General features: G+C 41.5%; 3 protein-coding genes and 1 long non-coding RNA gene across 14 annotated transcripts; 3 read left to right on the plus strand and 1 right to left on the minus strand.

Moving 5' to 3' along the window:
* The first annotated feature begins 10,265 nt into the window (after positions 1-10,265).
* Positions 10,266-32,931, plus strand: KCTD7 (potassium channel tetramerization domain containing 7). Of its 7 annotated transcripts, none has more exons than XM_081132295.1 (6): positions 10,288-10,638; positions 13,033-13,202; positions 13,364-13,405; positions 17,070-17,248; positions 17,930-18,302; positions 27,697-32,931. In XM_081132295.1, the coding sequence occupies exons 1-6, from the start codon at positions 10,495-10,497 to the stop codon at positions 27,746-27,748; spliced, it is 960 nt and encodes a 319-aa protein (XP_080988421.1). In that variant the 5' UTR covers positions 10,288-10,494; the 3' UTR covers positions 27,749-32,931. The 7 variants fall into 7 exon arrangements, with proteins under 7 accessions (XP_080988427.1, XP_080988421.1, XP_080988422.1 ...); XM_081132296.1 differs by having other exon boundaries at positions 28,194-32,931; XM_081132298.1 differs by lacking the exon at positions 27,697-32,931 and adding an exon at positions 20,398-22,206.
* Positions 32,932-33,016: 85 nt separating this feature from the next.
* On the plus strand, positions 33,017-84,970 carry RABGEF1 (RAB guanine nucleotide exchange factor 1). 3 transcript variants are annotated; one of them, XM_081131787.1, is made up of 9 exons: positions 33,017-33,162; positions 51,640-51,828; positions 55,111-55,277; positions 62,561-62,727; positions 71,424-71,505; positions 72,599-72,731; positions 74,621-74,712; positions 78,598-78,854; positions 82,412-84,970. In XM_081131787.1, the coding sequence occupies exons 2-9, from the start codon at positions 51,650-51,652 to the stop codon at positions 82,808-82,810; spliced, it is 1,476 nt and encodes a 491-aa protein (XP_080987913.1). In that variant the 5' UTR covers positions 33,017-33,162; positions 51,640-51,649; the 3' UTR covers positions 82,811-84,970. The 3 variants fall into 3 exon arrangements, with proteins under 3 accessions (XP_080987913.1, XP_080987912.1, XP_080987911.1); XM_081131786.1 differs by having other exon boundaries at positions 33,031-33,162; positions 62,558-62,727; XM_081131785.1 differs by having other exon boundaries at positions 33,046-33,162; positions 51,643-51,828; positions 62,558-62,727.
* A 16,139-nt stretch (positions 84,971-101,109) lies between these two features.
* LOC308554561 lies at positions 101,110-105,310 on the minus strand. Its single transcript, XR_013998420.1, has 3 exons — positions 105,044-105,310; positions 103,454-103,594; positions 101,110-103,276 (listed from the first exon to the last, which is right to left on the minus strand). It is a non-coding gene; the product is annotated as an uncharacterized lncRNA (long non-coding RNA).
* A 234-nt stretch (positions 105,311-105,544) lies between these two features.
* On the plus strand, positions 105,545-125,391 carry TMEM248 (transmembrane protein 248). 3 transcript variants are annotated; one of them, XM_081131790.1, is made up of 8 exons: positions 105,545-105,789; positions 115,414-115,590; positions 117,277-117,562; positions 119,081-119,231; positions 120,265-120,448; positions 121,873-122,016; positions 122,746-122,806; positions 125,239-125,391. In XM_081131790.1, the coding sequence occupies exons 2-7, from the start codon at positions 115,432-115,434 to the stop codon at positions 122,764-122,766; spliced, it is 945 nt and encodes a 314-aa protein (XP_080987916.1). In that variant the 5' UTR covers positions 105,545-105,789; positions 115,414-115,431; the 3' UTR covers positions 122,767-122,806; positions 125,239-125,391. The 3 variants fall into 3 exon arrangements, with proteins under 3 accessions (XP_080987916.1, XP_080987914.1, XP_080987915.1); XM_081131788.1 differs by having other exon boundaries at positions 122,746-125,391; XM_081131789.1 differs by lacking the exon at positions 105,545-105,789 and adding an exon at positions 105,820-106,121 and having other exon boundaries at positions 122,746-125,391.
* The last annotated feature ends 9,670 nt before the right edge of the window (positions 125,392-135,061 follow it).

The raw sequence follows: 135,061 nt of genomic DNA on the forward strand, positions 1-135,061 counted from the left end.
GCCTGGGGTGGGGCGGGGCTTGGGTGGAGGGGGGCAAAAAGGAGGGAAATGGGGGACATCTGTAATACTGCCAACAATAAAAAATTATAATTTTTTAAAAGGAACTAACCCAGCCTGACTCCAATACTTGCCCCTAAGGAACATATATTTTTTATTCCCCACAGCGGTCCACTTTGCGTGGGTGGGAGTATATTGGAGTAGGCAGGGGACAGAAACTCTGCACAGAATGGCTGACCCAGGAAAGAGGAAACCACTGCACAACTAGGGTGGGGGGGAGGGAGAGGTTACATGCATATATGCATGACCCACGGACACAGCAGTGTGGTGAAGGCCTGGGGGCGGGGAGTGGGGGCAGGGGGAAAAGGGGACACCTGTAATATTTTCAACAATAAAGATAAATTTTTTTTAAAAAGCACACGCTATGGAATCTCCATCCTTACTGACATTCCCTCTCTCAAGAAGCTTTATTTCTTTTGAGGCCTGTGAAGAAAAGCATTTCTGCTCCACATGGTATCTTAGCTCCCCTCTATGAAAATGACCGTATTTGTGAAATGTGATTTGATGGAATCAAATGGAACTCCCGTCGAGCAAATGAAAGATGGCTGGGGTAAAATTTAAAAAGGTAACCTGGGTGAGGGACCAGGGTGGACGTGTGGCCTGTGACTATCGGAGAGCTTCCTGGAAGCAGCATAGCCCTGGCCACAGCCAGCAGGTAACCTGAGGAGCCCGGGAGAAGTCAGGGTCTTCAGTGGCTATGGGAGGAGCTTGGAGAAAGGAGGAATCACAGAATTTTAAAATGAGGGGGAAAAATCTTAGTAACCACTTAAGTAATCATCCTGACAACATTTATCAAGAGCTGCTCGTGGTCCAGGCCCTGTGTTAACTTCTTTCCATGTGTAAACTCACTTAATTCTCATAATTACCACCTGAGGTAGATTCTTTTACTAGCTACGTTTTACAAACATTGGCTCAGGGAGGTAAAGCACCTGGTACAGCTAGTAAGTGGCCGAGTGAGAGTACAAATGCAGCGGTGCCTCGGGTTTCCAATGCGCTCCGCTCTGGGGGACCATTCAAGCTCTGAAATGTTGGAAAACCGAGGGATCCACAGCCCACAGCTGGGCCTCAGGATCTTGCCCTCAGTGGAAGCCGCGTGGCAGGTTCCACTTCCGAGGTGGGTTCGAAAACCGAAGCATTTACTTGCGGGTTTACAGGGCTCGTAAACTGAAATGGTCGTTAACCGAAACCGAGGCACCACTGTACAAGCAACCTGGTTCCAGAGCCTTCACTTATAATCACCACCTCCCAACAATCATGTATTTTACACTAGAATAGAAAACTGTTGCCCGGCCGGGGGTGGCTCAGCGGTTGAGCGTAGACCTAGGATCCAGGCAATCGGGGTTCGGTCCCCGGTCAGGGCACATGCCCGGGCTGTGAGCTCGATTCCCAGTCGGGAGTATGCAGAAGGCGGCTGATCGATGACTCTCTCATCACTGATGTTTCTCTCTCTCTCTTCCCTCTCCTTTCCTCTCTCTGAAATCAATAAATATATATTTTAAAAAAAGAAAGAAAACTGTCATGAGTATCAAGTGACAGCTATTTAAGCACCTCCCTTGTACTTAGCAATCTGCTAGGTGTAATTAAAAGTGGGGATGCCAAGAAGCCTAGGAAGATCACGGCCCTTGGGAATTTGTGGTCTTGGTGAAAATCAAGAAAAATGCACAGACAGCTATTATTTCAAGTGCTAACAAAACCTATAAAACCTGGCTGGAAGGTGACAGACATGTAATGGTCTAGGCAAGACTTCATTCAATGTTGCCCCAAATCTACATTTCCAGGGAGCTATGGATTCTGGGCTTTGCTCTAGCAAGGTCGGTGTTTTTGCATTGAGTTCCCTTTCCTGCTTGTTCGTCACTGTTCAACACAGTCCTCTGCAGGGACTTTAGGGCTTTGCATAAGGCATACACTCCCTTAGCTATTCTGAATTGTGCAAAAGAGATCATTTTTATTCTTTTGGGGTTTAAGTCCTAACAAAGCAGTTCATTGGGTATTGAGTGTGTGTGTGTGGTCTTGTTAGACATACAAATAAATGACTTTGAGTCTCCCTCTGGGGTTTATTGATTATTACTGAGGATCTCAAATTGAATCATTTTCACGATAAAACCACTATTTTCGTTGCTATATACTGAGAAATGGCTTTATGGCCTTGCCCTGAGAAGAAAAGCCTAAAATGCCCTCTACTGGCCTTACATGGAATGACTGTTGACCGCATGAAAAAGTTTAATGTTGAAAGCAGTAAGGAAATATATTACAAACATGTGCAAAGCTTTCTCTGCGAAGCTGTCTGTTGCAATGTAGTTTATAGAAACAAAAGATTAGAAACAATCTAAGAAAAGGAGGCATTGGTTAAATGAATTATGGTTCATTCCCATAGTACAATACTATGCAGCTAAAAAATGAAATTGAAAAAGTATTTAACACCAAAAATATTTGTTATAGTAAATAAAAATCTGAGCTCACAAAGGTGTTTTTATGATTCCATTTTATGATTTAAAGGATATATAGAAAAGTAAATAGAATATCTAAATTGATAGACAAAAGAAAGGACATGCCACAATGTTAACAGTGTTATTTCTTCATGGTGGAGTTGTGGGGATTCTTGTTTTCTTCTTTCTGCTTATTTTCTAGATGTGCTACAATCAACATGAATTACTTCTGTAAAAAAAAGGTAGAAAACAATGAGGGTTTTTGTTTACGAAAGAAATCAAGAGATCGAATCCCCTAATCTTACAGATTTAAAAAACACAAACAAACTGGGGGCCAGAGCAGTGCTGTGACTTCCCCATGGCTACACATCTAGTTAAATTTAACACTAACTTTCAGTTCATTTATTGTCTAATAAATCTCATTATTTTAACCAATTATTTGGATGAAAAATTAGTAATGTTAATAACCCAGAGACTTGGCTATTAATTGTTCTTTACAAATGAATCAGTGGGACTTGAATCGGAAATGAAGCAGGGTACCAGTTATGAGGTCATTTAGTGGAGCACATCTGAAAAGATCACAGTGGTAGGACTGGTTTATTTCTTATACAGGTGTTGGCAAACTGCAACCAGTGAACTAAATCTGGCCACACCTATCACTTATGTCTTTCTGCACTGCTTTCCCTCAACAGCAGCAAAACTGAGTAGAGACAAACATGGCCCACTAAGCTGAAAATACCACCCGGCCCCTTGCGGAAAAGTTGGCTCTTGAGGATTATTTTAATCTCCTATTGCCTCAGTATGCTTAATGTTTCAGTACAACGAAACGTTCCTAGCCAACCAACAGGGCTCTCAACTGGCATTTCTCAATGTCAGAACAAATGTCAGAGTTGGGAAGCCCCCAAAAGGCAAGTTGCTTTTCCCTAATACCCCTTTACTGCCTCAGAGAAGAAGGCCCCTCCCAGCCTCAAATCCAAGGCAGTTTCTAAGCAGTGGGGGTGCCTGTGGGGAGAAAGGCTGTGGAATGGTGAAGGGGGCCCCAGAGAAAAGGACCATTAGGAGACAGTGTGCAAGGACTTATATTTTCAGCTCATTTCTTTTCCACTTGTTGGAATCACATTGAGCTAATAGATATTTCAGTTGTGAAGTGCCTAAACCTGAGCCGATAGATTCGTGGAAATGCCACACAAACTGTGCATGAAGTGGGAGGGAGAATTGGGGATGTGGCTCCACGATACTCACCCCCGCGCCAGTGGGATTTGACTACAATGCTTCCCGAGGTGACTGGGAGAAGAGCTCATTTGGAGACACAGGGGTGAGAAAGTAATAGGCGATAGTAGATGAGACAACTATAGGTCTCCAAACCAGATTCATAAGACACTATTTTCATGGAATTCTAGGTGTGTTATTTTTGCACCTATACTTCATGTTACTTTTATTATAATTAAATAATAAATGAAAATATAAAACAGCATCCATCAGCCCGGCCAGCATGGCTAAGCAGTTGAGAACCAACCTATGATCCAGGAGATTGAGGTTTGATTCCCAGTCAGGGCTAGACCCCCAGCAGGGGGTGTGCAGGAGGCAGCCGATCAATGACTCTCTCCCATTGATGTTTCTCTCTCTCTCTCTCCCTCTCCCCTCCTCTCTCTGAAATCAGTAAAGACATATTTGAAAAAACAAAAGAGTATCCATCAAAAACCTACATGTAAAGAACTTGGGATGAGGGCACTTCAGGGCCCATGTCTTCTTGCACAGTAAAGATTCCCATGGTTCCCAGTGTGCACCCCAACCAAAGAGCCCTCCCTTAACGCTCTGCTCTGAATAAGACCCCTCGGACCTCTTACAACTTGAGGGAAGCCAGTTCCCACAGCCCAAGCATGCTTCCTGAAATTCCCCCCCTTTTTGATATTAGTAACAGAGAGAAAAACATTTATGGAGAGAGGTCCTTATTTGAACGCGATCATAGTATACAGTTTTCTTTCATGTATTCATTTATTTGAGTTCCTATCATGTGTTAGGCATTTTACTGGACCTTGGAGATGTTACAGAGATTAATAAACAGCAAAATGGATGCCCCCACCCTGCTTTTTTGACATCCAGGAAAGTAGAAAATCAACACTGGGACCTCTGCTATAGTCATAGCAAGGGGAAAAGTTTTAACACTTCTACGCCCAAGCTTGCCAGCTGAAAGAGAAGCATGGCCTCCAAGTCAATGTCCACTTTCCCCCTTCAACTCCAAGTGCATTGATCCGCTTGGTGGAAGTTGGGTCACCTGTGGAACCCAGGATACGAAGCACTCTGGGAAAAGTAGCTCTAGATTACAAGCTTCTAGCACTCAGCGAGGCACACTTAAAGGGGGTGGGAAGTAGGCGAGAGAGCCAGCCTGGACATCAGCCACATTCACCAAGCAAACAGGCTAAAGAATAGCAGTGATTAAAGAGTGGGGGGCCTCTGAGTCTGGGCAGGGAGAGCCCATCTGCTCTAACTCCGGGGGAGTGTCACCACTGTAAGAAATGATACCCCTATAAATGCATGATTAACTCACAGTGCCACTGGGGCATCCGTCCATGTGGGGGTTTTTAGTCAGTTCTCTTTACTTTTAAAAAATTGAGATGTAATTGACATATATCAGTTTCAGGTGTACAACGTAATGATTTGATACACGTCTGTATTCCAAAAGGATTACCACAGTAAGTCTAGTCAACCCCCACGTCAGCTCTTTTCCATTTCCAGTGTTACCATTCTTTTCAAGACCCCTCCTCACTGCAGGAAATCCCCCCTCCTTCTGGCAAACGGCAATTTGGCTTTTCTATTGCACAGAGAAATGGAGGCTATCAGGCAAGGAGAGCTTGATGTGGTTCCAGAGGCCCCTTGAACTATCCTCATTTTTTAAAATTCTTTTTTCTTTTTGCTGTTCAATTGGGTGTTTCCACCACCTTGTCTTCCAAATTGCTGATTGAGCCCTGGCCGGGTAGCTCAGTTGTTTAGAGCGCTGTCCTGATATGCCAAGGTTGTGGGTTTGATCCCCAGTCAGGGCACAGACCAGAACTGACCCATAAATGCATAAATGATTAAAACAACAAATTGATGTTTCTCTCTCTCCACTCCTTTCTCTCCTTAAAAAATCAATTAAAAAATAAAAATATATATAACAAATTGCAGATTCAATCTTCTGCTTCACGTAACCTACTGTTGATTCCCTCTAATGTATTCTCATTTTAGATATTGTATCCTTCATTTCTGACTGGTTCTATTTTATGTTTTCTATCTCCATCTTTATGTTTCCTCTCTCTTTCTTAACATTCTCACTGACTTCATTTACTCTTCCCCTAAATTCATTGAGCATCCTTATAACCAGTGTTTTGAACTCTGCGTCTAGTAGATTGCTTGTCTCCATTTTGTTTGGTTTTTCTGGAGTTTTGTTCTGTTTTTTCATTTGGGGCAGGTGTTTTTGTCTTCTCATTTTGGCTTATTCCCTGTGTTTGTTTCTGTGTGTTAGGTATACCTGCTACGTCTCCCAGTCTTGATAGGATGGCCTTATATAGTAGGTGTCCTGTGGGGCCCAGTGGCACATATCCCTGGTCACCTGAGCCAGATGTTCCAGCTGTGTCCCTTGTGTGTGCCTCCTTGTTTTAGATGAGCTTCAGTTGCCGGTGGAATGTCATTGGGAGGGAATGACCGTCAGGCTGACTGGACATGACTACAGTGGAGGAGCGGTTGTGCAGGGGCTGACCGCATGAAGGATTCCATTTAGTGGGCTCTGGTGCCTGTCAAGTCCATCCTTTGGGTATGTTGTTTGTGGAGGTGTTTGGGTGGTGCTCTGGTGTGATGTGAAGCTGGCCACCAGGTGTGTTGGTTCTGGGGCCTCTTGAAATGGGCTCTGGTATAAGCCAAGGTCAGCTGCTCCCTGTGTCTGGCCTGGGGCCACCTGGTATGAGCTACAAAGTTATCTGCAGATTGTTTCCTCCTGTGCTGGGCTTGGAGGCACCTGAGAAAGTAAGTAAGATCCAAACTGAGGCTGGCTGCCACTAGTGCCAGGCTTGGGGCTGCTTAGCAAGAGATACAGGGCATGCTGAGGCCAGACACTGCCTGTTTGTGAACCTTTGAGAGATGTTTAGGAAAGGCTACAACGTGAGCCGAGACTGGCCATTGCATGGAATAGCTGCTAGAAGTAGCTTGGGTCAGCCCACAAGTTAGGTGGAGAAGGGTCTCAGGGAATCACCAGGGTGAGGCAAACAGTGTTAGCCAGGTTGGTGGAGACTCAGACTTTGCACCTGCCTGAGCCTGCAGGCTGGCTGAGGGGAAGGCTCAACAGAGGACTAATGTCAGTTGCCAGCACTTCTATCTAGGAGAATGCTGCCCCTCCAATCCTTGTCCCAAAGCCAGACAATTTAGTTCCTTCCAATATGTTTCTGGAGCTTTTCAAGGAGCTGCCCCAGTGCTGGAGCTCAGATCAAGTGAGTCCATCAGTGAGTAAGTCTGTGCTTGGGTCCTTTAAGAGGAAGGCCTGGGACTCTAGCAGCTCTGTCTCACTCAACCATAATCCCTGCTGGGTCTCACAGCCAGAAGTTATGGAGACTTCTATTCCCAGCACTGGAACCTTAGACTGAGGAGCCCAGTGTGGGGCCAGGACTTCTCGCTTCTCAGGGGGATCCTCCAAGACTGAGATATCCCTCCTGAACTTTAATCACCACACGTGGGTATGGGACCAGCTCCTTCAGCATCTCCACCCCTCCTACCAGTATCCACGCAGCTTCTTGTGTATATCCTTAGTTACAGGATTTCTGATCAGCTAGTATTCAGGTGGTTCTTAAAGATGGTTGTTCTGTAGTTTAATTGTAATTTGATGTGGTTGTGGCAGGAGGCGAACACAGTATTTACCTACTTGGCCATCTTGACTGGAAGTCTACCCAGTTTCTGAGTACATGGGTTTTAATTTATTATACCTATAATTGTTTATGTCTAAAATACTTAAATAAAATTAAAACTAAAAGAAGGTAATGTGGAAAAGAAGATGCATGCTTTTGTTCCTGCTTTCATTTCCTTTATTGTTGCTAAATTATTTATTCAATATATTAGAATCAGGAGAGAAAATTTAGTAGCTGAATCAGTACTTTGGAGATCTCTCAGCATTCAAAAGTTCTTTTCTTTGAGAGGGCATTGAAAATAGAATCCAGTTTATGAATCTCAGGGCTTGATGCCTGTAGAACTATTTGCTCAGTTGACTCTTGGAAAACTAATCCTGGGGCTATAACTAACTGCCTGTGTTCTGAGAGTGTCCCCCACCTCCGCGTGGGCATCCCTCCCTCAGAGGCTCACTGACTGTACCCTGCAGGCCTCATGTGAACTGGCCCGAAAGTCATTCCACTGGGAGGTGGCGATAGCAGCTGCCAGCAAACTGCCCTGCTTTCCCAGGAAGCCTGCTCCAGCCCCTTCCTACTCACTCAGCAAGTCCTCATTCCAGGCTGCTGACCTTGGATTTCTCCCCACCGTGTAAACACAACCAAATGGGAAACTACATTCCTGAAGGGAATTCTCAGCAGAAATGGAAAATGAAAACTCAATCACATTCAGCAGCTTAAAACTAACTGCACGCGGACTTTCCTATCTCCTGAGCCTCTGGACTCCCTTCTCATTTTCTGTGTACAGCCCTGCTTTAAGGCATTGGAATAAATGTCTCCCTGATGGCCCTTAGTTCTGTGGTTTTCTCACAAGGATTCCTAGGGAAGGAGAGGCCATTGGGCAGAGTGGCTAAATGGAAGGAAGCTGGTCCAGGTAACTCCTTGTTAAATTACTTAATGAACCAGCCCAAGATCTACTCAAACTTTTTGTTCTGTAAGATAATACAATTCTGTTATTATTATTTAAGCCACTTTTGGTTGAGGTTTAGGATATAGCTGAAACATCCTAATTCTCATAGGATGGAAAGGAATTTTTGTCATAGATTTTTGTTGTTGTTAGAGATATTTTTGAGGAAGGCTGGAGCAGGTAGTGATAGATAGAAGGCCTCTGGGGGCCAGGGTAGTGCTACTCAAAGTGTGGTTCAAGGACCTGCAGCGTCAGAGTTACCTAGGAGTTTGTTAGGAATGCACTTTCAAGGGCTACCTCCTAGACCTACCCAATCAGATCCTCTGGAAGTGGAGCTGGGAATCTATATTTTAATAAGGTCCTCTCCAGTGATTTTGATGCAACTAAAGTTGGAGGAAACAGTAACCTAGGAGACACCTACAGCTGGAGTGTGGTTGGTCCAACAGAGGAAGTGCTGTGCCTCTAGCTCATTACTAACCTCCTAGATGCTGATCTAATCCTTTAGGCTTCATTTTCCTTTTCTGTCACAACAATGTGAGAATCAGATGAGGAACTGGGTGTAAAAATGGTTTGAGAGAGTTAAAGCCTCAGTCCCTAGGAGAGTCCCTGAGCTGACCCAGCTGTACCAGTTTGCATCCAAGGCTGCAAACAGATGGGTGGGATCAGGCTTTGCTCCGCCTTGTCAGCCTGAGCTTCTTTGTGCAGGACCCGTCTCCACCTGTGTGTCCAGGTGCCCAGTGATGGAACTGGCAGGGAGAAGATGGATATTCACGGTCACTCTTAATTGAACTCAATTGCCTCTATTTTGCGTTTTCTTTTTTGGATTCCTGCAATCGGGAAGAACAGGGAACACTTGTGGCTTAAAGAGGGGCAGCTCATGTCTAGGACTGCCCCCTCCTCTCTTACAACCTCAGTGACCTCAGCCGTCCTCCCCATCTCCCACCTCTATTGGAGTGACCCACCCACCCCTACCCTGGGTTTCCCTGGCCTTCCACACCTGAGGAGGCACAGGACCTGCTGCTCTGGAGACAGACTGCTACGCTATGAGTCCTTCTGCCTCTCAAATTACTAGATGTTGCCCCCCCATTGACCTCACCAGACTGAAGGCATCCGGTCCGTGTGCCTGAGCACATCAAAGCCCAATAAAACACAAACAGGAGTTTGCAGCCAAGAACGTAAAGATTTATTAAGGAAATGGCACCATGCCCGGAGTCACAGGTAGCTAATGCTTAAAAACCCGGTTCCCCTTTGGCTTCTAGGGGATGGGTTACATAGGGGGAAACCATTAATCAATGATTAAGGGCGTTCAGTTAGGGTCATGCTCAGGGTCATGCTCAGGGTCATGCCCAGGGTCATGCCCAGGGTCCTGGTTTCTACTGACTGGTCAGCGCTGAGGCAGGGGACAGTCCACATTGCACCTGGTCTCGGTGTCAGCCACGGCCTTGCTGCCTCTGGTTTTGCAAGGACTCTGTTGGTGGGGTGATCAGGATAAGAAACACAGCTGAGGCCTAGATGTTATCTCTGGTGCGACCACAACTCTCACTGTGGCCAACAGGCCCCAGGCCTCTTTGCTAAGACGATTCCATGTGGCCAGGACCTCACCGCCCTAAGCCTAAGGGCTTCAGGACCAAGCAAGGGAGAGGGAGGTGGGCGAGCCGGGGCACAGTGAGGCCAATTTGAGTCAAAGGAAAAAAATCAAAATGAAAGGACAGATGAAAGAAAATAAGGTTCCCACACCGTTAACTAAGGGAGCCACCCCCTGAACCAGCCTTAAGGCCCCAATCAGAGGGGGTGCCCCGGCTGCTTGGGATGAGAAGGCGTGTCCGCTGGTCAGAGGGCCAATCAGAGCAGGACAGGCAAGCCGGCCGGCCCCAGTGGCCACTCAGGAGCAGGCCGACCACTCTGCCTGCCCTAGGACTGGGCGAGCTTCCTGCCAATCAGGGGCGGGGCAAGCGGGGCTTGGCCAGTAGCGGGAGGCGGCAGCGTCAGGCGCCCGGCCGGTGGTCCCCGCGGTGGCCCGCTCGCCCGCTCGAGGCTGAGGGAGCGGCGGCCCGCAGGCCCCCCGCGCGCCGCGCTCTCCGCGCCCCCCCCGGACCCCGCCCGCGGGCGGCCGCGTCATGCCAGGCGCTGCTCCACGCTAGTGCCGCGGGGTCCGTTGCCCGCCTGCCCGAAGCCGCGCCCACTGCCCAGAGCCAGAGGGATGGTGGTAGTCACGGGGCGGGAGCCAGACAGCCGTCGCCCGGACGGTGCCATGTCCAGCTCCGACGCCGAAGACGACTTTCTGGAGCCGGCCACCCCGACGGCCACGCAGGCGGGGCACGCGCTGCCCCTGCTGCCCCAAGAGGTACCACGCGGGGGGGGGGCGTGGGGAGGGGCGCCCGGGGAGAAGCGGGTGCCGGGCAGGACTGACCTTGCGACGCGAGCCGCAGGGTCTGGAGACCGGGGGTCGCGCTGACGGCGGCGCCGGGAGCTGGGCGCCCCGGCCCCCTGCCCCCTCCCGCCCGAGGCGTGCACCAGGTGTGTCTTCCCTGCACCAGAGGTCGCCTGGCCCGGAACGCCCTCCTCCCAGCGCTCACGGGCAGGCAGGGGACCTCGGAGCCCCAGGAGATGATAGCGCCTCCTAGAGAATCCAAGAGGCCGTGGGGGTTACCCAGACCCGGTGTCCGGGTGCCCTGAGAGTGGGGTAAGGGACTGGGTGCAGGTAAAAAGCAGGCCAGTTGGTGGATGTGCCCACCCTCACCCGACAGCTCCCTGGCTTTCCCTCATTGGCTGCTGTGCCCGGTGCACAGTGGCTTCCGCTGGTCTTAGTGTGTGTGACGGTGTCATACTAACACCTTAAGAGAAGGGAAAAGTGGGGGGGGACGGGGGACACTGTAGGGCACTGAAGACCGAGACCAGGAAGGAGGAGGGAAGGGAGGGTCAGATAAGGGGCAATGTGATGCATGGAGACCCAGGCGAATGGACCGAGCCCCAGAGGGGCTGGGCAGGGCTGGGTGAGGCTTTTGAGAAGCGGATAGTGTTATTTGGGGGTTAGAAGTCCCTATCTTTAAGGTCATGGGACACTTGTGAAAATGAGCAAAACTCTCAAATTATTCTTTGCAGTTGGGGAAAAAAGAGCCTTTAGAGACACAGCGGTACTGTTTTCGTGTGCGCTGTCATTGGGGAACATGGTGCGGCTGGAAGGACGGAGTGCAGGACCCAGGCACTGTAGGTCAGGACTCCGGTGCCAGCTCCCTCCACAGATTACATTGCTCCATGTGAGATCTAGAACTGTTTTTGATTGCTATTTCTTCTATGCCTCAGTCTTTTCATCTCTAATATGGAGCAAGCACTTGGATTGGTATGGGTATGAGATATCCTTGGTATGCACATAGAATAGTTTTAGAGGTGCTATAGAATAAGCACAAGGCATATCCTGTCCTTCGGGTGCAGAAAAGTAACGGTACATATATACATGGAACTGTAAATACCTATTTCATTCATTCATTCATTCATTCAATGCATATTTGGGTGTTTACTGTGAGTCAGGCACAGCACAAGGCCCTGGGTAACTTTTACTTGATGTATATTTACCCTACTTTATTCACAAAGAATTTGAAAGTTCAGAAAAAGGAGTTACTACATAAATATACATAGGCTTTCACTGGAGCCTGAGAGATGTCGTAATATTGAAAAGTATGCACTGGGACAAAATTTTAGTTAATCTGGAGGAGGAGAGTTGGAAAATTAGAGAGAACTGGCCTTGTTTCTTTCAACGTCACAAGGAGTGAAAGACATCAAAAAACAAAAAGAACAGAAAAGGTCCCGAGCATTTTAGGGCAAACCTCGAGCTTCTCAGGGCAAATCTATTCCACCATTCCCTGTTCTTCACCCTGCCCTAGCCTCCAGAACCTTAGCTAGACTGGGAACTCATCTCACTCTACAGATTAAGAAGGAATTATTCAACAAACATCCACGAGTCCTGCTGTGTGCAGCCTCATGATTGGTGAACAAGCTGTTGTCCCTGCCTCCAGAAGCTTGGGGTCTAGAAGGGTGGGCTGACAGAAGAAAATAATTCCCAATGTATCGTGTTACTGTATGGCACTATAATAGAGGAAAACTTGGCATACAGGGAAGGCACAATGGAAGGAGTGTTTAGTTAACTCTGTCTTGGGAGCTGGCAAGAGACAGTAGAGCAGAAATGCTCACGGAGTAGGGGAACTTGACTGGAAGCCCTTAGAATGAGTGGCTCCTGCTAATCTACGTGGCTCCTTGGTGTGAATTAGGAGAAGGGCACACACACATCTGGGCAGCAGGCCACTCTCATCCAGGCGCCCTTGTGCAGTGAACAGTGTACACCACCATAGGGGGCTCTTGCGATCACTGGATGGACAAAGCGAGAGTGGTAAGAGCGTTTTGGACAGAGAAGACAGCATGAGCAAGGGCACGAAAAGGGTCAGCTCAGCGGGTGAAAGGAGGACAGTGAAGGCTTTGAACTCTAGAGCAGAAATAGTAGGATTGGGGTGGCGAGACCTGATTTAGGAGCTGTCAGGGGAGGATGGGTAGGACTTGGCAACCAGTGAGTGTGTGGAAAGGGAGGAGAGGGAAGAGTGTTGAGGAAGACTCCTGGGTTTTGGTTTTGGGTGACTGAGCAAATGGCGAGGCTTTAATCAGACCCAAGAAGACTGCAGACGGAGCAGCTGGCTCTCATTTTTGTTGCCTGGCTGAATGTGCAGCTTTTCTTTTTTTTCTCTCCCAGTTTCCTGAAGTTGTTCCCCTTAACATTGGAGGGGCTCACTTCACCACACGCCTGTCCACCCTGCGGCGCTACGAAGACACCATGCTGGCGGCCATGTTCAGCGGGCGTCATTTCATCCCCACCGACGCTGAGGGCAGGTACTTCATTGACCGGGACGGCGCACACTTTGGGTATGTTGCTCCCTCTATGATCATCTTTGTAGTCCTAGCAAGTGACTTGCTAGGCATGGCTTGGGCATGGGGCTTCAGTATCTTCCATAGTACCTAGAAGAGGAGATAACATCTGACAGGATTTAATAAATGTGCCTATTAAATGGTATCAAATTTTTTAGTTTCTTTTCCAGAGGAGACAAGGACAGCTGGAGAAATCCCAGGTAACAGACACTGGCTGGATGGGATGAAACCGCTTCTATCCTACGTAACTTAAGACTGTGGAGTCATCATCTGTGTGGAAAGGAATAGGTGGGATCCCGCCTAGAGGTGGGGGAGTTCCAAAACAACTTCTCGGAGAACACCCTCTGATCAGATCCCGGGGCTCAGCATTGCCTTTAGGGAGGAAGCATGGTGTGTGGCAGTGGTTCCCAGACTTCTTTCAATAGTTTAAAACAAACAAACAAACAAACAGAAAAGGGAAGAGCCCTGGCCGGTGTTGCCCGGTGGTTAGAGCATCACCCCTCCAACTGAAGGGTCGCAGGTTCAATTCCTGGCCAAGGGCACATACCTCAGTTGCAGGTTCGATCCCCAGCCCCTGTCAGGGCGCATGCAGGAGGCAACCAATGTCTTTCTCACATCGATGTTTCTCTCTTTCTCCCTCTTTCTTCCCCCTCTCTCTCTCCCTTCTACTCTCTAAAATAAAAAAAATTAAAAAGTGAGGAAAGGGCCAGCATAGGGTTGCCATCCTTTAATGTTGCCCAAAAAAGGCTCAAAAAAACACGCACCTTCAATTATTACTGTTATTTTAACACTAAAACATGGAAACACAGAATCTCAAAAAATAGCCTTTCCCAGGAAAGACTTCTGACAACCTTACACATAAACCATTTAAAGACTTTTTATTTCAGTTTCCTTGTTTGTGAAATGAGAAATAATTATAGATACCTTGCAGGCCTGTCACGTGGATTAAATAAAAAGTGTTGGTGTGACCCCTGGCCAGGTCCTTTCAGAGTATATGGCTGAAGCTCTCTTCCCCTTCAGTCTAACTTTGGAGATGACTAAACAATGAACATGGTCCTTGACCTTGAACAGAATGACCAGGGAGGCAGAAACTCTCCAATCACTACATCTCTCTGATGGCCTCAAGTAGCATTTCCCACATTGGGAGAAGGGTCATTTTTATCCTCAGAAAGGAGACTCTGGTCAAATAATTTGCTTTGAAGCATCTGGGTTTCTCCATTGGGTTGTCAGCTGCCTCCAGTGCTGAGAAAACAAAGTGTCACATCGCTCTGCAGAGCTATAAAAAGGTTTTTGTTTGCAGGCTGTTTGGGGGAGGAAAGTGCTGGCCCCAGCTGGCAGCTCCCACAACACTGGTGGCTGGGCCTTGCCCTGGGGATATGTTTTTCAGAGCTTACCAAGGTTTGCTTAAGATCCTGGAGGACCAGTTTTGGAAGGGGTTGTGGGGAAGGGGAATAGGATTTGGCTTTAGCTGGAGAGTGACAGAACCAGGCAAGGGTGTTGGGCAGAAAGCAGGATATTGTGGCATTTATCCTCAGACTGCTGGGCTCCAGTGGCCTATGATTCATCATCAGCAGATGAAGTTGTTGAAAGACTCAGATAAATTACTCTGGCTGGGTAGCTCAGTTGGTTAGAGCGTGGTCCCACTGCACCAAGGTTGCAGGTTCAATCTCTGGTCAGGGCACATACGAGAAGAAACCAACGAATGCATAAATAAGTGGAACAACAAATCTCTCTCTGTGTGTCTCTCCCCTCTCTCTCTGTAAAATCAATTTTTTTAAAAAGACTCAGATGAAGTAAAGTAGGAATTTAGGGCATTTGGTGGGGTAAATTTATCTGTTGATGTAGCTCATGTACTTCCATGTGGGGCTGTTTCCCATTGTGATCCTGAAGAGTGCTTTGGATTACAATCTGGACCACTGAGGGTGTGGACTTGCAGTCAACCGTGTCTGCATCTGAGCCTCTAACTGTGGCTTCTTGAGCAAGGATGTTTCTTAACCTCTTTGAGCCCCACTTTTTCTTCATTTATAAAATGGACATAAGATGGCACTTATCCCATAATATTAATGAAAAGATTCAGTGGGATAACATATATATGGTAGCTGACACAGATTAATACTTAGTGAGTGTTAACTGAAGTTGCATTACAGTCATAGACTGATTATAGAGGTAACAGCTTAATCTTGGAGTTTACTCTTATATCCTTACAGAAAAGCCCTTCCCACACCCATTGATGGATCTGATTACTCTTAGTACTAAAAAGAACCTTAAAAGAGAATGAAAAGAACTGAATTTTTATTTTAAGAAAATGGAGTATATTATTTTATTCACTCCTGGAACCAGTTTGTTCAGATGTTAGGTTTAGGCATTTGCTCTTCTCCATGCAGCTACAGAATAATACTAATGGTGATATGGAACTCTTCTACATTGCTAGTGGGAATGTAAAATGCTACAACCACTTTATTAAACATGCACTATGACTGAACAATTCTACTTCTAATATTTACCCAAGAGAAATTGGTGCAGGTGTTCACAGCAAGTCTTATACAGGAATATTCATCACAGCTTTACTTCTAAGAGCCCCGATTGGAAACTACTCAAATGTCCATCAACAGGAGAATGGGTAAATAAATTATAGTACGTGTATCCATACAGTGGTGTGCTACTTAAAGCAACAAACTACTGTTGCACATAACAGAAATCTCAAAAATACTAGGTCAAGGGAAAGAAGCCAGGCACAAAAGAGAACAGACCGTATGATTCTACTTATATGAATTTCAACAAGTGGCAACGCGAATCTTTGTTGACAGAAGTGGAAGTAGGGTGGTTGCTGCCTCTATAGGAATGACTGGGAAGAGGCACAGGGAAACTTTAATGAGATGGAAATGTTCTATATCTTGAGCTAGGTGGCAGTTGTATGGGTATATTCATACTTGAAAATTAATTGAATGGCTGCCCAGCCAGCATGGTTCAGCGATTGAGCATTGACCTATGATCCAAGAGATTGAGGTTCACTTTTTGGTCAGGGCACATGCCCGAGTTGCAGGCTCGATCCCTAGTCGGTGGCATGCAGGAGGCAGCCGATCAATGGCTCTCTCATCATTGATGTTTCTCTCTCTCCCTCTCCCCCCTCCTCTCTCTGAAGTCAATAAAGATATATATATATTTTAAAATTAATTGACACGGACAGTGGTGGGGAGAGGGACTGGGGAGGGGGAAGGGATGGGGTGGAATGGGCCATTGGGGAGAAAAAGGCACATCTGTAATATTTTAAACAAAAATAAAATTTAAAAAATAAGTAAAAATTAATTGAATGGTATAATTAAGATTTGTACATTTATTGAACATTAATTTACCTCAATTAAAATATATACAGGGTGAGGCAAAAGTAGGTTTATAGTTCATATGAAAAATAATAATAAATAATACAAGAGTAAACTGTGTTTTGTGTTCTCACAACTATAAACCTACTTTTGACCAACCCTGTATATTAAGAGACTAGTAATATTTTTCATTATTCCTATATGTACCTAATAATAATACCTAATATACCTAATAGTAATTGTAATTATAATAATGATACTGCTGATAAGAATTCTTAACACTTATTGAGAACTTACTCTGTGCCAGGTACTTTATAGACACTTTTTATATACTAACTCATTTAATCCTCATAACATTTTGGAGTAGTTTTCTTATTTTCCCCCATTTTACAGATGAGAAAAATCAAGGCACAGAAAGGTTAAGTTCACTTACCCAAGGTTACACAGCTCGTGGTCCTGTTCCAGATTCTGTGCTCTAACTACTATGTAGCACTGCCCAGTTCCATTGGCTCCTTCTCACCAACCCTGTTTCCTTTTTGCTCAGAGATGTGCTGAATTTCCTGCGCTCTGGGGACCTGCCACCCCGGGAACGTGTGCGGGCTGTGTACAAAGAGGCCCAGTACTATGCCATCGGGCCCCTCCTGGAGCAGCTAGAGAACATGCAGCCCCTGAAGGGGGAGAAAGTACGCCAGGCATTTCTGGGACTCATGCCCTATTACAAAGGTGAGGGGTCAGCTGCCCAGGCTGGGGGATGGGGAATGAGGGTTGCAAGGCATCTGTCAGTGCCTAGCTCTCCCCCAGAACAAGTGGATCCAAGGTTCATGTGTATTACTTTAGAGGGGAGAGAATCCCACTCCCTTTCTGCCCTTCCCTCTTTGTCACACTGAGAAGATACAGGTTAAGGGGGGCCCACCTTGCCTGTGATAGTCATCAAATCACATTTCAAAAGGACAGTCCTCCCCAGGCCAGCGTGGCTCAGCGGTTGAGCATTGACCTAGGATCCAGGAGATCATGGCTCGATACCCAGTCAGGGCACATGCTCAGGTTTCGGGCTGGATCCCCAGTAGGGGGCATGCAGGAGGCAGCCAATCAATGACTCTCTCATCACTGGTGTTTCTCTCTCTCCCTCTCCCTTCCTCTCTCTGACATCAATAATATATTTTTAAAAAATAAAAAAGGACAGTCCTCATCCCATCTACTTGGTTTCCTTTTGCAGTGGAGAATAATGATCCCTCTTTAAGTTTGTATCCTGCAGAGGCCCAAAGCATCCCTTCCCCCAGGAATCTGTCTCTGCCCTCTTGGATCCTGCCGTCACTGGGGCTCCCTGTGCCCTCTCACTGCCTTGTGCCACAACCCACCTGCCCATCCCCATCCCAGTGATGGCTGCTGTATTCATCTCCATAGACCATTTGGAGCGGATTGTGGAGATTGCCCGGCTGCGTGCAGTCCAGCGGAAGGCCCGCTTTGCCAAGCTCAAGGTCTGTGTCTTCAAGGAGGAGATGCCCATCACCCCCTACGAGTGTCCACTTCTCAACTCTCTGCGCTTTGAACGGAGCGAGAGTGATGGGCAGCTGTTTGAACACCACTGTGAAGTGGATGTATCTTTTGGGCCCTGGGAGGCTGTGGCTGATGTTTATGACCTGCTGCACTGCCTGGTCACAGACCTCTCAGCCCAGGGCCTCGTCGTGGACCACCAGTGCATTGGGGTGTGTGACAAACACCTCATCAACCACTACTACTGCAAGCGCCCCATCTATGAGTTCAAGATCACATGGTGGTGAGTAGTCCAGGCAGGGAATAGAGCCCCTTCAGGGAGGGCGCCCATTCCCCTTAGTGGCTCTGGGAGTCAGATCCCTGGAAGGGCTGCTGACCGCTCCAGAACCTGCTGAGGTGAGGACCGAGTCCAGAGGCACAGCTCCGAGTGGACGGAGGTGCAGCTCTAGTATCCCCTGTTGCTCCTTGGGGTCAGACTCAGGGCTTGTGGCCCACGGGGACCTGCACTCACCTGGTCTTTCCTCCAGGCACGGCAGTCTTTACCTGACGCCAGTGGGGTCTGGCTAGCGAGGGCTTGGCCAGCAAGTCCAGAGAGGTTTTGGCACTTTCTTGACCTTGCAAGAGAGTTTCTGCCCTATTTAGAGCCACGTTACCAAAATAATATAGGCATAATCACCTCCTCGACCCTGTTCAGGTATTCCTTCCTTGTGCTCAGTGTATAGGTATGAACAGAGAACATGATGGGGATTTATCCAAGTAGCTACTCCACAGTCCCTGGCTAAAGAAGGGGCATCTTCTCTCCCTCTTCCCCCAAGAACCGTCCCCTGCTTTGTTTTAGGATGTGAAAAGGCTCTTTTCCTCCCAAAACATATTCTTCACCACTTTTTGGATATGTAACCATAGTTACCAAAACCATACACCAGGCTGGCCTTAGAAAAGCACAATGTTTACAGCCCTGCTCTGGGCCTTGGCTTCTCCTATCTTCTACCCACCTTCCTTGCTTGAAGGGTTATCCTCTCACAGGGCTGGATTGCACATTTCAGAGGCTCCTTTTGAAGATCCTCTAAGTCAAGCAGGCAATATGTTTACATCTGTTATCTTCAAGATGTAACATCCTTTCTGGAGGCTCAGAACACCTCCTTGGCTGCCATTTCATGTGTCAGGATCCAGTTTGTGGTGAACCCCCTTGCTGGGAACCCCCCGCTTTTAAAAAAAATCTTTTTATTTTTCAATTACAGTTGACATATTAATTTCAGATGTACAGCATACAGTAGTTAGACATTTACCTTACAAAGTACCCATCTGACACTGTACAGTTATTAAAATATTATTGACTATATACCTATGCTGTACTTTACATTTCCATGACTGGTTTTCTTTTTTCAATTACAGTTTACATTTAATATTCTTTTGTATTAGTTTCAGGTGGATCCCTCTCTTTTTAAAACCTTGCTTTATCCCACTAACATTCTCCTCCTAGGAGAGTGTTTTGGAGAAGTAATGAAAGGGCTAGGTGAGAGGCCCAGCTGTCCCAGCTGGGGGAAGACAGCAGCAAACCCATTGTATTTTACTCCCCACACTTGAGAGAGAGAGAAAGATACACAAGGTTCTGCTCCCACTGGGTTTCCTTCTCACTGTCTGCAGCCTGGGGCAGCTAGTCAGGGTATGGACATGCATCTCCTGAAGGAAGGCTGTGCAGCACCAGTAATTGGAATGTAACATTTCTTTGCTGCAGTAAGGGCTTCTCCCAGGACTCGTGATTGTACTTGACTATTTCCGGGTGTTCTTGTAGGGAGGTTTTCTTTATATGTGAACAGCTGCTGAGGACAGCCTCACTGGACTCAGTCTTACAAGACTAGATTGGTGAGGTAGGGCAAGAGGGAGCTGAAAATGCCTGCATCCTTCTGAGGAAGAGAAGGCCAAGCCCTGGACCCTTGCTGAATTCCTTCATGGGGCAGTGACCGCCTGGCCCTTGCATGGGAACAGAGATTCCAGAGCATGGTTTTGCACTCCTACATTGTATTCTTATGTGAGTGGAGCAGAGCAGAGATACGGGCGGAGGTCTAAGAGGACAGTACAGTCAGTGCTGGTTCTGAGATATGTGTTCTCTCTCTTCTCATCCACAATGGAGTGTCACGTTTTTGGAGCTGATATCCCTGCCTGGAGCTTAGCCCAACAACATGGCTCTTGCCTTGTTCTAACAGTAAAGTCTTTCGTTTAAGTTGCTCTGATTGGTGTTACTAATAAGAGTTCAGTTTTTGACAAACACTGAGGGAAGCTATTCAGGAGGAAGTCAGTGTGAGTAGAGAGCAGATAATTAAGCCCATCGCTTTCAGTTATCTGTCCTTGACCCCTTCTCTTTCCTTCCCCCTGCGCAGCATTCACAGTGCGTGGTGATTTAGTCTGTACATGTAAGACCGGGAGCGGCTCGTATGTTCAAATGCAGGTTTGCTCAAAAACAGGCCCTGGAAGACTTGCTTGGGACACCCTGTTTCACTAAAGACACCCCTGTTTCTCTGTCCCTCTGTGATGTCCTCAAGGTGGTGTGCTCTGTGCCATTGTGGGGGTACAAGGTTCTAAGGCCAGTAGACCAGAAAGAGCAGGGACAGTGGTATCCAGCTTAGAGCTCTTTCTAAATAGAGTAAAAGAATTCAACGATGCAGTTTGGTCATTCTCTGATAAGAAGCCAAGGCCAGTCTGAAAAGTGCTTTTGGATGTGGTGGTTTGTGGTGATGGCCTCCAAATAAAGGTTGTCTCTGAGGAAGTGACTTCTCCCAGTTGGATCCCTTTTTAACTCTAAATGACCAGGCCCAGAGCGTAAGAATGGTTGGGTCTGGAAGGAAGATTCCAAGGATGAATGCTTCTCCCTGATTGAAAGGAAGTATATTTTTATAGAATTTTTGTGCATAATGTCAATAAATGCCTCTCATTCTGACAGGGACTAGATTCCTCCTGCCATGAGACAGGCCAGTGGTTATTGATGGGTCAAAGTGCCTGCCTTTGGAGCTTCCCTTTTGACTTTGGGCACCTTTTCTCCCAGGTGCCGTGCTCACTGGTTGGGAAGGTGGGATCTTTAGGAGATAGGACTGTATGCTACCTTTCGATGCAAGCCATAACAAAATTCAATAGAAATGAAAAACTTAATGGCAACAAAAAAGACAAACAAAACCACAGTGAAACACATTACATCATCCCAGTGGAGGAATTCTTTGGGCAATGCTCTAAATAGAAGAAATAGAGGAATTGTCACCATCCTTATTCTACCTCTGGTGAGTTCACCAGGCTGTCCCCTGCTTATCGTCTGGAAAGCAGTCAGTCCTGCTCTGAAAGCTTCTATTCTTTCTTCCCGGAGCTTAGGATATTCTGGGAACTGTCTGAGCCCCAGGCTAATCAGGTGTTATAATCTTCCTGTTCTGGTTGCTTATTGGAGGACTATGAAATTGATATTTGCAAGCCACAAAGAGGGGTGAGCCTCAGTGTGATCTGGTCTAAGCTGGATCCCAAAGAGGTTCAGATGCACAACAACAGAACAAAAACTACCCACACTGAGCATTTTGATCCCAGTTAGAATTTCAAACATCATCCCCATCTATATTTGATTCTCATGTAAGTGATTCCACTTTCTTGGGTAACATTTTGCTGGGGCTCTTTCATGAAGGTGGTTCCTGCTTTGTGATTCTTAAAAGAGGGGGGTTTTATTCATCAGAAGATGCAGTATTGGGAACTGGGGTGGGAGAAGCACTTTTTGGAATTCTGAAGAAACATGTATGTATAATATGTTAATTGGGGGTAGGGTGGGTTGGCAGGGGGCTGGAGGAGGTAAGAACAAAGACTAGGTACAATAACAGGCAGTTGCCTCTGGAGTGTGGGAGGTCACCTGGGTCCATTGCCTTCCTTCTGTATGGTGTTGGGTTTGTGTACACAGCAAAACATTCCTGTGTTCTTTCATTGTCTGTGAGCGCTTTGGTGCATGGAGCCTCAGTACCCTCACATTGGCATTAAAGTCAACAATTAGAACGTGGGTGCTGTGCCTTTCTTTTTTAGAGACTTACTCTCATCCCTCCTCGGGCCCTGACTTTGCCAGCAAATATGTCTTGATTTCTCCTTAAAATGTGGTATGTTTACGGATACCACACTTAATAAAACAGGCTCTTTCCTGAGGTTAGCAGATGAACTTCTGCCCTGACTTGAAGTTAAAGAGGGACAGGCCCATGAAGGTCCTTCTGTAGTCAGTCTAGCACTGTCTCTGTCCCAGGTAGGTATACCTAGGCAAACAGCTTTGCGTCTTCTGTTGAGAGGTCTCCAGAGGAGGAAGATCGCACAAATGCACGGCCACTTGTATGGCTCATAACTGTGTCTGTAGTTATGACTGAAATCCCTCCTGTCAGATCACCACTTTTTTCCAAGGGGGAGATAAGTGGCTCTAAGCATATGTGAACCTCAGTGATTAATACCGTTCCTTGAGGAAAATGGGTATAAGTTCCCCTTCCTCTAAAAGCAGAGTTTTGACATCTTCCTGGCTAATGAGTGTCCTCACAAGGTGTCCCTTGACGTTACTTCATGGATTAACCCAGAAAGGTGAGTTCTGAGGTATTGGGTAGCTGTGCCACCCTCCAACTGATTCCCTTAAAAATGGTGACGGGATTAAGCAAAAAAACCCACCCCACAACCCCTCACTGACACAGACAATAGTATGGTGATTACCAAAGGGAAAAGGGGGCTGTACAGGGGAGAGATAGAAGAGGGCATGGGGGGATAAATGGTGATGGAAGGAGATTTGACTTGCAGTGGTGAACACACAATACAATATACCGATGATGTATTATAGAATTGGACGCTTAAATCTTTATTAAATAAAAAAAATCTCTGATTATTCTAACTTTTAAAAACACTATCATCTGTGCCAAATGAATTCCTGACCTAATTACTGTGCAGCACTCACACAGTAATAATACACTAATAATATCTTACAAATTGGAAACCGAAGCTCGTAGAGGTATAATTTCCCCAAGGGCACATAACTAGTAAGTGGCAGAGCCAGAATGCAAACCCAGAGCCCTTTTCTGAAATCCTCATGGGTATCCAACAGCAGAGTTTCCCTTCCACTTGACAGCTCAGTGTCCCACCTCTGAGGCTCAGGACTTCACCCTGCCTAACCTATAAAGATCTGAAAAGCAAATACTTTAGAAGGAATATTAGAAGAACTTCCTTATGTGGGTCTTAAGTAGCCCTGAGCATTAAGGAGATAATGGGATCCCCAATGTCTACTAGGTGGTGAAGGGCCCTACTCATGGGACAGCGAGTGGAGGATGACTTGGCAGATGAGTAATGACCCCCTGGCTGGACACAGTGTAGTGGGAAAGTCCTGGACAGTCTGAGTTATTAATCAGACTCGTGCAGTCTACACGTCTCACCACACAGATGTGCTATGCAGCTTGACCATTTGGGGAGGTACACCCAGGGGCATGGCCCTCCTTCAGGGACCCCTGGTGTCAAGAAAATAGTTGAATCAGAGACTCTAGTTTAGCTCAGGGGACATCGTGTGCTGGCTTGGGGTTCATGGCCCATGGACTCCAGGTCTCTACTCTGCCTGTGTGCCCTTTGTCATCATTTTGAAGATGATGACCTTTTAGCTGGCTTTACGTACTTTTTGTTTTGACTTGTTTAATTTATAGCCTGTTCCTTTAGCTTCCTTTAGCTTTTAAAGTCGGAGCTTCTGCTTCTGCTTTATTATTTTTACTTTTTCAGTTACAGTTGCCATTCAATATATTAGTTTCAGCTATACAACAGTGATTATTTATATAACTTATGAAGTGATCCCCATCCCATGTAAGTCTTGCACCCCCCTTGCACCATATATAGTTATTATATTGACCGCATTCCCTGAGCTGTACTTTACATCCCGTGACTAGTAACTGCCAATTTGTACTCCTCCATCCTTTCCACTTTCTCACCCATCCTCCAACCCCCTCCCATCTGGCTGCCATCACATTGTTCTCTGTATGAGTTTGTTTCTGTTTTGTTTGTGCATTTATTTTATTTTTTAGATTCCACATAAGTGAAATCATATGGTATTTGGCTTTCTCTGATTTATTTCACTAAACTTTTATTTCTATCATAACTTTTAAGTACATGCTGAATAGGATGCCAGTGAAGGTAGATCTTGTTCTGAGCAGGAGTAATTATGTGCTCTTTTCCTTCTCTAGTCATTTCTACAGTGATCTTATTAGCCGTGAGCATTAGGTACTTCATTTTTCCCGTTAAAGGAGTATCTCCTAACATCTAAATACAGTGGTACCTCGATTTTCAAGCATCTCTGATGAGGAATATTTCAGTTTATGAACGCCCTAAACCCAGAAGGAAATGCTTCGGTTTCCAGCGCGCCTCGGAAGTCCAACCTGCCACGCAGCTTCCGCTGAGGGCAAGATCCTGAGGCCCAGCTGTTGGTTGTGGATCCCTCGGTTTTCCAACGTTTCAGAACTCGAATGGCCTTCTGGAACAGAGTACATTTGAAAACCAAGGTACCACTGTACAAGGAAAAACTGATAGTGTTGTTTTCAAAGTTATAGATCCAGTAGATGTATAACTACATCTGATAATCCAAGTAACCAAACTGTTACCTCTCTCTCCAAAATGTCCCCCTCCCCCAAAAATATCAGTAAATACAGCCTTAGGAACAGGGCCGTTCCATTTTTGGACTGCTAAGGACTTCTTCCCTCACACACTGCACACGATCAGAGATCCTGGGATTTCACTTCCAAGTGGAAAGAGGACTGTTGTGTACCTGGAAAAAACCCAACACAACTATGAGGAAGACTGAATGGAACCATCTTGAACCATTCAGAAGCACTTCATAAAAAGGGCCCATATTTAGATTATGATGCATATTTTCCAGCCTTCTGTGATCTCAGTAGCAACCTGGTGACTTTTAGAGGATGCTCCTAATTTATTGCAGACCCTGATGTTTTCCTACATCATGGGATCTCGGCAGATGGCCTGGCTCCAGTAGATCTTTGAAACAGACCTACCCATACTTCTCTCAGTTATTACTAAAAATCAAGAAATAGAACTTTAACGTACCACAAAACCTGGAGCTTGACCTCTATTAGAAGAAATTTACAAGTTGGGTCAAATCTTATACCTTTGTTATTTTTGTAGAGGGAGTGGGAGAGTGTGATGAGTAGGCTAAAGTGTGTGCCAACCTCTATAAATGCCTTTATTAGTGTGTGTCTCAACATTACATCCTGATCACCAGTTGTACTTTAGCTTATTCTGTCTGCGCAGGGGACCATCTGTGTGTACATGTTGTGGGTGCTTGCTTTCCCTCCTCTCACCAGGTCAGTTCCACCTCCTCTTGCTCATGACTGTCTTGTCTTAGGCATTTTATAGCTGGTTGGCCACTTCTGGCCATGCCTCATTGGCATCTGGTAGCTAGCTGTGGCAGTGACACTGTGCCCCAGGCTGCCCTCATCTTATTCTCAGGCAGATAAGTGCTTTTTTGCACTGAGGTCCCTAGCTTTCCATTTCAGCTTTCTCATCTGGCCTGCTGGGATTTGGAGAGCATTTGAGCCCCCTCTCTGAGCTCTGTACCCACCTCCACAGCAGCAGCAGAGGCTCCCACTGAGCAGACAGCTTCACCCTCCTTTACCCCAGGAAGGGGGAATCAAAATACTTACCTAAAAACTGAGTTCACCAAGAGTTCCCTAACAAAAATATGAACTTCCCCGGTGAGCTGACCACATCACCATTAGCTGAAATAACAGTAGCATTATTCACTTGGCCCTCCCATAAACCAGGGCAGTGTATCTGCCTCCAGGCATATTCAGGGAATGTTCCACCATATTGCTTAATATTATTTTTCAAAGTGCAGTTCTATTTAGAAACTTCCATTGGTCCAGAGAGCCAGAACAGTGAGGAATCCCCTCTGTAGTCACCTGCAGGAATATTCCACTACTTCCATTAGCTGGGCCTTTAGCCCAGAAGATTCCACTGGGGTGAAATTTACTACCTGATTTTAAACCCTTGTTGTGATCCTTTTATGGCAGCAGCACCTGAGGGGTAACTTGAATTTGTGGATTAAGATCAGAGGTAGAATTCCCAGATAAGTCCAACCAAAGTATCTGCATGATACAGGAATGTTAGGTGGAAGGTTTTCCAGATACTCAACTGCCCCAGGCTTTCTGGGGCTTATCAGCAGTACTGGTCATTGGTTCATGACCTTCAGCTTCCTCACTTGACCATTTTAGGAGGTGAGCTCCCCAATCCCTCTCTAAAAACCCATCATTCAAATAGTTGAAAACCCTGTACATCTTTTCTCCTATCCTGGTCTTACACCACCAAAGCATCCTTCAGCGCCTTGGTAGAGATCACAAGGAGGCACAAGGATAGGTAGCATCTGTCCCTTGTTTCTACATCTCCATGATGCTGACATTGGCCAAGGCCAACAACCCTTGAGGGTATAAGAGTTTCAATGTCAACAGATTCAAGGTCTAGAGGCACCATTTGAAGGAAACCCCTTCAGAGATAGCTGTTCACAACAGCCTGGAGCAGTCAAACTGAAACTGGGAGCTTGGTCCACACAGTGAGGGCTGGCAAAGTTTTTCAAACATTTTGGCTTCAGAAGATGCACCATTACATATGCAAAACCCCGAGAAGCCAGCAAATGAATTCCAGCTCTGGTTGTAGTTGACTGAGAAAATCCACTGCGAACCACAGGTAGGTACCCATGTGCAACAGAGGCCAGCCAAAACCCAGAGCTTCCCAAAGTGAATACGAAAAGGAGTTGTATACCCTAACAATGGCTGATAGGTGTGCCAGGAGAGGAAACTGTACTCACATGCTCCTGATCCATCCCATGTGCCTTTACTTTTCACCCATTCAAAATGGGAAGTAACATATAGAGACTTCTTGAGACTTTACATCTGACATCAATCTATACGTCTCCTTGGGTGATCTTGTCTGAATTGCATTTAGAGTCCAGGAGGGAAAAACAACACGCTAATTTGAACAACATATCTTTAATATAAATAACAATTACAGTAGTATTAGATTAATGAGGAATTGGCTAATAAAGAGTAGTGATAACTATAAAGAATATAGGAATAGCATATATAAGAAGCTGACACTACCCTTAGGGCTAAGATAGAGGAACCAAGAAAACACCCCAGAGCTGATATTCATACCTTTTTGGAGAGGGCATTCCACTATAAGACCACCCAAGGGGAGTGCTGGGAAAGCTGCTGGCCTCTGTGCTGCTGACTAGCATGCACTGCAGGAGCTGGGTGCTAGAGAAGCTGTATGTGCCATGAGCAAGCAAACCAGAACCGAAAAGGAAATACCTTCCCTCTTGCAATGTTTTGCCAATGTCCTCTACTAGCAAAGCTTAATGTTGTGTTAATTGGCAAAGGAAAATTTTCAAAGGTCCCAATTCCATTTTTGCAGAGACAATGAAGGGTGAATATGGAGCCAAGAGGCAGTAACTGGCTCATCATCTATATACTGGCGACTGCCCAGTTATACTACCCAGGCTTCTTTCCTCAAGTTACACGTCCAATAACCTGGTCAGTACTGCTACTTAAATATCTATTAGCCACCTCAAACTTAATACGCCCAAATGGAATTCCTTATTTCCACTCCCCACTCCAAATATCTTCCTCATTTCATCTTCTCTGTTTCAGGAAATGGCACCACCATTCACCCAGTCAACGAAAAGCTGAGCGTCATCTTTGACTCCCCTCCTGACCTCACCTTTTGCTTGCAATCCATCACCAAATACTTGAATCCATCTTCAAGATGTATCTTGAAAACATTCTCAAATTTACTTATCTGGATCACCATCATCTCTCACCCTGCATTATACAAAGTCCTCTCGGCTTGATTTGTTCCCTGGTTAACCCCTCTAGCCTAGTCTCCGGAATAGTCTTCTGAAATGGTGATTGGTCCTGCAACTTGCCTACTTAGACCCCTTTGCTTTTAGAATGAAATTGAAAAGACTGACCATGTCTGATCTGGTTGCTACCTACCTCTTCACATCACCACCCCACCCCACTCCTCATCCTCCACTCCGGCCTCTCTGTTCCTGCCTCAGGTTTTGGTGATTGGCATTCCCTCTGCCTGGAATGACTCCTCCAGCCCTACTCTATGACTAACTTATTTTCATATTTTTTTGTTCCAGCTCAATGTCATATACGCAGCCCTGGACAGTGTGTCTCAGTGGTTGAGCGTTGACCCAGGAACCAAGAGGTCACCAGTTTGATTCCCGATCAGGGTACATGCCTGGGTTGAGGGCTCTATCCCTGGGAGGGGGCGTGGAGGTGGCATCCTCTACGAGTTTTATAAAACTGTATGCTCTTTCTCTGTTCTCATAGGGACCTCTGTTCACTGGCAAACAGTCATAGCCACATTATATGAGTTTAGCACAGACCCCTAGCTGTGGATGGTTTCTTAAAGTCTTGTATAATGCACACACACACACACAAAATTCCTTTGTGGGGTAAAGGGGAAAAGGGAGAGGATCAGTTTTAACTGCTTTTTTTTCTTTCTTTTTTTAAATATATCTTTATTGATTTCACAGAGGAAAGGAGAGGGGGAGAGAGAGAGAAACATCAATGATGAATCATTGATAGAGCCTGTAACCCGGGCATGTGCCCTGACGGGGAATTGAACCCTGATCGCCTGGATCCTAGGTCGATGCTTAACCACTGAGCCACACCCGGCTGGGCTTAACTGCTTTTCTTTTAAAAATATATATTAAATGATTTGGTGTAGTTTTTGATAAACTAAAATGTGCCCTATTATATAGCAAGCAGAAAAAGTAATTATCCTTTATAATAATGATGTGATTTTACTATTACGAACCAGCTAAGTCTCGTTGAGAAAGATTTGTTTCTTTTATATAATTGTTGCTAGAAATAATGGCTCAGTATTACATAGTTAAAATTCCTGTGTTAATCACACATTATTATAATTTGAAACTATAGTAATGGGTATAGCCCACTGAATAAAAGAAGAATCCATGAATTCATTTTAACACAAATAATTACATAAAAGAGGTAGAAGAGAAAGTTCTTAATTACAGTAAAATGTCAGCTAATAAATATAGAAAGAATGATGAGGTTAGAAAATATCATTGTCCAGCAACCCTTAGAACTGATTTAGGTAAGAATCACCAATGGATTCTAAAACTAATAGATGAAATTTTGAAGAAAAACAGGGTATTTCCATAGTCTCAAAGTATTCCCATACAAATTATTAATTACAAAGGTGAAACTAGTAACTTTACAGTGGAGACACCTGACTCAAACTTAATCATGTAACCAAAGTCAACATTAGCCAAAATGAGACAAACCAACATCATGTGCACCACTTATCTTGCCCTGAGAAGGACACATTATTTATGTGATTTTTTGGGGGTCAAAGTTAATAACCTGAATCTAATCATGAAAAAAATCAGACAATTCCAAATTAAAGAACATTTTTTTAGAATGACTGTCATACTTTTCAAAAATGTCAAGATCAAGGACGACAAATTAAAGTGGAAGAACTACTGTATTCCAGATGAAAGAAGACTGAAGAGACATGACAGTTAAGTAATATTGTGTCAGATTTGGGGTCAGGAAAAATAAGAGCTATAAAGGACATTCTTGGGACAATTGATGAAAATTGAAAAAGGGCTGTAAATTAAATAATAGGATTTTATCAATGTTAATATTCCTAATTTTTATCATTTTGCTTTGGTTTTCTAAGAGAATATCTTTATTTTTAGAAAATACACATTAAAAAATACACACTAAATATGTACGCATCCAGAGTATAATGTCTGCAACAGTCTCAGTTTTTTCGGGAAAAGTGTGTGAGAGAGAGAGAGGCATCAACTTGTTCCACTTACTTATGCATTCATTGGTGGTTTCTTTTATGTGCCCTGACCAGAGATCAAAGCCGAAACCTTAGCATATTGGGATGACACTCTAACCAACTGAGCTACCTGGCCAGGGTTACTTCTATTTTTTTTCAACTTCAACAAAATTTATTGGTTTTCTTTGATTGCCTCTGGCCAGGCTTTGGACGGACTCTCTGCATTCATCTGGCCTTATTTCTAGGCTGTTGTGGCTTTTAAGTCCCTTTTGTGCTGCTTCAGCTTTTGAGCCTCCTGAAAAACCTGAATGCACAGAGCCTTCTTGTTTACCCAGAAGCAGTGGCTTTTTGGTAGTACAGCTGGGGGAAAGTGCACTCCATTCCCAGCTCCTTTCATGTCTTCTCGAAGACTGTACAGTTGTTCTTATGGAGGGGTTTGATCACCTTTTTCCTCTGGTCAATGTTCATCACCAGATTGTGCTTATGAAGAACATATGCAGAAACATCAAAAGGACAAAGCCCACAGATGCTATCTTTTATTGGCACTTTGATAAGAATCTCTTGTGATTTAAAGCCATCCTTCTCTTCCAGGTACAGAGAGGGAGATATCTTTACAAATGGAGATTTTGTTTATAAATATTTCCCTTATAAAAGCATAGCTTCTAGTTTGTTTTCAGAGCATCTCTTGTGTCTTAAAATAATCCTCATGCCAAAGAGGCATATTTTGGGGTGGAATATTCTGCTGCCCTTCAGTGTTTAGGAAGAATTTGAGGAATTGGTCAATCTACATTTTGCAAATAATGAACAAAGACTGAGAAATTAGACTACCTGCCCAAGATCACAGAGGCAGCATTTAGCAAGGCTGGGATTCGAGGACTATCTCCCAGACACAGTCCTTCCTTCCTTTCCTTCTTTCTTTCCTTCCCTCCTTCCTTTTTCTTTGTTTGTTTCTTCTTTCTTTCTCCTGTTGTGACTGCACTTTATGTCACACATGGCATCCAAGTGAGAAATAGAGTAAAGAAATAAAATGGAATTTTTACCAGAAAGGGGACCTGGCCCTTGGGTCTGCCTAGGGCCGGGTCGGTAGTGTGTGGGTTCTTGACTTTGTACAGGAAAGATTTCACAAAACTAGTCCAGGTGAATTTTAGAGGATGTTTATTAAAGCTGGGGACAATGAAAACAAGAAAGGGCTGGGGAAATGAGCCTAGACTGGTCTGCTTTGGCTCACTAAGAGAAAAAAAGGAGGGCCTTGGGGGCAGGTTCAGGGTGTTTGCCCAGGATGAACTGCCGCTGCCCATTGCTGCTCCTATGGCCAGTTTCCTCGTGGTGTCCCTTACAGTTTTGGAGACGCACGCCTCTGGGGAAAACAAGGGAAGCAGGCAAGGCGAGGGTGTGTTCCTGGAGGGAAAGCTCCTGCTAGACCTTGGTTTTGAGCGGTTTTCCAGGCTGGGCGTTTAGAGGAGGATCTTAATAGAATATTCATCAGCTTTAGGCTGATGTGCCAAAATGAGATTTATTCCCGTAACTACATCTGTCCTTGGGTGTGGTTGGCAAATGGCCTTAATTTCTGTTATCTGTCTTCCAGACTAGGGTGATTTACGCTATTTATCTTCTAGGGAGGAGAAGTGAAAACCATTTTCCTCTTATGTGTCCTTGGTTTAGGGAAGGTAGAATTTACTGGATGGCTGCAAACTGCTGTTTATCTGTTTCTCTATTCTGCTGGTCTTGCCTTCCTGGCCTGTCTTACTATGGCTTTAATAGGTTTACTGTGCTTTGCTAAATCTTTCTTGCTCTTGAATTCCTTGTTCTCTGACAAGGACCTGGATTAGTTGAGGCCTCCCTTGGCCTTCCCCAGTGCCCCCCAGCATCATAACTAGCCTGGGAACTTAAAGTTTTGAGTTTTCCAATCAATGCCTGGATATAGATCAAACCTTTAGCTAACCCTCTGGACTAAAGAAATAATATTCAGGTATCCAAACTCCTGACGTCCACGATCCAGACCACCATCATCTAGAGGATTACCATCTCTGACCAAACCAGAGGCTAACGATGCAGGACTGATTCTTCTCAAGAACTTTTTGCTTGTCTTTCTTCTGCAAAATGCTCTGGGGATTGCCTAATTGTGTTTTCCATTTGCAAACTCTAAGACCCTTGAATAAATCTTTATTTCTAGCCAAAGCCTCCAGACTTTTTGAGTTCCTTTGACACAGGATACAGAGGCAGCTGCTGTTTCCAACTGCTAAAGAGAAAACCACAAGCCCAATATAACGTCACTTGTGCTGAAAGCCCATGATACTGAACCTAGATTTAATGCCTGACATAAATGCAGTTTCAACCTCTCCCAGAAACATAATCAACCCGTCTGGAACTTTCCGGTCAAGCACCTGTAAGGTCACCTGTCCCATGGGCCTTCTCTATCCCTCATAGAAGAGGTAATCTTAATGATTAAAAAAAAAAAATCTTCCCATTCTCTTCCCCCAAAGAAAAGATGTCCAGGCCCCAAAAGAATCCTTTTCCCCCTCTTTTGTTAACAGGTCCCTTGCTCCACCCTTCCCATAAGATCCTTCCATCTTGGTAGAGCCCCTCAGAGCACCCTTCGAGTTGCTAGATGGGATGCTGCCCTGTTTATCAATCACTTAACACATACCTCATGTTCAGGTATGAAAACACGACTTTTGGATCAATCAATCTCTTTAAGGTCCTTTCATTTGAACACTTTGAAAATCCTAAGATCCGTGAAGGGATGGGATTCACTGTTTTTCAGGCGGCCTCACACTCAGGGGTTGGCCACAGTCTTCTGGCCCAATGGCTCCTCTCCCGCCTCCTAGTCCACGTAACCACCACGGCCCAGGACCGGCAGCACCGCGAGGCGGGGGATCCCAGAGGCAGGGACGGAGGGAAAGGGAGAGAAACGCCGGCTTCCCCGCCGGCTGCCGAACGCTCCAGCTCAGTGCTCTAGGGCGAGCCTCCCGGCCGCCGCCTCCCGGTTGCCCTCCGGCACCGCCGGCGGTTTCAGCCGTCGGCCCGTCGGTCACGCCCCGCCTGGGCCTGGCTCCACCCGGCGCAGATTTCAGGGGAACTAACCGACCGCAAAGTGTCCCGGGCCCCGGAAGTGACGTCTGTGCGTGCGTGAGGCGCACTCGCGGCGCCGGGGGCGTGGCGTGAGAGAGGGTGGGCCGCTGAGAGAGGGTGGGCCGGTGTGAGGGCGGGCTGTGGACGCGCGTAGCCCGGACCCACTCGAGAGACGCGGGGAGAGCGGCGATCTCGACGCCGGTGGATCCGCAGACGAGGTACGGAACTGACGGGCGGGGGGCCGAGGACAGCGCTGCTCTCGGCTCCGGGCGGGGGTTGCTGGGTCATCCGTCCGTTTGGTCCACCGGCCGGGGCCGTTTCGCTTCGGAGCCTCCTGTCGTCCTCCGTCCGAACTTGGGCCGGGCCGCGCGGCCCTGGCCGGCCGCCTCAGTCCTCTGGGTGCTCAGCCTGCCCGTGTCAGGCTCTGGGCGCTAAGTTCTCCACGGCCCAGCCCAACTCCGACGGGCAGACGCGTATTTCCTGGCCGCCTGCTGCCACCGGTCATCCCCTGGCGGGATGGCTTCCCTCTGGCCAGCTCCCTCCTCACTGTCCAGTCCGCGGAGTCCGACGGGGCACCTGTAGTGGCGGCCGGTCGGGTCGTGCCCCGGCGCCCTCGGGCATTCGTCTGGATTGAAAGCTCGGACCCACATCGCCATCTGGCCTTGGCAGGGAGCCGGGACTTCACGAACCCGCCTCGTTTTGGGGGAGGGATGTGTCCCGGAGCTGGGAGGGTGCTGACTTTCGCGATGCGGCGACTTGAGGGCTGATCCTAACTAACTTTGCCCCGCGGTCGAGGACCTGGGGTTCGGAGCAAAAGTCCCTGCTTCCAAGCCGCCTGGGAGGAGAGCAGAGGTGATGCCCATTACGGAAGTTTAGTGGAGAGGGAGGGAGGGACTCAGCCGCTTTAGAGTGTAGGTCATAGACAGCTGGTGGTGTCTCAGCGCTGGTGACCCAGCCCGGCGGTTGGGAAATGTGTCAATGGGCTGTGGTAGGCTCTTGTTGCCTTTGAGATTGGATGTGCATCACTTGGGAAGTACTTGTCTTCCTTCCTTCCTTGCTTCCTTCCTCTTTCCTTCGGAGATGAAGAGTTGTTGTTGTTGTTTTGAGAATAAAAAAATAGTTGTACTTGTTTTTCCGTGAACCTAAAACGGCTTGGTCTATTAATTAAAATAGTTCCATCAAGGAAGCTCGCAGAGGTGCAAGAAGATTTGATTGTATTGGTAGTCCCCTTAATAAATAACGTTTGCATAAGTTACTGGTTCTTAGGCGGAATATTAAGAACTGTTCAGGATTTGAATTTTTACTGCCCTTGGAAGCAATCTTGTTTCTTCTCTCTAGAAGTTTGCCAGTTTAGGAGGGAGGGAGGGGGGGAGGGAGAGGACGAGAGGGCGGGAGCGTGAGAGCAAGAGCAAAGTAACTTTAAATACAAGGTGGTAGGTAGTGTGAGCTAAGACAGCACCCTGAGTGGCCCCTCTCACCCGAGTGACCGCAGGGTGTGGAGGGTGGAGGAAGGAGTCAGGGAATACCTTTCTGGAAGTATGGTGAAGAAATGAGTAACATTGAGACTAACAAAGTGGGGTGGGAATTTTAGCGGTAAGTGGGATGTGGGGGTGGGGCAGCTAATAGAGAAGAGGCAAATAACTATTTGGAGGTGGTTTTTGAAAAGTGAAAAAGTGCAGGGCAGAGGGCGGGGACAGATAGGGACGGAAGAGCTGGAGCTTGGTCTTTTATCTGTGTATGACTGAACCAGGGGAGGGTTATTGTGAGGTTAAAAAGGAGTTTTATGCAGGTCTTAACACAGGCTATGTGGCTGATGAGGATTGTGCCCAATAGTGTTTATGTGCTCTTTTCTGCTTATTAAATGTTTGAATTGTATATTCATTTACTAATTGTTTCTTTGTGTATGAGTGACTGACCCTGCTAATTTCTTAACTTGTGTAAACAGGAATTCTGCTTTTACCTCTTTGCATTCTAATCCAAGTTGGGCATTCACAAATGTTACATAGACTACCTGTTAACTTGAGAATTCATTGATTTCGGTTGTTATTTTTCAGTGAAAAAAATTAATCAGTACTTAATTTAATATCTACAGACAGAAAAACTAAGATCCTATTTGATTTACTGTGTTAGTCTTTGGCTAGAGACATAGAATTTCAGTTTTGACAGTGAGTTTAATTTTTGGCACATGTGTTTTTATTGGTTGCAAAGTAAACACCTCCAGCAGAGATGACCCATTCCTAAAATGTAGGCAATACCTGTGTAATAATATCTGTCTGTTCTGTGACTCAGAATAGGAATGCTATTAAGTGGCTTCTTAAACCATAAATAAAGTTATCACACTAAAAACAAGTTTCACAGTAGAGGCCAAACATTTTGAAAGTCTTATTAAATGCTCACTTCTTTCATAAAGCATTGTAGAAACATTATGTTGTTTCATATGACTGAAATACCTTGATATAAGTTAGGCTATTGTTGAATAAACACTTAGGAGAAACAACAATTGACTTATTTTTATCTTACTTAATATTATGTAACTCATACTTTATCTGTTGGATATTTGGGTAAGGCTAAAATGCTTTCAGAAAAGGCAGATGGTGCTGCTTTCAAATTATCCAGTGAGATTCCTGTTTTTGGTGAAGTTGCTGTTGGGCTAGAAAGTGTAATTTTTATTGTATAGTAGAACATTTTTTCATGTTTCTGGTAGCTGAAGAACTGTAATTATAATCAATTAATTAAATACATATGTAAGTCAGAAGTTATCAGAATGACAAGTATGAGTTCATAAATGGGTAAATTTTACACACTAAGAGAGTGCTAAGCTTTTTATTTTCCTTAAATGACAGCAAGGAGATCACGGACATCTCTGAAGCAGGCATGTTGCAGGAGCCTTTAGAGCTCTAAATTTTGTGCTGTCCACATTAAGGAATGGTTGGCAGCATCCTCTGTGCTACACAGGGCAACTCAGAAGGAGTTGTACAAAAATCTTATGAATCATTTTTGAAGCAAGTCTAGTCAGTTCCCATTCAGAATAAATACTCAATTGTAATTCGTTTATGGTGATTTGTTCTGTATTTTTTTTAAAAACGACTTTGGGGGATTTTTACACAGGGATATATTTATAATTTTCTGTGTGCCCTAGAGTTAAAAATACATAATGAAAGTGCTTTATTTTTATATTTCCTCTGTTGTTAGAATTTCCTAATTTTAGATATAATATTTGCTAAAACATTTTCTTTTTTTTTTTTTAGCACAAAAAAGATAATGCCTTTAGAAATTGAACTTATAAAATGTTTATTAATGGAGGAAAATATTTTATTGTGCTATAATTTTTTTAAGGTTATTTATTTATTTATTTATTTTTGTTAATCCTCACCCAAGGATATTTTTTCCCATTGATTTTTTTTTAAAGAAGTATTATTATTTTTAAAATATATCTTTATTCATTTCAGAGAGAGGGAGAGAAACATTAATGATGAGAGAGCCATAGATCCACTGCCTCCTGCATGCCCCCTGCTGGGGACCGAGCCTGTAACCCGGGCATGTGCCCTGACTGGGAATCCAACCTCGATCTCCTGGATCCTAGGTTGATGCTCAACCCTTGAGCCACACCAGCCGTGCTCCATTGATTTTTAGAGAGAATGGAAGGGAGGGAGAGACAGAGACAGAGACGGACATCGATGTGAGAGAGACATATCGATTGATTGCCTCCAGCATGCGCTGCAGACCCAGACAGGGGACTGAACCTGCAACCCTTTGGTTCGAAGGCCAGTGCTCTAACCACTGAACCATGCTGGCCAGGGCTATGCTATAATGTTTTTTAAGTACAGCATATCATTATATCACATCTTGTTCCAGAATGGGTTCATAATGACTTACAAAGATATATACAACATATTGTTGGTAACATGCAGAAATAAGGGGTGATGAATTCAGAACTGAGGAGAAAAAGATGGAAACAGGAGTAAGATCCGAACACAAAGTACATGGACTGAGTCATAAGTATTTGTTGGAGGATCACAAATTTGACTCTGCTTTTTAGTAGCCAGTTCACAGGGAAATACAGGGTGGGGCAAAAGTAGGTTTACAGTTGCTCGTATGGAAAATAATAATAAATAATAACAAGAATAAAGTCTGTTTCTCCTCACAATTGTAAACCTACTTTTTCCCCACCCTGTATAATCAGTTATGGTTTAGTGACTATAAGAGAAAAAAACCCAGTTTCTTCCTTAGGATTCCCAAAGACTCCTTGTAGTGAGAATCTCAGCTACATCCTTAAGTAAATACAGCATTCATTTCAAAGGGCTGTGTTGTGTTTTACTTTGTTTTTTAGTAAAATTCCTCATGTCTCCTTCTGTAGGTTGATGACATGATATCAAAACATAATTCAGTAAAAGCAGTTTCAGTGCTGGCAAAATAATGTGACCTACGTACTTGAGACCTCTAGACTGATTTAATTTAAGGACCTTTTTTAGATTATCTAATCTAGGTAAGTAGATGGGGATTGAACATTCTTCAGGTTACTTTCCATAAATATCTTGTTTCTCAGTGGAGCTTTTGTTAAGAATTTATTAGCAGTGGAGTTTGAGTTTGTGTTTACTGACAGGTTTTTTGAGTACATCTACTTTTTATGTTGTATGTTAATCACAGAGCCATATTTTTAGGCATGCTTTATCATGGGGGGCGGGGAGTATGAAGATAGAAGAGTCTAACAAAGACATATATTTAAATGAAAATCACTTAACATTCACACAGAGATGGGCTGAGGGGAATACCAGACAGCAGAACTGAGATTCATTTCTAGAAGTATGTTTGGGGTGTTAGCTGTGGCACAGACAGCATTGACTTGAAAAGTCCAGGCATATAATTTATTTTTTAAGAGGAGAACAGATCCATTCATCTTAGATGGAGTGTCCCGTAAATTAAATTAGTATATCTGTATTTTGCATAGGCTAAAAAGTTGCCTTTTCAGTAATAATAGTTCGTATTTATCAAGTGTTAGTGTGGGCCAGGCACTGTGCTAATAATAAACTTTTCACATGCATTATCTTACTGTCCTCTCCCTTCCTCCCTTCTTAAAAGAAAAACAGAAACAAATGTGGTTCATAGCAGTAAATTTTTCGAGATCATACGAGCCATGATAGAGATTTGAACTCAGGTAGTCTGACTGACTTTGTAGTCTGCACCTAACTATGACTTTATGCTACCTAAGGTGGACTAGACTGGGCCTACAAGAAAGGGCTGGACCCATTCTGGAAAAAGAGTTAATAGAAGTAAACACATTGGAAGTATCAGAACCCACCATTACAAAAGGGCCTTGGATGGTTCTGGATCTTCCCATCCAGAAAATGGGCTGGGAGCTACAAGTTCAGGGCACTGGGCCATGGTTTGTAAAGACGGAGGGAAAAAAATGCATCTTCTAGGCATCCATCAGGACTGGAGAAGTGGGAATATTATTTTAAGTATTTGCTTGCACCTAAAATGCATATATTTTTTCTTTCATTTGTTATTAATTTGTCTCATGAGCTGAGGAAGCCGTAATGATATTTATAAAGATAGTGTGCCATTCTGGAAAAAAAGGTTTGTGTTTATATATTAGAGTAAAATGTTAGCTGGTGAGCTCACCATTATGATACGAGATGAATTTTGGTTATACTTTTGTAGTCGCATTGCTAGATGTATGTTTTCTTAAATCTCATTCTGTGTTTTATTAGGAATTCTATTGCATTAGAGTTGTACAGATAAGTAAACCATTATTTATTGTGAGTTTTTGTATGAGACTATTCCAGGTAATCCAGATCATTTTATTTTGAAGTATTGTAGTTCCTACAGAAAGTAGAGAACACCCTTATTCATCCTTAACCAGTAAACAATGGGTGGAACAGTCCTTGCCTAAATATAGTTAGGTAGCATAGTGATTCCTTAATTGCTTTTCCATAGAGCTTTTGACATTGTTTTGTTTTGTTTTAATTTATTTTTATTGTTGAGGGTTTGACATTGTTTTTTAAATGTATCCTGAAAAAAGAGTTGGGCTAGTGACCAAAGATTTGAATAGGATATTATAAGAAGATGCAAATTAAAAAATCTGAAAACAAAATCAAAACTATTGGCTGATGAAATAGAATGGCTCAAGTCCATTGTAATTAGCATCCCAGGAAGTAAGGTGCTTGGTTTCTATTTAGCAGATTGGGTTATATTTTTATTTGTATAAATTTATTAGCCATTGCAATTGGGGTTGTGTGATAAGTGTATAGATTTTATTTGTGTAGGGTTTCAAATGTTATATAGTCATGAATGGATACACCTTAAATACCACTTTTGAGAAATAATCAGATGGCAGTGTTTTCATACCTATATGCTAACTGCTGATACTTATACAAAACATCAGTATGATATGTTACCTGTCTCAGAAAATAGAATGTCTGATGACAGAGACAGTATTGAAATTCAGTATTTAAGTCCTTTGCATATCAGCTGTATTGAGTAGACAATACTTTCTCCCAAGGGCCTGCTTTTGTTCTTGGACATATTTGAAAACAAATTGCAGATAGATTTTTGCTGTTGTTACCCATAAGAAGTTGTAGGCTATTTCCTTAAAGAAGAATTTTTGCCTTTTTAGTACTTTGGTTTATTAACTGAATATAAATGAATTATATATACATATGTAAAGAATCTCAACTTTATTTATATGCAATAAAATAGTGCTTGAGAAATAAGTTGATTCTTTTGAAGTTTAAAGTTCTTAGATTCTGACAGAAAAACTGATCAGGAGGCTGAATTTTCTACTGCTACCCTCATTGAGCCCAGAAGAGTGTATAGTGACAAAAATGAAAGAAACCTGTCTATGCAGGTACTTTTCCAGTCTTCTGAATAAATCATTTAATAAATTTAGAAAACATCTATTGCAGGGGTAGGGAACCTTTTTTCTGCCAAGGGCCATTTGGATATTTATAACATCATTCACAGGCCATACAAAATTATCAACTTAAAAATTAGTTATGAAAAAAGCTCCTAGATTTATTGAATTTTGAGTCCTGCCTGTGGTTGCCTTGGCAGGGCCAAACCAAATGATTTAGTGGGCCGTAAGAAGCCTGTGGACTGGACATTCCCCACCCGATCTGTTGAGTACTCATGGACATGTAAGCAAGTATTTGACAAATAATCAGATGGCAGTGTTTTCATATATGTATGCTAGTTGCTGTAAGTAGTATGTAAGTGTTATAATAACTGTATTTATAAAATGCTATGGGAACCAAAGAGAGAATTACTATTCCTTTTGTGGGAAAGGGGGAATTAGGTGTTATCTGAACAAGGTGGGACTTGAACGTGGACAAACAGAGGGGTATTCTAGACTTGTTCATAAATTAGACAACCATGTAATTTATTATTCAAAGCAGATTGCTTTTGAGGATGAAAGGGGTTCCAGGACAGTGGGCTTATGCCAGGACTGTTCTAACTGGGATATATGCTTACCCTATTTGTAAAGAGCAGGCGATGCTGTGAACCTACATCACCTTGACAGTTCTTTGTCAACTTGTGGAAAACTCATTTATTTTAATTATTTATAGAGTTTACAGCAATTCTTATTGGATGGTTTATTAGTTTCCCAGGGATGCTGTAACAAATTACCACAAACTGGGTAGCTTAAAAAAACAGAAATTTATTCTTTCATAGTTCTGGAGATTAGAACTCTGAAATCAAGGTATCAGCAGAGCCATGCCCTCTGAAGGCTCTAGGGAAGATGATTGCTGGCAGTCCTTGGAGTTCCTTGGCTTACAGTTGCATCACGTGGCCTATGTGTGTATCTCTCTCAGAGCCTTGTCCCAGTTAATCTCAGTCATTGGATTTAGAGCCCATCCTAATCCAGTTTGACCTCATTTTAACTAATTACGTCTGCAAAGATCCTATCCAAATCAGGTTACATTCACAGTATTGGGGATCAATCTATTTTTGGTGGGAACACAAGTCAACCTACAACAGATGTGATGGTTTTAGCAGCTTTTGAAAGTTTCTGCAGTTTAGTTGGATTAAAATTTTTACGCACAAGGCGCTTCTCAAAAGCCTAAAACATAATACAAATATTTATTTGAGCTTTCTAATAAATATGAATAAATATGTTTTCAATCCAGGCTATTCCTTTTTGTCTTTCCTGTCTCAGAGCTATGTGAGTCACTTTGCCCAGCCACAGCAATTGGCTAAGGGGGAAATGGCTGCAGCATAGGTAAAACTAAGATATAACTTAAAAAAAAATCTTTAATTGTTAAAACCACTTTATATATTACAGTTTGTTGTTACTTTAAAGTAGAGTTAAGAAATAATTTTTGGTTGGTTACTTATTAAGTAAATTGCCCAGTTGGGGGATTAGCAATGCTTCTGTGGAAGAAGGGTAGACATGGTTGAAGTAGACTAATGCAGCAGGTTATTTTGCATGTAATTTTGAGTTATTAGCCTGGAATATGGCATGCTCAGATTGGAGTTTATAGTTTCACTTAACTTGAAGACAAGGGTGTGATTTAGTACAATAGAAAATTGTTGTCTAGAACTCATTCCTTAAGAATGCTGCTCTGCTGGCTCAGCTCATTCCAGCAGCATAAACTCTGCATTCTGTTCCAGGGTTTATTATTTGGAATTATTTGGGCAGGCTAGTGTTTGGATACTTTGTTTTGTTATATTTAACATTGGAACTTTGCCACTGATTTTCTCTGTGACGTTCACCTTCATTTTGGGAGCAATGTATTAAAGTTGGTGAAACTTGGGTACAGATTTGAAACACTATATCTTTTTTGTTTTGTTTTAAATCTTCACCCCAGGATATGTTTATTGACTTTAGGGGGGAGAAACATAGATATGAGAGAGAGACATCAATTGGTTGCCTTGCATACACACCCAGACTGAGGATCAAACCCACAACCTAGGTATGTGCCCTGACCAGGAATTGAACCCGCGACCTTTCAGTGTATAGGAAGACGCTCCAACCAACTAGCTACCCTAGCCAGGGTTGAAACAAACACTAAGTCTTTGATCCAGACTATAGTGTCTTCATAACATAAAGTCAAAGACTAAGAGATAATATAAATAAAAAGAGCATCTGTAAAAAGAAAAAAGAATGACATGGAAAAATGAGCAAAGAACATGAACAGTTAAATTCCTCAAGGAAGCCGGGCCGGCATGGCTCCTGTTTTTTCCTAACTGAAAAGGATAATGCTGCCTATAGCTCAGATGCCTGATCTGGGTGCACTGACTGTACCTCCTTTGCCCCACTGAAACATCTGTCATCACCAACTACATAACCTTTCAAATCATGACATGCACTTTTGGTGGTTCACTTTTTTGTTTTCCATACTTAGAAACAGAAATGATCTGAGTGGTATGTTTAACTGTCTGATACACATTGGTTCAATCATAGGTGTTTTTATTTTAAATTTTTTATTGGAATTAAAAAAACCTTTAATTTGAAATTACAGATTAACAGGAAGTTGCAAAGATAATACAGAGAGGTACTATGTACTCTTCATCCACTTTTCCCCAGTGGTTACATCTTACATAACTATTGTACAATACCAAAACAAAGAAATTGATATCTATACAGTGTGTGTGTGTAGTTCTGTGTCATTTTATCATGTGTAGATTCCTGTAACCACCACCATAGTCAAGATCCAGACCATTCTATTACCAGTAAGACCTCCCTCAAGCCACCCCTTTATAATCACACTCTGTGTCAATAGTCCCCCAAACTGTCCCAGTTTGTTTTATTACAGTGCAATGATACAAAGCAGGATCAATACAGGAAAATGGTGCAATTAGCAAAGTTTGGAGGATACCAGGTTTGAACTTCCGAGTCTTTTCCCAGTGGAGTTGCTCAGGGTGCATTTAACCTCTAGTAACAAACTGTAGCAACATATATGATGTGTTTTCTGTTAGGGAAACTGGCTTAAACCTAGGGTTCCAGGATTTTTATTGGGGGCTGGTCACATAGGTACAAGTGTCTTCATGATTGATTACAGTTCTATAACTTCAGTCCTGAGAAGGAACTCCATACAGTTTGCACAGACTGGACAAGCTGGTATAGTGTGGTTCAAGGCTCCAAGCATACAAAACATCCTTATCAGTTAGTACATAAGGACACCCCAAGACCTTCGTGCCCAGGAGCCAGCCAAGAGCCATTCACACAAGCATGCCCTTCTAAGAATATACATGATTTGAGCAACTCAGGCCTGCTTAGCTAACTCTTTCCTGCACACCTTTCCTTACCCTCCCTTGTTGGAAACAGATTGGATATGGAGAAACAATGCTGAGCCCAGGGTGAAGGTAAGGGTTGGGTAGGTTGGGGTAGGTACTACTTTAGAGAGAGTGGCCAGGGAAGCCCTTTCTGAAAGTGCAACATGAAAGCTGAGACCTAAATGATGAAAGAGAAATCACCATATGAACAGCTAATAGTACAGCATTCTAGGCATTAAAACACCTATATAAAGGAGGCCTATAACAGTTTTCTGTTGTTGCTATAACAAATTACCACAAACCTAGCAGCTTAAAACACCACCCATTTATTATCTCAAAGTTCTGTAAGTTGAGAGCTCCTGGCCCAGCTCAGCTGGGTGCTCTGTTAAGGACCTCAAGAGGTCAAAAATTTTTTTTATTTTTTTAAAAAATATATCTTTATTGATTTCAGAGAGGAAAGGAGAGGGAGAGAGAGAGAGAGAAACATCAATGATGAGAGAGTCATTGATCAGCTGCCTCTTGCACGCCCCCGGCTGGGGATCGAGCCCGCAATCCGGGCATGTGCCCTGACCGGGAACCCAGCCCCGATCGCCTGGATCCTAGGTCGACGCTCAACCGCTGAGCCACGCCCGGCTGGGCAAGAGGTCAAAATTAAGGTGTCAGCCAGCCTGGGCTCTTATCTGGAAGCTGTGGGGAGAACCTGCTTCCAGGCATACTCATGTTGGCAGAATTGAGTTCCAAGTGATTATAGGACTGAATTCTTCATTTCTTTGCTGGCTGTCAACCAGGGGTCATTCTCAGCTTCTAGAAACCACCCACATTCCTTGGCTTATAGTCTCTCCACTTTCAAAGCCAACAGTAGTGCTCTCACATTCCATTATACCCTCCTCCTCTGATTTTTATTTTAAAAACTTTATTGGGGTATAATTCACTCATTTAAAGGGCACAATTCAGTAGCAATCATCACCATAACCAACCTCAGAACATTTTCATCACCTCAATAAGAAACCCCATACCCTTTAGCTATCTCTTTTACTCCCATCCTCTCCCCTTCAGTCCTAAGCAACCCCTATCTACTTTCTGTCTTTGTCGATTTCCCTGTTCTGGGTGTTCACATGAATGGGGTCATATGATATGTGGTCTTTTTTGACGGGTTTCTTTCACTTAGTATCATGTTTTCAAGGTTAATTGTGACGTATCAGTACTTAATTCCTCTTTATGACTGAGTAATAACTACATTGTGTGATATACTACATTTTGTTTATCCATTCATCAGTTGATGGACATTTGGGTTGTTTCCACCTTTTGGCTATTATGGATAATGCTGCTATAAATATTCATGTACAAGTTTCTGTGTAGACAAAAGTTTTCATTTCTCTTAGGTAAATATCTTGGAGTAGACTTGCCGGGTCATATGGTAACTGTTCATTTGTTTGAGGAACTGTCAGATGGTTTCCAAAAGTAGCTGCACCATTTTACATTCCCACCAGCAGTGTATGAGGCTCCTCATCCTTGTTAACACTTGTTACTATCTGACTTTTTATCCTACTGGATGTGAAGTAGTATCTTGTGGCTTTGATTTACGTTTCCCTGATGATCGATGAATTCAAACATATATGCATGTGCACTTACTGATCATTTGTATAACTTCCTTGGGGAAATATCTATTCAGATCTTTTACCCATTAAAAAATTAGGTTATTTATTTTTAAAAATTGAGTTACAACAGTTCTTTATATTATATTCTGAATAGAAGTTCTTTATCAGATACATGATTTGCAAATATTTTCTTCCATTTTGTTTGTTATCTTTTCACTTTTTAAAAACTTTTAAAATTGAGTTTATTGGGGTGACATTGATTAATAAAATGATACAGGTTTCAGGTGTACAATTCTATAATATATCATCTGTATATAGTGTTGTGTGTTCACCACCCCATGCCAAGTCTCCTTCCATCACCCTTTATTGCCCCACACCCTCTTCTACCTCCCCCCAGCCCCTTTCGCTCTGGTAATCACCATACTGTTGTCTGTCTTTTCACTTTCTTGATGAGGTCCTTGGAAGCACAGAATTTCTAATTCTGATGAAATACAATTTATTTGTCTTTTCTTTTGTTGCTCTTGTTTTTGGTGTCATATCTAAGAATCCTTTTCTAAGAGTTTTATAGTTTTAGCTTTTGCGTTCAGGTCTTTGATCCATTTTGAATTAATTTTTGTGTATGGTGTGAGGTTAAGGTGTGACTTCATTCTTTTGCATGTGGCTATTCAATTGTCCCAGTACCATTGGTTGAAAAGATTCTTCTTTTTTCATTGGGTAGTCTTGGTATCCTTGTGGTGAGCATAAATATGTGGGCTTATTTCTGATCTCATAATTCTATACCACTGATGCATGTCTATCCTTGTACCACACTGCTTTGATTATCATGGCTTTTTGGTAAGTTTTGAAATTGGGACGTGTAAGGCCTCCTACATTCTTTTTCAAGACTGTTTTGCTTATTCTGGGTTCCTGTCCTCTTTTGCATTTAGGGCTCATGTGCTTATATTGTGCCTACCTGGATAATCCAGGATAATCTCCCTATTTTAAGGCCAGCTGATTAGTAACCATAATTATCTGCAAAGTCTTGTTTTTTTTTTAACCGTGTAAGGTAACATAATCACAGATGTAATATCAGAGAGCAAAGGTCATGGGGCTCAAGGCATGTGGGACTTAGATTTGAGAAATGGTTGAGAATGGTAGGAGCAGAAGTTAACAGAGAGATATGAATGGAAGTTTTAGAAATATTAATTTGTCTGAAGTCACATTTCTAATAAGTGGTAGAGCTGGGATTTGAATGCAGATTTGACTGATCATTATGGTCTTATGTCCACACCAAATTGTTGTTTCTAGTCTCATAGCTACTGTTATTGTTTTTATTTTAATACCTCTTGAGCTCTTAGTCTATGCTAAGTAGTCTTCACAGTAATCCTGTTATCTTTTTCTAGCTCTAGAATAGTACCTGGACATGTCTTTGGGTGCAGATAAATAGGCTCTATTGGAACAAATATAAGAAAATAAGAAAAGAACAGTGGGGGAATCAAGGATTGTATCTCAGAATCTGAGGGTAGGCAGGCAACTGAACTTTAGGAATGGACTGAAACTGAGAAATGGAAACCTCTCAGGACCTAGAGAGTATTTTTCTTCTGCCATTTTTCTCTGCTTCTTGGTGTGTATCTATTTTACTCTGCAGACTGGTTATCCGGTTACTCAGGTCACTTGATGGAAGATGGTCATGCCACACTAACTCCATCATTCAAGAGCGTCCATCATGCAAGAGAACAGCCCAGATTAGTCTCATTTCTAAAACTTCTGTTTGGGTCACATTCCATCTCGGGTTCAATCAGCTATGGCCCTGAAGTGGCAGGTATACAAAAATGGCTGCTGGTGCCTATCTTTGTGGGTTGGGGTAACAGTTCCCCAAGAAAAGGGAGGTCACTGAGGTCACTGGCACATGTGCTAGACAGACTCTCTAAAATGTGTTCATTTTAGTAACAGAACTGTGCTATAGTTTTTGTAGTATAAAAATTTTAAAACTTATTGGATTGATAATAAGGAAAAATGGGTATTTCTTTTTGCCCATTCCTCTTGGAATTGAAGAAAGGAGGGACCCCAGGATGGTAATGGTGAAAGATTAGCTCAGACTCTCAAAATAGTTTGATGGAACTCAGGACTTAGTATAACTACAGGCTCTAGTGATGTTCCTGACTTACTGCCTTTTTGATTGAACAAATCATAACTTCGCAGCCTCAGTGTCTTCATCTTTATTGTAAAAGGAGAAAGTAGATGGTCTTTAAAGTTTCTTCAATTTAATACTCTAGACTCTGGCTAGATTTAGTTACTCTTCCTTTCTACCCCAACCTCGTCTACTAAATAAGTATGTTAAATCTAAATACTGTCCTTGGAGGACTTTAATCTTGGAGAGGCAGTAAAGAGTATTTGTAAACTTGCAAGTCTCCCTGCCATGTCTCATTAGTTAATTGTTATAGATCCCACCTGCAAAGTGTGTTGCCACCACTCCCCGTTCCATTCCTACCTGTATTACCTCTTTTGTTTTAACTTCTTATTGTAGTTGTCTCTTGATTACTGTCCCTGTCTCTTGTTCTGCACTTTCCCCCCAATCCAACCTAGAAATTGCCTCTCAGGTTTTTATTTTTAATCATACAGTAAAATTGAATGTTGGGGGAATGTATTGTTCTATGAATTTTAAAACATGTATAGATTTAAGTAAACACCTCCATAACCAGAATACAGAATAGTTCCATCACCTCCAAAAAACTTTTTTACTATTTTTTTATAGACATCCTCTCCCCAATCCTAGTTCCTAATAAACACTGATCATACGATGTGTAAACTTTTAAAACTGGCTTCATTCACTTAGCATAAAGCCTTTGGGATTCACCCAAGTTTTGACTATGTCGATACTGCCCCCCCTTTTTCCCCCCTAGAAACATCTATTGTACTAGAAGTAAACAGACTTGCCCTTTGTCCTTTTTGTTTTTAAAGTGTTTATTTGTAGATTAAACAGTACGTTAGACATGTACTGTATATAAGAAAGGTTAAAGAGAATCATTTGGGGGTCTCAGACAGGTTAATTCAATTTACATTATTTCTAATGGGAAAAAATGATTTGGTTTCAGACAGCCTTCCAGAACGAAATATGTTTGAGAACTGAGGTTCCACCGTGCTTTTTTTGTTCCCTAGGTTCTCGTCTTTCCTCTGACCAGAAAATGGTGAAGTTAGTTACCCTACTCTGTCATGTATTCTCTACTTCCATGACTGTCTGCACATTTGGGGCCAAGAAATGAGAGGATAGAGTAGTGGGGAAAATTGATAGTTCCCCTTGCTCAGAGTTTGGTTTCTGCAGTCTGTCTTTTCAGCCATTGCTGTTGCATGTGGTTGCTTGGCTGCTGTGCCTCAAGAGAAGGTAGAAAAACAATAAAATTGAGGGATTTTCATATTTTCTCTGAGTGTTAGGAGCTCCTTTTCTCCTTCCTTGAGCCCTAACTAGAGGCGCTGTCTCTGTGCCTTGGTGTGCGCTTCTGGCTGGCTCAGTGATACTGGTGGGGAAAATGATAAATTCATTGAGGTTTTGGTGATATATTGAATTCTGGTCATCTTCCCCAATTCTCTTCCCTTTTTGCCTTTGAGAATTCCCAAAAATAGTGCTCAGTGCATACCATGCAAGTTTTACAGCTGAACTAAATCTCCAGAGACTTCATGTGGCCCTGATGTCTGTGTTCAGTTTTTTTTTCTTGTTTTTTTAATGCTTGACTTCCTTCCAGGGGTCACCCCTGTGCTTGCATACCTTACCGCTTGGCCCACAAAGAATTTATGCGCAAACGCTGCTAGCCAGTAAGGCTTCCTTCCACTCTGGCGACTGGAGCCTCTGCATACACAGAGGAGACATGAGAGACGCTAGCAGAAGGAGCTGGTGGCTTGAAGTTTAAATGCATTCCTTGGCTAACACGTTGGTTCAGCAGCAGACAGAAAGTTTTGTCCATTTTTATAGTTGATTTTGGCGGGGGGGGAGGATTTATTGTCCACTTTATCAGGATATAAGACGGAATTTCATCTCTCAAGTTTTTTTAAAAAAATGTTTTCATTTTTTTTGTGTGTGTTTTTTTTTGAGAGAAAGAGAGAGGAAGGGAGAGAGGGAGAAACATCGATTGCTGCCTCCTGCACGGCCCCCCACTGGGGATTAGGCCTGCAACCTGGGCATGTGCCCTGACCAGGTATTGAATCAGCAACCTCTCAGTGCAAGGGACAGTGCTCTGCCAACTGAGCCACACCGACCCAGGCCATCTCTCAAGTTGTAATGTCTTAAAATAGAGATCTTATCATGATGTCCCCTTTTCAGGAGCTTTCAGTGATGCTTCAATCCAGGCTTTATGGCCTGGAGTTTTTAAAAGCCATCATATTTGACTTCACACCTAACATCTTCACTTAACCTCCTGTATATACCACATCATTCATGCTCTACATTTGCTTTCCAGTTTCTCAGTTTTTTGTAAAAGATGTTTTTCCTGTGTAGAATGTCCTTCCATTTTTGTATCATTTCTCCAAGACCCTCTAAGTTTCAACTCCAAGCTCTTCAAGGTCTACATCTCCACTCCCTGGCCCAAGTGGTCTCTTCATATTCCCCGAGTCTTTTTCCTGCCCCACAGTTTTATAGCATTATCTTTCTGCATTGAACAGTACGCCTGTTTTTTCGGTTATGAACTTCCTGAGGGGAAGGACATGTTCTATCAGTTGTATTAACAATTCTCTCTAGTTCAGTTCTGTGCACACAGTTGGCACTTAGTGAGTGTTTGCATTAAATTATGGTAGGATCTGCAAGATACTGGACTTAATTTTGTCCAGACATGTGAGTTTCTTGAATACATGCTGTGGAGTGCCACTTTTTTCTGTGCTTGTTTGGCAGTTTGTTTATGGGAAGAAGAATGAGGACCATTTAATTCTCTGAATTTAAATGGAAATTGTTGGGTAGCAATTTATAATAGAATCCTGGTGCTATGATCAAATAAGATAGTATGGTAGAAAAGAAAACAGACTTAGGAACTTGCTTTAAGGTATTTCAAATTTTAACTCTAACATGTGTTACCTTAGACAGGTACCTGATCTCTTCAAGCTTTGCTTATTCATCTTTGAAATGGGGATACTAATTCCTTGGCTTTGATGAATAAATGATTTTATATTTTATAAGTACTCAGCACAAGTAGGTTTTCTACAACTGTTTATCCCACTCTGTCTAAACCAGTATTACCTATTCCTGTATACTAGCAGAGTGAGAGCCCCTCTTGCCCCCCCCACCTTTTCAGAGTTCTTTAGGTGGTTCTTCCTTACTCTCTCAACAACTGTAACATGGTAGCAGCAAGAATAAAATAGAGATTAGTAAAATGAGTCAAGCTAACAGGATTGGTAAGATCCTGTCAATTGCCAGAGATGAAGACTACCTACCTTACCACATTCAACTTGCCAAGTAAGGAATCTTGCTAGAGGATAGCTTTGCAGAAAATTCAAATTATTTTGCCGATAGTCTAAAAAGGAAAGTCATAGCTAAAAATTTCTCTGGTTTCATAATCAACTTACGACACATTTTTAAATTGGTTTCTCCTTCTGACTTTATATCTTACATAAGTCCTCAAACTTGTATCAAATATTAAAGGAAAGCTTATTCACTATTTAAGTGAAGGCTGAGTAGAAAACAGCCCTTTCTCCATATGCAAGTTAAAACTACATATTGAGTACCTTACCACCATACTGTGTTGTGTCGGGACTATAAAGCAGCTCCTCAGGATGCTTCTAGTCCAGATGGGAGGAAGTCAAACATAGAAATGATTCTTTCTAATGAAGTAGAATGGATATAACTGGTTCCTAAATAAGCAGTGTTATGAGAATGGAGACTCAGTGTTAATTTTGGGTGGAAGGAAGCTCACGGGAAGCTTCACTGAAGAGATGGCTCTTAAAATGAGCTTTCAATAGTGAGTCATCTTTGAAAAAGCAGAAGAAAAGTGTAGGAAATAATTCTAGGCTAAGGCAAAAACATGTATGGTTTGTTTAGGAGATGGTCATATGATTGAGTATTACTGTGCTCAGGGATGTGAGTTGAGTTTGGACAAGTAGATTGGCGACAATGTGGTACAAGAATTTTGGAAGCTCACCTGGTTTTGAATCCCTTCTCATTTGCTTGTTTTTAGAAAATTTACTTACTTTTGAAAACCTCTCTGAATCTCAGGTTTCACATCTAATAAAATGGAGATAATGTTTACTTTGATTGTTTGTTTGTTTGCCACAAATAATTATATTAAGCACAATATTGTGTATGTAGTGAGTGATGGCAAATAGGCTCATGTTAATTTGTCTGAGATTGCTGAGGGCCCTGAATGCCTTCTCAAAGAGTTTAGATTGTTCTGATGCTTTAATTATATTTGTTTTCTTGGTAAATGTTGAATTATTTCATTTGAGACAAAGTATTCACTTTTATATCACTCTATTGATTGTTTTCTGTGCAGTTTTTAAGTTTGCTATAGCCCCATTTATCTATTTTTACTTTTGTTACTTGTGCTTTTGGTGTAATATCCAAGAAACCGTTGCCAAATCCATTGCCATGAAGTTTTCCCCCTATGTCTTCTTCTAGGAATTTTATAGTTTTATGTTTTATGGTTAGATCTTTAATACAATATTACTCCTTTCTTAAAATGTCCGTCATATCATTGGGCAGTGAATAAGAAGTCTTTTTCTTTAATATGACTGTGTCAGGAATTTGCTGTATTTAAACTGTATTTACCCTTCCTCTTTTTTCCCCTCCTCCTTCTCTCCCTTTTTTTCCTTCTCTTCTTCCCTTCCCAATAGCTTGAGGATATGGACTTATTTTGGGGGGTCTTAATTGCTATGCTGATAGAATAATTCATTTTCAACAAACTTTCTCGTTTGTTACTTGATTAGCAGGAAGAAGATGAGCCTTAAATCTGAACGCCGAGGAATTCATGTGGATCAATCAGAGCTCCTCTGCAAGAAAGGATGTGGTTACTATGGCAACCCTGCTTGGCAGGGCTTCTGTTCCAAGTGCTGGAGGGAGGAGTACCACAAAGCCAGGCAGAAGCAGATTCAGGAGGATTGGGAACTGGCAGAGCGGTAAAAAGTCTTAACTAGGGGTGGTTTTACAGTGATATAACTGGATACATAGTACTGTCATTGTGTGAATACATTTTTTTTCTCCTCTGATTTGAGCTATCAGCAAGTCAGCCTAATATTGAGAGAAATAGATTTTTCCCCTCTTCTCAGTCAACATTTAATGAATAGCTTTCAGTGACTTCATTTTCTTTTGTCTTACCATTTAAGTATTTTGTGTTTGAAGTGTGTGAGTTCAATATAGACAATAAGCTTTTTGGAGTAGGAAAATGGAGATGAACGTACTTCATGGTAGAGGCTAACTGAGGTAATATCTATGATGCACTTAGCACAGGGCTTGGCACATGGCTTTTTTTCAAGCATTGTTTTCCCCATTTTTTGATATATCCAGCATGGCATCTGGCACAGTCATAAACATGCAGTAGTAGAAATTGGTTGATTTGTGGGTGCAGGGGTGATTCAACCTGTGTGCTAGGAAGGACATGAAAATTTAACGTTTCCAAAATGGGGTTTGTAGTTCAGAAGTATTATTTGAGATATTTGTATTATCCAGAGATATGATTATAATAAAAATTAAAAGATGGCATAGCTGGTGAGCATAGGAACTAATAAAATGCTACAAATAATGTTAATCCTTTGCCAGAGCATCCTAGAAACTATAGCTTCTCAAGAAAAGAAAGTCAAACTGAACTCTTACAGCTTTGGCTAGTTTTATATCTAATCAGTCACATTTGTTGCGTGACTGATTTGCTAGCATCTGTGGTGAACTCACAGAATTATAAAGTACATTCAATGCTTTCAGTGACTTCATGGTCAATCAGAGAGAAAATACATACATAGAACATTAACTATTTCCTCAGGTTTCTCACTGCACTCCTGATATTCTCAGTAGCTGATCTATTTCATGAAGAAAGTAGAGGCTACTAAGCATGAATTCTCTTAGCTTTCTCCTCTCTTCACATCAAAATGTACTAATATTGCCCTGACCGATGTGGCTCAGTTGGGCGTCGTCCCAGGTACCAAAAGGTTGCTGGTTTGATTCCCAGTCAGGGCACATGCCTGGGTTGCCAGTTAGATCCCCGCTAGGGGGTATGCAGGAGGCAGCCAATCCATGTTTTGCTATCACGCTGATCTCTTTCTCTCTCCCCCTCCCTTCCTCTCCTCTTAAAAGTCAATTTTAAAAAACGTACTAATATCTATATTACCTTCTATTTTGTCTCAGAGAAAGATGTATCCCTATTCCATCCTCAACCTCTCCCTGTGATTTTGTTGCTGTTTCTTAATCCTTTCAATTGTAATCTCACTTGAGGTTTCCTATAGCACAATTTCTCAAATTTGAACAGGCATGAGAATCATCTGGAAATCTTGTAACAATAATGATTGCTTGCCTGGTCGGTGTAACTCAGTGGTTGAGCGTCAACCCAGGGAACAAGAGGTCATGGTTTGATTCCCGGTCAGGGCACATGCCCGGGTTGCAGGCTCAATCCCCAGTAGGGGGCATGCAGGAGGCAGCTGATCGATGATTCTCTCTCATCGTTGATGTTTCTATCTCTCTCCCTTTCTCTCTAAAAATCAATAAAAACATATTTTTAAAAAAAAATAATGATTGCTGGACCTCACCCCCAGAGTCCTTAACTTTATTAGGTTTGGAGTGTGGCTCGAAAATGTACATTTCTAATAAATTCCTTGGTGATGCTGATGCTACTGTTTGGGGAATCACACTTTGAGTACCATTGTTCTATAGATAGCCTTTGAGATTTATTTATTATAAATATCTCAAACTCAGCAGGTCCACGGCCAGAGTTACTATTTTTATTTAATCCCCACTTTCAACATTTTCTCCTGATCCACTTTCTGTATCAGTTAATGATAATTTATTCAATTATCTAAAAAAACATCAGAGTCATTTTTTTTTAATCCTCACCTGAGGATATTTTTTTCCATTGATTTCCAGAGAGAGTAGAAGGAGGAGGGGGATAGAGAGAAACATCAATGTGAGAGAGACATGCCCCCGCAGGGGACTGAACCTGCAACCCAGGTACATGCCCTTGACCTGGAATCGAACCCAAGACCCTGTGGTGTGCAAGCTGATGCTCTAACCAGTTAGCAACACTGGCCAGGGCTAAAGTCATTCTTAATTTCTCCTTTACCTCCCATACTATCTACAACTAATTATGCAAGTTCTCCCTTTATATTTTATTTTTAAATATGTTTTTATTGATTTCAGAGAGAGGAAGGGAGAGGCAGAGAGAGAGAGAGAGAGAAATATCAATGATGAGCGAGAGTCATTGATGGGCTCCCTCCTGCATGCCCCATACTGGGGATCGAGCTGGCAACCTAGGCATGTGCCCCGACCGGGAATTGAACCGTGACCTCCTAGTTCATAGGTCAATGCTTAGCCACTGAGCCATGCCAGCAGGGCAAGTTCTACATTTTTGAGCTTAGAGAAGTCTTTTGAATTTCACCGTCTCCTGTTTTCCAGGTCCTTTTTTTCTCTCACTTAAATATTTGTAATACAGTCTTAATTATTGTGTCTGTCTCTAGTCTTTCTGCCCCTCAATTTGTCATACAGCTACCGTATTATCTTTCTAAAGTATAGATCTGATCATGGTAACTTACTATATTTACAGTCTTTTTTGGTGTCCTACCACATGATGAAATCCAGGATGACAGTGGGTTGGCATCCAAAGTTTCTTACCACCTGGTGCCTACCTGTATACTCTTCTAGCATGACAGTCCATCACACTGCAGTTCAGTGTAGTGCTCTGACTACACTGAACTAGGTTTGTAACAAGAACCACATGCCTTCACATTTGTAGGTCCTTCTTCTGGAATGTCCTCTGACTTGGTGGAATCTTACTGATCCTTTAAGACAGACCTAAATGTTACCATTGTGAAACCTTCTTGGACTCCTCCAGCAGACTTAGTGGTTGCCTCCTGTGTTCCTGTAGCACTTGTGTTTTACTCTTTACAATAGGAACTGTCATTATATTGTAATCGTTTACTTATCTTTTTCTCCCTTCTGACCTTGAGCTTATTAAGGAAAAGGACTGGACTTTATTTCTTTCACGTAACCCTAGTACAGTTGCTGAATGAGCATGATCTGTGGAGAAAGTCTGTAGTAGCATATAGGATAGTTTCATGTCAGAGACCTCAGACCTATTTGGTGTATTTAGCCTCTAGTTCTAATAATTTTAGATCCTCCTCAATTAGTTGAGTAATAACCTTTAGATACAAGGAAAACTTGGAGAATATCTGGGTCATTAATCCTCTCTTGAATTACAGACTACAGAGGGAGGAGGAAGAGGCCTTTGCCAGCAGTCAGAACAGCCAAGGGGCTCAGTCCCTCACATTTTCCAAGTTTGAAGAAAAGAAAACCAATGAGAAGACCCGCAAGGTTACCACAGTGAAGAAGTTCTTCAGTGCTTCATCCAGGGTTGGATCAAAGAAGGGTAATTTTCTGATTCTCTTTTTTTCTTCTGTGCCCAAATGAAGTACATAGTAGATCCACAATGCACGTGGGTTCAGCCTTTTAATTTCTGTAAAAGCGTTTATAGACTATGAACTCCGATTTGAGACTGAAATTGGGTTTGAGGGTCAGGCGATATATGAAACCAAAATTCTCTTTGGTCAGAGGACATTGTTTTTTAGAGAAGCTTGTTTACTGAGAAATGAAGAGAATTGAAATGTATAGTTTTCTTTATAAAGTTAATTCCCATCTAACTAGCATCTTTTTGGATGTTTTATTTTTTTGTGCCTTTCATTTTTGGATCCTAGTTTATTCCCCTTTGCATATTTTCCTCACCATTCATGCCTTATCAGAAATGGCTATTTCTAGGCTTAAAGTCATCTAAAAAGTCAGTTTTCTGAGAGACAGTATTTGGGGAAATATATGGAGATCATATACAAAAAAGCTCACTTTGGGCTTTTAGAGTGGTGAATGTAGCCCATAGTATGCATTTTCTAGTGCATGGATTTATGTGTACTTGACCTTACTCATCCTACTTCTTAAAATGCCATGTAATGAGCAAAGGATTATCACTAATGTCACACTTGTTCTACTAGTGGGCAGTCAGGCTAGTTCAAATGGCCTAGCAGGATGCAAGAAAGAATGTATGTTGTTAGGACTCAGCCTCTGAACCATTATGTTGGTAATTCATTGTGCAGTAAATTTGGAATGGTGAGGGAGACTGGGAACCAACACTCGTGCTATCAGAAGAGCTTTCTTGGAGCCCTGTCTCATTCCCAACCCCTCAACCTGGGGTAGTTGTGATGAGGTTATTTTTGACTTGCCAAAAGGCAGGGGAATGAATGATATCACCCCTTAGGTTCTTTGCTGGTCTTTCAGATTCAATGACTATTGTTTTGTTTTATTAAAGGGAAAAGTTGCTTATAACCAAAAACACAGCATTTCTCTTATAAATATAAACCTTTAAGTATATCTTTTAGTTCACATCATTAATTTGGAGAATAATCAGTACCCGCTAGAGATTAAATTAAGAGTGTATTTGGATCGTGATTTCTTTATTAGGAGGTAGTGTAGTAGGGTGGTTAAGAACAGAAGCTTTAGAGTCACCCTGGTTTGAGTCTCAGCTTTGCAGTTTACTGGCTATGTGACTCAGAGCAAGCTAATCTCTTTAAGCCTTGTCGTTCTGAAGGACAATAATACTCAACCATAGGCACGTCTTGAAGATTAAATGAGTTGATGTGTTTAAAGAGTTTAGCACAGTATGTGACACACATTGTAAGTCACCAGTAAGTATTAATTATTTAAAAAGATGTTGTGTTTATTTTTGAGAGAATAGTCTCTGCTGGTAAGGAGCTCAGGGTATTGATCAAAGCCATTCATTCCTATTTAGCTTAAATTCTGTTTCCTGCTTTGGGAAAGTCTCACTAATCTTATGAATTTATGATGTATGATGAAATGGTATATGACAGTAGATGAAAAGTAAACAAATTATAAAACCATCAGCTCTGACTGCCTCATTTTACAGATGACATGAAAGCCCATAAAGGTTAACTAATTTACTCAAGGTTATATGAGTTGATGTATTAGAACTCAGGTCTCTCTCCTAACTCCTGCTTTAGTGTTTTCCCTTGAACTCAAGAGAATGTATGTGTGTGTCTGTATCTCTATAGATATATGATGAGGTTTCTGTTACTGAAGTGCATAAGTCATGTACATTCATTGACCATTCTTGACAGTTTTAGAAAAATGTCCTGAGAGCTTCTGACAATGTGCATCATATTTTAGAAGATTTGTACTTTAAAAGAAACAATTCCAAGTTATTTTTATTTAAAAAGCCTTTATATGGAATACTTCTTACCATTTTTTCTTTTCTTTTAGAATGATAGGTTTTTCCTTTGATTTTTTTATCTTTAGTTTTTGTTTGTTTGTTGGTTTATAGAAAGCATATGGGGATAAAGACCTCAAAGTATTAAAAAAATTAATGTGTGTGTATTAGTACAGAGGATGCTGTCGGATTTTTCTTTCACAAGCTTATGTAGCTTTGCCAGATGAACTTCGCATTTTAGACTGATTGTTTGGCCTTTGCGTGCGGGTAAGGTTAGCCTATTCTAAAGGTAGTTTTAATTTATTGGGTCTAGACTAAAATAGACCTTTTGTGTTCTGTGTTCTGTATTTTACTTCATTCATACATGACGCCCTTGCTTTTGATATTTTACTTCTTTGGTAGCACAAAAGAAAACTCTTAAGCCAGGGCAGCTTGGTCATAAACAGAACACAAATAACCTTCTAAGACATTTGAAGACTATTTAACAAGAGTGGGATGCCCCTTCAGAGAAGGTAAATAGAACAGCTTGACTGTAAAAACTCAGAAAGTTTAGTTACAGTTTTCTAATCTCCAAAGTAAGGTTGAGTGAGCTACATCTTACAGAGTAAATTATAGTGGATTAGCCAAGTGGAAATACTTGCTCATACATTTAAAAATGCCCCCTTTTAAAGAGCTCAAATAGATGTTGTCACTCTGAGTAGAAACCTGTGTACATCTTTTACAAATTGATCTAAAGGCTATGCTCCTGGAATTAAGATACTGGTCTTCCACCCAGTTACTAGATTCTAATATTGTGCTTCACTAAAGTGAACTAAGGTTCTGTGGAGGAATGACTGATTCCAGGGCTGGAACAGGGAAAAGCGCCCCCCAAAATGTTGGGATCATGTCAAAGACCCAGAAGCCAGCTTGAACGGGTTTCCACTGGCCAAATTGGAGTATCAAAATAAATAAGGATAATAAACGGAGTATAACTGATTGAATAAAATAATAATCCATTAATCCAGCTAACTAATAAAATAATTAGATAAAGGAGAAGAGAAAACTCTTCTTTACCAAAGAATGTTGTCTAATCAAAGGGTGATGGAGATAGAAAATCATTGTTTTGCAGTTGTCATAGTGAGGCTTGATTCAGGCAAGTTTCATCAGTGGGTGCTAAATCTGGGGTGAGGGGAGGGAGTTTCCTGAGGAACAAGTTATGAACATGGTCTAAAATGAACTCCCATAAATTATTAATTAAAAATAGAAAAATGGTAACTGTATAACTATGCGGGGAAAGTGGACATTACGTGCCTCTAGATATAATACTTTGAAAAGAGCACAAGAAGTATGTAATATTTAAGCTGAAAATTTATAACCTGAATATAGTCATGAAGAAAGAGCATAGAAACCCAAACTGAGAGGCATTCAATAAAGTCACTGGCCTGTATGCTCCAAAATTGTGAATGTTTTGAAAAAAAAAGGAAGGCTGGGGGACATTTCCAGATTAAAGAAGACTAAGTATACATGACCACTAAATGAATGTGTGACCCTCAGTTGATACTATGCAAGAAAAACAACAACACATACACATTTTAAAAATACCTATACTCAGTGGTTAGAGTGTTGGCCCACACACCCAAGAGTCATGGGTTTGATTCCCGGCCAAGGGCACATACCTGAGTTGCAGGTTTGATCCGCAGCCCCAGCTGGAGCACATGTAGGAGGAAACCAATCAATGTGTCTCTTTCACATCGATGTTTCTCCCTTCCTTCCTTCCTCCCTCCCTCTTTTTTTCTCCCTCTCCCTTCCACTAAAAATCAGTGGAAAAAATATCCTTGGGTGAAGATTAACAAAAAAGAGCATGAGATATACAATCTACTCTGAAAAAAATAATACAGATATATAGCAAATAAATAAACCGGGTACAATTTAACTTAAAACAATAACTGGCAGTATCTTTTCTGAAACATTTTTATCAGTATGGAAAACGAAAAATGTATTTGGTATTCTGTGTGAGTAAAAAAAGTTCTTTAATATGTGGAATTTAATCCTTCACTCCCAGTCATGATGAAATAACAGGGGTTGGGTTTACCCTACTCCCTTAACAACTAGAAAAATCAGATAAAATAGAAGAAATAATGGTTTTCAGGCACTGGACAACAGGCAGATGGGAGAGTAACCCCTGAGAGAGGAGACAAACATGGTAAGTCCTACAAGTGCCCCAGGTCACTGCAGGGAGAGTTTGTAGACTGTGGCACAGAGGGAGACAACTCAAATGTGCTGAACTGGGGAAATGAGTTTAGAGCACAGTGAAGCCATGGCAAAATACAGAGGATGGGCTGCACTGAAAAAACTACAGATGATTGCAAAGTGTTTCCCTTGAGTCTTTGAGTACTGCACATGCATGTGAGAAAACTACCCAAGACTGGGTAAAAGAGTAGGCAAAGCAGTCTTGAGCACACATGGCTGGGAAAGATTTATTTTCCCAACAGCCAGGAGCAGAGCATCAGCAATGGCAAATAGGCAGTACTTCCCAATGGCTCAGAAATAAAAGGTGCATAGTACCTCACTCATCTAGTTTACAGGGACTACTACATTCAGACAACCTTTATTATTAGTTTCTTGTATATCCTTCTGTGCTTTTGTTTTAATTTATAAATAACATATCCTTATCCCAGTTCCACTATTTTACATAAAAGAGCACACTACACACACCCTGCTTTTTTAACTTAGCTATACGTTTAAGAACTCTTTTCTTATCACTACATAAAAGCATACTTTTTTTGTTTTAAAATTATACAATATTCCACAAAGAAGCATGAAACAGACTGACGAATCTCAGAGGGAAGGAGGAGGTGGGTGGGTGGGAAGAGATTAACCAAAGAATTTATATGCATAACCCATGGACATAGACAATAGTGTGGTGAAGTCCTGGGGTGGGGAAGGGTAGGGATAGAAGGGGTCAAGGGGGTAAAAAGGGGGACATCTATAATACTTTCAACAATAAAGATAAATTTTAAAAATTATGCAATATTCAATTTTGTGGATTAAACCATAATTTATGTAGTCCCTTAGTCACCATTTTGTGCAGTTGCAGTATTGTGCTAACATGAGTAGCCTTGTTCATATTTTATTTTGTACATGTGCACTTATATCAGTAGAAAATTTCTGAGAAATGGTATTGTTTGATCATAGGATAAGTGTATTTTTAATTTGGATGATTATTGTCAAATTGCACTTCATTGCAGTTATATCTTTTTACATTTCCACCTCCACAGTGTGAGTGCCTTCCTCCCATATCCTTTTCAACATCAAACTTCAGATTTTTGTCTGTTTATTACTTTTTTTTTTTTTAAATCCTCACCCAAGAGGTGAGCATATTTTTTCCATTGATTTTCAGAGAGAGTGGAGGGGGCGGGGAAATATCGATCTGAAGGAGACACATTAATTGGCTGCTTCCCACACATGCCCTTGACCGGGAACCAAACCCTCCGGTGCGCAGGCCAATGCTCTAACCACTGACCAACCCTGGCCAGGGCTATTTATTACTTTTTAAAATGGCATCTCATAGTAGTATTTCATATTTGTTAACATGAGTGAGATTGACCATATTTCCTGTTTAAGATCCATTTATGTTTCCTTTCTGAATTGTTAGTATTCTTTACGTGTTTACATATTGAACTGTTAGATTTCTTCTTCTCTATTTATAGGAGTCCTTTTATATTAGGGAGAGTAGCCCTTTGTGATGTAATACACAAATATTTTTTTCCAGTTTGCTGTCCAACTTTTGACTGATATGTTTTTTGACCATATATCCAGTGTATTTTTGTGTGCTTTTTTCCTTTTTTTTTTTTTTTTTTTTTTAATGTGGTTGAATTTGAAGGGCTTCTACATTATGAATCATAGTTAGAAAGCACCTGGTCATTTAAAAGATAGGCAAAGCTGACCAGAGCAGCTCAGTTGGTTGAGCTCATCCTGTGCACTGAAAGGTTGCTAGTTCAATTCCCATTCAGGGCACATATGGAAGGCAACTGATCAATGTTTCTCCCTCTCATCAATGTTTCCCTCCCTCCCTCCCTCTTTCTCTCTCTCTCTCCCCCCCTCCCCACCCCCACCCCTCTCTAAGCATGTCCTTGGGTGAGGATGGGACATCTGTAATACTTTCAGTGATAAAGATAAATTTAAAAACAAAACAAAAAAAGAGGCAAATACTTGATTTGGAAAGATAACTATGAAGAACAATTTTCTCCTAACTACTTTATAGTAGAGTTTAGGGGGCAAGGGTGTGTTTTTGCTTTAATTTGAGTATAAGTCAAGTAATTAAGTAACACATTAGTTTAATAACCAGTTGTGTAATAAGTGAGATGTGGAATCTTTAGTTTGTTATAGTTAATAGTATATTCTTTTAGGCAATCTACATGTGTTTGTCTCACTTGAATAAGTCAGGCATTCTAATAGGAATAATGCCTTTATTGTATTAAAACTTTATTTTAACTTCATCATTAAAATGTGTATCAGGCACTGAAGTTCAAAAAATAAAGATAATAAGAAATTACTCTGAGATAACATGTAATAGGTTGATTTTAATACCTTCAAAAGATACTTTTTCTTCTTAGTTATCTTTCTTTTTGGGTTAAAAGGGAATCATGGGTATGAGGTACCTAATTCCTTATAGGTATTGAATTAGAGAGCACAGTTCAAAAGTAGGAGGCTTAGAATGTGATAAGAGACCAAGTGATAGTCATGCTTTTTGAGAGTGCTTACCCTTACATCTCCTTACCTCTGTTCTGTGAAGGTCCCATTTTCCTTTTAGTGTATTTATTGAAGAGGGAAAGAGTTGTGTGGCCAACTGATTAGACAGTGTTTTACTTCCCTTGCCTCTTTACTATATGCTCTGTCATGATCTAACATTATGCTACTTTGAATGCATTCCTTCACTTCGAGCAATCTGACTTGAAAACTGAATGGTGGATAAATAATTGTTAATATCCACATAAACAAATTAGCCTTTGCCTTTTCGTCAAGTAAAATGGATTTGGAAGAATTGTCTAATATTTTATGTCACCTAACATTTTTGTACTTCTGATTATTTCACTTGATTTGTTTTATAAACTCATACAAACCTTTGAGAAAGTTGTTCAAGATAGTGGTGCCATTTTAGTATTAATGATTAAATATGTAGGTCAAAGCATGATATATTTCAGCTAAGAAAATACAAGTAGAGCAACTTTTATTTGAATAGGGTTATCTTTTAGATCATGAAGTCTTTTCTATTTGTATTCCTTCTCATAAAGTAGATTTAACTTACTTTAAGAAAAGTCCAAATATTTAAACATAAAATAATTTAAATTCAAGTTTAACTTTGATTAAGCATCATTTAAGTAATCTTAAATTAGATACTTAAAGTAATTCCATGCATGGCTCTTCTATGTAATGAAACTTATTTTTAATTTTCCCAGCAGAAATTCAGGAAGCAAAAGCTCCCAGTCCTTCCATAAACCGGCAAACCAGCATTGAAACGGATAGAGTGTCTAAAGAGTTCATAGAATTTCTCAAGACCTTCCACAAGACAGGCCAAGAAATCTATAAGCAGACCAAGCTGTTTTTGGAAGCAATGCATTACAAAAGGGTAGGTTGAGAATAACCACTTAGAAACAGAGCTTTGGTTTTAGGGAGGGTCTTAGAGATAATCTGGTGCAACTTTGTCATTTTACACCTGAGAAAATCAAGACCCACAGATACTAAATTACCTAAGAAATGCCACTAAACGAAGTTAAAACCTGACTCCCAGGCTAGTACTTTTCCACTGCAGCTCAGTGGTGTTTGGATCATCTTTGCATGGAAAGTGTGACATCCAAGCCACTATTATGGCACACTTTAGTACTAAGCCTTCCTAACTTGTACCTAGTAAACAGTATACACTGCCATAGTTAGTAGACCTTGAACTCTTAAGTAACAACAATTGTTAGAACAGTAGCAATCATTTTAGGGTATTTTTGGGTTTTTTATTTTAATTTTAAATTTTCTCTCCTTGCTAAGGTAGAGAAGGGAAAGCTAGAATTTAGATGTTGAACAGCACCTTAGCGATGATCTGGTTTTAGTTCTTTTATTTTATAGATGGGGAAGTTGAGAGCCAGAGAGGATAAGTGTCTTGTCCAAGGTTACACATCTAAATCCTGCCAATGTCAGAACTAGAACTTGTGTCTTCTACCTGTGTTTAACCTGTAATTTCTAATCGATAATCTTAGTTACAATAATTCGTAAGACTACCTGTAAAGGGACTCATTTTGTAAATAGTGATTAATTTGTTTGTAACATACCTCACCCATTCAACTTAGAATTTAAGTATTGAATTCATTTTGTAAAGGACAAAATAAGCTTGCTTTCTTGTTTTTTGGTGTACAATTACACTGAGAATAAATGAGCAGGCCTCTTTCCCCCCCTGAAAGTGTTTGTAAGCAAATAGAGGCAGAGTTAAATAGAGCAAGCAAGATACCACTGACGTTTTGAGTTAGAAGCAGTGATATACTTCTTTAATATGAAAAAATTTAGATTTTATGTGATATACAACTTTCATTTTTTATCAGAAGTAAAAACGAAAGTTTTGTAGTTATATATTCTTCAGCCCATATGAAATGTCTACAGGATATCTATACTATATTGGCATGTATACTGTATAGTACACATAGCATGTACAGTGTATAATACTATATTTTAAAAGATGGCTCAGCTCAGATGTGTTTGTTTTGCTCAGATGTGTAACGTGCTCTCATTCTGTAATAATTTAGTTGACTTTTGAATCGATATACTAAAGTAAAGAGGTGATTAACAGGTATAGATATTGCCATACTTAATTGTTTTCAAGTCATCACTAATTGATATCAGAGACCTGGATATGGCCTCAGAGTCCTCCTTGTTTAAGAACCACTGTGCAACCTATTTTTCATTTCTACACTAAGTGATTTATGGTTAAGTGGCCAAGTCCTATGCATGTATGCTCAGCATCTAGCACGATACCTGGTACATACCTGATACTGATCAGATATTTGTTGAACTGAATGTCCCTGGAGAACCTTTCTTTGTCTTTAGCTGTGAGTTAATGGTGTTTCAAATAAATAAAATAATTTTTACATCTGAATGAAGCAACCTTACCTAACTAGCTTCAAATCATTTAATTATATAAATTTCTTGAAATAATTTGGTCAGGTACAACTTGGGATAGTTCCTGTGAGGTAATGAAATATATCACAGTGCAAAGTGCCTTCTGTACTCAATTTATCAAAACTGCTTAAAAAAATCTGAGGTTATGTTACTCTCACCAATTAAACTTTCTAGGCATCTTATTCTTATGATTTAGTCAATATGAAAATACATTCTTATCTGTTTTGAAACTGCCTTGATGACATTGCCATTAACTGATAATTCGTCCCACTGTCCCCCACAATTTAATTCTGCCCCAAATTTGTGAGTTTCAGAACACTGAACCATTCTTGCATACATCATTTTTTTTTATTACTTTTTTAAACTTTATTCCTGCTTTCTCCAATCCTAGTGTATGCCAGTAGTGAGCAACCTTTTCTGCATACAGGTCAAATCTAGAAAATGAAATACATATTTTCAGAATCATGTTAAAAATTTTTCAGCCATTTTATCTTGATCAATAAGGAAGCACTTTATCTGCACTTAGACTTTTAAAAAATGTTTTCTCATCCCAAAGGGAAATTTGGCTAAAATTTTATTCACACAACACTGCATTATTGAAATTTAATGCTTTACTGTTCAATAGACATTATTGTTTGTTAATGCCCTTCTGAAGCTGGTTTATTTTTTCCTTTTTTTCTTTTTGCTTACTCCTATTAGATACTTAACATTAAGATATGTATTGTCTTACAGTCCTTTTTCATATTCTTTTTTGTTTTATGTCATTTCCTTTGTATTTTTATCTTTTTAAAATAAGATATATTTCTGTTGCAAATGAGACAGGCAGCTACATCATTAATGCAAAATCAATTCATGTTGAACATACAGTTGTTATCACCTATTTTTCTCTTAGAAGTCACCTTAGCAAGAATTTAAATTTCATTGTACAAATGGCCAGAGGGTTGGAGGCAGGGTGTATGAAGAAGAAGCTAAGAAGAATTTACAAGGTTTAGTTTTTTAAACTTCTTATCATTACAAAATAACTATAAGACTCCTGCTGTAAGAACAGTGGCCAAACACACAATTGCACAGTCGCATTAATGAACTCTAACTGGGGAGCCTGCTCATTGATATGTAGGACTACAGGTTTAATAGCTTCACATCTTTACCAAAAAGTCCAGTGGGACGCTACTTAACCTGTGGAGTGTCACGAATGACACTGTATCTGCTCAAACTCTGGTGACATTAAGTATTTTAAATGAATGCAGTGTCATCGGGACACTGTACTCTGATCTTTGGCTATCTGGCTGTGCCTGACTGTAGCTTGTGAGTTACTGGAATACCTAGCCCACAACACATTTCATTCAATGAAGGAAAAATAAGAAGTTACACTTTTTTTTTTTTGGCTAAAAAAAACTTATGATGACCTTTGTGAAGAACATATGTGAATTCACTTGTAATTAGAAACTATCTAGCTGCTAAAAATGATCAACTATTGGCTTTTCCATAGAGATATAAATGAACTTATGTACTGTAATTGTTCTTACCACCTTTATTTTGCCAGTAATTGAATTTGACAAAATTCAATTACTTTTGCCCTGTTATGCTTGTCTAAATGTAAAAATGTTTAAATCTATATTCAATTAGCTACTAATGACCCCAAGGTATATTCCCTAGTAAGATAGACTAACTCTAAATATGAGGACTGCATACTTGATATACTTTAAATGTTCATGTTTGATTTTAAAACTATTTAAGAGGATTAAACCCTAATATGTTTATTTTCCTTAAAAATTATTGAAGGCAAAAGAAACCAGCAATACAGAAAATATGGGCATCAAAGCTAAAATCTAAATTTATTAAAAGAGTTAATAGTAGTACAGCAGACACTTAATGAATTCAGAAAATGATCATGGAGATCCAGTTTCTGTAGATGGGAATTCCAGATGAAATACTCAGAAAACATAATATTTACAGAACAGTCAAAGATTTTCAGAACTGGAGGTGAAAAAAAAACGACTTCAGCCAGACAATTAAGAAAGTATACAGAGAACTTCTCAGTATTAGTATTCAAAGGAATATATCTACTTGTCAAGCTTTTTAAACTACAAAGAAAAAAATTTTTTAGGATAAAAAGTAAAGTGACTTTATATAGACTATAGAAGATGTGATCCCAGGCAATGGTTAGAGAATACTTAAGGGTTGCTTTATACTGTTAGATTGTGTTTTTTCTTAGAAAACTATGAAAAAACATTTTGGAATTGTGTAGAACCTGAAAGAATTAACCAACACAAATCTGCTATCATTTAGCCCTTTGGCAAAAACTGTGAAGGATCTGAGATTTACCCTACTTTCAAGTTAACAAATTAGCTTGCCATAGTTTTATGGCTGCTGGCAGAAGACAAGTCTCTTGGGTCAGACGAAAAGGTCAGTTTATAACAGCTGTAAACCAGACTATATCAGCTTTTGCACCAATTCCCCGAGTATCAGTTCCCACTGGGCAGTGCCTGTGAACGCAGTGAGTTATGTTAGAGAAAAGGATCTTTTATAATGGGCATGAGTTTGCCTGACCTTTGCCCCAGAGGGAAGCATCATATTGGACAGTAAACAATTTACCCCTTTTTTCACTTGAGGGAGGGACTGTCCTTGTGTTTCAAGGCTGTTGGCTATACAGCTATCCCTGAAAAGAGTACAGAGCAAAGGCAGTCAGTGCCTCTCCTCACAAGATGTGTGGAAATATAAGAGATCTACGTGGAATTGTCTCCCAGCATCTTTCTAGTATTAGAAGGGGAAGGACTATAATAAGTGGCCACATTCATTCCTTCTTTCATTCAGTTAGTATTGAGCACTAGCACTATGCCTGGCTCTTACAGGCACTGAGGATATGGTGGTAAACAGTGCCCTTGTGGAGCTGACATACTAGTGGAGGAAATAGGCAACAAAACTGATTTATCATATTACACAGTGGTAAGTCCTACAAGGAATCTAAAGCAGGATAAAAGGAAAGAGTGGCAGGGGGGATTATTCTACATTATAAAATAAACACTGTAATGAAGTGTGAATGTGTGCATACAGATAGAAATATAAAAAGGAATTTTCTGAATTATAACCAAAATTACAGTGTTTACGGAGCTGTGGAATAGGTGATCCATTGGCACCAATGAAACAGGCCAGTTAGGCCTTTAAAAGGAGGTCCCAGCATTTCTAGTTACAAGTACTAGTGATAATCATAAGAATGAATGTAGTTTGTTCTAAGTTAAGTGTTAGGATTTGGTGCAAATGAAAGGTAAGCACACCTAAGTAGATAAAAAGAATAAATAAGTTGCAGAAAGCATATAAAAGTTGCAGAAAGTAAATAAATAAAAGAATAACAAGTAAAATTAAAGTATCATAAAGGAAGATTAAAATATCACAGTTCAAATGTTAAGTAAGGCCTCCCATATTAAAAATACAATTAGCCCGGCCAGGCGTAGCTCAGAGGTTGAGTGTCGATCTAGGATCCAGGTGATCGGGGTTCGATTCCTGGTCAGGGCACATGCCCGGGCTGTGGGCTCGATCAATGACTCTCTCATCATTGATGTTTCTAGCTCTCTCTCTCCCTCTCCTTTCCTCTCTCTGAAACCAATAAAGTATATTAAAAAAAAACACTAAACAATTAGATTAATAGGTTTAATGGTAAAAATATTCATCTCACAAATTCCATAATGGTAGTCCATCTTTTGTTTATTTAAATCTAGTTTGCTTATTGGAAGGATTTTAGATTTATAAAGTGATTTAAAATAAGAAGAGAACAAAGGAATCATTTGATATTTAAAATGTATAAACATGTTCTTATGGACATTTTCTTCACGCAGCTGCTGCCGTGACCCTCCACATGGAAGTCCAGGCATAATATTAAAACTAGTTCTTTGAAGAAATATTTTCAGTGGACCTCAGTTGTTTAGCTCATGGGTATATTTGTCTGGAGATCAAGTTTTGTGCAAAGATGGGTCTACTTGGGTTCACACAATGGAGCATGAAGGAGACAACCTTCCTTATGACCATCACTACTATCTCATACGGGTATTAGTATGGAACAAAAATACCACTGCTACTACCCTATCTGTTTTGAGGTGATCACTGGAGATAGATGGAATAAGAAAAAGAAGTGAGATTTACTCTATGCCCCAAGACACTTTATCCTTCTGGCTTATATTTATCATAGAAGAAGATATTTATTTGCATTGTCTTCCCATTTAAGCTGAATGCTCTCTGAGCATTTTATTAATTGTTTATTTTATTATTGCTTTTACAGAGTCTGGCAATTCTAATCATGTAATAAATGTTTTTAAAACAGATAGAAATACAATTTCCTGGTAATTCAGGAAAAAGCTTATCAAGAAAATCCAAGGGGAAACAGAATACTAATAGAAGTATAAATTTGGGGACATGGCAATCTAAAGTCCACAAAATTCAGTTACAACACAGCATTCCAGTGATAAAAAGCCTAGCACATTCTTTAAAAGTAGCAATTTTAAAGACAATAGCAGTAAATAAGATTAACTATTAATAACAATCCAATATAGAAAGAGGTTTATTCAGTTAATTGAAAGAGTAAGGACTGTATTGGATCTAGGTGAGAAAAATAAATTTACAAGTACTTTGCAGGTTAATATGAACACTTAAAATATTTAAATTACAATGTTACTTTTTTTTATTTTTTAAATATATCTTTATTGATTTCAGAGAGAGGAAAGGAGGGGGAGAGAGATAGAAACACCAGTGATGAGAGCATCATTGATCGGCTGCAGCCCGCAACCCGGGCATGTGCCCTGACCGGGAATCGAACCCTGATCGCCTGGATCCTAGGTCGAGGCTCAACCGCTGAGCCATGCCCTGCCAGGCGCAATGTTACATTTTTTATTGTAGAAAAACAGGGGAGCAAATGGACCATATAATCTTTGGTGGGAGGAAGGGACGGGAGGGGAGAATGCAAGGATTTGAGAGAGTAGGTTTCTAAGTTTAACAAACTTCAAAATATATTCTAAAATGAAAATAATCACAACTTTATGTGATTTTTTAATGTGTGTGGTTTTTTTTTTAATAAGAAATGGGCAGAGCCAGCTTTCTTTTCAGAATCAAAATGCAGAACAAATGGAAAAATTACAGTATTTAACCTTCACAGATTTGAGCTTCCACAACTATATGTGATTTTGATGTTAAAAAATACATACTATATAGAGGAGTGAAATAAACCAGATTCCAGAAATGGATTCAGCTCCTCAGAAGCAAATTATGTGACAGCTGGAAAACACAGGAGCACAGGGTTGCTTTTTACTAATTGCTGCCGAAAAAGACAGGAAGCTTCTATACAGATTATTTAAGGTCTCATGCCTCAAACTATTCACCTTACATTCTAAGCCAAATAAAATAGCTAAACATGAAAAAACTTGGAGGAAAGTAGATTAGGATATTTACTTCACCTATGAAGAGGAGCAAACATTCTTAACCAGGTGAAATGTTGAATGCTATTAACTTTTAAACATCTGTGCATTGCAAAATTAAAGTCAGGTAAAGCGGAAGAAAACAGTGGGAAGTTGTGGGGAATATATATAAAAGCTTTACATTACAAAATGTATAAAATTTACTAAAGGTAGTACCTAGCCCGTACTAGACAAAGGATCAATTCTAATTCAACCAAACGGCTCTTATATAAATAACAAATTAGGACAGTAACAAGAGCTGTTGTGAAGGTGGTGACAGAGTGCTGTAAATGCTGTGAGACCTACAAGGTTTCTTTGACTAAGGGAATGAGAGACAACTTCTTAGAGGAGGTAAGGTATGAACCGAACCTTAAAGGCGATAACCATTGGGGACTTTTTTGGACAGCTTTTGAAGACAACGTCCAACTTCTAGACAACCACTGGCGGTTTGAGGCACAGTGTGACCAGAGCATAATCTAACATGATCAGTTGGACTGTGGTGTGTAAAAAATGGATTGAAAAGTGAGAGAGATGGAAAGTGGAGAGAGCCCCTAAACTGGTGAGAGATAATTAAGGCCCAAGCCAGGAAAGAATGGAAGGGAGAGACACCATAAAGGCAGATATGGCAAGGTTTGGTCATTGCCCCTGACAGCAGGATATCCTTTCCGGACTTAGGCTCTGTCAGCCCTGGGTGTATGTCGCCACTGGCCTGTGCAGAGGCAGCCTGTGAGAAACAGTCCTGTGGAACTTTTCTTTCTCCAGTGACATCTTTATGAGAACCCTTGGGAGAAGTTTCTGATTTTGGTGTCGGAATTTCACCTAAAGAATTAGGTTGCTTTTATATTTTGGACTCAATTAACTATTTTCATCTCAGTCATCATTGTTAGAAAGTTTAATTAGAGACAAATTTATAGATTGACTGTTGGCTAAGTTTTGTATCCTGAAGGGATACATTTTTGTGTTGTCACTCCTGGCTCTGCTTTCTGTTTCTCTCCATGTTTTGTTTTTCTTTTTGATCACCTTCTAGTTTATTGTGCTGAACTGTATGTATCTTTTATGTAGATGTCAAATATTCTTTGGAAGAAAGTGGGACATAAATATATGTATTTACACCTAAAAGTCAGTAAAACCAAATAAAAGTTATAAAGCTCAGTGTTGTAGGGGCCATGGAGAAATAAGCACACGTACATGGCTGATAACTGTACAATGCAGTTTCTGAGGACTGGATCTAGTAATAGATACTCAAAGCTCTAAAGTTGTTCATACGTAGAAACTATTAATGCCGCTTTTGAAAATGTATCACAAAGAACCCAAAAGAAAGTTTTCACATAATTGTTTATAGCTATAATACATAATAGTGAAAAAAGGGAAGGAACCCAAATGAACAGTGGTAGAGGATGGTTAAAAAAATTGGTTAATATAATGGAATACAGCCATTAAAAATGGTTAAGTAGATTAGATAAATAGAAATGTACATGAATTTGTAAACTATCAAAATATGCATTATACCCATTTAAGAATATGTATATTCAGTAAAAAGAAATGAGAGGTCATGTGGTGTTGTAATTAATATTTATGAATAGGCTTTTCTCCCCTGCAGAGTTAATGTAATTTGTAAGTACTTGTGAGATTAGTACCAGTTTAAGGGGAGTGGGTTTTAGAGACTTCATAAAATTTAAGATCTTTCTTCAGCTACCAAGCAGCCTCTTTTTCCCTTTTTCAGGATTTAAGCATTGAGGAACAGTCCGAGTGCACTCAGGATTTTTACCAGAATGTGGCTGAAAGGATGCAGGCCCGTGGGAAAGGTAACACTTTGTTTGCCAGCCCAAATTGAGGGATTGCTGGTAGTTGCACACAGCCAGACTGCTGAGTCTCTTAGCATTTTCTCTCTTTCTTTGAAGGCCTGGCTGGTGTGCCCACCCCATCCTATAAACTACTTCAACATCTTGGTAGCTGGTCTCACACTTAGCAGTGCCTTTGAATACTGTCTTGTATATTATTCTAAGATAATCAGAGCAATTGGATAATTTATTGAGCATTGTTTAATAATTTCATTAGGGGTTGGGGCAGAGTCTATTAAAAGTCTTTGGGCCTGGCCGGGTGTGGCTCAGCGGTTGAGCATCGACCTGGGATCCAAGCGATCGGGTTTGATTCCCGGTTGGGGCACATGCCCGGGTTGCGGGCTCGATCAATGACTCTCTCATCATTGATGTTTCTATCTCTGTCTCTCCCTCTCCTTTCCTCTCTCTGAAATCAATAAAGATATTTTTTTTTAAAAAAACTCTTTGGGAGGCTTCTAAATGAAACCCTCATTTTGGAATCACCACCTTGGTGAGTTATTTGTTCATGATTATGTATTTCTTATGGGTTGGGGCAGGAAAATATTGAGAACCACAGATTTAGCGCTTTGGTTTTTAGGATTCTTCTTGAATTTGACTTCCATTGATGTTAGATTTTAGGATGTACTTAGCATACATGTATATCTGAGAAATCTGCCCCATATATATACTTTGGAGACATGTCTGAGGTTTTATAGGAAACCTCAGAAAAGTGAATGGATGAGTCTTGCCAGCATTCATCAGTCTTGGGAATTTCAAAGCACTTTTCTCATGTGGCAACAGAGAGTGACCCATGCTAAGTTTTCCCACTGGGTGTTAGGAAGACCTAACACCTGTTAGGTTAGGTCCTGCCAAAACAGCTTAAGTTAGAAGTGGGGATTCTGTAAAAGATAGTCCCAAAGGTAAGGTAATTTTTTAAAAGATATATTTCAATGTAACATCTTATACTTGTCTTTTTGGGTGTGCTTAATGTCTTTTTAGCAAGTACTACGTAGAAAGTACTCTTAGTTCTAAATGTCCATCCTCATCTCGAGCTTTTATATCCATTTGGATATTTCAGTGCCTCCAGAAAGAGTTGAGAAGATAATGGATCAGATTGAAAAGTACATCATGACTCGCCTCTATAAGTATGTGTTCTGCCCAGAAACCACTGATGATGAGAAGAAAGATCTTGCTATTCAAAAGAGGATCAGGTAGTTGTTTGTTTTGCTTCGTCTTGTTGTATAGTAGTCCTCCCTTATCTGCAGGGGATTTGTTCAGTCCCCCAAGTGGATGACTGAAACTGCAGATAGTACCAAACCCTATATATACTTGTTCCTCCTATACACATATACCTGTGATAACGTTTTATTTATAAATTAGGCACAGTAAGAGATTAACAATAATAAAATAGAACAATTGTAACAATGTATTGTAATAAAAGTTATGTGAATGTGGTCTTTCTCCCAGTATATCTTACTAAGTTGAGAGCTTCTACCTTTTCTCTTAAAGGAAGAACTTTATGGCTTCTCTTTGGCATTTCTGAATTGCCAGCATCACTACTCTTGTGCATTGGGGCCATTATTAAGTAAAATAAGGGTGACTTGAACACAAGCACTGTGATACCGTGACAGTCAGTCTGATAACTGAGATGACTACTAAATGACTAGACTAAGCGACTAATGGACAGGTAGAGTATACAGTGTGGCTATGTTGGACAAAGGGTGATTCACATCTCAGGTGGGAGGTTTCATCACACTACTCAGAACAGCAATTTAAAACATATGAAGTACTTATTTCTGGAATTTTCCACTTAGTATTTTCAGACCACAGTTGACTGTGGATAATTGAAACTGCGGAAAGCAAAACTGAACAAGGAGGGACTTGACTTACTACTGTATTTACTACCAACTGTTGGAAGAACACATGTGGGAAAACAGGGCGTTTGAATTTCAGACCTTGAGAGCAAGTAACAGCTAAGGTACCTGCCATCCTTATAGCATGTAAGCTTCTTTGGGGTGTTAGAAAAGGAATATGGTACAGTGATAGGAAAGAGCTCAAGTCACCATCTTGCTTATCCATCTGACTCCAAGCAGCTTTAGGCAACAGCTATTTTTGATGTTTTAGATTGTTTAAAATCTCCAAGTTTTCTAAGGAGGAAATTTCATTATTTTTTCATTTCATTGCACTAACTATCTTGTCAGTAGAAAGCTGCTAGTATCCATATCAAGGCGATGAATTTTTCCTCCTCTCTACCAGGGGTGCTCATTATTCAGCCATTCTTCCGTCACATCTTCCCACTAGCCCTGGGTAGGTAATACTTTGCAGAGCACCCAGTCTTTCATGGCCGGTAGAGTGGGCCTCGGCGCTCTGCGTGCCAGTGGCAGGGAAACACTTAGGGATAGGCTGTCAAACTCGGGAGCTGCGGGAAGACTGAGCACGACGTGTTTCTGGAGGAGAGGGCCAAGGGATTTCCAGTGGAGTTCCCAGACAGTGGGGCTGGTGATTGGTGATCAGCGCTCTTTGATGTTACACCAGAAGTGAGAAGTTGATCTTGGGAAGATGGAAGATAGACCAGAAGTAACTAGATGGGCTTTGGACTGAGATTCAGGGTGAGAGCATTAGTCAAGCAAGTGGTGAGCGCAGGCAGCAGAATCTCTGGAGTGGAGTTGCGGTGCTGGGAGACTCAGTGATTCAGGCTGAGGTGGCGCCTGCTTGTTGACCTCTTACACAAGCTCTGGTAGGCTTCAGAAGCTGAGGGCAGAGCCTACAAGGACATTAATGGTGGACAGTGAGCAGCAGGTTCTTCTCAAGTCCTCATTCTCAAATATCTAGTGCTTTCAGACTTAGTATAATCTCACTACAACCAGTAAAATTGTCTTCTGCTTTTCTTCTGATAGGTGCAGAAGAGAAGCCTCACTTTGGGATTCTAGTTACTTTGGCACATCAGCTGAGCTCCTGATCTGTGCAGAGGGATGTGCTTGGGCCTAGAGTTGCCCAATTAGTCAGTGGTGTCCCCTATTTTCCCATAACTGATGGAAATGACAAGATAAATGACTACAGTCTGATCTTCTAACTTTTTTACTAACTTTCTCTCTTATAGGGCCCTGCACTGGGTTACACCTCAGATGCTTTGTGTCCCTGTTAACGAAGAAATTCCAGAAGTGTCTGACATGGTGGTGAAAGCAATCACAGGTCAGTGAAACTGAGAACTTTTATATTTGGATGTTTTTCCCTTGAAGTTAACATTATGTTTTATAAACCCATACTTATTTCAGTGAGAAAAAAGATAGTAAAGTATTTCTAAAATGCAGACTGCCAAAGATATATTGGAATGTGGTAAAAGTGATCTGTAAGAGTGTTAGTTTTATGAATTGAAAGCATTCAGATTAGCAGGTGAACTACTTTTCCCTTCACTCTCCCTGATCCAGGTCTCTCATTTCTTAGATATTGAACTAAACTAAGATCAAATGCAGCTAGGCTAAATTTCTTAAAACTCAGTTGCATTTATATATTCAAAGTAAGTTTGGAGAGAGGGAGGGAGTTGGTGAGGCAAGTTAATCCCCACACTAGAGTTACATATTAAAATGATGCCTCTGATTGGCTGTTAATCAGAGATATGCTTTGAATTACTTTTCTGGTTTCTTCAGGAAGTATATGAGTGCCCTAAATTGATGTGGCTCTGCCATTTGGGATAGATCCAGGCACCTAATAAGGTTTCTGTTTCTTAGGCATGGAAATAATCCAGCAGAAGTGCAACACAAACATTTAAAAACAGAAACAAAAACTCCTAATGGAGAAGACATCCCTCCTTGGCCAGCTGCTCCTTAATTAAGGAGAGGAGTGGAAAGACTGGCTCATCTGAGGATTGTTAATGAAACTGCAGCTGATAGCCCAGTGTTAGAGGCAGGCTTTCAAGTAGGCACCTTTGGTTATTAGAACCAGAGACTCACTCAAGTAACAGGAAGAAATAGGGGTTTGCTTAAGTTATTATGAGGGTTGGAAGGGAGGCAGGACTCACACAAACAGCATTTCAACTCCTGTTATTAAATTAATTGTTCTTTTTAATTCCCCACATAGAGTCTAGTTGGCATAGCTAAATACCGTCATCTTTGTCGTTCAAAGCTTTTCTGCTAGGCTATGTCATAGATCCAGTGAATTGAGTCCTTAGGGTCAAGGCCTAACCCCACCCCTACTTTTTGCTTAAGGAACATTGTAAGAGATTGAAGGTGACAGCCTCTCAAAAGCCTGAATGTAGACCTTTTAGACATTTACCAAGTTCGAGACTAACTGGTTTATGTTTAAAGTACTCCTTAGGAATTTATGTTGAGAACTCTTTTCGGAAAAGCCACAGGGCAGACCTTGCAAAACCAGAAACTGCAAGTACTATGCTCAACTCTTGTTTACTTAAAAGTAGAACTAAGAAAGAGGATTTCAATACATCAACAGTTTGTTAATAGAATTTGAGAGGAAAAACTTTTCTCTCAAGGCAACCTCATGGAGTTTCAAGAGATCTTTTGATAGTAAAAATTCAGCCACAAAATTGTAAACACCGTCTTACTCTTTTTCATTTTAGCCCTGACGTCTTTCCCATCCAAGTGCACACATATTCTGCCTCTTGGAGAACCAAAGGTTATATGGTCACTTTCTTCCTCATCTAAAATTGTCAGCCTAAGTATAGGAGCATTTAGAGAGGACAGTCTATAGTCATCATCTTTTCAAAAAATAATGGTCTTAAATATGGAGATATCAGTTCAATTTCTCCAAGTCATCCCATGTGCTAGTAATCAACACTATCGGTTTTGTTTATAAATACATTGCATGAGGCATTTTCCATTTTAGTTGACATCTGGCATCTAGTGCTTGGAGGCCAGGGATGCTACTAAACATCCTGCAATGCACAGGACAGTCCCCAAACACAGAATTTTCCAGCCCAAATGTCAAGCATAACCTAGAAATACAGACTATACTTTGTTTCAGAACTCCATTAACGATTAGTCTAGACATTCGCTACCATAGAGTAGCCACACTCAACCCTGTCTTTGTACTGATGAGAAGTGACAGCCGGAGACAGAGACCCAAAGCAATCATTTGAGAGCTCTGAAAAGGAAATAGCAGGCAGGTTGGGGAAGGAAATCATCACTAGATGAACAGCTGACACAAGGATGAGTTTCCTGTTTTGTTTGTTTTTCCTCCCGATCTCCTAGTTTAGACTTTAGGGCAGTGCAGATGGTGGAATGCATGTTGGGGTGTGGGGGTCCAAAGGAGCCCAACAGAAAAATTTCCTTCAGGCTGAAGGATGCTCAGGAAGCGGGTGGAGGGCTTGCTGCAGGATGAAGTGTGGGAGGAAGCCCTTGGGTTTTGTTTCTTTCCTCTTCTGTTCTCTTCTTCTTTACACTCCTGGCGCTGCCCCTTGGCAGTGGCAGCTACATACGCATCCGGATAAAAGATAATTTTTTATTTACTTTAAAACATAAACAATAAAGATTAATGAGAAAATAGTTAAATGTTTAAAATAGAGAATAGCCCTGGCTGGTGTGGCTCAGTTGGTTGAGCATCGGTTGCCGGTTCGATTCCCAGTCAGGGCACATGTCCAGGTTGTGGCTCGATCCCTGGTTGGAGGCAGCCGATTGATGTTTCTCACATTGATGTTTCTCAAAACATCGCAAAATGCATCTATTACAAAAATACACCTATTCACAAAAAAGGTGTATAAGTAGAGGGAATAAAAGCATTAATAAGTTAAAGTAAGGCTTCTGCACTGTCCATTGTTTCTGTTCCCCACACATGGCTGGTGGTCCTGTAAGGGTCCCTAAGGTATCTTACCTCAGGGATAGGAGCTGGGAGCAAAAAGAACTCTGGCCTGCACCACTCTGCCACGTAAATCTGAAACTTTTATTCCTGCTCATGTCAAGAATTGCTGTCAAATTCAGCTGCCTCAACTGTTTTCCTTGGCGATAGATATTCCAGATAGCAAACATATATGTGCATTCAAAGGCACACTCCCTCCCCTCGCTTGCATCGTTCTAAGTTTGTACCTAACTTTTTCTCACCACCTCCTAGTCCTCTGACAAAGGGTATGCGCATATATGAGTCCACAAGTTGGACTTAGTAGTAGTGAAGGGCAGTGAAATAATTTTTTTCTGAGAAATAAAATGTTTATGAGATTAAATTTATACCTTTGATTTATCGATACCCTCTGCTAACCAGCAGGTTATAAGTGTCATATGGTTTCTGTAGATTTTCATAGCTCGTGGAGATTTACCTGCTGTAAGGATTGGCCTCTGTGGACCTGTGTGTGATGGGTTTCAGCACCTGTATTTTGATATCCAATACAAAGATGCTTTGTATAGTAGCCACATTGCTAAAATGCAATATGCAAATTGAGGATTCCTAAACTGAGCTTTACAGTGTATTAAGAAGCAGTAAAAAGACTCTTACTTCTCCATGGAACTCATAAGTAGTTTGAAATCATGATTAAAAGAATGGGCTTTAGAGTCAGATAGACTTGGTTTTAATCCCCCCTCTTTTACTTGTTATCTGTATGATCTTGGATAAATCATTAAACTTCTCTGAACTTCAGTTCTCTTAATAATAGTATCCCTTGCCTCATCTGAGGATGGAAAGAAATGTGCTTGTAGAGCATACTGTGTAGTGCTTGACTCATGGTCGAGTGTTCTGTATGAGCTGGTATTTACTGTTTGTGCCATCTAAGTTTTGTTTGTTGGTCTTTGTAATATGTCTTTATTGATTTCAGAGAGAGGAAGGGAGAGAGAGATAGAAACATCAATGATGAGTCATTGATCAGCTGCCTCCTGCTTGCCCCCTGCTGGGGATCGGGCCCACAACCCAGGCATTTGCCCTGACCAGGAATCGAACTGAGATCTCGATTATAGACCCATGCTCAACTGCTGAGACACGCCAGCCGGGCTCATCTAAGTTTTTTATTCACTAAGTTAACTGGTGGAGATAGGGTTAGCAAGGTTACCTCTGCAACATAATAGGGAAAAGTGGTTATCCTAATGCTTCTTTTATGTAATTATTTTCTCAACTGGAAGCAGTGCCTTTTCTGTTTTATAGATATTATTGAAATGGACTCGAAGCGTGTGCCCAGAGATAAGTTGGCTTGCATCACCAAGTGCAGCAAGCACATCTTCAATGCCATCAAGATCACCAAGAATGAGCCAGCTTCAGCCGATGACTTCTTACCCACTCTCATCTACATTGTTTTGAAGGGTAACCCCCCACGCCTTCAGTCTAATATTCAGTATATCACCCGCTTCTGCAACCCAAGCCGATTGATGACTGGAGAGGATGGCTACTATTTCACCAATCTGGTGAGTATTTGAATTCTTAGTGTTACAAAGAAGACCCATGAAGGTATTTATTTTAAGGATATGATGGGTCACTTATAGGCCTGTGACAGGTTAATGCTCCTGAGTTGAGGAGTCAGCATAACTGCAGATGTTTGCTTAGTGTCACAGAGCACATGTGACCAGGCCATGCAAACACCCACCTCCCAATATTTGACGAGACTATGGTGCTCGTATGGGAATATGATAGTCACATTGAGGAGTCTCTGCTGTTGTCCATCACTGCCCAGGGCCCTGGGTATAAGAGCCATTCACTTAGGGGGGTTGTTTCAACTATGAATAAGTCAGATCCTGGACTTTGATTCCTTTATTAAAAGACTTAAGATTTATTTTTTGTTTTATTTCTACACCTTACCTCTTAGACTTGAATACTGAGCTATTTTAAGAAAACGTCAGTTTAGAGAATGCAAAATGATTTTCAACTATTGTTTTGCTACGGTGCTAATTGATTCTAGGCAAGACAACATTGAAGTATATATGTCTAAGTTATAAGGCTGAATACTTCCTTTTACTGACCACTAAACTTCTGCTTGTTTTCTGAGTCTAGATTTACTGTCAAGCCAATGAATTTGAGCCTTAGCACCTTATGTGCTTTGTTTCCTGTGCTGGAAGTTGTAAAGGGTAACAGGTAGGGAGAGAAGCCAGGGTACATAAGGAATTGTTTCTGGTAAATTGTCTAAAAAAGCAGATACTTGAATCTACAGGCCTCCAGAAATGCATTGTGATTTATTTTTATATCCTACATATGCTTTCAGTTTTGTACCTAATTTTGTGTTTGTCTTTTCCCCCCCTTTAAGTGGATTCCCAAAAGCGTATAAGCTTTAGGTTTCTCAAAACCTGCCTGCCCTTGTTACGTATCACCCTCAGCCACTGTTTCTCACCCGTTACTGTAGAGCCAGCACCGGGGAGTATGGTTTGCAGGTGGAGGAACTTGGGAATGCTTTTTCAAAATGATGCTGGCTCCATTATTTGGAGCACTCCATTTCTTTGCATAAATGAAAAATGTACTTGAGTACTAGAGGAGAGCCTTTTGGGGTCAGTTGTTTTCTAGAGAGGATTAGACGATCTGGAAATCCTGAGAAGTGTGGAGAGGGAGAGACATGGTAATAGGAGAAATGAAGCAAGAGCAGGAGGTGTTTGAAGGACCCTTGTTGTTGAAACTGGAGGCTGTTGGTTCACCTACACTCTGAGCTTCCTGGCACCTTGACCTGCAGCCTTACCTATGTTTGCACCTTCTTTCTTCATCTTGCTCTTGCCGGACTCAGAGTCAGCTTCTATTCTCACTTCTGCAATGAAACTGATCAGCAAAAGTAAAAAATCTGCCAGTTGCCAAATCTCATGGAGAACTCTGTTTCCGTCTTACTTCTTGATGGCTCCTTTGCTCTGGAACTTCTTATGTCCCTTGTCTTTCACAATTCCACCCCTTGTCTCTGTAGATTTTGTGTCCTCTACTTTCTCTTGAGTTGCGTCACTCCCTGGGGTTCTGTCCTCTGTGCATCTCTCTCCCTAGGCTGTCTCCGCTGGTCACCTGTACAGTGATGACCCACAGGCTTGTGTCACCTGTTTTGACCTCTTGCTAAGCTCCACTTCCAGCTATTTGTTGTGCCTCAGATTTAATTTGTTCAAAACTGAAACTGCTTCCTAATAAAATGTTTTTTTCTTTTCTATATCCAGTTGATCCTTTAACAATATGGGTTTGAACTACATGGGTCCACTTATATGCAGAATTTTAAAAAATAAATACTGTAACTATTTTTTCCTTATGATTTTAATAACATTTTCCCCTCTGGTTTAGTGTAAGAATACAATATACAATACATATAACATACAAAATATATGTTTATTGACTATGTTATGGGTAAGGCATCTAGTCAACAGTAGGCTATTAGTTAAGTTTGGGAGAGTCAAAACTTATGAGTGGATTTTTGACTTTGTGGCCATTAGTGCCCCTTATCCCACATTGTTCAAGGGTCACCTGTCCACTATATACTTCAGTGTTGTCTTGCCTAGAATCAATTAGCACAGTTCTATTAGTGGCGTATTATATATTTATTCACCTAAGCCAGAAATGTTGCAGTTGTCTTAGATTCCTCCTCTCTCCAGTAAAGGGCTTCAGCAGTTCCACACACACATGTGGAAGGGTCAGATGGCATATTCTCATCAGGTGAATCAATTGTAATAGATTTGCTAGCTATTTCTTAAAGAGATGATTTGCTTCTTTCTGAGTAATAATGTGGATCCTGTGAATGAGTTTCTCAGAAGAAATTCTGAGAGCTGTCTATTTCCTTGTTTATGGTGCACATTTTTCTTGTGAAAATAGCTTTTTTAAGCCCTGGCCTGGTGGTTCAGTTTGTTGGAATGTCCTCCCATACACCAAAAGGTTGTGGGTTCGATTCCTTTCAGGCCACATATCTAGGTTGTGGGTTCTCAGATATGTCGGGGCATGTACGGAAGACAACAAATCAGTCTTTCTGTCTGTCTGTCTGTCTCTCTCTCCTCTCCCCTCTTCCATCAGTGAAAACATATCCTTCAGTTAGGATTTTTTAAAAAAGGTTTTTTTAGTGTGAAAATAGTGTAGGCTTCTTGTAGAAAAATTTAATCAACAGAAGAAAGTGTACCTGACAGATGTCTGTTTCACTGAGTGCTTGTCCTAGCATTTCTATACTAATAATTGTTGCCATTTATTCATTGCCTACTACAGACCTATGAGCTAAGCATGTTACAGGTGTTATGGTGTTTAATTCTCACAATAAATCTGGGTGGGATTTCCCTCATTTTACTCATTAAGAAACCTCACAGAGCTTAGGTAACTTTCCTAGGGTCACACAACTCTTGGCTGTCAAGTGACAGAGGTGACAACTTAGGTATTTGAGATATTAAAAATATTAGAGATATTTAAAATATCTCTTTGAGGACTGGGTTTGTGTGCGACACCAGTCCCTGAGGACACACCCAATATTTGGCCATGCCCAAGTAGGCCTTGTGGGGCTGGCAAGACCCCAAAACGGAATGGTTTGGGGAGCATACCTCCAAATACTTGGCCCTGGAGCTGCTGACCACAACAGTGATTCCTCTGCCCTGCAACATGGCAGGGAAGCAGAGCCTCCAACTTCAAGGAATCGTTCAGTTTTTACCCATGGGAAGCTCTGTAGCAGCCAGGATGGAACAAATACTGAAGGTGCCTCCTCAGATATTTCACTGTGTTCAAGACCTTAGCACCTTTGAACAACCTAAGTAGAGAACTGGATTTCTGACAGGTTCAATGGGAGTTGGCAATTATATTTAATTGTATGTGTGTGTGTTTTTAAGGAAGAAATGTATTGTTTCAGATGAGAGCGTAAAGGAAACATGATTGGCTATGAGTTGGTAATTTCTGAAGCTGAATTCCAGGGTGGTTCATTAGATTGTTTTTTCTGCTTTTGCTTCAGTTTCAAATTCTCCATAATAAAAGGATTTTTAAAAATCTCCAATATTTGTAGCTTTCCCCATATGACTATAACAACATTCTTTTCTTTTTGTAGTGCTGTGCTGTGGCTTTCATTGAGAAGTTAGACGCGCAGTCTTTGAATTTAAGTCAGGAAGACTTTGATCGATACATGTCTGGCCAGACTTCTCCCAGAAAGCAAGAATCTGAGAATTGGTCTCCTGATGCTTGTTTAGGTGTTAAGCAAATGTATAAGAATTTGGATCTCCTGTCTCAATTGAATGAACGACAGGAAAGGATTATGAATGAAGCCAAGAAACTTGAAAAAGACCTAATAGACTGGACGGATGGAATTGCAAAAAAGGTTCAAGACATTGTTGAGAAATGTCCACTTGAAATTAAGCCCCCAAATCAGCCTTTAGCAGCTATTGACTCTGAAAATGTTGAAAATGATAAACTTCCTCCACCCTTGCAACCTCAAGTCTACGCAGGATGAGAAAAATGTACCTGGAGAGTATTTATTTGAGCCTGAAGTGTAGCTAGCCGTCACTACACGCAGTCCCCTGATTGAGATGTAGACTATAACTTCATTGCTTACAAGGGTCAGAGCATTTTTAAAGGTACAGTTTGTGGGGATTGTTTTTGTTTTGTTTTCCTGGCCGGGGAAGCTTAGTAAATAATAAAGTACTATTTATTTGAGTTACTGAAATAGATTCATTTAAGGCTTGTGTGCAGATTTGTTTAAATCTATTTTTTCTCCACGATTATCCTTTGTGCTTCCTTGTGGTATTCAGTGTGGTTTAGATTTGGGTAAATAATTGCCTCTTAAAGGGTTAAAACAAATGAACGCTACAAAGTGTATCTTTAAGGGAATTCAATGGTACCACTATTCTATAATTTGAAATAATTTTATAATTGTAAAGATAGAAGATATATTGATAAGTATATAAAATTGTAAATATGTAAAAAAAAAAAAAGGAATGGTGTGTGCTGTGCATGGCATTTCATGTGTTCCTTTCTTTAGTTTAAAATGTTATGTTGAATGTTTGCCTTTAACGCCATTTTACTTGGTTTGCCCCACTAAAGTGAATGTTTAGACATACTCTCCTTAAATGTTAACTCCATCTTTAACATTATGGTAACCCTGACTCTGAGGTACTGTAAAGTCAGGGACTATGACACCATTGAGGTTCAGGATAACTTTAAGTCACATAAAGTCACTGTTCAGTATAGCCAATTGAAGACTGAACCATGCTTCTCACACCTCTTTCCTCTATCCATTCAGCAAATATTTATTAGCAATTTGAAGTGAAGGAGAGCTTGCTCTGGTCAAAGGACTGAGGGGTGAACGGGACTCTGCTGGTGAGAGCTGATGGGGAACCCTCAGAGCTGAGAAGTGCAGGTGGTACTTTTGCCTCCATAGTGTACTTTTGACTTTATGGACAACCCAGACATGTGTCATATAAACCTCTTTTTGGGATTTTCAACCTCAGTGACATTTGAGACTGAGAGGTTTTTGTTGTGGGGCTGCAACATCCCTAACCTCCTAACCTCTATACCCACCAGATGCTAGTAGCACCCCCCACAGTTGTGAAAAATCATCTTCAGACATTGCCAAGTGTTACCGGGGCTGGGGGGGAAGGGGCGGGACAGAATTACCCCCCGTTAAGAACCATTGATCTATGTTGGCAAGCAAGGGAGTTCTCCCGGTGGTTTAATGTAATGTAACGAAAGAAGACTGCATTAAATGCACCGTATTAATGTTAACCGATCTCTTTCAATGAGGCTTTGCAGCCACCGTCAGTGCAGAACTTTTCCTAATAATAATGGAACCTTTCATAACCTAAATATGTCATTTATGATCCTCCTTCCCATCAGTGACTTCTACAGATTACCAGTGTGCCTGTGAAATTGTGAGGAATTCCCAGGGCATCATTCTCAAACAAGGTCACATCACACAAGCAATAAAGAAAGTTTCCTTTGCTTTCCCAATATCTTGCTAGTAGTGTACCACAAATGTGCAGTGCAGTGATTTTGGAATAAAACGGTAACCATAAAACTTTTTTATCCTTAAATTTACATATAAGATTCATCAAATTGACACAAAGCACTGAAGATGTGAGTCAGCTGATCACCAAGTTCATGTGGAATGTTATGAGTTACTATCAAATACCAATGAGAACTTGCTCTTAGAATCTGCTTTTAGAAACTTGGGCCCAAACAATTTTCATGGAAAGCTTATCCCTCTTTTTCTTTTTTTATTTTCTATATACTTTCTAGGTGCTAATCCAGATATGCACCCTCTTAATTCTCCTAGGAATATAGAATTCTTTTAGTCATTGTACATTATGCCTGTTAAATAAAATGTGCATATCAGCTTCCCACTAAAGCAGTCTTCATTTGATTTCTTACATATCTTGAAAGCAATGTGTTGAACTGACTTTTTTATATTTATCTTATTGGTTGAATTCTTCAGATATGGACTCTTGCCTTAGGTAGAGGCTTATGTTTCTCTTAAATCACCATCGACACTATGGCCAGAGTTTGTTTTCTCAACCAGAAAGTATTGCTATTTCATTACACTATAAATATGATTAGAATAAACCTTGGGGACAGAAGTCCTTATCAATAAAGTTTCATGGTCCATTCCTCTTCCAATTTGATTTTTGGTTCTTTATCATAGGAAAATATATTTTTTTAATGTTTTCATGTTAAAAAGGTTTGCCTTTGAAGCCACAGACATCATTGTCATACTTTGAAAAATTAGAGACATCCAGTATGTATGGGGGGTGGGGATAGCAATAGAAGGATGTTTGTTATCACTACAGTTAGTGCTATTCTGAAAGTTTCACCCAAGGTACTCCAAGTGGAAATAAAGGCAGAGGGGGAAAGGAGTTAATCTAATGTAAAGCTGTGATAGTCTGGTGGTTGAGGACATGAACTTGAGCCAGAAGGCTTGAATTTGGTTTTGAATTTTGACTCTGCCACTTACCTTATAGCTCTTTGACCTTGGGCAGGTCTCTGATGTTCACATACCTCATCTGTGGAATGGGATAGTAATAAAAGTACATGCTTCAAGGATTAAATGACTTAGAACACTACCTAGCAATGCTAAGTGCTCAAGTGGTAGCTATTATTTGTAGGTGATATTTCTATGTAGAAAACCTAAGAGAATTGATATTGAAACTATTATTAAATTTCAATAAAGTAGTGAGATATGAAATGTTAAAATAGCCACTAAAAGTAACTGTACTGCCCGGCCGGGTGTGGCTCAGTGGTTGAGCGTCGACCTAGGATCCAGGCGATCAGGGTTTGATTCCCGGTCAGGGCACATGCCCGGGTTGTGGGCTCGATCCCCAGCAGGGGGCCTGCAGGAGGCAGCCAACCAATGACTCTCATCATTGGTGTTTCTCTCTCTCTCTCCTCCTCTCCTTTCCTCTCTCTGAAATCAATAAAGATATATATATATATATATTTTAAAAAAGTAACTATACAAAATGACTTTTCTATATCTCCTTCCTAGCCATTTAACAAATATAATGGGAAAATTTTATTCACAACAGACACAAATATAAATCACCTAGAAGCAACAAGAGCTTTGGGGATTTATATGAAAAGAAATTACAAAATTGTGTAAGAAACGAATAGAGAGAAATGCACAAGCCTCTGTGGTTGCTTAGGGTCCTGTGCTCAGAAGGTCTCTGTGCTTGGGCTTTTAACGTTTTGTCTTTGCCATCTTGAAATTCTTAATTTTATCTTTGAATCTGTGTTTTTAAGTGAAGTGTGATGGGACAATGGAGCATGCAGTCGGGGGGGCGTGGAGCCTCAGCTCACACACACCCCTGCCTCCTATCACCCATAGGATAGGTTCTTGGTCTCTCTGCTCCCACCCTGGGACCAGTCTAGCCAAGGCCTGGACACTCAGATGTAGTTGGGGCCGGGCGTGCATGCCTGTGGTGTCTGGGGGCAGAGCATAGTGGCATATCTGGTGGGGAGCTGGCTGGGAGCCACATCTTGGTCGGTGGGGGGCAGGGACACATCTCATGCCCATCCCTGATCCAGCATGCTCTTTGGAGAAAAGGCTGAATCCAGGGCTGGGGGTGGGGAAAAAAGAAAAACAAACGGAGTGAGAAACGTCTTTTATGGTCTAGAAGTAAGAAAGTACTTTAATGGGAATATCTCAGTAGAACACAGGAGTCAGCTTGGAAAGGTTCCCACTCGCCAAATTTGGGACAGTTTGAACAAAAGGAACTGTAATTGTGAAAAACATTGAATAAATACTGCTTGGGTTCTTTTTAATGGAAACAAAACCAAACCCTCACTTATTGGAGGTGATACCAACCTGTTTGGGAAGAACTATAGTTGACATCTAATTGATGGAGGACAAGCCTTCCTCATAGAAAAATGCTAGTTAACGTAGAAAACAATAGAATTTTAAAAAATCATTGCTTTAGTCCAGGACCAGATGACTTTTTGGTGAATTCTACCATTTAAAGAATTAACATCAACTCTTCTCAAACTTTTCTTAAAAACTGCAGAGAGAAAAAACACTTCCTGACTCATTCTGACGAGGCCAGCATTGCCCCGATACCAAACCCAGATAAGGACACTACAAGAAAAGAAAACTAGAAACCAATTTCCCTGATTAATATAGGTGCAAAAGTTCTCAACAAAATATCAGCACACCTAATTCAACCACACGTTAAAAGGATTCTATTCCATGACGAAGTGGGATTGATTCCTGGAATGCAAGAAAGGTTCAACATTCGATAATCCGTGCAACACATACAGAAAATTTTGTTAAATAACAAAATTAAATACCATTTATGATAAAAACACACAATAAACTAGGAATAGAAGTAAACTACCACAACATAAGAAAAGGCATGCTGTATATAAAAAACCCAAAGCTAACACCACTCGAGGGTGAAGGCAAAGCTTTTCCTCTAAAACCAGGAAGAAGACAAGGATGCCTGCTTTCACCGCTCTATTCAAGATGACACATTGAAGATATTTGGCAAGAAGTTTAAGACACTATAATTAAAGTGGATCAAGGAGAAAGATGAATGTGATTGAAATAAAAAGTCCCAGCAAAATAAAGATATAAAAAAGACCAAAAGGAAATGCTAGAACTGAAAATTACAATAACTGAATTAAAAAAACACACAAAAACCTCACTAATGGGCTCCATACCAGAATGGAGATGACAGAGGAATGAATCTGTGAACTGAAGATAAGTAGAAATTAATCTGACCAACAGGGAGAAGAAAATAGACTGGAATTTAAAAATGAATGTAGCCTTAGCGACCTCTGGAACAATAATGAAAGATTTAGCATTCTTGACATTGGAGTCCCAGAAAGAGAAGCAAAAAATTATGGCTAAAAAATATTAAATAGTGTCTGAAAGTTTACCAGATTTGGGCCAATGGCTTAAACCTATAGATGCAAGAAGCTGCGTGAACCCCAAACAGAATGAACCCAATGAAACTATTCAAAGACACGTCACAAACGTCTCAAAATTAAAAACCAAAAAAAAAAAAAAAAATTAAAAATCTTGAAAGTAGTCAGCAAGGACACATGGCCTGTAGAGTAGAGCAATGATTTGAATGACATGGGATTTCTCCTTAGAAACCATGGAGGCCAGAAGGAACGTTGGCAAAGATGTGGAGAAAGTGGGTCACTCAGTCCTGATGGGAGTCTAATATGGCATGGCTACCCTGGAAAATCGCCTGGCTACTTCTTATAAAACTAAACATGTAATTATCATACAAACCCCACCAATTGTTGGGCATTTATCTCATTTATCATAGAGATAAAAACTTACGTTTTACACAAAAACATGAATACAAGTGCTCATAGCACCTTTATTTATGATAGTTCCCACACTGGAAATAATCCAAAAATCCTCCAACAGGTGAATGGTTAAACAAACTGTGGTACATTTGCACAACAGAACACTGCTCAATAAGAAGGAATAAACTATTGATACAATAGCTTGGGTGTATACACCGAATACAAATTCAATCCCAAAAGGTTACCTTCTGTATGGTTTCACATGTGTGTGTGTATTGTATACGTATAAAATGTAAGATGGTGAACAAATTAGTGGCTTACAGGGGTTCCGAATGGGCTGAGGAGGGAGCCGAGTGTTGTTATAAAAGAGCAGCACAATGGGTCCTTTTCGTGTGAAGTTGTTCTGTACCTTGACTATCGTGGTGATTACACAAGTTTACACGTGATAAAATGGCACTGCATAAACCACAGGTGATGCTATGTGAAGCTGGTGAACTGTGTATACGACCAGTGTACTGTTTCGGTTACACTTCTGGCTGTGGTGGTGTACCGCAGTGATGGAGATGTTACCACTGGGGAAAACGGGGGGGGGGAGGGAAGTACGTGGGATCTCCATTACTTCTTATTCCAGCATGTAAACTGGCATTTATCTCAAAATAAAAAGTTGTATTTTTAAAATCTATTAAGTCATGTGGAAACAACCCAAAGCCCATTAGGTCATGAATGAATAGCAAAGACAAACAATGGAACTTTGTGTGTGCGAGAACTAATCTTATTTTTATTAGACTGAAGAATGAGACTGCTCTGACCATATGGGTGATGTCCAAATCTTATTTTTATTTTTTATTTTTTTAATTAAATGTATTGAGGTGATACTGGTTAATAGGATCATATAGGTTTCAGGTGTGGATTTCTATGGTACAAGGTCTGTATATTGCACTGTGTGCCCACCGCCCAAAGTCAAATCATCTGTCACCATATATTAGGCCCTCTTCACTCCCCTATCCCCTTTCCTCTGGTGCCCACCACACTGCTGTTTGTGTCCACGAGTTTCAATTTTATATCCCACCTGTGAGTGAAATCATATGGTTCTTGGCTTTTTCTGCCTGACTTATTTCACTTAGCATGATATTCGCAGGCTCCATCCACGTTGTCGCAGACGGCAGTGTTTCGTCTTGTCTTAGGGCTGAGGAGTATCCCATCAAACAACGGAATATTAATCAGCCATAAAAAGAAGGAAATACTGATACAATCTATAATGAGGATAATGTTAAGCTGAGTGATAAAGAAAACAAAATACCACATAATGCATTATTCCATTTACATAAAATGTACAGACTAATAGGCAAATCCACAGAGAGTACTGATGAGTGTGCCAGGGCTGCGTGGAGGAGAGAAAAGGGAGTGACTGCTAATGAGTATGGGGTTTCCTTTTGGGGTGATGAAAACATTCTGGAATTAAATAGTGATAATGGTGTTACAACTTCATGAATATACTCAAAACACTAAATTGTACACTTCAAAAGGATGCATTTTATGCGCAACCCAAGGACACGGACAGTGGTGTGGAGAGGGACTGGGGAGGGGGGTGGGACAGGGTGGAATGGGTCATTGGAGAGAAAAAGGGGCATCTGTAATATTTTAAACAAAAATAATAATAATAAATAAAAATAAAATGAATGAATTTTATGGTGCGTAACATCTCAATAAAGCATTAAAATATCAGAGCAGCTCATTGTTCTCATGTAAAATATTTCGGACCAATTTTAGGCTGAATCGTGGCATTTACCTTAAGGCTTGTCTTTACCTGAAGACAGTGCACTGCCCATGATTTTAGCAGCTTTCCTTTTGTTTTCTTAAAAGCTCCCCTGGCGATTTTGCTAAGATGTTGATAGGAATAAACATTTGCAAAAAAGAAATACGTTATCAAAGAGTACAACTATAAACAAAGTAAATCAGCACTTTGCAGTGAAGGTTGCCAAATGTTTAGTCTTCTTTTGCTTAAATAAAAATTATGTAGATACACCCTGGCTGGTGTGGATCAGTGGTTAGAGTGCCGGTGGGAGGATTCCGTTACTGGTCAAGGGCATGCACCTGGGTTGCAGGTTCGATCCCCAGCCCCTGTCGGGGCACATTTGGGAAGCAACCAATCAATGTGTCTCTCACAATGTGTGTGTGTCTCTCTCTCTCGCTCGCTCTCTCACTCTCACTCTCTATCTCTCTCCTGTCCTTCCACTCTTTCTAAAAATCAATAGAAAAAATATCCTTAGGTGAAGATCTTCTAAAAATTATGTAGATACAAAAAGACATATTGTATATATACCATCAATGAACAGGTAGAGACCAAATATAAAATACAATATTATTTACAAATGCTCAAGAATCAATATATTAAGGCAGTGATTTTCAACCTTTTTCATCTCATGGCACATACACTAATTACTAAAATCCTGCGGCACACCAAAAAATATATTTTTGCCAATCTGACCAAAAAAAAGAAAAAAGTATATTTTGATTCATTCACACCAGACAGCTATTGTCGTGTTGGCTGTCATTTTTTCATGTGGCAATCTAAGGGAAAAGAGGTCAGCGCCCCCGACTAAATAGTCAGGTGTTGCATGTTGTAAACATTCCTGCAGCACCTTAGTGTGGTTTAAAATCGCTGTATTAAGGTATAAATATAATACTACATGATATACGTATGGTCAAGGTGGTGGAGTAGATAAATGCCGAGCTCACCTTTTACAGCTACATCAAAATTACAATGAAATTATTGCCACCAGGTGGCTCCATTGATTGGAGCATTGTCCTGGACACGAAAGGTGGTGGGTTCCATTCCCAGCAGGGCACATACCTAGGTTGGGGGTTTGGTCCCCAATGAATGTTCCTCTGTCACATCAATGTTTTTCTCTCTCTCTCTCCCTCTTTTCCTCCCTCCCTTCCTCTCTCTAAAAATCAATAAAAACATATTCTCAGGTGAGGATTAAAAAGAAATTAAAATGAAATTATGGAGCAATCATCATTGAGAACCATCTGCAGGCTAGCTGAGCAGAAGCCCTGCACCTAAGGATATAAAGAAGTTGATTGCAGGGGTGGAGGGTGATGGGTGGAGGTGGAAGGGGATATCGAGGGGATAAACGGTGATGGAAAAAGTTAAATTTAAACAAGAAAATGAAGGAGGAGAGGGAGGAGTACGAAGAGAAAAGCAGCAGCAGCAGTCACATCGGTCTGGAGACCCAGGACAGGCAGGCCCCACACCCATGGAGTGGAAGCTAAATGTCACACGATCTCACTCATATGTGGAATCTAAAGAACAAAATAAACTGATGAACAAAATAGACCCAGAGACAGAAGCACAGAACAGACTGAGGGATCTCAGAGGGTAGGCGGGGGTGGGGGTCGGAGGGGAGAATTTAACCAAGGACTGTATGTGCACAAATGCATAACCCATGGGCACAGACAATAGTGTGGGGAAGGCCTGGGCGGGGTAGGAGGGGTTGATGGGGGGGTGGGGGGGGAAAGGGAACATTTGTAATTCTTTTAACAATAAAGATAAATGATTTTAAAAAAAGAACCAGGAGGGATATATCTGCTCTGGATTTCCCTCCTGAGGAGGAGCAAAGAATCCCAGCCCCATACCCTTTTAGAAGGAAACAGAGTATCTTTGGAAGTCTGGGGCTAGCCCAAGTTTTTAGACGTGACACCAGAAGTATGATCCATAAAAGAAAAAAAGATTGATAGATTAAACTTAAAATTTTAAACTTTTGATCTATGAAGGACCCTGTTAATAGAATGAAAGTACAAGCTAGAGACTGCAAAAAAATTTTTTTTGCATATTACATGTCCAAGAAATGACTAATATCCATGATATATAATGAACACCCTGAAATCAGTTAAAAAAGAATTCAGTTGGAAAACGAGCAAAGACTTGAACAGAAACCTAGCCAGGGAGATACATATGAGACCGTTCAACGGGAGAAGCACAGTTTTTTCAGTAAATGGTACGGGGAAAATGACCTATCATCGTGCAAAAGAATGAAATTGTGAGGGTGACTTAAGCACCATGGCCGACTGAGAGACCCTTTTGTTTCTTTCCTGAAAGTTACAAGTCAGACAACTGTGATTAAATGAAGGATCCCCTGCTCAACAAAGAAACACAAGTGAGAGATCCAAGTGTGGAGGCATCTGAAGGTGGGCATGTTGGAATGAGCAGCGGAGCAGGGCAAGGGAAGGACAGAGACGGGTCGCAGACACAGCTGGGAGTCGCCCCAGCCCCAGATGGTAGGATAGAGAAGGCAGCCCAGAAGCAGCATTCCTCCCTGAGAGGCAGTCACCCCTGCAGCTAAACCTGGTGACGGGTGAATCTGTGGCACAGCAGTGCAGCCACTGACTGTGGCTGCCATAACTAGCAAGAAGGCCAAGCCGCAGACTTGTGAACTCCCCTCACTCACTCCCGCTTTGTTTCTGTTCCCCACCTTGCAGCAGAACCCGGTGGATAGAGGCAGTGGAGATGCTCCCAATAGCACAGCATGAGGGGCAGCCTCTGGTCAGAAGTAGGCAGTGCAGGAACTCACAGGCCTGAAGCCCCCCCCCCTCCCGCCACATCCCACCCCCGGGGCGGTGACTAGAGACAGAGGGGACCCGGACAAAGAGGGAACACCCATCGCCTCAGGAAATAAGAGGCAATATCCATGAATGAGTAGATACTATTCCACCAAGATCCAAGAGGTGCCAGCATTTCAGGCAAGAGAAAACAAATACTACTTAAGCTATAGCACCATCTACTGGAAAACGAAAGACCTATACTTGTCAACCTGCTGAATTGTTAAGAGCAAAACGGTACATACTTCAAAAAAAAGAGTTCACGATCTCAAATGCCCAGACAGAAAAACAATCCAAGTACAGTGAATAAAAAAGGTAACAAGCTTGCTCAGAAAGAAAATGAAAAGTTTCCCAGAATAAAATTCAAAGACATGGAAGACTGTGATTTAAATGACAGAGAATGCAAGATTGCAGTTTTGTAAAGAACTCAACAAGATACAAGAAAACTCAGAAAGGCAGATAGGTGAGTTACAGACTAAGACACATGAACAAAAGGAGTACTTTGCCAAAGAGACTGAAATTCTTTAAAAAAATAAATGGAAATTCTGGCGCTGGAGAACTCAATACATGAGATGACAAATGAATCACAGAGCGTGGGAAACAGAGACGACCAGATGGAAGAGAGAATTAGTGATATAGAAGGCAGAAATCTAGAGACGACTCAGGTGGAAGAAGAGAGGGAACTAAGAGTTTTTTTAAAAAATGAAAGACCGCTTCAAGAACTATCTGACTCCATTCGAAAAGGCAACATAGAAATAATGGGGATACCAGAAGAAAAAGGGGAAGGGAGCAGGGAGCCTGTTCAAACAAATAACCAACGAGAACTTCCCAAACCTGTGGAAAGAGCTGGACCCTAAAATTCAGTAAGCTAGAGGAACCCCCAATTACCTCAATGAAAAAGACATCCTCCACATCACATTATATTAAAACTGTCAAAAGTTAACTACAAAGAAAGAATGGTCAAGGCAGCCTGAAAAAAGACTGTAACCTACAAAAGAAACCCCATTAGACTATCACTATAGTGTTCAGCATATGCAAATAAATCCATGCAATATGTCACATTAACAAAATAAAAGGTAAAATCGTATGATCATATCAATAGAGGCAGATAAAGCACTTGACAAGATACGTCCATTTATGATTAAAATGCTCAAATCTGAAAACATTTGTTCTTACAGATAGAGGTATGTAATGCTGCTATGCTCACTGCAGCATTGGGCATGGCGGCCAAGACATGGAAACTACCCAAGTGCCCCTTGATGGGTGATTGGATATAGAAGGTGTGATACATGTATGCAATGGAATACTACTCAGCCATGAAAAAGGATGGAAGTGCTGCCATTTGTGACAACATGGGTGGCTGTTGAAAGTATCATGCTAAGAGAAATAAGTCAGATGGAAAATGACAAGAACCATATGATTTCACTCATATGTGGGATATAAAACAGAAAGCAACAAACTAATAAACAGTACAAACAAACTCATAGACACAGACACCAGTGTAGTGTTTACAAAAGAGGAAGGGAGTTGGGGGAGGATGAGGAGGGTAAAGGGGATTAAATCCGTGTGATGGAAGGAGACTAGCCTTCAGGTGGTGACCACGCAGTAGAACATGCAGATGCTGTATTATAAAGCTGTACACCTGAAACCTATATAATGTTATTAAAGTGTTATCTCAATACATTTGATAAAAGCATACGTCTATCCAAAGACTTGTACATAAAGGTTTACAGAAATTTTACTTGTAATAGCAAAAAAACTGGAAACAACCCAAATGTCCATCAACAGGTGAATGGATAAACACATGTAATATATTCATAAAATGGAATACTATTACTCCACAAGAAATGGGATGAACTATTGATATGCACAACACAGATGAATCTCAAAATAATTGTGTTAAGCCCAGTCGGCGAGGCTCGGTGGTTGAGCGTCAACTTATGAACCGGGAGGTTACGGTTCGATCCCCAGTAGGGGGCCAGCCGATAGATGACTCTCTCTCAGCATTGATGTTTCTCTCTCTCTCTCCCCCCCTCATCCTTCCTCTGACATCAATAAAAACATATTTAAAAAAATAATAATTGTGTTGAGTGAAAGAAGACAGACAAAGAACAGGGCAAACCACATGATTCCATTTATACAGAATTCTAGAACATTATATATGACTTCTACTTTGTTAAGAAAAGAAACCCCTGTAAACAAACATTGAACTTTACCTAAAATATACATGCTGAAGTAGTTAGGGTAAAGTGGACTGTGTTTACTTAGATTTTGAAAGTCATCAAAAACTATGATTAATATACATTAATAGAGGGATGGATAGATGGACAGTTATGTTACAAGACAAGTAGAGTGAAACGTTAATGCTAGAATCCTGTTCACCATAAATGTTCATCATAAATTTCTTTTGACCATTTTGGTTTTTTTGAAATATTTCATAATAAAACTCCCGCTTGCCCCTCCCCAAGATGAAAAAAGGAATGAAATCTGGCTTTTACCCTCAGATCACAAACAGAAATTAACTCAGTGGATCAAAGACCTGAAACATAAGAGCTCAAACTATTAAACACAGAAGAAAATAGAGAGGAAAGAGGAGAAACAAGATGGCAGGTAGGTCGCAGCTGCACCCGCCGCCTCCCGCAACCACATCAAAATTACAACTAAAATACAGAACCACCGTCACTCAGAGCCTCCTGAGATCTGGCTGAACAGAAGCCCCACAACCAGGGAGCTGAAGAAGCACCGAGACCGGGAGGAGGGGCGGAGATGCGGGCGGATTGGGGCTGAATTGTGGAGACGCCGCCGCAGGCCCAAGCGGTGCTGCAGTTGAAACCCAGGAGGGAATCTCAGAGGCAGAGGTTTCCCGGAGGAGGGAGGGGTCCCAGCCCCACAGCAGGCCCCCAGCCCAGGGCTCCAGGCCAGGAAGAGACGTCCCCACAACTCCGGGCTGTGACACCAGCAGGGACTGTGGCTGAGGGTCGCGGAGGCTGCGGGAGCCCCAGCAGCTCCTCCTAAAGGGCCCGGCACGGACTCACTCAGACGCTCCCTTTGAGCCCAGCGCCGGGCAGCAGCCTGAAAGGACCTGGGACACTCGGGGAGGAACTAACCTGCCTGAAATCCGGGCGAGAGGTGGAGGGGCGGCTTCCTCCCAGGCAGAAGGGCTGGCGGAGGCCATGGCTCCTGTGGCGAGTCCTCCCCGCACACAGCCAGCAGGCAGGCGCCATATTTGAGTCGCCAGCACCTGACGCACACCTTTGGCCCCGCCCCCTGATTCCCGGAGGCCCCGCCCCTCCCCACCTGCAGCTCATCCAGGCCATTTCCAGGGGCTTTTCTGTGCAAGTGGCCTCTCGAGCCTCATGCTTAGGACTTTCCTAAAATCTCTCAAACAAGCAGCAGTGGGCCCCATATGGCTTGATAAGTGGCCCCAGGCCTGGCACTAGCAGCAGCCTGCACTGGCTCATAGCTTGGCCTCTCCTGGACACCTCCAAACCCAGCACAAGTAGCAGCCAACTACAGTTTGCTGTGTAGCTCATGCTGGGTGGCCCTGGGCAAGGCACTGGCAGAGGCTGACTTTGCACTTCCCGAGAGGCCCCAGAGACAGTGCACCTGGTGCTCAGACTCGACCATGCTGGATTACAACCCTACCACATCCACGAGTGACACTCAAGGGGCGCACTTGGTGAACACCAAAGCTCCACTGAAGTAAATCCTGATCCATAAGGGTGTCTCCAGCACAGCAGCTCTTTGGCTGCAGTTGCAGGTGGTCCTCACAGCCGATTGGCCTGGGGGTCAGTTCCTCCCAGGGACGCCAAGAGCAACCAAGGCTCAACTACAACAGGACAGTGCACACAGCCCATAGAGGGGAGCACCTAGAAGGCCCAGCTCAGGTAACTGGGGAGGCTGAGCCACTGGACCCTACAGGACACCTACTACACAAAGCCACTCTACCAATTCCAGGAGACATAGCAGCTCTACCTAATACATAGAAACAAACACCTAGAAGGAACCAAAACGTGGAGGCAAAGAAACATGTCACAAAGGAAAGAATAGAACAAATCTCTAGAAGAGGAACTAAATGAAACACATCCAAGCAAGCTAACAGATAGAGAGTTCAGAATAATGGTTATAAGGATGTTTAAGCAGACTGTTAGGGAAATAACTGAGAAAATCGATAACATAATAAAGTACCAATTTCGCCGGGCCGGGCATGGCTCAGCGGTTGAGCGTCGACCTAGGATCCAGGTGATCAGGGTTCGATTCCCAGTCAGGGCACATGCCCGGGTTGCCGGCTTGATCCCCGGTCTGGGGCGTGCAGGAGGCAGCCGATCGATGACTCTCTCATCATTGATGTTTCTCTCTCTCTCCCTCTCCCTTCCTCTCTCTGAAATCAATAAAGATATATTTTAAAAAATAAGAATAAAAAAAATAAAGTACCAATTTGAAATGAAGGCTACAGGAACTGAAATGAAGAATAATTTACATGGACTCAACAGTAGAGTAGAGGACGCTGAGTATAAAATCAGCAATTTGGAATATGAAACAAAAAACACCCAACCAGAAGAACAAAAAGAAAAAAGAATCCAGAAATATGAAAATAGTATAAGGAGCCTCTGGGACAACTTCAAGAGGCCCAACATTTGTATTATTGGGGTACCAGAAGGAGAGGAAAGAGAACAAGGAATTGAAAACCTACTTGAAAAAATAATTACAGAAAACTTCCCCTACCTGGGGAAAGAAATCAACTTACAAGTCCAGGAAGCACAGAGGGTCCCAAAGAAGAGGAACCCAAAGAGGCCCACAGCAAGACACATCATAATTAAAATGGCAAAGGTTAAAGACAAAGAGAGAATCTTAAAAGCTGCAAGAGAAAAGCAGTTAGTTACCTACAAGGGAGCACCCATAAGACTGTCAGCTGATTTCTCAACAGAAACTTCGCAGGCCAGAAGGGAGTAGCAAGAAATAGTCAAAGTGTTGAAAAACATGGACCTACAACCAAGATTGCTCTACCCAGCAAAGCTATCATTTAGAATTGAAGGTCAGATAAAGAGCTTCTCAGACAAGGAAAAGCTAAAGGAGTTCATCACCACCAGACCAGCACTACAGGAAAAGTTAAAGGGTCTTCTTTAAGAAGAAGCTAATGAACAAAAGAATCTGATGAATAAATAAATCCGGAGACATTGACGCATGCAACAGACAATCATATTTCAGAGGAAAGAGGGAAGGGGGGTGGAGGGTGGGAAGAGAATAACCAAAGAAGTTATATGCATAACCCATGGACACAGTTAATAACGGGGTGAAGGCCTCAGAAGGGGGTGGGAGGGAAGTGGAGGGGATCAATTGGGGGGGAAAATGGGATACCTGTAATACTCTCAACAATAAAGATAAATTTAAAAAGTAAAAAAAAAAAATTAAAAAAATAGGAAAATCTCATGACATTAGATTTGGCGATGATTTCTTAGATGTGATTTCCAACAGCACAGACAACAAAAGAAAAAATAGATCAATTGGACTTATTCAAAATTTAAAATTTTTGTGCATCAGTGAACAGTAACAAGCCTGGTGGGGCGTGGCTCAGCGGTTGAGCATCGGCCTGTGATCCAGGAGATTGTGGTTTGATTCCCTGTCAGGGCACATGCCCGGGTTGTGGGCTCGATCCCCAGCCGGGGGTGTGCAGGAGGCAGCCGATCAATGACGACTCTCTCATCACTGATGTTTCTCTCTCTCTCTCTCTCTCCCAGATATATATATTTTAAAAACTTATAGAATTACCTCTGATCCAGCAATTCCACTTCATGATATAACATCCAAAATAATTGAAAGTAGGGGCTCAAACAAACACCTGCTATGTTAGTTTTCTAGGGCTGTCACAACAAAGTACCACAGGCTAAGTAGCTTAAACAACAGAAATTTATTTTCTTATAGTTCTGGAGGCTGGAAGTGTGATATTAAGGTGCCAGCAGTGTTGGTTCCTCTGAGGCCTCTCTTTTTAGTTTGTATGGAGGTTCCTCAAAAAATTAAAAATTAGAACTACCATATGATAATTCAGCAATCTCACTTCTGGGTATTATCCAAAGGAAATGAAATTAGTACATATCTTGAAGAGATACCTGCACCCCCACGTTCACTGCAGCATTATTCACAACAGCCAAAACTTGAAAACAACCTACATGTCTATTGATGGATGACTGAATATGGAAAATGTTTTATATATAATATAGATACATAATAAATACAAAACATACTTATATATAATATATATATAATAAAAAATTATTTGTCCATGAGAAGAAAATCTTGACATTTGGGACAAGATTGGATGGACTTTCAGGGCATTATGCTAAGTGAGATAAATTTGACAGAGAAAAACACCGTATTTTCTCACTCATATATGAAGTCTAAAAACACTTGAATTGATAGAAACAGAGCAGAATGGTGGTTGTCAGGGGCTGAGGGGTGGGAGAAATGGGGAGATGCTGGTCAAAAGGTACAAACTTCCAGTTATAAGATGAATAAATTCTGAGGCTCTAATGTACGTTATGGTAACTATAGTTAGTAATATTGTATTATACTGTACACCTAAAAGTTGCTAAGAGAGTAGATCTTAAATGTCCTTACCACAAAAAGAAAAGGTAATTATATGAGGTGATGGATGTGTTAACTAACCTTATTGTGCTAATAATTTTGCAATATGTAAGTGTATCAAATCACTATGTTGTACACTTTAAACTTACATTATGTTATATGTCAATTATATGAAAATAAAGCTGGAAAGAAAGATCTGGAAACAGCCCAAGTGCCCATCAGTACCTGAGTGGATAAAAAAGCTGTGGGACATTTACACCATGGAATACTATGCAGCTATAAAAAGAAGGATCTCTTACCCTTTGAGACAGCATGGAGGGATGGAACTAGAGAGTATTATGTAAAGCGAAATAAACCAGTCAGAGTAAGACAAGTATATGATCTTACTCATATGTGGAATATAATGAACAAAATAAACTGATGAACAAAATAGAAAAAAAAAATAAAGCTGGAAAGAAAGAAGACAAATTACTAATAAAATATAAAAAATTTAAAGTACTTTTTCAAATAAAAAACAACACAGGTCATAAGCAATTTACCATTTAACTTACAAATGACCAACAACAGGAAAAATATTCAACTTCATTAGTAATCAAATATAAAGTGATTCAATAACAAAATATAATTTTTCTTGTTAAACTGGCAAAGAGGAAAATTTATGACAGCCTTTTATGACTATGAATGTACAGAGAAATGTACCTCATTGATGAAAGCCCAAATGAGAACATTTCCAGAAAGCAAATTAGTACTGTGTGTCAAGAGCCTTAAAAATCTTTTTTTAGCCCAGAGGGGCATGGCTCAGTGGTTGAAGATGGACCTAGGACCCAGGAGATTGTGGTTCAATTCCCAGTCAGGGCACATGCCCAGGTTGCTGGCTCGATCCCCAGTGGGGGCAGTGCAGGAGGTAGCCGATCAATGACTCTCTCATCCTTGATGTTTCTCTCTCTCTCTCCCTCTCCCTTCCTGTCTCTGAAATCAATAAAGATAAAAAATAAAAATAAAAAATCTTGTTTTACTTTTTGGCACTGTAATCTCATTTCTAGACAGCAATGCTAAGAAAATAATAGTAAACACAATAAAAATTTTATGTAAAAATATTGACTACCAAGTTGAAAATTTCAGTGTAAATTGTTGTAGAGAAGGGGAACGTTTAAATTAAAGGATAATTATGCAAAAAAACAAAATCTATCCTAAGATGATGTTAAGCCTAGTTCCAATTTTTTTTGTTGTTTTTTTGTTTTTTTTATCCTCACTGGAGGATATTTTTTCCATTGATTTTTAGAGAGAGTGGGAGGGAGAGAGAAACATCAGTGTGAGAGAGACACATCGATTGCTTGCCTCCTGCACTTGATCCAACCGAAGTAGGTGCCCTTAACCAGGAACTGAACTTGAGACCCTTTTAACCACTGAGCCCAACTGGCCAGGGCCCAAATTTGTTTTAAAATCCCATTCAATGCTAGGAAAAAAGGGAAACAAATGCAACAAAATCTTGTCGGTAGTTACCACTGGGGTTGAAGATTGCAGGTGGTTTTAATTTTTCTTTTCAATCTTTTCTAAATTTTTTAAACTTTATGTATTATCACTGTTTTAGAGTTAGAAAATCAGAAAAAAAATTATTTTAAGAGTATAAAAACAAAAGCTATCCAAACGACTGTACAACACAGAATTGTAATAATAGATGTCAGCTCTTAAAGGGAGGAGTTGGTTTTAAAAGTGAGATTTTATATATATAATGGAATATTATTCAGCAATACAAAAAGAATGAGATCTTGCCATTTGTGACAACATGGATGGACCTAGAGGGCATTATGCTAAGTGAAATAAGTCCGACAAAGAAAGACAAATACCTTTTAGTTTCACTTACATGTGGGATTAAAAAAATTTTTTTTTCTAAATCAACAAACCAAACCAAACCAAAACAGAGTCATAGAAACAAAGAACAAACTGATGGTTGCCAGAGGAGAGAGGAGTGGAAGAATGGGGGGGGGGAAGGAGAAGGGGAATATAGTCAATAATAGTGATAACTTTGCATAGTGACAGATGGTTGCTAGGCAGTCTGGTGATCACATTGTAAGATATGCAAATGTCGAATTACTATATTGTACACTGGAAACTAATGTAATATCATACGCCAGCTATACTTTAATAAAAAATAAAAGAAATAAATGTTAAATTTAAAAAAGTGACACTGCTGAAAGGGGTTTTCCAGGCAACCTCTCTGTGCTTGCCAATGTGGAATGTCACCCCTAGGGATAGGATCACCCTCTTGGAAGGTTCTGAGGCCTGCCTCTCTTTAAAAGAATAATGAGTTGTCTGCAGGGCTGGGTTTCTGGTTTAAATTTCCTCTATAGAAGTACACACCTGCTGAATGTTTGCTCCCTTAATGAAAAGTCGATGAAGCTGATAGATGTCTAGCGTTTTGGATCTGGGTGGCAGCCAGAAGACTGGTAAGCATTCTTAAATATGGAATCTCACCTAAGCATTAAGAATTAACCTGAAATTCTGGTGGCACTTACTATGGAGCGGTTAACAGGTGGAGTGCGGGAGGTGTCTGATAATTTTCTCCTGGTTTGAAAAGTCAGAGGGGTGGATGGACATGATCACTACTTGAATTGGAATCTTTCTCTTATCACTTTGTTAACAACAGGGCCTAATTCTGAAAGCCCTGTTTTTTTTTATGTTTGGATGAACCAATCAGTGGGGGCCTGGACTAGGTGGTCTGCTGAATGTTCCTCCTTTAAAAGCATATTAATTCTATGCTGTAAATGTATGTCAAGCCCAGACTAACATAGAAAGAATGGTGTTGAAGGAACTGCAAAAAGGCACAGGTCCTGGAATTGGCCTTTAGCTTATTTATAACCCAGGAGAAATGGGAAGGTATAAAAATGTGAAAAGTTAAGTAGCTCAAGATATAGTTGAGTGTAAGATACAATGGAAGTGACAAGGCACTTCACGCAGGCATAGCCACCCCGTAGAATAATTACAGTACCTTACGTGTATTAGCCCTTACGGACCAGGTACTGTGCTAAGCGAGCATTTAAAACGTATTACCTCTTTAATACATCTAACAAACCTAGTCCAGCAAGAATAAGAAGTAGCATTAATTAGTCCTTAATACATGCTAGGCACTGTGCTAGGTATTTCCCTTGGAACAACACATTTAATCCTTTCAAGGACCCTGCAGGTGAGTATTAACACTATCCTCAGGCACGAAAAGAAAGCGGGTGCACAGAGATGTGAGTATCCCGCCTCGGGTCACAGAGGTGAATTGGGGAGCCAGGGTTCAAACCCAGGCAGTCTAGTTCCAGGGCCCCCACTCTTATTTATTTATTTTACTTTTTATTGTGTAAGAACACAACATGAAATTTATCCTCTTAACAAAATTGTAAGTGTACAATACACATTGTTGGCTAGGTTCCGTGCTGTGCAGGAGATCTCCGGAGCTTACTCATCTTGCTTAACTGAGTTGTGCCTGCTGATTAATAACTCCCCATTTCCCCCTGGTAATTACCATTGCAATTTTCGATTTTATGAACTCGGCTATCTTAGATACCTCATGTAAGTGGAACCATGCTGTATTTGTCCTTCCTGTGTCTGCTTTATTTCACTTAGCATAATATCCTTAAGGTCCATCCATGTTGTCCCATATTTCCCTATTTTTTTAAGGCTGAGTAGCATTCCACTACATGTTTACACTTTTTCTGCGTCCACTCATCTGTCAACGGCCATTTAGATTGTTTCCACATCTTGGCTATTATTAATAGTAGTGCAGTGAACATAGGAGTGCAGGTATCTCTTCAAGGTCCTGATATCTATTCTTTTGGGTATATACTCAGAAGTGGGATTGCTGGATCATAGGGTAGTTCTATTTTTAACTTTTCGAGGAACCGTCATACCGTTTTCATAGCGTCTGCACCGTTTTACATTCCAACAGAGTCCCCACTTCTAAGCACCACTTTAGAGCAGCTCTTCCCAACACAGACAGCTGAAAAAGGAGAGAATGGGGCTTCAGGAAAATAATAAGGTTTGAAAAGTTATTATTACAGAAAAGATGAAAGAGAAGAGAGGATCTTTTAAGTGGGATGAGGCTGTTAGATCCTCAGTTATTAGGAGACTAGGATTATAGCATAATTGTAGCTTTAAGCTACAATATTTATTTTACCCTTTAACAGGATTTGTCCATTCCTACGCAGCCATGAATTTCCAGTTGACCTTGAGATGTAGCAGGATCTCCTTGAGTTTCCCACAGCCTAAAGCAGGCGCCGGAAAATACGGCCTGCCGCCAAATCTGGACCGCCACCTGCTTTTGTAAATACAATTTTATTAGAACACAGCCGCTCCCATTAATTTTTGTTGCTTTCATGGTACACAGCAGAGGGAAAGGATCGGTTTAAAATTACTGACATATGGAAGAAGGTGAGATTGCTGCTGAGAAGGAGGGAGCCAACACACACTGCTATTAAAGGGTAAATCTAACCTAATATTGATGTGTTGTGAGAAGCTTACAGCAAGGCTTATAGGAATTCTGTTCAGCCAGTCTTCTGGTGGTTCTCAATGATTGTTGTTCTGTAATTTAGCTGTGGTCACGGGATGAAGCAAGCACATAATTTACCTACTCTGCCATCCTGACTGGAAATCCCAACAAGTATTTATTGATTCTAATATTTCATTGAGTGTAAGGCATTGAATTAATAATAGATTTTTAGGAAAAATTACACTGTGTACAAAAATACTGGAGTTAAAATGTTTTTCTGCTTGAACTTTGAAGCACAGTATTTCTAACTGATGATGTCATATATTTCTTCTGATACAATGACCCACTACGTTGCTCTTCCTGGTCACAATCCAGGTTTAAATTCAATCCCTTTTCACCAAACTGTAAATATGCTTTAAAACTACACTCGGCTACTGGCTGTTGTTGACTGCTTGTATTGGCATGCTTGTCAAAGCCTCCGTCGATCATTTGAATTGTTTTTAACATCTTTAAGATTCAGGGTATGATCTTGAGGGCGGTTTTGTCTTTGGTTTAATGACTTCTTACTAGAAGTTAAGCAGCTTCCTTTGAAAGTCAGCTGGGAGCTATTAATACTTCTGTTCAAAGATATATCTTGGGGGGGGGAGGGGGGTGTCAACCATCGTTCCCCTTCATGATTCATGAATGACTCGCAACAACATCTCCTAGATTCGACCTATTTTAGATATTTAGCAACTTCTGCTGCCTTTGTGGCAGGATAGGCCATCCTCTGCACACTCAACAACTTCCTAGCTCAACGATGAATCATTGCCCATTTTTAGTTTTTATTCAACTATTGAGTAGATACAAAGCATTTGTAAGTTATGCATAAAATATTAACAATAACAGCTCGGTAACTGCGTCCCCGTCAACCTTCTTAAGATGAGCATTTCCATGACATTTGAAGGAACCTGTGGGCTCCTCCCCCGGCCCACCCTCTTAACACTTAACGTGACGTTCGTGCATCGTTTTCCTCAGGCCTTTTGCCGGTCCTACCGCCCGCGCACTGCCCCCGAGACATGCTTAGATGAGCCTGGCTGGGAACTGTATATAACGGGATAATGCTGCGACGTGTCCTTTCGTGACTTGCTTCCCCATCACCTTACGGCCTGAGGTTGAGCCCCACTGTTGTGTCCGCCGTTTTCAGTAATTTTCCCTGCTCCTTGGTATTTGATGCCACAGGAGTATCCCACTATTAGTGACCACAGATAGTGATGCCATAAACATTATTAGACCTACTTGTGCAGACGTGCGAGTGTCTCTCCAGGGTGAAGCATGCTCCAGGGACGGTGTTTATCGTCCACCTTCCTGGGTAACGCCAGGTGATCTGACGAAGCCATTGGCCCAACCGTACTTTCATCAGCAGCGATCAGTACCCGAGCGCAGGACCCGCGGACGCGCAGGCGCACACCCCACGCTCCCGCCCATCACGCCCAACGCGCTACACTCGTGCGCCCATCCTGGAGAGAGCCACGTCCGTGCCCCACGCACGCACCCTCGCGCAATAGCACAGACACACGCAGCTACGCAAACGTACGTCACGCACTCCACGCCCGCAGGCGCATAGCCCACGTAGTCACACTCAAGCCCCCTACATAACCCAGTCGGGAAGCGTGGTCTCCGCCGCCGGCAACTGAGGAGTCTTGGCCCGGCCCGGCCGCCGTCGGCCGGCAGGTGTCGGAGGTCAAGGCACCGTTGGCAGTGGCTTTTTTTTTTTTTTTTTTTTTTTTTTTTAATTTCTACCCGGAAACCACGGCTGCGGGGCTCCGACTAGCCCGTGTCGCGGCTGCGTGATCCGGGCTGGCTTCTGGTCCTCGCGTCGGCCCCGCGGAGCCGGACGCTGCTCCCGGAGCGGCGGGGAGGATGGTGCCGAGCGGCCCCGGGCCCGCCGCTCGCCGCCGCGAGTGAGCTCCGAGCGGCCACGGGCGTCCGGCGAGCAGCTGGCCGGGCTGGGCCCGGCGCGCGCCGCTTCCCGCCGGGGCGGGGTGAGCCGGGGCGGGGTGAGCGGGGCGCGCGGGCCGGGGTCTGGGCTCAGCCGGGGCGCACCGCGGGGCGGGGAGGGCGCCGGGCTGTCTGGGGCTGCGCCTAGGGTCGGGGCTCTTCATCGTCTCTCGGGGCTGCAGCCCCCGCGCCAGCTGCCTGTGGGGGTCTTCCCGCGTTCGCCCCGCGCCCGTGCCTCGGCCTGGTCCCCCGCCCCTGGGGCTTGTCCGGCCGCATCCCGGGAGCCAGGGTTCCCTGCCTGCCTTCGAGATGGCTGGACTTCCCACGTTTGGAGCTGAGGCTTGGATTATTTGGATTTGGCCTGGGGAACATTTTGGTAGTTTGCCATTGTTTGACTCCGGGTAGTGTTTACGTTACTTCTACGTTTGCAGATTATATACACCTCAGAAAGAAGATGGGAGGTGGCGACCCGCGTATACGCAGAAACTTTAAGTGAGGTAGTGGCATTTTATGTGTCAAGCTTGGTAAACATTCAGAGGTGGGTGGGTTGTTACCTTCACTTTATATTTTTCGTAAAGTAAATTAAGGAATGGCTTCAAGGTAATCTGGAGACCTTTAGTTCTAATTCATCAGGAATAGGCACTAATTCATCGGGAATAAAACTAGGCTGTTGCGCTGTTTTGAATTGTGTGAATATCCATAACCGGTGGGCAGCTGGTGAGGGGGCCTTTCTGAAGAATCAGATGTCTGTAGTTTAGTTCTCAACTAGCAGATTACAGCCCTGGCTGCGTGATGAATGATGAGCTTCTCTGCAGCCTGTTCTGGCAGGAAAGATTGTGGCTTCTCCTAAACTGCTACTTTCCTCTGAACTGCTACTTTTCCTGCCTCATAGGTGAGCCGCTATGGGAGGTAGGAGGAGGAAAAACTGCAGGGTTGGTGATGAATATCTGATAAATTGGTTTGTCTCTGTAGCATTCTTTTTGATGAGCTTGGGTTCCGAGCATTTGCATCGCATCTGTAGATGAATGCTCCCCCAGTGCTCCAGTGTTACGGGCACCTTCCTGCTTCCTCATTTCAGCTAAGGATTCTGAAAGGAAATAGACCTGTTGTGCAACTAAGATACATTCTTCATGACTCCGAGCGGATTACTGTCTAGAAGTAAGGAGGCAGTGTGTTGACGTCTTAGTAAAGGTGTAGGAAGAATTTCTGTGGCCTAACTGAGGTGGACTGGAATCAGAGCTGCCATCCACTTATGGGTCCTGAGATCACCAAGTGCCCGTTGAGCGCACCTTCTCTGTTTGGGCTCTAGCTGCAGCTGCTGCAGGGAAGAGAGGCAGACCTAAGTATAAATATAGTTTCTGCCCGCAAAGAACTTAAAGAAACAGGCCAAAGAATGGGACAGGACTTGGTTGGAATGGAGTTACCAACTATTAGGCTTCATAAAAGAAGTGACTTTTGAGGTGGACCTTGAAGGACCAGGGGGATCATAACCCACCCATCTCTGAATATTTACCAAGCTTGACACATGATTTTTTTCATTCAGAATTAGCTGGAAAAATGAAAAAGCTAAGGCAGTTGGTGGAACAGCACTCAGATTAGATGGGGAGTTAGGTGTCTAGAAATATTGACAAAGGCTGTCGGTTAACGGTTAAATGCTCTTCTATGACAGAAGAGCATAGGCTACCCAGTTTGGCTTTTGGCAGGTTTCTGGGTTCTAAAGAATTGTTTTCGTTTGATGAGTTTGTCTTGTTCTTTTAGTCAACCAGTTACATAAATCAGTGCCTAACTTATTTTAAGGACAATGAAAAAGATGATGATTGTAATCCTGTTTGGTATTAACTAACAATCAGGAAATTAAATTTGCTGTCTGTGAGCTATTTCAGTGCCTGTGTTTAGTTTTAAGGAGCACAGCTCTGCCACTGTGGTTACAACCAAGTGATAAATGGCAAACTCTTTAGCCATTTTCTGAGTGTTGTTAATGACATTTAGTTCACTTCACAGAGATGCTGTTTGTTTCTCTTACCAACATTGTTGAAACCTTTGAAGCCGTTGAAACAGGATGCCTTGTAATTGCTCTGGAACATCATGACTAGTCTCAGGACCTCACTTCAACCTTAGCCTTTTCCCTCAAGATATAACTGACATGCATTATATTAGTTTCAGGTGTACCTCACAATGATTTGGTATTTGTATATATTGTACAGTGATCACCACAATAAGTGTAGTTAACATCTGTCACCATACATAATTTTTTTTCTTATAAGTCAAACTCTCTTAGTAACTTTCAATTATGCAATATAGTATTATTAAGTATAGTCACATGACATCCCCATGACTTACTTTATAACTGGAAGTTGGTACCTTTGATTCCCTTCACCCATTTCTGCACCCCTGCCCACCCCCACCCCCCACTACCACCAATCTATTCTCTGTATCTATGAGCTTATTTTGCTTTGGGAGAGGGGGTTTATTTTTGTTTTAGATATCACATATAAGTGAGGTATGATATTTGTCATTGTCTGACTTTTTTTGACTTCTCAAAATCCCATCAAGGGCCATTTTTGTTGTTGCAAATGGCTTTTATGGCTAAATTGTACATATATACCACCAGTCACTTACTTTTGTTTTTACTTCCCTTGCCTTTGGTGCCAAATTCATAAAATCCTCTGAGACAAAGGTTCATAAGTTTTAGTACCTGTGATTCGTCTGTGAATTTTATTGTTTCAGGTCTTATATTTAGGCCTTTGACCCATTTTGAGTTAATTTTTGTGTATGGTGTCAAATTGTAGTCTAGTTTCATTCTCTTGTATGTGGCTTTGGAATTTTCCCTGCACCATGTATTGAAGTGGCTTTCTTCATTGTATTACTTGAGGCTCCTTTTTCAAAAAGTAGTTGTCCATGTAAATGTGGGTTTATTTCTGGCCCCTCAATTCTGTTCCATTGGTCTGTGTGTCTGTCTTTCTGCCAATACCATAATGTTTTGATTATTGTAGCTTTGTAGTATAATGTGAAGTCAGAGATTGTGATGCCTCTGGCTTTGCTGTTTTTCTCAGGATTGTGTTGGCTATTTGGGGTCTTTTGTGGTCCCATGCAAATTTTATGATTTTTTGATCTATATCTTTGAGAAATGCTGTTGGGATTTAGATGGGGGTTGCATTAAATTTGTATATTGCTTTAGGTAATATGGCCATTTTCATTATGTGGATTCTTCCAATTTACGAACATAGTATCTTTCCATTTCTTTGTGTATTTTTCAGTTTCTCTCAACAGTGTTTTGTAGTTTTCAGTATATGGGTCTTTCACATCCTTTGTTCATTCCTAGATATTTTATTCTTTTTGTTGCAATTGCAAATGGAATTGTTTTTTCATTTATTTTTCCGAAATTGTATTGTTAGTCTATAGGAAAGCAATGGATTTTTGTACATTGATTTTGTATTCTGCAACTTTACTGTATTTGTTTATTGTTTCTAATAGTTTTTTTGGTGGAGTTTTTTTTTGTTTTCTATATAAAGAATTGTGTCATCTGCAAAAAGTGACAGTTTTACTTCTTCATTCCCAATTTAGATGCCTTTTAAAAAAGTTCTCTTGGTTGTTTGCTCTGGCTAGGACTTCCAGTACCGTGTTGAATAACAACGATGCAAGCGGGCACCCTTGCCCTGCTCCTGATCTTAGAGGAAAAGCTTTCAGTTTTTTTGCCATGGAGTGTGATATTAACTGAGGCTTTGTCATTTACAGCCTTTAGTATGTTCAGGTGCTTTCCTTCTATACCCAGTTTATTGAGTGTTTTAATTATAAATGGCTGTTGCATCTTGTCAAATGCTTTTTCTGCATCTGTTGATATGATCGTGTGATTTTTATTCTTTATTTTGTCAATATGGTGCAACACGTTGACCTGGGCATATGCTGCATCATGCCATCTTCGTGTCCCTGGAATGAACCCCACTTGGTCTTGATGTATTATCTCTTTAATGTATCTTGTATTCAATTTGATAGTGTTTTGTTTAGGACTTTTGCGTGTGTGTGTGTGTGTGTGTGTGTGTGTGTGTGTTGTCCTTGCCAGGTTTTGGCGTCAGGGTTATGTTGGCCTCCTAAAATGGATTAGGAAGTATTGCCTCTTCAATTATTTGGAAAAGTTTGGGACGGATAGGTATTAAATTTTCTTTGAATGTTTGGTAGAATTCACTATGAAGCCATATGGTCTTGGAATTTTGCTTTCTGGGAGGCTTTTGATGACTGGTTTATTTTTCTTACTGTTGATCAGTCTCTTTAGATTTTCCAGTTCATGGTTCAGTCTAGGAAGATTATATATTTCTAAGAACTTGTCCACGTCTTCTAGGTTATCGAATTTGGTGGTATATAGAGCCTTTCATAGTGTCTTGTATAGTTCTTTGTATTTCTGGGTTTTTGTTGTAACTTCTCTTTTATTTTTGATTTTGTGTCTTTTTTTTTTCCTTAGTGAGTCTAGTCAGAGGTTTGTTAATTTTATTAATCTTTTTAAAGAACTTGCTCTTTGTTGCATGACTTTTTCTATTCTCTATTTAAGTTTAATTCTACTCTAATTTTTATTTTTATTTTTTTCCTACTGATTTTGGGCTTCATTTGTTCCTTTTCTAGTTCTTTAAGGTGAAATGTTAGGTTGTTTATTTGAGAGTTTTCTTGTTTCTTGAGTTAGGCCTGTCATGCTATAAACTTCCCTTTTATTACTACTTTTGCTGTATCCCCAAAATTTTGATATGTCGTATTGCTATTCTCTCATTTGTCTCTAGGTATCTTTTGATCTCTGCTTTTATTTCTTCTTTGACCCAGTTATTGTTTAGTAGCATGTTGTTTAATCTCCACATATTTGTGGTTTTTCTAGCTTTTTGCAGTTGATTTCCAATTTCAAAGCATTGTGGTCAGAGAATATACTTATGATTTTAACCTTAAATTTGTTGAGGTTAGTTTTGTGCCCCAACAAATGGTCTGTTTTTTAGAATGTTCCGTGTGCATTTCAGAAGAATGTATATTCTGATGTTTTGGGATGAAAAGCTCTGTAAATATCAATTATGCCCATTTGGTCTGGTGTGTTGTTTAAGGCTAATATTTCCGTACTGATTTTTTCGTTTTGTTTGAATGATCTATCCATTGCTGTCAATGGGGTATTTAGGTCATATAATGGTGTTTTTTGTCAGTTTCTTCCTTTAGTTCTGTTAGTGGTTGCTTTATGTATTTTGGTGCTCTCAGGTTGGGTGTGTATATCTTAATAAGTGTTGTGTCTTTTTAAAATATATATATATATATTGATTTCAGAGAGAGGAAAGGGGGGGGGAGAGAGATAGAAACATCAATGATGAGACAGTCATTGGTCAGCTGCCTCCTGCACGCCCCCGACTGGGGATCGAGCCCGCAACCTGGGCATATGCCCTGACCGGGAATCGAACCCCTATCGCCTGGATCCTAGGTTGATGGTCAACCGCTGAGCCATGCCCCGCCGGGCTGGTTTGTTTTTGTTTTTTGTTTTTTTTTAATATGCCTTTATTGATTTCAGAGAGAAGAAGGGAGAGGGAGAGAGCTAGAAACATCTGTGATGAGAGTCATTGATCGGCTTCCTCCTGCATGCCCCCTACTGGGGATGAAGCCTGCAACCTGGGGTATGTGCCCTGACTGGGAATTGAACCTGTGACCTCCTGGTTCATGGGTTGATGCTCAACTGCTGAGCCACACTGGCTGGGCTGTGTGTTATGTGTTCTTGATCTATTGTTCTCTTTATCATTGTAAAATACCATCTTTGTCTCCTATTACTTTTTTTTTTATCTTGAAATCTATTTTATCAGATATAAGTTGGCTACACTTGCTTTACTCTGAATGCCATTTGCTTGGAGTGTCATTTTCCTCCCATTTACTTTGAATCTATGTTTGTCCTTGCAGCTGAGATGTGTATTTTGAAGGCAGCATATAGTTGGGTTTTGTTTTTTAACCTTTAAAAGACGGCATTTAAAAGACAGCATCATACAAACTCCATATATTTTCCAGGATCAACTGTACAAATAATGGTTTCTTTCCTTTTGCCTGTAAAAAAGAACGTATATGCTTAGGTTTCTGAGTATTTAACCTTTAAAAGATGGCATTTAAATTCCTTCAGCATTTAAATTCGGCCAGCGGGACCCACTCCTTGCCGGGAACTAAAGTTCCCTTTCTTCGGATAAAGGTATTCCATCCTGCTGCTTTGTGCTTTTTAATGGGTGAGTTTAGTCCATTTATGCTTAGGGAGATTATTGATATATGAAGATTTCCTATAGCCATTTTATCTTTTGTTTTCTGGCAGCTCTGTGTGTGTCTACATTGTTTGTTTTCCCTTGTGTTTCTGTTTGTTATTTTAGTTACGTCATTTCAGTTTGGTGGTATTCTGTGACTTTTTTCTCCATTTCTTTTCTTTTTATGTTTTGTCTCAGTTCTAGGTGTTTTTTTTTTCTTTTTTAAGATTTTTTGTTGATTTTTAGAGAGAGAAGAAGGGAGAGGGAGAGAGAGAGGTGCACAGGATGACGTCTAACCAATTGAGCCACACCAGCTAGGGCTAGATTTTTGTTTGTGGTTACCATTAGGTTTATACAAAAGAAAGTTGTATGTACATAGTAATATTTTTTCTTCTGATTGTATCTTATCTCCATTCTCCTGTGCAGTTTAGTCCTTTTTCTCCTCCCCTTTTATGTTTTTGTTGTCGCAAATTATCTTTTTATGTTGCAAGTTCATTTCTAAATTGCAGTAGCTGTTGTCTTCTTTTTTCCTTAAAGTTTTTACCTCCTTTAAACTTTGTTATATTTAAGTGTTTAATACCGTGTTCTTAACAAGGGTACAGTTTCCTGCTTCTGTCTGTTAGTCATGCTACACATAGTTTGGTATCCTTTTGTCTTTTTGTTTTGGGCAGAAGAACACCTTTTAGCATTTGTTGTAATGCAGGTCTTATAGTAAATTCCCTTAGCGTTTATGTCTGGAAAAGCCTTTATTTCACCCTCATATCTAAAGCGCTACTTTGTAGGATATGTTATTATTGGCTGATGATTTCTCTCAATAATATGAACATTTGATTCCACTCTCTATTAGCTTGTAGGGTTTCTGCTGAAAAATCATAATAATCTAATGGAGTTTCCTTTATAGGTTACCATCTTCTTTTCCCTGGGTGCCTTGAGAATTCTTTCTTTGTTGTTTTTTTTTTTTTTTTATAGTTTTAATATAATGTGCCTTGGAGGATTGATATAATTTGGTGTTCTGTAAGCTTCTTGGATTCAAAGATCCAGTTTGTTCTATAAGTTTGGAAAGTTCTTGTCAATTATTTATTTGAATAGGCTCTCTGTTCCCTCCTCCTGCTCTTTTCTGTGAAGTATGCCCATTATTCTTATACTGCTCTTTCTAACAGTCAGATAGTTCTCATTGATTGATTGATTGATTGATCTTTGGTTCTTTTTCTTCTTCCACGTGAGTCATTTCTAGGTTTCCATCTTCTGTGTTATGAATTCTTTCCTCTATCTGGTCTGCTCTATATCCTAAGCTCGCTTGTTCATTCATCATCTCATTTATTGATGTCTTTAGCTGAGGAATTTCTGTTTGGTTCTGTTTTATAGATTCAGTCTCTCTGGTGAAGTATTCCTTTTGTTCCTTGATATTATCTCTGAGTTTTCTTGTATCTAGTTGAGTTTTTTTCAGAACTGCAATCTTCAGTTCGTTGTCATTTAAATAATAGTCTTCCATGTCTTTAAATTTATTTTCTGGAGATTTTTTATTTCTCAATTATTTTGTTACCTTCGCTATTCATTGTGCTTGATGAATTATTTCTTTGCCTGGACATTTGTGGGAATGAAATCTGCTTTTGATGGTGACGTCAGGTGAATGGTAGCATGAGAAATCCCTTTGGTCTCTCCTTTTGAAGTTTCAACAATTTGAACAGCGATAACTTAACAAAGGATTCCCTGCTCAGTGCACAAACACACCTGAGAGATCTGTGCATTGAAACATCTAAAAGTGGGTAAGTGGGAGTGAACCAGGGAGGTGAGAGGGAGAAACACTGTGACAAGCCACAGCCCACAGACTCAGCTGGAGTTCTTTGCGGGGTGAGGGTGGCAATCAAGCTGTGGCTGGCACTCCCTTCAGCTGGGAGGAGCAAAGAGATTCATTAGGCATACCCACAGGAGTGTCAGTGACCTGAGTAGGGAAACAGCACAAAGGTGCGGCTGAGGTTTTCTGGTGCTGGACATTTCAGGCAGAGAAACAAGCCATGAAGCCTGGCTGCCCCTTAACCTCCCAGAGCTCATCTCCCTTGGCTCGTGGTGTCGGGTTGCAGAGCACATTATCTGCAAACCCGAGAATTGGTACTATACAAACATACACACAGAACAATGAATTGAATTGAGAGCCCAGAAATAAAACCACATGTATATGGGGAAATAATTTGTGACAAAGGAGCCAAAAACACACAATGGAGAAAAGAAAGCCTCTTCAATAAATGGTGCTGGGAAAATTGGAAAGCCACAGGCAAAAGAATGAAACTAGATTACAGTTTGTCCCCATGTACAAAAATTAATTCAAAATGGATCAAGGACCTAAATATAAGATCTGAAACAATAAATTACATAGAAGAAAACATAGGTCCTCAACTTATGGACCGTGGTATTAGAGAACATTCTATGAATTTGACTCCAGGCAAGGGAAGTAAAGGCAAAAATAAATGAAGGGGACTAATCAAACTCAGAAGCCTCTGCAGAGCCCTAGCTGGTTTGGCTCAGTGGTTAGAGCGCTGGCCTGCGGGTTCCATTCCAGCCAACGGCACATACCTTGGTTGCAGCCTCAATCCTGTTCGGGGTGCATGTGGGAGGCAACCCATCAGTGTGTCTGTCTGTCTGTCTCTCTCCCTCCCTCTCCCTCCCTCCGCCCCCCTTCCACTCTCTCTGAAAACAATGGAAAAAAATATCCTCAGGTGAGGATTTAAAAAAACAACAACAAAGTCCCAGCTAACCTCCTAGCAGAAATTGAAAAGCTGATCCTGAAGAGTAGCAAAGCCAGTGTGCCCAGAGCCATTGAGGGAGAGGGGGAAGTTGGTAGAGGTGCAGTCATTGAGGTTGGTGGGGCTTCTGGATTATGAAACCCAGTGGGTCATGACAGGGAGCTGTCACTGACCTCATCTTAGGTCCAGTGGAAAGCCTTAGGAGGGTTTTAACCAGGGGAGTAATAAAATTCAGTATTTATTGAGAGCCTCTCTGTGACTGGTGCTGGAATGGCCATGAGTATGGCAGTGAACAGGATAGAATATTGAGTAGATAGTATTCAGCTTTCAGTGGTAGAAAATCAGAGCATCTTCAATTTACCTTTGTATGTGTTGGCATGTATTTGTGTCGTATTAGTGACCTACTTAGACATTTCCTTAAGTAACATGGAAGTAAGAAATGTTCTTTATAGAATAAGTAGAAGATTAAACTGAAGGGGAATGCATATCTTTCATGATCTTACCATTTGGAAGTGATGAGTTAACAATTAGTGGTTTTTTCCTTGCTAGTCATTTGAAGATTTATGATGAGATATTTCTCAAGTTCAGTAATGAGTGACCTCCTCACCCCCCAACACCATGAAAGGGAAACGTGAGAATCGTAGGTTTTCTTTTGGCAAGTCAGTCCATGTCTCTTCTGATTAATTCCTTTCAGGTGGAGCTGTTCAGAATAATGTTCAACATCAACCCCCTGGAGAACCTGAAGCTGTACATCAGCAGTCGGCCTCCCCTGGTGGTCTTTATGATTAGTGTAAGCGCCATGGCAATAGCTTTCCTGACCTTGGGCTATTTCTTCAAAATCAAGGAGATTAAGTCACCGGAAATGGCAGAGGTATAGTATATTTTAAGTTTTCTCAGGCTGGCTGGACCTTCTCAAGGGAAATAACCCCTTTGGGCTCTTCACACCCTTTTCTTTGGTTTTAACTTTTTTATCCCAGTGAGAAAGGTCAGTATTCCACCATGAAACCCTTTCAAAGAGTTTCTTACACGAGACCATTGGCTGGCTAATTTCCCCCCGTCTCTAACCCTGCCTGAATTTTTAAAGGTTGTGCAAACAGGGTGTACCCGCATTACGTATGAAGTGAACATTCTAGTCACAACCAAAGCTCTGCTGCATCCTGGCATTACTTTCCCTCAGAGCACAAGTCTATGTTGAGCACTCGGCCAAGGCCAGTGGTTAAGATGTAGCCTGAAAAATTAGCCTTTAAATCAAAATGGGGCCTGACATTGGCTTTGGCAGACTGTTCAAAATGGACTGGAGCTCTGTAGGAAAGCATTGCCAGATGCTGTGGAACTTTGGTATGATTAATTTAGTGATTTTATTTTCAAACGAGGATCCTAGGTACATGGGAAAAGTTTGGAGCTGTGAGTCAGAAAACTTAATTCTGATTCTGCCTTCAACTGTAGAATTGAGGAGTCCATAATTTGCACTGAGACTTGGTTTCCTCGTGTCTGGAATATTGAAGGGATGACACTAGAATGTTCATTTTCCGCCCTTAAGTTCTCCAATGGTCTACTGAGTTTGTAGGTGTTAGGGAAAATGTAATTTGATACATCCAGTTGCAATCTTACTAAATGCCATATACTGATTTACTGATGCTATAGAGATAGACTCACTTGACTGCTTGGGCATTGTTCAAATGACATTTAATTAAAGCTAGTGTAAGTGTAATTGGAAGTGTAACTTGGTTTGTCTTCATATTTGGCAACTTTTTGTGGATGAATGTTGCCTGGGAGAATGGCATAGCCTCGGTTAGGTTTGTTGTTGCTGTTTCTGCTAAAATTAAAATAAATCCTGGTGAGTACTTCACTGTGTTGGTGTCAGTTTAACCATGACATAATAAGCGGTCTGTGTTTTTAAAACTGCTTGTGATTTAAACTATTAATGCAAGGTGTAGGTATTAAGAGAAGTCTGAAAGCATCTTTTTTCCCCTCTCTTTGGAAATTGTTCCTGTTCTAAGGTGGCATCCAAAGTCCATGACGAGAAGGAAAAATTCCCACTAGTATTGGTATTTACTGCTTTTCACATTCTTGAGAGAGAAAACAAGGTGTATAGAATTGATCTTTTGCAGAATTATTTTGAGGCAGCCTTATTTTTTTAAAAAACAATAGCTATTGCTAAATGAGTTTGGGTTAATACTTTTAATGTTTTACTACTTTTGTTCAAGCTGTCTTTTCATGTTTGATTATGAGGCTAATTTTCTGTAAGTATAATACACTTTATTTTCTTACATATTTTCTTGAATAAGTTGACTTAATCCCACAGCTTATTTAATATCTCATGCCAACAAAGAGTTCATATTTTAGGTTATGAATATGAGAGTGGTTTGGAAAACTGCACTATTATGCCAGTGCAAGAGACTGATGACTTCATTGTCACTGTTACTGAAAATGATTGACTCTGAAGTGTGGCGTCCCCTCTGTGTGGTGCCTCCTTAAGGCTCATTGGCTATATGACTGCAGTGGCAGCCCTTTCAGATTGCTCACAATTCTTTCTCTCTGTTTCATTTTACTGGAGGACTGGAATACATTTCTGCTGCGGTTTAATGATTTGGACTTGTGTGTATCAGAGAATGAAACGTTAAAACATCTCACAAATGACACCACAACTCCGGAAAGCACAATGACCAGTGGGCAGGCCAGAGTGTCCACCCAGTCCCCACAGGCGCTGGAGGATTCAGGCCCGGTTAACATCTCAGTTGCAATCACCCTCACTCTGGACCCGCTCAAACCTTTTGGAGGTTACTCTCGCAATGTCACCCATCTGTACTCGACCATTTTAGGGCATCAGATTGGACTTTCAGGTATGTGGCTGTTAGCCAGTTTCCTTTTAGACTTTCTCAAGCAACAACTGTTGGAGAACAGAGTACTAGCAGTATATGGTTTTACTCATTAGACTTTTTGATTTTTGCATGTGTCTCCCCTTTGTTGAGTTTGAACTAAATGAAGTCAAGAAGGAACCATTTCTACTACCTCTTTACTTAATAAAGTGCTTGGTACATAGTAGGCTCTCAATAAAAAGCCTATAAGAATGAGAAACTGGGAAGAAACTATAAGGCTTATTTCTGGTCTTAATATTTACAAACACAAAAAAATCTATTCTGGTTTATCATGTTGGTGTTGGCAGTATATACTATAAATACTGCTGTTAGTCTACAAACTTTTGAATGTCTACAAGTAGCTCAGCACTGTGCTAGCTGCTGGAATGAACTAGCATCAGCCTCAGATCTGGTCTCTTCCCTTTGGCATTTTGGGATTATGGAAGAGTCAAGGATAACATGAGTTAATACTTTTTTTTGTTAATCCTCACCTGAGAGTATTTTTTCCATTGCTTTTTAGAGAGAGTGGGAGGGAGGGAAGGTGAGAGAGAGAGAGAGAAACATCGATGTGAGAGAGATACATCCATTGGTTGCCTCCCACACATGCCCTGACCAGGGCCGGGGATAGAACCTGCAACCCAAGTATATCCCCTTGACTGGGACCTGAACCGGCGACTCTTGGGTGCACAAGCTGACACACTGACCCCTGAGCCACACCAGCCAGGGCACATGAGTTAATATTTGTCAAGCACTTACAGTAGTTCTTGGCACAAAGCAAATGCTGTATAAGTGCTTGTTAAATAATAATAAAAGGGAACCCTTATAAAACATTGAGCACTGCCTTTTCACCGGTAGCAAACCCATGACAGACTGTAAGTGATTCAGGACAAGGTAAGAGAGTAGTGGAAGAGCTGCTTCCATGGAGGTAAGATGAGGGCAACTTCTGGGTTTTACGTGTTGCGAATAGACCTTTCTCTTCTGCTCTGGTGTTTGAGTACCTTGGTTTTCATTTAAGCTTCGTCACTTACTGGTCCCTTCACCTTATTTAAGTCTGTTAGACCCTCTGATCCTCAGTATGCTCATATGTAAAAGGGGAGCAGTGACAGTTCTTTGGTCATGTCATGGGATGGTGGTACATTTTAAGTGAAGTAGTAAATATAAAAGCAGTTTTGAAAATGGAAAGATACTGTGCGAATGCTAAAACAGTGGTGATAATAACTTACCCAGCCCCCAGCTTTCCAACTGGGGCACTGCCTGGGCTCTTGCTTGGCGCCTCCAGGCCTGGCTGAAAGTGGCTCCTCTCTACTTGCCTTTTGGTGGCTCTGCCAGGTGAGCAGGCATTAGAGTCTGGCTCAGAACTGGTGTTCCTGAAATCTCACAGGGGTAGGAGTTCTGGGTGGGTTTGATTTTAGGATTCATTCAAATTCCAGAGAATAATAAATATGGATTCTTGTCTTGCTTTACCAGAAAAAGAAAAACCCCCACCCACTTTCTCTTCCATAGGCAGGGAAGCCCACGAAGAGATAAACATTACCTTTACCCTGCCAGCAGCTTGGAGCTCGGACGACTGTGCCCTTCATGGTCACTGTGAGCAGGTGGTGTTCACAGCCTGCATGACCCTCACAGCCAACCCTGGTGTGTTCCCCGTCACTGTGTAAGTGGTTTCCTGAACCCATGGGTGTGTGTGAGAAGCTCCACTGACCGTGAATGTGACTGGGCTGCGTCAGCAGCAGATCCTCAGGATGACTCGCATGGCATCCCTTTACCTGGAACGAAGGAGTTAAGTTCAGTGTGGAATTCTGAAGGAGCACTTCTGCATGTAAATAGCAGAGAGTTAGTTCCTCAGCAAGGTTGGTAGTTGTTGCCTGTTCTTAGGCTGCCTCTCCTGTTGGTAGAAGCAAGAGTGGGTCCCGTGGCCAGAATGACCCATAGTTAAGACTCCCAAAAGATAAAGGTTTTGTTCATGTCCATTATCCAGAAAGAGTTATTTTTTTTAAGTTGAGAGCATAAATCAAACCTTATCCTCCATAAAACAGTCATTGCTTCTGGAACTTAGCTTCATCTGTTTTGAGCAGCCATCAGTATTACTGCTTTGCCTCTACGGGGTTTTTTTTGCCTCTCCTTTTTCTGTGAAGGAGATAATGATCTATAAATACATGAAATACGCAAGATGTAGCCTATTTAAAAATCCTATGGTGAATCCTTTTTCAGTAAGAATAATTAGTCCGGTATTTATCTATTTTAGACATTTGGAGGTTTGTAGGACAAGATCAGATAAGTTAAACTTGCTATCAGCTGTAATATCTGCTGCTGAAGTTTCTTTGTCAAATTTCCTGTTGTGACTAAGAATCGAGACAGTTTGAGAAAATTGGTTTAAAAGGAGCAGATTCTTCTTTGGACACATCATACGCGCGAGGACCATGAGTTGAAATCCGAAGGCAAAACTCTAACACCTAAACTATTAAATGTTGAATGCCTGTTTCTTACTCTATTATATGCTTATTAGATTTTTTAAAAAAGGTCCCTGAACTAAAAGCATGGTATTTATCTTGAAGAAACATCTATGTCTTCTGTATCTCCTTTCCACCCGATTTGCTGTGGGCAGTCTTGGGCTAGGGGCTGTGCGGAAGACATGGTAAATGTCTCAGGCCCCAAGCATATCTTTCTTTCCCTGTCTTCCCCTGCAGACAGCCACCACACTGTGTTCCGGACACATACAGCAACGCCACGCTCTGGTACAAGATCTTCACGACTGCCAGAGATGCCAACACAAAATATGCTCAAGATTACAATCCGTTCTGGTGTTACAAGGGGGCCATTGGGAAAGTCTATCACGCTTTAAATCCCAAGCTTACAGTTATTGTTCCAGATGTAAGTGAGAAAAATCATGTGTGTTTGTGTGCGTGTCCAGGAACTGTTAGAGTAGGTCGTGTTTACATGCTTGGGTTAGCTTAGCCCTGCTGCTTTAGATTTCCAGCTGAGTTAAAAGACTAGGTAGAGTGGTGGAGACTTGGAAAGACATGCTACCCTTTTGGTTAAGAAAACTGCTCCTGTTCTTTGTTTTGTGCTTGCTCAGCGGCAGTTGTTTATTGTGCAGCTGTTGTGTGCCTGATCCATAGGGGTTACAGGAGATGCTTGTATACAGTCTTATTCATGCACACAGCCACTCACAGGAGCATATTTGGTGAGTGTCAGTATACGTGAGAAGTGGTTCGGAATTCAGAGAGGTAAGAGTAGATAGGAGACAAGTTTTTGGATAGATATTGAGAGCTGAATAAGCTGTTTCTCAAGGAGGGAAGGGGAGAAAGACGCTGTAATCTAGACTAGTGGGTAACAGGCTACTTTAGCTTCTGGCTTCTGCTTACACTTGGGCTCACTTTTATAGGCTGCACTGTTTTTTTTTTTTATAAATGCCCTCTTCTTCCTGTCAGTATATGTTAGGTGGATTTCTTTCCTTTTTGCCTGGCCCTTTTCTCTTTCCTTAAACCCCTTTTTATCAAGTTGTAGAAGTTGGTAGGCCAGGATCCTGCAGGAGTGAGCAGTGGAGGTCACGTTGCGTGGTGGGCAGGGGCCAGGTTCCAGAAAGCCCTTCGTGCCTCGCTTGAGGCATTTAGATTTTTTCCTCAGAGGAGGCAACTACCACCTGTGTTGGGGCTACAGGGGGATTTGTAAAGCAGTGTGTTAGGCTGATCTGCCCAGCTGATTTGTGTAAATGGGAGGAAGCCTAAGGTGGGTGTTGTGAGGCCTAGAGATGTGGAAAGGAAAAGGAATGGAAGCATGGCGGGGATCTTGCAGCAACTGCCAGCGCCTGGTGATTGATTGCATGTGGGAGGTCAATAGCAGTCTTTAGGCTGGGACTTGTAAAAGTGGGGAAGGGCAGAAGGAGAAGGAAGCTGCCTCTGGGGAGAAGTGATGCGGAGGCTTTCCTGGTGGGGGAGGGACAAGGGCTTAGGAACACAGGCTTGGGCTGTCAGCCAGAGGCAGAGGACAGGAGGAAGGGTGGGGCTGCAGGCTCTGGGTCTCCGGCGCCCTCTCTGGAGGAGGCCGGGTGGGGGAGGGAGTGCTGAGGGCGCTGGTGGTGTAGGAGCCAGGGCAGAGGACTGCTTTAGGATGGGGCAGTGGCCTCAGGAGCTGAGATATAGCTCTAGTAGTTTAGAAGACAAGAGGAGAAACTTCTGTTCCAGTTTAAGAATTAAAGTTGAGACGTGTCTGGAGGTTATGAACAATGTTTCCAGAAATCCAGCATAAAATATTTCAGTAACTCAGTGCAGATGTCTCTGGTTTATTCTCTTCAGGATGACCGTTCATTAATAAATTTGCATCTCATGCACACCAGTTACTTCCTCTTCGTGATGGTGATAACAATGTTTTGCTACGCGGTTATCAAGGGCAGGCCCAGCAAATTGCGTCAGAGCAGTCCTGAATTTTGTCCTGAGAAGGTAAGCATTGGATAGGGTCTGGCCCAGCATTTGGCTAGAGGTCTCTGTGTACAGAATGTCTCAGTTAGTCCTTACTGCATTGATTGTTGAGTGGCACTTTTCTTCAGAGAAATTACTTCCTCTGTCTTTTTATCAGAAGTAGTTTACCCTCAGCCTAAATTATGGTGTTGGGTTTTCAACCCAAACCTTAGCTGTAAGAAATACTGACTGTGAATCACTCTCAGATCCCCATTGGAGAGCAGCTACCCCTGAGGGGCTACCTCCCCTCCGCTTCCATCAGCTTCAGAATCATCTCACAGAATGCTGATCAGGGTTTGAAAACAGTTAACTCTCGGTCTCAGCACAGTTGTTCCACTAGATCAGCTGCTTCTGGCAGGGAACTTTTTTTTTTTTTTTTAAATCTTTATTGATATCAGAGAGAGGAAAGGAGAAGGAGAGAGAGAGAGAGAGAAACATCAATGATGAGAGAGTCATTGATCAAGCCCACAACCCGGGCATGTGCCCTGACCAGGAATTGAACCCCGATCGCCTGGATCCCCAGGTCGATGCTCAACCGCTGAGCCACACCCGGCCGGGCAGGCAGGGAACTTTTAAATTTCTGTTCATTCCCTCCTAGATGAGATTTTTTTCCCCTCAGTGCTTTAATAATTCCCATCCCAAACAGATGGCTGCAGGGTGGCTCCCTGGGCTCTGTTGTGTGACTTGATTGCTTGTCTTGCTCTCTTCTAGGTGGCTTTGGCTGATGCTTAATCCCACAACTGCCCGTTTTCTGAGAGAGACTGAGCAAACCGTAAGCATTGCCTGCTGATGCCAGCCTGGGCCTGGACTCTCTGTGAATATATTCTCTTGCAATGTTGGGTTATTCCAGCCAAAGACATTTCAAGTGCCTGTAACTGATTTGTATATATTTATAAAAACCTATTCAGAAATTGGTTCAATGATGCACGTGCTTCACACTGGGCGCAGTCCAAACCCTGCAGCCTCCCCTGTGGACTTGGCGGGATGATCCGCCTAGCGCCAGCGACGATGCCTGATACCTGCCTCAGAGAAGTCCATGCTGTCTTGACCAAGATCTCGGGGGCAGTTCATTGCTGGTGGGGTTGAGGTTTGCTTTGGTTCAAAACAGTCTGCACCTTTGACATGATACTGCATTTCCCAAGCCACCAATCCGTTTTGTGGATTTTACGTGTCTGTGGCTTAATAATCATAGTAACAACAATAATCCCTTTTTCTCTGTTTTGCTTGCAAGGAGACATACGTATCTTTCTAAGTTTTCTTTTTTTCCTTTGGAAAAAAATAGTCACATTTTAATACTACTCTAGTTAAGACAGACTTGTGCTTTCAAAATCTTGAGTAAAAAGTTCAATATTTAAAAGTCACCTACATGGTAATGATCTAAGTTTCATTTTCCACAGGGGTAGTGAGGAACCTGGTCTTGTGGAGTTGAGTTGGCACAGAAAGTTCCACTGTCCTTTTCTCCTTGGTTGTCCCTTCCCTCTGTTATAAAAGTTAAAGCGGCTTCCCCACTCAAAAGGGCTTAAAAATTAAGTAAATGTCTTTAGAGTAGAGCTAATTCTGTCCTGTGTCCTGGAATGCAGATGACACTCTGGAAAGAGAGCATGATGATTTGGTCTAATAGTTGTGAAAGGATTTCTTGTTTTCTTTGAAGAGGGAGTGGTTTTTCTTTCTTCCTTTATTTTTTTAATTTTTTTTTTTTACATTCATTTCTGTGCAGTTAACATATCAGAAGGAAAATGGCAACTAGTAGATAAGTAACATGAAAATGATGCCTGTGAAATTTGAATGAAAGCAGTTCTGATTTGCCATTTATCAGGAAAACCCAAAGCATTTTTCTTTGTTATAACATGATGATGATCCAGTTCCTTTACCCTTTTTTTCCTTTTAATCCATCTCCATTAAAAAAAAAAAATGTGTGTTATCTTTTCTAGTCCTTTTTTTTACTTGTATTCTTACTGTTTTTCTTGATAGCTCTTTGCCTCATTGTAATTAATGACTTCTATGTTCTCGCAAGCAGTGCTATAGCAGAAGGGCAGGTGAAACCGTGGACATCAGGAATCGGCCCTGCAGTCTGAAATATAGATTGGCCGAGAACATTTCATGCGAAGTGTTCTTGAATGGAAAACAGTTGTGGGCTTTTACTAACAATTGTTAAAATAATCACTGTAGTAACTTGATATGTTAGTATGTTTTTTCCTTTCAGTTCATTTTAAGGATAATAATCATACCTGCCTATCCCTTTATTTGTATGACATGAGTTGCTTCCATGATGCATGGCTAACCTGTTAATTTAGTTTACTGTTTGGGGACTTTGGAGCTCTTAAGAAATAAGATGGAGAAAGAGCCTTTTGGTTTGGACTTTACAAATATCAGTATCATTAAGGTCAACAGATTTTAGGTTAAGCTGCTACTGAATTGATGAAATTAATGGAGTTCTAGGGATAGATTTATAACTTGCAGAGTAATATAAAAGGAGAAAGGTGGGGGAAGTCAATTTCACTGGTTTATTCAATCCAGCTTATTGCTAATATTAATTACCCTTATTTTAATTACAGGGAGTGGCTGGACTATATAGCCAGGGGAGGAAGGATGCTGTTAGATGTGAGGAAAGGAAGTGCCAAAAATGCCTGGACAGTATGGCTTGTCACGAGGCCAGGACACACACTTTAAAGTCTAGCATTTACCCTAGAAGGTAATTCTCAAAAGATCTTGTGGAAACCCAGAGTTAACCAGGTGTATAAAGGAAGGCTGGGCAGAGGGGAGGCTGTGTGCCTGGCTGTGTAGGGGGCCTAGTAACTGAAGAGACTTCCACTGGATCTCAGGAAGTCCAGGGGACCTGGTGCAGTGGGGGCACTTGCAGACAAGGCCTGGTTCTCTGCAGGGCCTTGCTGGGGGCCCTCAAGGTTAGAAGAGTGTCACAGGCAGGCCCATTTGCCATTCAGGGTGACCCCGCACAGGAGCACTGGCTCGTCCTCAGGCATCTTGGACTGGAGGTCCAATAAAAGGTCAGCAACTTACTCTTAAAGTGGTTGTTTCAGATCATATTGATCTCTTTCCTTTTTCCTTTGGTCCTTTCACTGTATGACTTGAATCAGTTTTGATTCTATTTGTAAGTTTTTCTCATCATTAGGAACCTCCTGTTTCTGTTGCATTTTCTTTGGCAGTCTAGGGATTCAACATCCTGGTTTTTCAACCCTCCTGCAGGCACTGTGGGGTTACGAGGGCCAGCGGATCCACTTCACTTCTCTTGCTGCATGATGGTCAGTAGCTGATCTGTTATGGCATTCACTCCCAGATTAATTTTCCATGTTTGAAATGTGTGCATATGTGCTTTACTGAATAAAACATCTGAATTTATTTGCTGTGTCTGCATTTCATTCCGTCTGATGGGTGTTTTCTGAGGGAAGAGTGTATGTAATAAGTAATTGAGGGTTTTTTGCAAGTAGTTTTTTCAGAGTGTCACCTATCAGAATGAGGAGCGGGCAGTGTTTACTACTAAGCTGGCCTCTCCAGGCACATGGGTCTTCCCCCTGAGAGCATGAGACCTCTTTTAGTGTTGGACCAACCAGTGCTTGCAGACCTGACCCAGATCCTGCCCAGAAGAAGTAAGTGATACAGGCCAGTAGGGAAGGTTTGAATAGGTGTGGGAGTACAGACACCTTCTCAGTTACATAAACCCTCCGTGTGCTCCTGCCTGAGTCCAGAAGCAGACTCCTCGCTGGCTGCCTTCTGTTACAGAGCTCCCGCATGTGCTGGACTCTTTCCTGGGACACTGCATCCTCTACACTTGTAGAGTTATTTGTAAAGGAAGGTCATGTTCACTAATGTGAATTATTTTTCCAATGGGCAGAGGCTCTGTGGACTTCCCTCACTCCCCAGCAGGTGCCAGGGTCGCAGAGGTCAGTCTCAAGGCACTCTGAGGGTCCAGACAGCGCTGAGGAACACGACACCTCCACGGGCTCTTTGTTTCTGCTGCTTCACCCCTTCCTGCCTTTTTGCTAATGGGTCCAACACGATCCTCACAGCACTTGGTGCCATTCACTGCTCTCCCCTTGTACCCAGATGAGTGCGCTGTTTCACCACCACAGTGCAGAGCCCTTGGCAACAAAGAGCTCACATCTTCCTTCTGCCCAGTCTGAAAATCTGGCACTAATTTCTCAAGTCAAGTTAGAGGTAGTGCTTTAAAAAGGTTTCATTTTCCTGGTGAGTGCATGATGCTTGAAGTTCCTCGGACACAAAGACAAGTCAGGAATACAGAAAAAGCAGAAGGCATGCACAGACCAGAAGCACTCTGTGGAGTCCAGTCAAGCTCACTGTGAACTAACTGTCTCAAAGAAACCTTTCTCTGCCCATCGGTGAGAGCCCTTTTTTTCACATCTGAAGACCCCAAACTCCATATACTGTGCTAGTTGTTGATTATGGGTGAACTAGAAGGGTCTGACCACTGCAAGAATAGATGGCAAGTCAGCTGTGTTATATCTAAGGGAAGAGAAGGGATTGAGTTTTGCCTTTGATATTCAGCCTCTTCCCTCCAAACTCACTCAGTATATAATCTGTTGGCAGACGAGATAAGGGAGTTACTAGGATAGAGAATGATGGTCACTATGCCCCAGTTGGGGTGATTGCAGAAGGCATCTTGGAAGAGGTGCGATTTGAAGGCACATGCAAAAAGGGGAATTTTGGACCTGGCGTTCCATGCGGAGGGCATAGCTGTGGCCCTGGTGCACGGAGAGAACTCCAGGGGCCCTGGCTTAGTGCTGGGTGGAGAATGGGAGCCCTGTGAGGACTGGCCTCCCCACCGGAGGACAAGACTCCTCCAGGCTGCCACACCCCGTGAGGGTGGTCTGCCAGGGGCCATGCAGGGAGATGCTGTACCACCATCTGGCCCAGGAAGGGAGTTCCCTAAAGTGCAGCTCAGCCATGGCAGGCACGAGCCCCGCTCTGAGGGGCTTAACCTCTCCGTGCCCCAGCTGCCTCATCTATAAAATAAAGGTAATTATTTTACCTTGAATACAGTGAGGATACAGCAAGTTAATTACTACAAAGTGATTGGAACAGCATCTAGCACTCTGTAAAGTTTATTAAAATGAGACGGTGAGGGGAGGTGTCCAGGAGTGAAACTAGTTAGTGGGCCACCTCTGGTTACCTTTTGGTAGATGGGAACTAACAAAGCAAAGAGAATCTTCCCCAGCTTCAGTCTTCCATTAACAGTGGTGCTGCCTGGGCCATGGATTCATAGCATTCATTGAGTGTGAGAACTGATGCCTGAAAGGATGTTTATATAAGTTTTATGAAATAATAATCACCCTGCATATGATGCACACTAATATTCTAAAATTTTAGTCTTTCAATTTAATTAAAAAACTGGGCTTGACGTCTAAATTGATTGCACTGCCAACTACTGGCAGGCAGCCTGCAATTTCAAAAACACTGATAAAGATAATTTATGGAGCCCTTCCAGCTGAGCGATTTCTGAGACTAAACTCCAGGATTCTAGCTGTCAAGAATTAGTTTCGTAATTTTGAGCAAGTTATGGTCTCTCCAGTCTCAGAACTGTGGTGCTGGACATCTTGAAATCACATTGACCAGACCATTTTAAAGATGAGGAAGCCATTAATCAAGAACAAAAAACGATACTCCTAGTTAAAACCTGTGTGTCTTTAAATGCTTTTGCCATCCAACAGTTCATCGCTCCCCGGCCCCTTCTTCTCCAGTCCGGCTCTCAGGTCGCATCCCAGATCTGGAAATCCCTCTCAGAGGTGCCTGACTCTTGGTCCTTTTGTACCTGTCCTTCAACCAAGTCTTGGAGTCTACCTCAGGCCGCGTCCATGACCATGTGACTGGTTCATATACCACACCTACGGAGAAGCTAAGAAGTCCACCTCTCTTTGGCCCGCAGATTCCCACTGGGCACACTTGATGGGCCCCGCGGTGGCCTGCTCCCTGGAATGGAACCGTCCCTTTTCCTCTGGCCGCTTTCCTGCTCCAGGACTGCCCAGGAGCCACTAGTGCTGGGGCAGCCACAGGCCAGCAGAGAGCGCACACGGGCAGAATCCAAGGCACACTCAGGGCCTCAGGGGCCCGTGGGCCTTCTCCAGTTCCTTGTGCTCAACCTTATCAGGTTCACCTTCTTTTAATAAGTCCTACTGTCCTGAAGAGAGAGAGAACATCATCTACCAACATGTAATTTAAGAAAAATACAGGACTAGCTGAAAAATAAAGAATAAGAGGAAAGCAACTTAATAAACTCATGTATTTCAGTAAGTAAAGGCCTGGGCACAGCTACCCTGGAAGTGACGGCGACCGGGTTAGATGCTTGTACCTGCCCGAGGATTGCTGGGCACAGGGCAGCTGCACACGCAGTGTGACAGGTGAGGTGCCGCACGAGCCCCTCAGGCCCCTGGGACGGGGCTGCTGGAGGTGTGATTTTGTTGTTCCCCAACAAAACAAAGTACGCGCTTCCCTCTGTTGAGTTGCATTTCTAGAAACTACAGTGTATGTGTAATAAATATTTGTGCAAAATAACGTTAGGTTCCAGGCCCAAGTGATTATGAAGATTTCCCACCTCTACGTGAATGTTGGATAAGACACTGGAAGCCATGTGAAATGTGACACATCTATGACTGTTGGGCCTCCGCATCCAGGGGGTGTTCCCTTCTTACTGTGATAACCAAGAGCATTCCCTAAATTTCCAAAGTGTCCCCTAGGGGTGGCGTCACTTAGTTGAAAACTGGGGCTCTATGCATTGTGCCCCAGACTGAGATTCCTGATGCCTCACCTTTTGGCTTCCAAGCAACCCTGAGCGCTTAGAGCAGCTGTCATTTCCCCAACACCTACCGAGCAAGTCCACCAGCCTATGACCTGTGCCTCTTCCTCTCCGGTTTCCCTGACTGTGGGCCACACCTCAAGGTGATGCTGGGCCCTTGCCCCTAATGCTGCAGGAGGAAGCGGGGTTGGTCCAGGAGGACAGTCCTTGCTTTGCCTACTGCTGCAGTGATGTCCATTTGGTACTCAGTGGAAGCCCAGGTTCCACCCAGGCAGGCGTTGGGGCAGGGAGACAAGTGGTGCGCTTTCTACCCTTTGTCCTGCACGCATTCCCCCTCCACCCTCCACCCCAAAGCACAGAATGCCATGGGAGCTAGAAAAGGGAGTAACCGATTTTACGCACAATCGTATATTTTCGCCATACCCAGATACTGAACAATAATAGCCTGCAGCTTTGGGGTGTAAGCAATTTACTCGTAAAGTTGCTGGTGCAACAGAAACATGCTGCGTAGTGGACTGGGTGGGTGGCTTGTGTTGGGTGATTCATGGGGTGGATGTAGTATGAACTGGAAAGAAGCCAAAAATACACAGTGGAAGACCAAGAGTTTGGCCAGAAGTATGCAGTATGTGAAGAATGTGGGCTATGCAACTTTTGGTGATTGCGAAGTTATTTTGGCTTGGGTTGGACTCTGAAAAAAATGGAACATGTTAAAAGCTTAAGCAAGGCAAGCAAAGCAAAAATAAAATAAATATCCTTGAGGTGTTCTGCCCAGAATCTGAAAGTCTTGGCAACAAATGAATGAAGCAACATGCACATATGTGGATGTGGGTGGGTTTTAGATGGTAATGCAAATTAAAACCACAAGTTATCACTACACACCTATTAGAATTGCTAAAAAAACAGTGGCAACATCAACTGGTGAGAACACAGAGAAACGGAATTACTTATACATTGCTGCTGGGAATGTAAAATAGCAAACCCACTCTGGAAAACTGGAGCTGCTTATAAAACTAAGCATATCTACCATACTTCCCAGAAGTTGTACTTTTGGGAGTTTATCCCAGAGAAATTAAAAATGTATGTTCACAAAAAACCTGTGCATAAATGTTCATAGTAGCTTTATTCATAAAAACAAAAAACTGGAAATAAACCCAGATGTTCTTCAATGGGTGAATGGTTAAACAGATTGTGTGTCTTAGTCTTTTGGGGCGCCTCTAACAAATTACCATAGAGTGAGTGGCTTATAAACAGTAGATTTTGGCCACAAGCCTGGCACTAATGGCGGCCAGACTCGGTTCGCAGTGTAGCCTCTCCCAGGCACCTCCAATCCAGAGCAATCTGCAGGTTACTTTGTAGCTCGGACCAGGTGGCCCCAGGCTGGGCACAGGAAGTGGCTGACCTTGGCTTTCACCGGAGCCTGCCTCTCTCATGGCCCCAGAACCAACACACAAGAAACAAGAACAATCTCAAACAATTTAACTCTGTATCTAAAGGAACTAGAAAAAGAACAAACAAAATGCAAAATACACAGAAAAAAGGAAATAAGACCAGAAATTTAAAAAAAGAAAAGATCAATAAAACTAAGAGTTTGTTCTTTGAAAAGATAAAATTGACAAACGTTAGCCAAACTCATCAAGAAAAGAGAGTCCAAATAAATAAAATCAGAAATGAAAGAAGTCACAGTTGACACCACAGAAATACAAGGAATCAAAAAATACTACAAACAATTATAGTCCAACAAATTTGACCATCTAGAAGAAATGAATAAATTTCTAGAAGAATGTAACCTTTTAAAGCTGACCCAGGAAAAAATAGAATATCTAGAGACCAGTGGCTAGAAATGAAATAGAAACAACAAAAAGCTCCCAACAAATAAAAGTTCAGGATCAGATGGCTTCACAGGTGAATTCTACCAAACATTCAAAGAATAAATATCCTTCTTAAACGGCCCCAGAAAATTGAAGAGGAAGAGATGATTCCCAACTCATTCTACAGAGTGTGTAGAAACATATAACAAATGAGTAAACAAAACAGAAACAGACTCAGTGAGAGCAAACTGATGAGGAGGTTGAGGGGATGAGTGAAAAAAATTAGTGAAATGAAAATACTTTAAAATTTAAAAATAAAAGGCATTGGATATTTGGGTGGGAGTGTTAACTGCACGTATTAGGTGCATGCATTAGTAAAACAAGAGTAGTCATTTTTAATTCTTCAAAGAATTGCATCTCACCCTCAATGATAACATCAAGGTCTCACCTGCCCATCCAACTACATCTCAAATTTGCTGCTGTATATCAAGGAGAATTACACCTGAAGCGGACCCGAGCAGGCTTCTAGGCCTGGATTTAGAGCTGTGTGCCTTTGGAATGTGGAATGTGGCACCCTCCCACCAACGTTTACGCATGTTTTCTTTCCCTTGCGGCCTTTAGTTCCGTTTTGGCCCAGTTAGTCTTAGGAGAGAGGGCCTTCAAATAGCTCCTATCACGCCCTGAATATCAGCCCCAAAATGGGCCCAAGTTCTGACCATTGGCAGGAGGACCTGGCAAAGGGTCTGGCCATTTGTGATCCTGGGGAGGATTTTCTCCAGGCGTCTGTCTGGAAGATTGCACGACTACAATGTAATATAGTGGGTGGTTTGATAGTGTAAATAGATTTAAATTTTGTTCCAAGTCTGATTTCTGTTCTTTAGTTTGTTAAGGGAGTGTGTCTCAGGCTAGCCATGATAATCCTTTTGTCTTTCTTTTCATTTGATCCTCACATAGCTACCGACGGGACATCGGTTTTAGGGGACAGCCCTTTAAAAAATCCTTGCAAATGTCTTATCAAACTCTAAGCCAAGACAAGCAGTAAATTCTTCTGGCCGCATTGAAGCCTTTATTTTCTCCCCAAGGACCTTCAAAGGGATCTTGATAAATACCCAATGCCTTTGTCTCCTAATCAGAACACTATTTGGGCTTCTGCCTGAACCAGTGTGTCCCGCCCGAATAGCTATTCTTTGATCTCAGATATTTGCTTGTTGCTTCACACTTTGAAAGGCAGTTTATTTTTAGGTTAACAGGATACACAGGTAGATATGTCGCATTTAGAAGAATAACTACTTACTATTTTACAATAAGGAGGTATCTCTATTTAACTATTTGCTATTGATGGTTATTTTCAGTTCTTACAAGCAGAAAATATCATTGTATGTATCTCCTTAGAATCTAGGTAATTTTATTTCTGGAGGATAGACACCTAAATAAAATCGCTGTATCAAGAGGTGTGCATATTTAATACTTTAAAGATACCATCAGATTGCTTTCCCTAAAGATTATAGCAATTTATACTTCCATCAGTAAATGCCTGAAAGTGCCTGTTCCTCCATATCTTTGACAATATCAGAATTAATCTATTTTCAGTATAAATAGAAAATGGCTTCTCATTATTTTACATTGCTCTAAGTTGACTCTTATTTTGCATTTATTTTAAAATTAATGTATCCATATTTCCAGTGCTTGAGGATGATCGTAAGACCTTTTAATTGCTTGTTCTAATTTGTTGGCCTTTCACCTGTCTTACATGTTGCACATGTATTCTTCCAACCATGCTTTCTCTAAACTTTGTCTTTTGTCATTCAGAAATTTCACCTTAATGTGTAGTTAAATCTTAGTATTTTCTTTTATAGTTTCTAGGTTTCCTGTTTTTCTTAAGAAGGCCTCTTTTACTGTTTTCCTATATTTTCTAACATTTTCCTGGTTTTATTTTTACACTATGTCCTATAATTCATGTAGAATTATTATTTTTTCTGTTACGAGGTAAGAGTCGAACTTTGTTAGATATATGGCCAATTATACAGATGTCATTTTGCGAACCAACCATTCTTTGCTGATCATAATGAAATATCCATAATCTATAGTTTCTACTTGTCATAACAAGTTACCACACATTTAGCAGTTTGAAATGCGCAAATGTTCCATATGTCAGAAGCACGGTGCAGTCTCACTGGGCTAAAATCAAAGGGTCCGCAGGGCTGTGTTCCATCCTGGGGACTCTAAGGGAGCATGTTTCCTTCCTGCCTCAGGTTGTTGGCAGAATTTAGTTCCTTCCAGGCCTCCATTTCCCTGATGGCTGTCAACTGAGGGTCCTTTCTAGCTTCTGGAGGCTGGCTGTCCTCTTCGACCCGGGGTTCCATTCCTCCACCTTCAATGCCAGCAAGGATGCCTTAAGCACCTCTCACACTTCAGATCTTTCCTGCCCCTTCTTCCATTGTTTTATTTCTCTGAACCAGTCTTTCTGCTTTTCTAGTCCATTTTAAGGGCTCATGTAATTACACTGGGACCACCTGGATAATCCAGGATAGTCTCCCTATTTTAAGGTAATTTTAAATCCATCTGCAAAATTTCTTTTGCCATATAAGATATATTCACAGGTTCCGGAGATTAGGGCATGGACATCTTTTCTTTAGTTGAGTGGGTGGGTGGGGGCATTATTCTGCCAACCAGAGCTATATTTATAATACATCTTCATCTATATTGGGTATTGGGCCCACACCTCTGGGCTCTGTTCTGCCACATTGGCCCATTCTGTGCCAATTCTATATTGCCTTGACCACTGCAGCTTTATAGAAAGTTTTATTGTTTGGTTAATACAATTTCCTTTTGACTAATCTTTTTCAAGCTTTAAAAGCTAGGTAGGCCTTTATCCAAGCTTTCTTCCTGACTCTTAATGTCAGCCACAGTATAGTAATTTTGGAGTTGCTTTAGCAGGGAGTTGGAGGGGAGCAATCATTTTATGAAACATTTCTAAACATTTTATTAAAAATTCTTATATTAAACATTTAAAAATTCTTATGCTATTGCTCTCATAAACTTTGGAATTATTGTTGAGAATAAGGATTTTGGCATTTGCGGATAAACATTTTATTAAGGACCAGCTCACTTCCTCAGGTTGCCTGGGAGAATGAACTATATTGTAAATAAACCTTTGACCCTGTGACACAAGAACCCACTATGTAGAGTTGCCCTGATAAGCAGCTTTGTGGTGTATCAATGCCTGTGATTGACTGCCTTTGTGACTTCGAATTGGAGGTTCATATATGTAAACAATTTGTTTTCTCCATCCATGGCCACTTAATACCAGACGCTCACTCAGCTTTCCTGGTTGAAGTCATAACAGCTTTTTTGTACCCGGTTTCCACTGCTCTGGAAAATGTCTGTCTTTATTAGAGGGGCCCCCAAAGTGAGCTTCATGAATATTTCATGTTATACTCTCCATATCTGGAAAAGATCCATATAACTCCTTTTGCTTGATTTGGTAATAGACAATTTTATTTACATAGCTGTAATGTTCTTTAACTGATGTTTACTTCAAAGCAAAATCACAACTGCAGTAATTAGTCCTTTTAAAAATATTTCACATTATGAAACCTTAATTATGGCATCAAATTCAATAAAATTCCTGAATTCCTGAACAGTCACTCTATGAGAAAATTAGGCAGTTATCATTCAAGCATTACACAATTATTTCTTTATACAAATTTCATTAAGAAATGCTTTCTTTCAAATTACTCCTTTGTCATGCCAGTGTGTACCCAAAAAACCCTATAATCTGCAAAGTTTTATCCACAAACTATTTTACCTTAATTACATGTAAGATCCCTCCTCTTGACCTTTTCTATCTCCATAGGACAGTAAGAAATCAGCTTACGGACCTTTTCCCTTGAAAATCATGTCAGTCATGCTTGTCCACAAGAGGGCCACTCATGAATCCTTTGGCATTCAAGTGGCTCACCAGACAAAAAATCTTAATGTAAATGTAGGAGACAGGTCCACTCTTCTCTGCAAAATGACTTTCTTCAATTCCTCAACCCATGTATCTCCATTCTCTGACAACCAAAAATCTATAGAAATTCAACAAGGAATTTGGTGAAACTAATGACTCTTCCTGGGGTGTTTGGAAGGGGCCGTGGGTTATTCAACTATGTTTGTTCAGTGTTGTGAAGCTGGAATATCCATGCTTATTACTCTGCTGACATTTATTCCTTACCTACTGCTCCAAACCATGGTGGGATACACACAAATGGCAAATCTCCTGCCCTTGAGGAGCTCACAATCTAGCATGCCAGACAGGTATTTAAGCAGCTATTATACAATGTAGGGTGAAATCGAGGCCTATGAGAATTTCAGTGGAAAGAGGTTCCATAGGCTGGAGTGCATAATTGCGTATGGATGCAAGGGAAGCTGAAGAGGGTTAATTCTAAAACATCATCCTGACCAAATGTAC

This window comes from Miniopterus schreibersii (genome assembly GCF_964146895.1).
Source record: "Miniopterus schreibersii genome assembly, chromosome: 3".
In the NCBI taxonomy this organism is placed as follows: domain Eukaryota; kingdom Metazoa; phylum Chordata; class Mammalia; order Chiroptera; family Miniopteridae; genus Miniopterus; species Miniopterus schreibersii.

What these genes read in the sequence shown, in the direction of transcription:
- KCTD7 (XM_081132295.1), top strand. Translation starts at nt 10,495, where the DNA reads ATGGTGGTAGTCACGGGGCGGGAGCCAGACAGCCGTCGCCCGGACGGT. An exon ending in CGGGACGGCGCACACTTTGG is followed by an intron (nt 13,203 to 13,363) that starts GTATGTTGCTCC and finishes CAAATTTTTTAG; the next exon opens with TTTCTTTTCCAGAGGAGACA. An exon ending in GAGTTCAAGATCACATGGTG is followed by an intron (nt 18,303 to 27,696) that starts GTGAGTAGTCCA and finishes TCTCTGTTTCAG; the next exon opens with GAAATGGCACCACCATTCAC.
- TMEM248 (XM_081131788.1), top strand. Translation starts at nt 115,432, where the DNA reads ATGTTCAACATCAACCCCCTGGAGAACCTGAAGCTGTACATCAGCAGT. An exon ending in GCATCAGATTGGACTTTCAG is followed by an intron (nt 117,563 to 119,080) that starts GTATGTGGCTGT and finishes TCTCTTCCATAG; the next exon opens with GCAGGGAAGCCCACGAAGAG. An exon ending in CTGAATTTTGTCCTGAGAAG is followed by an intron (nt 122,017 to 122,745) that starts GTAAGCATTGGA and finishes GCTCTCTTCTAG; the next exon opens with GTGGCTTTGGCTGATGCTTA.
- RABGEF1 (XM_081131786.1), top strand. Translation starts at nt 51,650, where the DNA reads ATGAGCCTTAAATCTGAACGCCGAGGAATTCATGTGGATCAATCAGAG. An exon ending in GATTGGGAACTGGCAGAGCG is followed by an intron (nt 51,829 to 55,110) that starts GTAAAAAGTCTT and finishes CTTGAATTACAG; the next exon opens with ACTACAGAGGGAGGAGGAAG. An exon ending in GATGCAGGCCCGTGGGAAAG is followed by an intron (nt 71,506 to 72,598) that starts GTAACACTTTGT and finishes TGGATATTTCAG; the next exon opens with TGCCTCCAGAAAGAGTTGAG.